This window comes from Trachurus trachurus (assembly GCF_905171665.1).
Source record: "Trachurus trachurus genome assembly, chromosome: 22".
In the NCBI taxonomy this organism is placed as follows: Eukaryota; Metazoa; Chordata; class Actinopteri; order Carangiformes; family Carangidae; genus Trachurus; species Trachurus trachurus.
In genome coordinates, this window is record NC_139907.1 from 3,049,198 (window position 1) to 3,193,376 (window position 144,179).

The 144,179-nt window shown below is 42.3% G+C and overlaps 1 protein-coding gene across 1 annotated transcript; it reads left to right on the forward strand.

Annotated features, from left to right (window-relative positions):
• The first annotated feature begins 45,021 nt into the window (after positions 1–45,021).
• On the forward strand, positions 45,022–110,539 carry LOC311006101 (protein jagged-2-like). The gene is made up of 26 exons (XM_083998773.1): positions 45,022–45,426; positions 46,411–46,758; positions 66,060–66,117; positions 74,040–74,303; positions 75,057–75,117; positions 81,697–81,827; positions 83,708–83,827; positions 83,958–84,071; positions 84,799–84,912; positions 87,903–88,019; positions 89,004–89,050; positions 89,754–89,927; positions 90,037–90,187; positions 90,788–90,952; positions 91,475–91,588; positions 92,669–92,782; positions 94,048–94,161; positions 94,345–94,461; positions 95,503–95,530; positions 98,008–98,093; positions 98,520–98,633; positions 99,343–99,458; positions 100,089–100,385; positions 102,791–102,922; positions 106,881–107,040; positions 108,174–110,539. The coding sequence occupies exons 1-26, from the start codon at positions 45,355–45,357 to the stop codon at positions 108,680–108,682; spliced, it is 3,837 nt and encodes a 1,278-aa protein (XP_083854899.1). The 5' UTR covers positions 45,022–45,354; the 3' UTR covers positions 108,683–110,539.
• Positions 110,540–144,179: the final 33,640 nt, after the last annotated feature.

Below are 144,179 nucleotides of genomic sequence, written 5' to 3' on the forward strand. Positions count from 1 at the left end.
GGAGGCCCACAAAAAGGAGAAAAGGTTGACTCACATTTATGAACAATGGAAGATCCAGGCACGTAAGGCTAGAAAACAGTTAAAGTTAAACATTCCTGAAAGTGACATTGCAACTCTTATAGACACACTAGAAGAAGGAAAAAACTGTGTTATAAACCTGTACATAGACATCAGAGCTCACCTCACTCCATCTAATGAGACAAGACGTCGTATTGATGCCTGTGAGGCAGTTACAAGGGACATTGTTAAAATTGCTCTTGAAAGGATATCAGGCATAGATGGAGAATTTGATAGTGAAGCTGTAAGGCAACGTCTTCATGAGCTTCTTAACAGAGACTATGCTCACTCCATCTACGGATCCACAGCTTCACCTCCAAGTCAACACTCAAGTAAAGGTTCAAGTCAACACTCTGTTATAGCAGCAAAAAGAGCAGACGCTGCAGCAGAATTAGCAGCAAAGGAAGCAGAGTATGAAGTGTTATTGAAGGAGGAGAAACAAAAAGAAAAGATTCAAGTCTTAGAGGAGAAACAAAAAGAAAAGATTCAACTCCTAGAGGGACAACAAAGGAAAGAACTTGAAGCTCAAAAACGTGAGTTGGAAAGATTAAAGGCAGAGAAGGACATTAAAGCTGCACGAGCTAGGTTCACAACTTATGATCAGGAAGTAATGCAGGAAGCAAGTGTTCATTCTGTAGATCAGATGAGAACGAGAGAACATCAGTTTGTGTGTCCTCCTTCAGCTCTCATCCAGCAGCCCACTGATATCACAGTGACAGCATCACCTGCAAGGACAGATGTAAGTTATCTGGCTCAGGCAGTCCAAGATAGCATAGCTCTGAACAGGCTCCCAATGCCAGAACCGTCTGTATTTACTGGTGACCCTATCCAGTTCATTGAGTGGAAGGCTTCCTTCACATCCCTCATAGACAAAAAGAACATTGCTTCAGCTGACAAATTACATTATTTGAAAAAATATGTAGGAGGTCCAGCTCGAAAGACACTTGATGGCATATTTTATAGAAATGATGATGAAGCCTACAAAGATGGATGGAACCGTCTCAACCACAGGTATGGTCAGCCGTTTGTTATACAAAAAGCATTCAGGGAAAAACTAACAAACTGGCCAAAGGTCCATCCAAGAGATGCTGAGGGACTTAGAGCATTCGCTGATTTCTTACACTCATGTCTGGAAGCCATGCCTTATGTCAAAGGTCTGGACATTTTGAACGATTGTGAAGAAAACCAGAAATTGGTCCAAAAGCTACCTGATTGGGCAGCATCACAGTGGAACCGCAAGGTCACTCAAGTCATGAGAGTTGACCAGGAGTTTCCCAGCTTCCAGGAGTTTGTCTTCTTCATTGTAACGGAGGCAGAAATTGCATGTAATCCTATTACTTCATTCCACGCTCTCCACTCATCAGAGGCTAACTCATCACGTCATCTGAAAGAAAAGAAATGTAAATCCAGTGTTTATCACACACAGACAGTTACAGAGAATGAAACACAAGGACAGTTAAGAACAGGTTTAAAGCCACCATGTGCGTTTTGTCAAGACAGTAAACATCAACTTCATCGCTGTCCTGAGTTTAAAGGGAAAGCTCTGGAGGAACGACGGAAATATGTGAAAGAAAGGAAGCTTTGCTATGGCTGCTTGAGGACGGGCCATAACGCCAAGGACTGCCGCAATAGACATTCATGCGACAAATGTAAAGCAAGACATCCTACGCTTCTCCATGATGACACCTACACCAAGGCCAAGCCCACGTCAGTCTCAAATCAAAGTAACACAGAGGAAACAGCAACCACATTGGCTCTCAGTGTGGCAACTAAGGAGCCATCTACCAACACTTCAATGATAGTGCCAGTGTGGGTTTCTTCTGTCAGCAATCCAGGTACGGAAAGACTTGTTTATGCGCTGCTTGATACCCAAAGCGATACAGTCTTCATTGACCAAGAAGTCAGCAATAGTTTACAGACTGAAACTCATCCTGTAAGACTGAAACTAACAACCATGACAGGAAAGGATGCATTAATGCATAGTCAAAGAGTGTCAGGTTTGAGAGTGAGAGGTTACTGCTCTGCTATCCACATTGATCTCCCCCCTGCTTACACCAAGGACTGTATACCAGTGAATCGAACACACATTCCTACCTGTGACACGGCACGGAACTGGAATCATCTCATCAAAATAGCAGATGAAATCCCACCACAGCTGGAATGTGAAGTCGGTCTGCTGATCGGCTACAATTGCTCAAGGGCACTGGCACCACGGCAGGTAATCCTTGGAGGAGATAGCGAACCATATGCAGTTCAGACGGATTTGGGGTGGAGTATCGTAGGCTGTTCACCTCACCACAACTCACCAAGCATCACCAACATGTGTCACAGAGTTTCAGTCAGAGAGCTTCCTCCAGTGACCCCAGCTGAGGCACTCAGGGTTCTCGAGTCTGACTTTAAAGATGCTAATAAGGACGGAAAGACTGTGTCTCAGGATGACATCCGCTTCCTGGATGTGTTAAAGGAAGGGATCAAGAGGAACATTCATGGACATTACGAGATGCCACTCCCCTTTTTTTTTTTTTTTTTTTTTTAAAGTATATTTTTTGGCTTTTTGCCTTTTTATTTGATAGTGATGACAGTAGAGATAGACAGGAAATGGGGAGGCAGAGAGAGGGGGAATGACACGCAGGAAAGGTCTGCCCGACGCGGGATTCGAGCCGGGGACGCCTGCGGCGAGGACTGTAGCCTCTACATGGGACGGCCGCTCTACCCACTGCGCCACGCACCGCCCCAGCCACTCCCCTTTAAAGAGAGACCCTATCTCCCTGACAACAAACAACTGGCGATGGTACGGCTCAGTCACCTTAAAAGAAAGCTGGCGAAGGATGACAAGTACAAAGAACATTATGTGAAGTTTATGAATGAAATCATTGAAAAGGGTGAGGCAGAGGAAGTTCAGGATCAAGGGAAGGAAGGAGAGAAGTGGTACATTCCTCACCACGGAGTGTATCACTCGAAAAAACCTGATAACCCCGCAGACATCGCATCTAGGGGATCAAGTGCAAGTGAGATTCTCACATCAAGCTGGTTCAAAGGACCTCAGTTTCTATGGGAGAAAGAGATACCTCTAGCTACAGATGTTAGCGCAGAAATACAGATTGGAGATCCTGAAGTCAAGAGGATTCAGACTCTAAACACACAGACACGGGAACAGCTGAGTCTCTCAGACCGCCTGTCAAAGTTTTCCTCGTGGTCAAAAGCAACTCAGGCTGTCGCTCGTCTCATTCGTCGTGTCAGACATGATAAGTCAACAGACCACAGCACCGTCCAAGAACGAGAAGACGCACGCTGCATCATCATAAGAGACTTACAGAGACACGCATATCCAGGAGAGTTAAAGTTGCTCAGTAAGGTAACTCAACTTCCCTCTCAGAGTAAACTGTTTCAGATGGATGCTTTTCTTGATCAGGATGGACTCCTCAAGGTGGGAGGAAGACTGAAAAATGCATCACTCCCTACCTCACTGAAGCATCCAGTGATCATACCAAAGAGTCATCCCATCACCAAGGCAATAATTGCTCACTGTCACGAGAAAGTCCAACATCAAGGAAAAGGCTTGACTATTAATGAGATCAGATCAAATGGATTCTGGATTCCAGGAATCAACAGAGCTGTGGCAACGCATCTGCATCAATGTGTTACATGTCGAAAACTCAGAAGATTCACAGAGGAGCAGCGAATGGCAGATTTGCCATCTGAGCGTGTGGATCCATCACCACCTTTCACCTATTGTGGAATGGACTGTTTCGGTCCGTTTTTCACCAAACAAGGACGCAAGGTACAAAAGAGATACGGACTGCTTTTCACCTGCCTTTGCTGTCGAGCTATCCACATTGAAATGTTAGACGACATGTCGACAGATGCCTTCATAAATGGACTTCGTTGTTTCATTGCAATAAGAGGAGCAGTACGTGACATAAAATGTGACCAAGGAACGAACTTCGTTGGAGCTAAAAATGAACTGAATGAAGCTCTCAAGCAATTGGATGCTGATCGTCTGACTACGTTTTTGGCTGAGAAACAGTGTGACTTCAGCATGAACGCTCCGCATGCAAGCCATGCTGGAGGCGTATGGGAGAGACATATCCGAACGGTGAGGAATGTTCTTCGTTTAACTCTTTCACCCTCATCAGGCAGGCTGGACGATGCCTCTCTACGGACATTCTTTTGTGGGGCAGCGGCTATTGTGAGCAGTCGTCCACTCACTGTTGACAACTTGAATGATCCGGATGGTCCAGAGCCGCTGACGCCCGGTCGCCTACTCACCATGGGACCCACTGCAGCCTTGCCACCTCCTGGCGGATTCATCAGAGAGGACGTGTATGCTCGTGGGAGGTGGCGCCGTGTTCAGTGCCTTGCGGAGCAGTTCTGGGGCCGGTGGAGAGGAGAGTATGTGTACAACATCGCCACCAGACAACGCTGGCATACTCCAAGGAGAAACCTCAAAGTCGGTGACATTGTGATGGAAAAGACAGAAGATCAACCTCGCAACGAGTGGAAATTGGCTAAAGTTGTAGAGACAGTGACTGATAAAGATGGACTAGTGAGGAGAGTGAAGATTCGTGTTGGAGACCAGAAGATGGGAAAGGAGGGACAGCGTTCTGGCAAGCCATCCATCGTTGAACGTCCAGTGCAGAAGCTGATCCTGCTCCTAGAGACTGTTTAATCACCCCCTTCACTCCACAACCTATCCTTTACAGTATGAAGAGTTTATGGACATTTTTGACTCAAGCACTAAAGGTTAAAGGTCACATGGTTTAGAAATCATTCATGCTTTACATCTAATAAGGGGATGAAAAACCAGTAATGATTTGGTGGGAGTGTAAATGACCTTTAATATGAGCATAGTATTTTTATAAATGTGTTTTTATGTTTATTCATTAACATTCTTAAAAGCCAGGCTTTTATTTTTTATATATTAAGCAGACGGATATTCAGTGCTTTTATTTTGAAAGCGTCTCGCTGAGACCTCGTACACATCCGGTGCTTCGGAGTTTACCGGCAGAAGGAAAAGTCTGTCTGCAAGGCTAAAAGAATGTCTTCAATGCTAAAAGCAAGCAAAGTGTGTCTAACCCACATGAAACGCCCTAGCACCTGGCTAATAAGGGGCACAAGGTTTGTTTTGTTACCATTTCATGCTATATTTATGTCCGGCTCGAGTTTGGTTGCCGTGGATATTTTCATGCATAAAACGTATTGTGGTTAGCGGTAGCTACTATTAGCATCGGCGAGCTGCCGTGTCGGTCTGTATTGAAGTGAGATGAAGCTATAAGCTAACTCGTAGGTTGTTTTAGTAATGCAACAGGATGTATTTTGTCTGTTTTATATAAGGTCTGCTAAGGTTAAAAACTGTTTATTGGGTTAAAAACGAACGGTTAAAAATGCTAATTTCATGTCAAATATTGTTTTATACTGCACTCTATGTGAGGTTGTCTTTCAGTTAAAATGTGAATTTTCCCTCATGACTGTAATATCAATTGTAGCAGTTAAAATATATATTTAAATTCATGGAGTAAAACCTGTGAGTCTACAATAAGTTTATTAGATAAAAAGAGAGTCAACTTACATGATTGTTTGTGATAAAGGCAGTTAAAGGTAATTTCAAGTAAGAGTAAAGGTAACTGTATTTTGTTTTCTTCTTTTCATAGCTCTTACGGTGTGTTTACATTGAATACGGTCCAAGGAATAAAACATTGTGAACCATCAGTTTGAGAGTTCGACCATCATTTAGCTGGGGATGCTACAGTAACCGATAACATTTTTAATAGTTTATATCCACACCTGAGGTTAAGAAAGACATGAATTTGACATTATACTGTAGCTCTGCCTCTGATTTAACACAATAATATAACCAACATCCCTGCTGTAATCACAACAACAGTTACGACTCTTCAAAAATCAACATTATTGTTTCAAAACGGACTGAAAATGAGCAAAATTAAGGCGATGTTGGCTCATTATTTTAATTGGGTCTAGTGATGTCATTATCGCACTCACCTGTGTATTTCAGTCGAAAATGATCAGCCAGTATCAGGCCGATAGTTAACGTGCATAATTTGAAAAGCTAATGGTTGGATAAAATATTCTATACACCTTGCATAACTTTATGTTTATATATCAGATGAGATAAATCATACAATTTAACAACAAAATAAAAGTCCAGCAAAAATAATGTCATGTTCAAAGGTCCTGAAAGGCAAGTACATTTTTTAAAGGATCATATGCAGCTGTTTTCACTCACTTTTAAAAAATGGGCTTTAAAAAAAAGGCAGGAATTTGATTACCTGGCCTTTCAAGATGTCCGTATTGAAGAGTTTTACGTAATTAAAAAATGAAATTCATGTGAATTCCATATCCAAAGTAGGTTGAGATGTTATCAGCTTCTTTATTGGGCCATAAAACCTACTATCAGGAAAAAATGTGGATAGAAGTCGGTTAGAAAATGCAGAAACAAAACAGTCTGGACACTAAATCTGAAGTCAGCTGCACCCTGGGTAATGTAGTTTTGGATCATTTGTTTTATTTCAGAAGTTTGTAATGAATTATAGTGAATGAATGTTATGAGGGGACACTTGGATGTATTACACATACTGTAAATCTAGAGGAACAGACTGTGCAGCCGTGACAACAGGACCTCACATACGGTCCAGAGACTGTGAGCAGGTCGTGGATCAGATCCCACACACACGGCGCTCTGCCTCCACAGCTGTGTGCAGCCGAGCAGCTGGATGCACACTGAGGCCACACAGTTGTAAGCAGCAGCAGCAGCAGCAGCAGCAGCAGCAGCAGCAGCAGCCAGTTAAGACTTCATATCAACCATATGGTGTTGCACTGGCAGCAATAACACAGCGTTTTACTCATCAACGGTCACAGTGAATGGCTATTCTGCCGCGGTCACGTGGCCCCTCCCTCTGTTGGCTTAAGCCTCTGGCCTGCCTCCTGTCCTGGGACCGGGGTAGAATTACAGGGCAGCTAAAGCCTCTGATGTATTATTCATCCACTCATGTCAGATATTACAGGGGAACAGGTTAATAATGTGGGGAGAGGGCAGGAATGCACTGCTGCACCCACCCAGCCACCCGATGCAGGTCAGGAAGTGTCCACCACCAACAAGCTGCTGGCAACCAAACAGACAAACAGGACGGCCAAGACGGGGACTGAAGGGCTCTGTCCCGTCACCACCGTGCATCTGTCAGGATGTCCAACACTGTCCTCTGTCTTCAGCAAACATCCCACCTGTCTCCCTGCGGCTGCTGCTCCTCAGGAGGCACTAGTTCAAGCTGATAAAACACCATCATCATCATCATCACCATCATCACAAACACAACACAAGTACAAGTAGACTTCCTCTGTGATAGAGGTCAACAGGTCAGATCTGCAGACTCATAACATTATATTAGCTTTTAACATTGTTCTACCACATGTTGTCATGTGTATCACTACTAGTACAGGTGTACAGTATCTCAATAAGTTATAATATAATGGAAAAGTCCATTTATGTCAGTGGTTCAATTCAAAAAGTGAAACTAATACATTACACAAAGAATGAAACATCCCATGTCTTAAATTATAGTGATTATTGCTCACATTTAAAGCATTAGTAAGTGATCTGGTGGTTTTGGCTAACTTCCTGTCAGCCGATGGAGTTATCAGTCCCCGCCCTCGTCCCTACGTCACCACATTCACGCGCATCCCTTGGCTGCACACACAGAGAGGACCGCCCCTTTATGCCGTTCTCTCTCCTCATTGGATAAAGGTTGTAGGATACAAGGAAAGTTTTCTCCTCGGCTCAGAGCAGAGCAGAGTGACTGACAGACCCGTGTTTCAGACCAAACACTCTATAGAAGTGATTGTTGTCGGAAGATACAACTATTTAAGACTTATATTAACACAAACATTCACCTTACTTCTGCTTTAATGAAGACCTAAAATTCAGTATTTCAAACATTGGAATTTTACAAAAGACCAATTCCAAAAAAGCATTTTTATTATGGAAATGTTGGCCTTCTGTCCATCTACTGTATATGCACTCAATATTGGATGGGGCTATTTGACTTGAACTACTGGAATGGAGATGCACCTGTAGATACACATCATTTATATATGGACAAAGTTCCAGTTCATTTTGACATACAGGATTTATTCTAGACATTGTAGAGCCTCGTTCTTTGCACCTGTACCTCTCTTTAATCTTTCACTTTTTGATAAACACCTGTTTGTCATAGTTGAACAGGCCAACCGGGAACATCTGGAGAAATCCTGGTGCATTAGTGAGCTGCTGGTAGTTAATGAACCCTAAGGCTCTGCACAATACAGAAAGTAATGGACCAAACATTGAGCGTTAACTGAGCCTTGTATTGGGCCTTCATGGACCTATAGGGGTTTCTCTGTTTGTTTCTTATAATGAAGTCACTTTTTTTTGCATTTTAATGTTTTTATTTTCTAGGAATTGGAGAGGGAGACAGGAAGTGGAATAATTGTGATTGATTGTGATTAAGAAATGTGTGTTTTATTAAGTTACCAAACACTAATTGACATAAAGGAAACGTGGAGCAGGATGGGAAATACTTTCTGACTCTCAGTTTTTGTATCAGGAGTTGCAGCTCATCAGACAGTTTTTCTACCTGTCTCTTCTCTATAATGACGTTGGACTTCCTATAGGCTGCAGTTGATATTAATATTTGAGCGGTATAATAAAAGATGACAGTTTCACTTTGGTTGCAGTTCGGTGCCGGGTCGTTCCCACAGAGACCTGAAATTAGCCGAGCGTCCGTTGATCCATTCCTGTGTACTACGGACAGACATGTGGAGGAGTAGAGAGGCAGGAAAGACCGTCCTGAACAGGGTGAAGAAGGAGAGAAAAAAGAAAAAAAAAAAAAAGTTAAAACCTGACCCTGTCCCTGCACACAAAGCCTAGGGGTATGTGAGGGGTATGGGAGCAATAATAGCCCTGCCTAAAAATAAAAGGGGCAAAATGACAGTGGAGGATACCGTTACAAAGAGCTCCAGTGGACAAATAGGAGGGCCAGCGCTTTGAAGAGTTTCTCACAAAAGACGGACCACACACTCCCCCCCTCCCTCCTCCTCCTCCTCCACCCTCCCCCTCCCACCACCTCCATCCCTCTCTCCCGCTCCGCCGCCCGCTCGCTCCGATCAGGTTCCCATTATCGGCCCGACCGCGCGGTGGAGAGGGCAGGAGGAGGTTTGAAATGCCTGTCAGAAGCCGCTCGTCTGTGTCCGGCCTCCACGGCTCATGTGAGACACGCACACACACTCACACACATGCACTTGCACACATGCACACACACACTTACACAGGTGGACAAACACGGACAAACAAACACATGCACGCAGGCCTAGTTACACTTTATAATGAGGATCGAGTGGAAATCCTCAAATTCTTGGAGGTTTTCCTCAGCAGTTAGTCAATCTATAACTTTTATAAACTGCCAGCAGCATGGCTCAGTTACTTCACCTCTTTGGTTCAGACTGAAACAAGAACTACAGAAAAAGTTATTTACTGTCTTGTTAGGAGAAAAAGAAGGAACAACGAAGCTAAGGTAAAGTAGGAGTCATCTTATTTTGAAATGTGCATGTTCACAACATCAGATTTTCACCAGTAACCAGGGAAAAAACAACATCTTTTCAAATCGTATAGAAGTAGAATTGTAAGTTCAGATGCATTAAAGGGATAGTTCAACATTTTGGCAAAGACAAGAGTTGTTTTAGAGGGAAATTCATGCAAAACCGCTGATGCACGTTGCCTTCAGGGACAGTTTTTCATCAAGCAATCTCTGTATTTCCCTCTAAAACAACTCTGTCTGGTAACGTTGTGTTATTATCTCATAGGGTGGTGAATGTGCAGGTCACAACTTGTCCACCAGAGCGTTGTGGAGTTGTTGGATTGTGTATTTGATGAGTTTATGATGAGGGAAACCAAGAAATCCCACGAGCCTCCGTAGCGTAGCTCTGAGCAGCTCACGGCTCTGCTCCGCCGTTCTAAAAACAGCTTGCACCGACAATTAAAGGTAACGAACCTACTGCTATGACTATAGGGATTATGGCAATGGGCCAATTTGCCAAAATGTTGAACTATCCCTTTAAGTTTAAGGTCTTTTTTTTTACTCATGTAATTCTGTGCCACCACACCCAAACCCTGCATTCCTCTCAGGATTCATCTAAATTCCTACAAAATGATCCACATTTCTTTCAACACTTTAACCTGTGATAGGTTCAGGGCTTCAGGCTTCATCAACGACTGATCAAATGGGATGTTTCATCCTGGACCAAAGCTCTTGCAGGTTACACGTCTGTCACCTCACTAAAAAAAACAAGCTTGTGGCCCATTAAGAAGTTCTGTCGAGCTTCATTAACTTCAAGTGACCCGAGTCGGAGAGCAGCTGCAGTAATTCTCACCGCCGGGCCTCCATAGTTGTTTTAGGAGCAGGGTGGGTTGGGAATTTACAGCGTTTTAAGGCGAGTTCAGTTGTCACATCCAGGAAGGTAAACGGACCGAGCCGAAACAGTACTTTCCTGCGATTGAACACTTCACTTCACTCATTGTATTGTCTAATGTGCTGAACCACACCCGAGTAATTCAAAAGGCTCAGAAACCTTTCATAATAAAAAGACAGAGTGACTGACAGGGTGGCTGACTAACTGCAGCGACGTGTGTGTGTGTGTGTGTGTGTGTGTGTGTGTGTGTGTGTGTGTGTGTGTGTGTGTGTGTGTGTGTGTGTGTGTGTGTGTGTGTGTGTGTGTGTGTGTCGGGGGCCCCGAGTGTTGGACCAGCTCCACATGTCCGGGCATGTCTCTCTGTCTCCGTGCGTCCCACAGTCGGCCTCTGTAATTAGGATCTGAGAGGGTTAACGTCGCTCCGACACTCCGACGTGAGGAGGATAAAGTTGCGTCCAGATGCTGATGGAGGCCAGGAGTTTTGCACGATAAGTGACGATGATGATGATACAAACAAACATCGTCATTGTCGTTGTTGCTGACATGCAGCCGGCTTCAGGTTTCATGTGTTTTTGCTCTGTTTTGGTTTACAAAGTGCAGATGTTCCTAATGATCCCTTTAAAGTGGCTGTTTACGGTCCGTCGGAGTGACCAAGTCCTGTTCAGGTTCCCGTGTCCGATCGCCATCCTTCCTTATGTGTTGCGTTCGAGGGCAGCAGCATCGACAGCCGTGTGAGGGTTTAAGCATCTTTAATGCTGGACTGACATGAACTCACAAGTCAGAAAATTGCAGTAACTTAATACGGGAGAAGGAATCCATCCTCAGAGGCAAAATGAATGATATTGACATTATTCTGGCAGATATTGAGAGATTAAATTTCGTTTTCCACTGAGAAAAGATGATAATTTCTAAGTTCGGGTCTTGTGCCAAACATGCATGTCCTGTCTGTCTGGAGAATATGATTCATTGGTTGTCGGCTCTGTATCATCATCACACCTGTGGTTTTATTTCTTCCTCCCTACCTGTTTTCACTTTTTCCACTGAGCTCATGTCTGACGAACATGATTCGATTAATGAATTTTGAGGGGTTTTTTTGTGATAACATTAGCTAAACATGCACAAAATCTTCAGTGGAACCATGTTGTTAAAAAACACTGTGATGTGATGATGTTTTAAAGGGATAGTTCAACATTTTGGCAAATTGGCCCATTGCCATAATCGCTATAGTCATAGCAGTAGGTTTGTTACCTTTATTTGTAAGGTAAATACAGAGTAAAGACAGAGTTGTTTTAGAGGTAAATACAGAGACTGCTTGCTGAAAAACTGTCCCAGAAGGCAACGCACATCAGCGGTTTTGCATGAATTTCCCTCTAAAACAACTCTGTCTGGTAATGTTCTGTTATTATCTCATAGCGTGGTGAATGTGCAGGTCACAACTTGTCCACCAGAGCATTTTGGAGTTGTTGGATTGTGTATTTGACGAGTTTGATGAGGGAAACCAAGAAATCCCATGAGCCTCCGTAGCGTACCGCTGAACAGCTCGCGGCTCTGCTCCGCCGTCCTAAAAACAGCTTGCACCGACAATTAAAGGCAATGAACCTACTGCTATGACTATAGGGATTACGACAATGGGCCAATTTGCCAACAATGTTGAACTATCCCTTTAAGATGATGAGACTGGTTCTCGTTTCCTGTTGTTTCCACTTGATTACGGTAAAGTCGAGGCTCCTGAGGGGAGTATCGGGCTCGTTAGCTGCTAAATGCTCCACTGTGTTCTCCAACAGCTGGCTGCTGGGGCTGAAACGGCACCGGGAGTGAACCAGAACAGTTTAAAAGCTGAGCTGAGACTCACTGTTTGGTTCTGTACGGACAAATACAACTTGTCATTTGATATATATACAGTATACGACGTATATCAAAACAGTATGGATATGAATACAATGCATCATGTTCTTGTTGTCTCCTGAAAGACAAGGGAGTATTGTCTCCAGGAATCCAACCAGATGATGATCTGCTCTTGAGCAAAACTGTAAATCCCCACCGGTGTCAGGATAATCCTCCCTCGTGGTTCTAATCTACAGAGATAACTGAGATGCTGAAACCTTCAAAGTTCAGTCACAGCTTTAAAAAATGACCTCTAAAATGAGGTGTGGTCACTGTCATGCATATTTGTTCACACGTTCATCTATTAGAAAGTGTGATGGCTCATTGTCTCCTCCCCCGACTCTCTTATCTCCCGTTCCTCCCCGCTCTAAGTCGTAATCCTCAGGTGAACCAGAATCTTTTCTTTGGAGTATAGCCGCTCCTGCACCACGCCCTCGCTGAGTCACCTCTTGTTCTTGTTCCCTCGACATCTCTGGAGGATTTATTTGGTGGTGGCCGGGTGACATCATGCAGGGTGTTGAACAGAGCAGAGCGGCTCCCCGGTCACGGCCTCGTGGCAGGTGCTTATCGGGACCCAGCAGCCGGACCGGACCGGACCGGACCACGCCTTGGCCTCGGAACCGCCTACGGTTGAAGATGGAGGGTGGTGTGGCCCCACTCCCATTTTCAACACGGCATTGTTGTTGTGGCTGGCAGCGCACTCCAACAGATTGAGATCTTGCAAGGGGGGAGGGGGGGAGAAAGTGTCATTTCCTTAAAGCCGAACCTTCAGAAACATTTCCAGCCCGGCCGGCCGTCACTCAGTGCAGCACAAAATGAACCTGCGAATTAACAATGCTGCTGCTCCCTCTTGAGATCTCGGCCAGCGATAAACACATACACACACCCATGAACACATGTTGTCACACCAGGCTTTTGGCCTTTTGACCCTCAGCTCCCACAAATCCTGACGGTTCAGCCTTTTGTTGTGTTGTGTTAGGTTTAAGAGAAAGAAAGAGTGCGAGCGTTAACGTCCAACATGTAGCTATAGATGTAAGTTCAGGATGCTGACGAACACTGGGTGAAAAAACACATGAAACAAAAGACAGTGACGAAACCTGTAATAAAACCAGGGGAGGGGAAATGATGGAGGAAAAGAAGCAGAAATTACAAACATGGCCGTTTATTCCTTCCCCAACTTCCTGTAATAGAAACATCACTTTTAAAGGGATAGTTCAACATTTTGGCAAATTGGCCCATTGCCATAATCCCTATAGTCATAGCAGTAGGTTCGTTACCTTTATTTGTCGGTGCAAGCTATTTTTAGAACGGCGGAGCAGAGCCGTGAGCTGCTCAGAGCTACGCTACGGAGGCTCATGGGATTTCTTGGTTTCCCTCATCAAACTCATCAAATACACAATCCAACAACTCCACAACGCTCTGGTGGACAAGTTGTGACCTGCACATTCACCACGCTATGAGATAATAACACAACGTTACCACACAGAGTTGTTTTAGAGGGAAATTCATGCAAAACCACTGATGTGTGTTGCCTTCAGGGACAGTTTTTCGGCAAGCAGTCTCTGTATTTACCTCGAAAACAACTCTGTCTGGTAACGTTGTGTTATTATCTCATAGCGTGGTGAATGTGCAGCTCACAACTTGTCCACCAGAGCGTTGTGGAGTTGTTGGATTGTGTATTTGACGAGTTTGATGAGGGAAACCAAGAAATCCCAGAGCCTCTGTAGCGTAGCTCTGAGCAGCTTGCGGCCCTGCTCCGCTGTTCTAAAAACAGCTTGCACCGACAATTAAAGGTAACGAACCTACTGCTATGACTATAGGGATTATAACAATGGGCCAATGTGACAAAATGTTGAACAATCCCTTTAAAAACCCTTAATTTTGCATCTAGATCCAGAAAAATCCATCAACAGTCTCAGGTCTCAGTTTAAGTCGACACAGCCCGTCGTCCATATCACAACCTTAATGGGGACTCTGGAGTCACAATAGGTTGGTATGGACCTTTCTGTTGGGGGGGTGGGGCAGGTGGGGTAGGTGGGGTTGGTGGGGTGGGGCAGGGGGGCATATTAACAGGCCTCTGTGGCTAATGGATGTAGTGGGGATCTAATTTAAAGGAGGGAGGGTATCAAATCCACGTGCACACAAAGACATTAAAGGAAGTCCTCGGGGGAGGAGGCAGCAGAGTTTTGATCCCCGTCGTCTCTCGTGGGAGAGACGGCGAGCCGGTCATTATGTCGGATAAAAACCGGGACACACACACACACACACACACACAAACACAAAAAGAAAAGGAAAAATACAGTATTCAGAGCCTCTGAGGTCTCCTCCTGTAATCTATCGAACGATGCTCAGTGTTTGGAGTCTAGATCGTCATCAAGTATCAGGTCTCAGACAGGAAGTGAAGTGTGTGTGTGTGTGTGTTGTTTTTGATGTGGGCTTGAGGGGATCATGGTCCTCAAAGAGACGAGAGCTTAAGAGAAGTCGGTAAAGAAAACAAAGGAGACACTTTGAGCCTGTTTTCAGAGCTCTTAGTTCACACTGTTGCAACACAAACAATCTGATCCTACAATCTGAACCAACTCAGTATAGAAGATTTACAGCTTGTTTGACACAATGGGTAGTTTACCAAGTGTGTTTTGACTTTTTATTGTCTTTCCCAGGATTTCTGGATGAAATTTGTCTCCCTCAAAGTGTGTAAATCCTTGTTTGTTCACACTGCCACTCCAAAATCAAATCCAGATTGTCTCTAGTTAGATTTTTATTTGAAAGTCTGAACAGCCAGAGACCACAAGAGATCCGTTTTATTTGGGTGGCGGAGTTTGGTTTCAAATGTGATCCTGATCGGATTTCTGTTTCAATGTGAACGGCTCCGTTTCTCAAATAGAAATCGTGTGTACTGTCTATTCTTATTCTTATTCCGGAAATATTGATCGCCACATTGCATTGTTCAACGTCCCTAAACCACGCGATCCCACCAGGCATCGGTATAGTCCACCTGCTGTTGCCCTGTTTGCTGGTAGCCTCCTTGCAGTTCGCAGACTATCTTCGCTGTAGCTTCAGATAACGTCCTGGGACAGAAACAAGCACATTTCACTGTTGTCTGTTTAGTTCAATGTGAGTAAGATACGTAGATCAGCTCTGGTCACTTGCAGTATGTAGTCATTGAGATCGAATTCGGATAAAGAATCGGATTTAGGCTGCAGATGTGAACGAATAAGGCCTAACCGTCTTTAACAACCAGAGCTGATTGCAATAAAATGAGTGTGTCCACCTCCTCAGTCGAGTGTATAGTCACAGCAGGTCAAGACAAGTTCAGACGAGACCTCTGGATATTGTTTCTGGTGAGACTTGACTTCCAAACTTTCCAAACTTTGAGCACCAAATCTGAAATTTGACCCGATGAATGCAACCAGACCTGTCCTGGTACTATAGAGGTACCTGCTGTGAAAGACAAGTCCTGTACCAAAAACAAACAAGAAAACACTTACCAGCAGCTCTATTTAACTCTAATATAATAATTGCCACTAACTGGCACTTGATAGTAATGAAGCTTTTAAAACAGGCTTCACCGAAATAGCCTGAGCACATTTGACTCAGTCCTCGGCCTTGGCAGGTCTGAGCGACGTTTTTATAGTTTTCCGTTCAGTAGAATTGGATTCAGCCACAATAAAAACATCATTTTGATCCGGTAAACCACTGCTGGCAATCATCAGAAATGAGCTGTGGTTAAAATATGTTGTGATTTGTGCGAATCGACCCCTTTAGTAATAGCATCAAATGACAGAGTTTAAGTGGCGTCGTAAACAGACTGTAAAAAGTGTGGGCTGTCATCCATCATCAGCTGCTGCTTGGCTTCATCACGAGTCCTTCTCACACCTGCACTGCAGCTAATTTGACAAGACTGTAAATCAGAGACAAGACAACCCACAGGCCTCCACATGCATTGTTTTTATTCCAGAGAAGCCCTTCGTCCCAGCGACAGTGAACACAACATCCGACGCATCGAACATCCAACTCAAAACCTGCAGTTAAGTGTCTTTGCTTTATTTAAAAGTTGCTTTGATTGACAGAATATGTATCTACATTGTTAGATGGAGCTGCATGTGAGCATAGAGATTAAACAGAAAGGCCCAGGGGAAGTAGAAAAGGTTATTTTCCATAAGTATTTCACCATTTATGGGATAACATGATTAAATTTGCCCTTTAAATACTTTATTCAAGTGGTTTCATTTGCTTTAGTCATGACTGACAGTCTGTGGCTTTCATTAACTTTTTTTTTTGCGTTTGTGTGGGTGTTTAAGGCTCTAAGCCCCTCTTCTTGTTACGAAATACCCTGTGGTTACCATAGTAGCAGTTAAAGGAATAGTTCACCAAAAAATGACATTAAGTCATTGTTGACTCACCCTCATGCTGATGAATACTCCGGAGTAGTTTTTTATTCCTCAAAGTGCATCTGGAGACCCGGGAGGCCGGTTCGTAGTCCAACAAAAACTTTATATGAGAGTCAATAGCGGCCGACACAAAAACGTCCATAAAACTACACAAAAATCATTTAATATTCCTCCACACTGCTCGTCCACTGCAATCCAAGTGTCCTGAAGGGAGATAGTCCAGAGTTTACTCGACACAACGTCATTGAGACAAGTCGGGTCACGTCCGCGTGCATCGCGTGAACACGAGAGCGCGCCTCAGGGAAATTCAATCCAGGACTGTTTAGGCTGTAAAAATGTCCTAAATGACGTTGTTTCCAGTAAACTCTGGACTATCTCCCTTCAGGACACTTGGATTGCAGCGGACGAGCAGTGTGGAGGAATATTTCAAGGTTTTTGTGTAGTTTTATGGACATTTTTGTGTCAGGCGCTATTGACTCTCATATAAAGTTTACGTTGGACTAGGAACCGGCCTCCCGGGTCTCCAGATGCACTTTGAGGAATAAAAAACTACTCCAGAGTAGGCTATTCATCAGCATGAGGGTGAGTTGAATGTTGAATTTCATTTTTTGGTGAACTATTCCTTTAAGGATTGGTTTGGTTTGGGAAATGATCATTGGTTGTTGTATTACAGAAACAAACAACATGGTTTTAACTTCATTGCTAACGGTCATGGGCGTATAAAAACAGCGTAAACAGTTGGTATTGATCCGTCCACCTCCTGTCATATCTTCTATGACCACTAGATGTCGCCTAGCAACAGAACCTGTAACTATGACCTTGTGTTTACCTACAGCACAAGGCGGTTTTCATTTATCTGCCCCCCTCCCTCCCTCTCCACCCACTCTTTCTCTTCAGGACTGGATGGATACTAACACATCTTGATGTTGCGTATCTGGAGCTGTCGACCGCCCGTATACCTGAGGCCTAGTGAGAGATAAACCCAAACTACTACTGTAGAGCCCTCATGTTGGGATGGGTGGGCTGGATTCCCAGTAGGAGGGGGAGTGGGAGGGGGTGGTAGGGTATTGTTTTGCTTTCAGTATTATTGTCATGTTTGTCTTTTTGCTTTCTATTTCATCTTTTCTTTCCTTTATTGGTGGTCATGTCATAGTGGGATCTGTGCGTGGTATTATTTTCCTGACTGGTTTTCCGATTTGATTACTTTGAAACTTTGATTACCCGTTTGTTCATCTGATCAGTGTGTTGCCATTGACGTTGTGCAGATCCATCCACAATAGCATGTGTGTTTTTGTTTAATTTGCCTCCCATTGGTTCACGTTATCATCTCCCACAATTAACTCATGTTCATGCACATCTGGTGCCAACGAACCTACAGTACTTAAATACAGTTATTCATTAAGTTTTCATATATAAAAAGCTGCATCCTGCACCTTGCAAATGTTTCCAGTATTCACTTTTCCCACCCATGATGGCAGCTGCTGTTCACTACATTTGTGCACATCTGGTGCAGGCGCAGCTGATATAGTTTTTAATATACAGTGTGTTATTAACCCCAAATGTGCCAAAGTACCTACTTAGATGGTTAAATAAAGTGATTTATTAAGTTTTCATATATAAAAAGCTGCATCCTGCACCTTGCAAACGTTTCCAATATTCACTTTTTCCACCAACATCTGGATATACTCTATGTATGATACTGTTACTGTACTGTATGATAATTTGCATAGTGTTTGCACTGTGTGTGGTATTTGTGTGGGAGTGTTTCTCAGCATGTGATTGCATGTATGTTGTGTGCATTGGTATTCAGCAGTGATTTGTGGTTCAGTCAGTGCATTTCTTCTGACTTTATGGTTTAATTGCTCCTCTGCCCTGCCCCTACTGCCCCTACTGCTGCTGCTGCTGCTGCCCCTACTGCTGCTGTTGACAGCGACGGGCCCGGCCCTTCCCTCGGCACGTCGCAGTAGGATATTTTCACAGGAGGTGGGCACCTGCCTCGGCTTCCTCGCTGATTGTTTCCAGGGCCGGGGGGCCTCTATAGTCCTGACATTTTTTGCACTGAGGTAACGTTTCCTTGCATTATGGTCGCAGAATAGCTCCCCTTGTCCCATTGTGCTGCACGTTAAAACTCCTTATGGATTCGTGAACAGTGATGGGGGGAAAGTGGAAGCAGGAGACCGGGATGGGGAGGAGGAGGAGGGGGGGGATTCCGGGGAATTCCAGCGGCATTCCTATCAGATTGCCTTCCCCACTCTTTTTCTTTTTCCTCCTTCAGGATAATCAGGGCAGCTTATACGGTGTCAAGGCCGTGTCAGAGCTCAGAGCCTCCGACAGGAATCTGAATATCATGCAGCATCTAATTGGGCGAGATGTTTGACCCGACAAAAAAAGAGATAAATGATCCTAGTTGAGTTGGTGGTTAGGGAACAGAAGTGGAAATATGTGCGTGGTAAGAGTGCAGCGCAGCTATTTGTTTTCCACTTTAAGTATTTTGAGCTGTGAGAGGAGCCGCCGCATTGAGTTTCAGAGTGATTAGTCCTCCAGCCTCTTCACTGGAGAAAGACGTTATCATCCAGAGAAGAAAAGAAAAATAAACACAATCACAGCTTGAAAAAGGCTCCTTATCTGTGTTGACAGTAAACACACAACAGAAGAGAAGAGAGAGAAGAGAGAGTGTGAGGTCCAGAAGACGATGTGTTTCACCTTGGTGACGCTTGGTTTGACTCCAAAGACCTTCGAAGCTTCGCCCGCCTTCATCCACCTACCTGTCGCTCGCTGCTCTGCTCTGTGATCGTTGAACCGTCCGATCCATCCATCCATCCATCCATCCATCCCCGGCAGCGCTGGACGAAGCCCTGGATGGAAACTCTTACTGAAGCACTGAGGCGTGTTCACAACCATTAACACCTGGTTCTGCAAGGAGGCACCTTTATCTGGCCAAAGGTATTCATGATGGAGAGTGACTGGTCTGGCTCTAAAGGTCACCAGAGGTCAGACACTGGAGTCTCTGCCTCCATATTAGACTTTATTAGGGTTGTTCCAGTAAGCAATACAACTCCCACCCGCTGCCTGATTGTTCCCACGTCCTTTATTTATAATAGGGAAAAGCTATATAAAGAAATAATGATTAAATAAAAAAGAAAAGAGGCAGGAAAAGTGTCTCGATGTTTTTTTTTTTTTTTTTAATAAGACAAGAGCCGGATCAGGTCCAAGTCCAGACAGAGGGGAGCGTCAAGTGTTTGGAGAAGTGGCCTCTGTTTGGAGCGACTCCAGAGCTTCAGGCCTTTTCAGTTTCCCTCCAACTCCTACGATGTTTATCACCGAGGTCTGACTCCATGTTTGCCGTGTCGTCAGCTTCAGTGTGAGTTTGCTATGTCTCAAACACACAAACTTTTCTAAAAACGTTCTCCTGCATCTGCATCGATAGGCAGGTAGGTGTTTGTGCAAACTGCATTGGTTTTGCGAGCACACGGGAACATTTTCCCACTGCTGCCTCCGTGGAGCCGCCGTTCTGTTGTCACGGAGCCGCAGCCGCGCTGGTCATTGTATTTGTGTCCTGTGTATCACTTCCTGTGTCAGATTGTGGATTGTTAGGGAAACAATGGTGGTGTTTCGCCTTGAAAGGACACCTCAATCATTTACCACCACTACGAGGCCCCTAAACGCAGACGGACCATACAGCGCTGCATGCAGCGGGCCGAGGGACAATACGCTACGAGGCCACGTCATGAATCATAATTTAGATATGAGCATGCTCTGATTTTTGGTACTCTTTCGTAACTTCTGAACACAATGAGGCGAAGTGCAGCTTGTACTTTTGCAGTGTTCACCAGGGGCAGGGGCGCCAAGTTTCCAGGCCCCGCCCCTTTTCTGTTGATTAATAACAAAACAGATTCTCACAGAGATAATGCAGCCAGCAATTTATTTATTCTCCCAGTGAAAGGAGGAGATTTCCATCTTCTCCCGGTGTTACAAAAGAGCCCGTCTGATTTCCTGTGAGTGTGTGTGTGTGAGTGTGTGTGTGTGTGTGTGTGTGGGGTATCACCTACTGTACTTCACCAGAAATATCTGCGTGAGGCAGCCAAAGCAAACATGCCCACCTCCACAAATATGCAGTCATGCACACACTTGTCGCTGCTGCTGCTGGTCGTGCTTGTGGTGATGGTGGTGAGAGTGAAGGAGCCTCTCCCGCATCCCGGCTCACACCCCCCACACCCCACCTCCCACTCCCCACCTCCCACTGAGGATGTTGTGCAAAGACAAAAAGAAAGAAAGGGAATCAAAGCAGAATTCAGACCAATGACTGTGCGTGTGTGTGTGTGTGTGTCAGAAACACTAACATGTTTGGACTGAGTGACATTCTTCAGGACAGGAAGCTTTTTTATGAAGCTTCGACATGTTGTTGCTTCTGCCGCAGCGACGACGACACAATGTGAAGTCACAGCTCAGTGTTTCTACTGTAACATCAGAGTTTAATTTAATTTATTTTTTGGTGGGGGTGGACCAAATGTTTTTATTTGAGCAAGAACACAAGTTTACAAGCAAAAACAATAGAGACAATACAAGAATTGACTCTAACTAAATAATAATCATAACCCTTCACCTACATAAGGTGCAAACAAAACAAAACCAAAAGGACAATGAGTATTAGGGCCAGCCCAAAAAAAAAAAAAAAAATCCGGCACAATAAAAAAAAAAAAAAAAAAGCCAGGCAAAGAAAAAAAAAGAACTTCGATATCCCACACAGCAGCACAAAAAAATTGAATTTACATTTACATTAAGAACATACACATTAAACACAGTAAATACAAGAAAAAACACAAAACTACAAACCTTCAATGACTAACAAGGTACAAGAAAGTGTAATATACAGTGATATTTTTTGCTAGGAAAGCTATTTATGTTAAATTCATATTTACAAAACAATACCACAAACATTCACAAGCGGAAAACTCCATGTGCCAGTTTGATATCTTTGTACAATGCAGGCTGAATAAGACGATACACATTACATAATAATATCACATGACCGAAATACTGCAATATTTTTTATTTCATTTCAGATTTCAATCAATATCAATCAGCCATGGATGGAAATAGGCTATATCTGAACCGATTCTAAAATGACCATAATTAGATTTAGGAGAGTGTATGTATCTCTGAGCCCCTCCTCCCCCTCGTCACCTGTGAGCTGCTGCTGCTGCTGCTGCTGTGTCTTTATCTGTGCATCACAATGTGTTGATTCACACTCACACTGCATGGCAGCCAGTGGATAACACAGAGAAAGTGGTGTTTTTCTTCTTCTGGGCCATCAGATGAGCCACACAATAGGCCACAAGCAGACGCCTCCGATACGACTGAGATGATCCTGTCTGTGATAGGTGTCGTCGTCCATGGGGAGACACAGGGAGAGAGAGAGTGGAAAAATATAAGATTTAATGGACTTGTGGAAGAATAGACGGAAGACAGAATTGAAATGCTTACATTTTTATTTTTTATTTATCACTGATATGTCATCTTTTAATCTGTCATTTCATTTTCCAAAAATGATTCCATCTCCTCCACCTGACTCCTCCATCTTATTAAGTCCTATTGACTTGATCTCCCAGAATCCAAAACTGCCTCAAACAAGTCATTTGAATGTGTTTTTGCAGGTATAAACTTCTCCTCAATCCTAATGCAATAACATTTATATGCACCTATAGGTGTTATAATCATGCACCTTTTAGCAGAACAAACTGCTTTTCCAAGTCTTGTGCCATTAGATATTTAAACTTAGACAGCAGCCATTTCAACCACCTTTCTGAATGAGTTAATTTTAGTTTTATTTTTTAATTTACGCTATCATGTTTTCTTGACGACTGCTCCCTTAAAGGGACAACGAGGAGTTTTGGAAAAGCGAAGTGTTTTCACACTACATTTATGAGCCTCCGCGCACCGTGAAATTCTTTGACCGGTGCAAGACAGACTCATGTTTTCATTCATCAAGAATTAAAGTCAGAGGTTCGAAGACGATCACATACCGTCGTAGTTCCGACCATAAACGGCGATTCAGTTATTCTCATGACTCGCCACGAAACCGAAAGTAAAGAAACGCTGGTCGGCTCGACCAGCATTTCCACCACCACTAATAATAACAAAATAACGATAACGAGACAAAACAATATATTTATTGAAAATGGGACCATTAACAAGTGGTAACGTAGATTCATCCACATTAACGTGAGACTTTTTTATAACCAAATAGAAACTCCTCGTTGTCCCTTTAAATTAACTACTTACTCATTTAACCATCTATTCATTTTTAGTATATTACAATCATGTATGCTGTGTCTGTTCTGGGGCTTGACTTTTTACTAATTAATGAATGTATTGAGCGAATGAATAATGCATGTAATAATGGTAGCTGCAAAACTGAGTTGCCCTCTCTGTATTCTATTCTATTCTATTCTATTCTGTTTTCTTCTCCTGGATCAAAGTTTCTAAGAACAAAGAAACTGTGATGTGGATGAAGAACTGTGAAGCATTTTAAACCTGACACCTCCAGACCTCGACCTGTGTGTTTACTGTTGTGTCTTGTCTGAGAGACACTCAACAGGTCACGAGGACCAGAGTCCTGACCTGTCCACCCCCCGGTTTGACCTTTTGACCCGTCACGACACCAATACCTGACTTGTAAAAGGCCCCAGAGGTGTGTGTGTGTGTGTGTGTGTGTCTTTGTGTGTCTGTCTGGTGTCTTCCCGTGCAGACTTGTCATTATGAAGCTGCAGGATCAGACAGTTGTTCACAACATAAACATTTGATCCAGGTTCGTATATGAGCTCTGTGATCTGACGCAGGTGAGCAGGATGCAGGATGCAGCCTCATCCATACCTTTCTTTAAAGGGATAGTTCACCCAAAATTGAAATTTCACTCATTATCTCCTCCCCCTCATGTGGACTAAGGGCTGGGAGAAGTTTCAGAGTCCTCCGTGGCTTCTCTGAGTTACAGGGGGTCTCGGCGTAGCAGTGCATGTCCATATGACGGTTGCAAATGGATACCAACTGTCTTCATAACAAAAAGACACACCAAAAAACATCCAAATACCTCCATGCTGCTCGTATGTAATGTCCCTCTTTGTATTGAAGCCCCGAAATGTGAAATTGTCCCGAAAAAAATTAAATAAGTCTATATTTCAAACTTGTTTGTAGCGGAAGCTTCTCGAAACTTCCAAAAATTATTCCATCTCCTCCACCTGACTCCTCCATCTTATTAAGTCCTATTGACTTGATCTCCTAGAATCCAAAACTGCCTCAAACAAGTTATTTGAATGTGTTTTTGAGATCTAAACATCTCCTAAATCCTAATGTGATAACATAACCTATAGGTGTTATAGGTGTTATAATGCACCTTTTAGCAGAACAAACTGCTTTTGCAAGTCTTGTGCCATTAGATTTTTGAACTTTTGAGATTTCTTTCTGAGATTTCTTTCTTTTGAGATTTCTTGAAGCTCCTCTTCCCAGTTCATCCAAATTTGACGAACCGGGAAGAGGAGCTTCGAGAAGCTTCCGCTACAAAACAAGCTTGAAATATATACTTATTTAATTTTTTTCGGGACAATTTTGCATTTCGGGGCTTCAATACAAGACGGACATTACATACAAGCAGCATGGAGGTATTTGGATGTTTTTTGGTGTGTCTTTTTGTTACGAAGACAGTTGGTATCCATTTGCAACCGTTATATGGACATGCACTGCTACGCCGAGACCCCCTGTAACTCAGAGAAGCCACGGAGGACTCTGAAACTTCTCCCAGCCCTTAGTCGACACGAGGGTGAGTAGATAATGAGTGAAATTTCAATTTTGGGTGAACTATCCCTTTAAAAAAAGAAAAGAAGAAAAAAAAAAGCCCTCCTTCCTTCTGACTTCACAGAACCCCCCCACCCACCCTGAGTCTGTGCAGGTATTAATTTGCAGTGATTACCTGGAGCTTCACAGGAGCTGCAGCAGTCTCAGACAGCGGCCTAATGACACTGTCTGTCTGTGTGAGTGTGTGAGTGTGTGAGGGTTAGGAGGGGTTGGGGGAGGGGGGGTGGGGGGGTTTTCCTACAGTTTTGTTCCTTCCTTTTATGGCTGAGGCCTCCCCACCCTGCGCAGCCTTAATGAGATGTTTACATGGAGCTGGGTGTGGGAACCGGGGCCCATATGCTGCCGTGTAAGATGACAGGGACCTGCTTTGTGTTTTTGGCCTTGTTAAGAGGTTTTTAGAGCTGAAATCAGAGCCTGGGGCGTCCGACACCGGCCTGCAGCAAAGAGACAGAGAGAGAGAGAGACACTGTGCAGCCGATCACAGAGTCAGAGTCAGAGTTTATTTGCCATTTGTGGAAGGAGACCGCTTTGGAAAAGGATTTGCAAGAGCTCAAGCAGGAACACTTAGGACAATAAGACAACAGATATAAATAGACAACATTGTTAAAGGGACAACGAGGAGTTTCTCCATCGGCAGAACGAAAAATTCTGCGACAATAAAAAAGTCTCACGTTAATGTGGATGAATCTACGTTACCACTTGTTAATGGGCCCATTTTCGATAAATATATCGTTCTGTCTCTATGGTTATTTTGTTATTATTAGTGGTGGTGGAAATGCTGGTTGAGCCGACCAGCATTTCTTTACTTTCGGTTTCGTGGCGAGTCATGAGAATAACGCCGCCGAATCTCCGTTTATGGTCGGAACTACGACGGTATGTGATCGTCTTCCAACCTCTGACTTTAATTCTTGATGAATGAAAACATGAGTCTGTCTTGCACCGGTCAAAGAATTTCACGGTGCGGAGGCTCATAAATGTAGTGAGAAAACACTTCGCTTTTCCAAAACTCCTCGTTGTCCCTTTAATAAAACAAATACAATAGATGGAATAAATAGAAACAGTAAGATAAAAAAAGGACAATTTGCCCCCTTGGATAGGCTGACAGTCACCGAGAAAAAGTACAGTACATGCATGCAAAAAAATGCATACTATGTAAAGTGCAAAGTTCGCACAGCACTAGGAAAAAAAACTGTTTGCATGTCTAGAGGAAGAACATTTTATTGCACGATAGCGTCTGTCTGCCCGACGGTAGAGGAACAAAAAGAGCAGTGGCAGGGCGACCAGTGGGCTCATTTATGATAGTCAATTAGTTTTTTGGACTGTTTTTTAAATCTGCAAAGTTGGAAAGTGATCCTGAGAGGACATGGATCCCTTTGCCTCAGAGTTGGATGCAACCGTTGCTTGTTTAGACATTTACAACCACAAATTAAACCTCATTAGAGACATTTAAAACCATGAGAATAAACATGTCAGAGAAAGAGTTTGTTTACGATGTCTTATCTCCCTCTAGGTCACAGTTGCAGATGTTCGTCGCGCTCTCCCTCCCTCCTCCTCCTCCTCCTCCTCCTCCTCCTCCTGCAGCTCTTCCTGGGGAATCCCATTCCCAGCATGTTTCCTGGCCAGATGGGATACGTAGCTGCTGCTGGGTGACGTCTCGTCTGATCGCTCTGGGAAGGAAGAGGTATTTACAGGTGTGCAGGAGGAAGGAAGAGATGTCTTTGAGTTGTCCTTCCTCCATTAGTCCCCAGCATCTCTGTTGAGACTAGGGATGTCATGATTATAGATTTTCTTTGTACGATTATTGTCAGAGAAATAATCCCGGTATTACGATTATCACGATTATTATGCATTAATTAATTTACATCATATGAATATGTAAAATATAATTACAATACTAATTATTTATACTAAATATTTTAAGTCTCTACTATTGATATATAACCATAAACCAATTATTAATCCTGCAGGGGAAGTGTTTTAAATATTCATAATAATAATATTCATTAATAATCATTAATTGTCATCTATACCAAATGTTTAAGTTTATCATTGTTTGTTTTTTAGCACAAATTACTCGCTAACATTTAAATTCCTACCAATCGTATGTTATGTTAGGTAAATGGACCAGTATTTCTTACATTTACCTTTACTTTGCCGCACATCAGCCTCTGTGTTTCCAACATAATCTTTTTTGGAAAGTAACGGTATTTGGAAATCTTTACGATTAATTAATTGTGGCGTTTAATACCGTGATTAATTGTGAAAACAAGTAATCGTGACATCCCTAGTTGAGACTGAGCTGGAGACAGGAGGACAGATGTAAAGGTGTCTGTCTGCGTCTTCCCGCCTGCTGCCGCTGATAGAGGCAGTAAAACCATCGTGGCTCCAGTGTTATCAGACACACACCTTTGGATTAGAGCGGCTGCACCTGCTGCTGCAGCTCACACACACACACACACACACACACACACACACACACACACACACACACACACACACACACACACACACACAGACACACACACACACACACACACACACACACACACACACACACACACACACACACACACACACACACACACACACACACACACACACACACACACACACACACTGACCTCAAACACCTGCCACCTGCCCTGCATGGGCGTCTGTGTGTGTGTGTGTGTGTGGGTGTGTATAAGTGGGAGCTGTGGTGTCAAATCTGTGTGTTTGCGTCTTCAGGTGAAGGTATGTCTGAGTGTGTGTGTGTGTGCGTGCATGTGCGTGTGTGCGTGCGATTACCTGAGAAGTCGACTCAAGGATAAATATTTGTGTTTTTCTGTCTGTGACTCTGTTCTCTGGAAAAACCACAGTGAAACGCCGACGGTGCTGCAGAGACGCCGGCTTCATTCACACAGACTTTTAGGCTCCGAGTCAAAACTCAAACCACATCAGTGATGAACCATCGCGATAATTCACCTTCAAACCTCTTCCTCTGCTTCTCACCATCCATTTAAACTAACACACTGCAAAAACTCAAAATCTTACCAAGAACATTTGTCTTATTTCTAGTCAAAACAAATCTCATTCTACTTAAAATAAGACTCATCACATTAAAAAAGTAGCTTGTTTTTAGACACTTTTTACTTCTTTCAAGCTAATTTTCACTTAAAATAATCTAATAGTGGAGCAAGTTTTTCTTCCTTATTACAAGCACAAAAAACTTTCAGCTTTCACTGAAAATTATCTAAAAACAAGTAAATTTTTAGGTGTTGAGTCTTATTTTAAGTGGAAAGAGATTAGTTTTGACTAGAAATGAGACTTTTTGACACGAAATAAGACAAATATTCTTGGAAAGATTTTGAGTTTTTGCAGTGTTCCAGCTTTGTGCAACTTTAGCTGCGTTAATGTTTGTGCTGTTCCACACACACACTTATCATAGTTATTCAAGTTATGCATAAAGTTTATCGTAATCATTCATTCATCTAGTCTTGATTGCTCTTTTTTTTCTTTATCCCACTATACTCCTCTGTATTTTACACTATTTTATTCTATTTTATTGTTATGATATTCGTATGTATCAGCTTTTTGAACCAATTGCCCATGTTGGGATGGTGGGAAGTTGTATTGATCGATTGCTTGATTTACAGGTCACATAGACAGACATTAAAAACACAAAATGAGTACACAGAACTCCTCCCATCCGTCCATCCATCCATCCATCCATCCATCCATCCATCCATCCATCCATCCATCCATGAACCTGTGGACTAACCCACGATACGTAGGAAAAGTGACAAATCGTCTCGTTCGCTGCGTCATCATGAGGAAAGTTTGCACAGATGTTGCAGCAGCTACGTTACGTACACCGAGGAAATATGTGTGGTGTCTGAAGGAGGGAGGGAAATTCAAAGCGGGGGAGATTAGTCAGAGTAAAAATGCCTGTTCCGACAGTTCAGTCGTCAGGTGGAGATAAGAGGCCGGAGCCCACTCTCCACCTCCACACATACCGATGGAGTACTGTATGTGTGGAGGTGGAGAGTGGTGGAGCAGACTGAGGAGGAACCAGCTTCCTCCACTTGATCCCAGGTCTTAGTGTGTAAGCAGCTCTGTCATGTCACCTCCAGGCCAAGACTACTGATCACACAGGAGCTGCTTGACTCGCTGTTTTACTACGAGACAAAGACCTGAGCTTGAAAAACAACTCGTATTCCTGAAAGTGCATGTTTTTATGAACATTTTAGATCTAACGTGACTGGAAATCAGTCAGCGAAACAAAATTTTGTTCTATGCACACTGTGTATTTGAATGGCAATAAAGTACCTATTCATTCATTCATTCATTCATTCATTCATTCATTCATTCATTCAAATCAAACAAAAAGAGAATTGATTAGCTAGATTATACTTTATTTATCCCCGAGGGGAAATGAGTTTGTGACAGCAGCCTTAAAAGAAGAAAACAGCAGGACGTTGAATACTAAATAAATATATACAAAGCTATGCAAGAAATTATACAAAGAATAAAAATACACAATTATAACTTAAACAACATTTCTGTCATATTAAAGTAGAGCTCTTTACTCCCAATTTCCACCAACTCCGCAGCAAGTCTGTTTTTGCCGGATCATGCAGTGGTCACGCATCGTCAATTTGTGTAGAACGCCCCACACAGGAAGTCACACGCACAGAGCATCTAGTAAATTTCAACTGATAAACGTAAATCGTAAATCATCACTTTGTCAATATCAGTTTCTTCCATTTAATTGGCACAAACAAGTCATCACTCAGTCAGAGACCTGAAGCTAAACGCCTCGTCATGGGTGAAGAAATGATAATCATGGAGGTGGAAAACCGCAATATTTTATGAAACAACACATTCGTGCTACAAGAACGCAAACAGAAAGTAAAAAAAAACCACAGAGTAACGTTGAACAGCAAATCAGCCTTAGAAAGGCTTAGTTTAATCTCACTTAAAGAAGAAGTAAGCGGAATGTTTATGTTAATATAAGTCTTAAATAGTTGTATCTTCCGACAGCAATCACTTCTATAGAGTGTTTGGTCTGAAACACGGGTCTGTCAGTCACTCTGCTCTGCTGTAAGCCGAGGAGAAAACTTTCCTTGTATCCTACAACCTTTATCCAATGAGGAGAGAGAATGGCATAAAGGGGCGGTCCTCTCTGTGTGTGCAGCCAAGGGATGCGCCTGAATGTGGTGACGTAGGGACGAGGGCGGGGACTGATAACTCCATCTGCTGACAGGAAGTTAGACAAAACCACCGGATCACTTATACTTCTGCTTTAAATGTATTTATATTTATATATATACATCTTTTTTGTTTTGTGCCAAGAGTCAGTGAAACAAAATTTCATTCTATGCACACTGTGTATTTGAATGACAATAAAGTACCTATTCATTCATTCATTCATTCATTCATTCATTCATTCATTCATTCATTCATTCATTCATTCCTTCATTCATTCATTCATTCATTCATTCATTCATTCATTCATTCATTTATTCATTCATTCATTCATTCATTCAAATCAGACAAAAAGAGAATTGATTATTAGATTAAATTAGATTATGCTTTATTTATCCCCGAGGGGAAATTAGTTTGTGACAGCAGCCTTAAAAGAAGAAAAAGCAGGACATTTAGTACTAAATAAATATATACAAAGCTATGCAAGAAGTTATACAAAGAATAAAAATGCACAATTCTAACTTAAACAACATTTCCGTCATATTAAAGTAGAGCTCTTTACTCCCAATTTCCACCAACTCCGACTCCACTCAGTTCAGCTATGCAGCAAGTCTGTTTCTGCCGGATCATGCAGTGGTCACGCATCGTCAAATAGTGTAGAACGCCCCACACAGGAAGTCTCACGCACAGAGCATCTAGTAAATTTCAACTGATGAACTTCCGATCGTCAATCGTCACTTTGTCAATATCAGTTTCTTCCATTTAATTGGAACAAACAAGTCATCACTCAGTCAGAGACCTGAAGCTAAACGCCAAGTCATGGTTGAAGAAATGATAATCATGGAGGTGGAAAACCGCAATATTTTACAATCTGCTGACAGGAAGTTAGCCAAAACCACCGGATCGCTTACTTCTGCTTTAATACACGGCTGTTACCACGACAGTTTGTAGTTCTCTCTTGATCTCAGGTCTCCAGCTGCTCTGGACTCCGGAGACGAACCGGAGACGTGACGGATCCAGTGGACGAAGGTTTGATACGTCAGACGGAGCTAAACCGTACCGGAGTTGGTGGAAATTGGGGGTTATTCTGCATCACCTGGTTACAGCTTCTTCTCCGTCTTTGACACCTCACTGAACTGAAGAATTAGGACGACTGTTAATTTTGCAAAGTCATGCAAAACCGCTGATGCACGTTGCCTTCAGGGACAGTTTTTCATCAAACAGTCTCTGCATTTCCCTCTAAAACAACTCTGTCTGGTAACGTTGTGTTATTATCTCATAGCGTGGTGAATGTGCAGGTCACAACTTGTCCACCAGAGCGTTGTGGAGTTGTTGGATTGTGTATTTGATCAGTTTGATGAGGGAAACCAAGAAATCCCATCAGCCTCCGTAGCGTAGCTCTGAGCAGCTTGCGGCTCTGCTCCGCCGTTCTAAAAATATCTTGCACCGACAATTAAAGGTAACAAACCTACTGCTATGACTATAGGGATTATGGCACTGTGCCAATTTGCCAAAATGTGGAACTATCCTTTTAACAATGAAACATTTGAAGGGTTTGAGCAGTGACTCTGAAACATTTGGTCCTACGAAAGTCTGAACCATGGTTTAGTTTTAGACTGAGACCACCACTATTGATCGGACCAGATTCCAGGTTTTTGGTCTGGACCATCACACCTGTAAATTTGTTTGGGATCAAACGGAAAAGTCCAAAAGGTAACGAACCTACTGCTATGACTATAGGTATTATGGCAATGGGCCAGTTTTGTGTTTTTTGTAGTGAACTTTCTTTGCACACTTGGTTAAACTCTGATCAACATCTGGGTGAACATCAGGATTCACCTCCACCATCCTGTAGCAGTATTTATGCCCCTCCCCTCCCTGATGTGCACATCCTGCCGAGTCGACTGCACCTTGACTAATTCCTCTGTAGGAACGACGGCTCTGGAATGTGCTCCGACCTCATAAATCCAGGGCGCTCCTTCTTCCTGATGGGTCCATCCTGATCACGGTACCCCCACCTCCTCCTCCTCCATGTGGGCAGAGAGCGAAGAGAGCAACCTGTAGGTGTGTGTGTGACTCCTCCGACAGGAAACGTCTTGTCTCGTTTCTCATGCGTTCCTGCGTTGAGCAAGTCTCAGACTCAGATTCCGACTGGTGCACGGTTTTCCCACGTGTTTGTTTTCCCCGGGAGCACTGACAACATTCACGACTACTGGAGCTTTGCATCCAGACGCTGATGCACATCTGTGCTGATAGCTGACCTCACACAACCTGGGTGAACACACACATACACACACACCTGTCTGCTCCTACATACGACCCAGCTGTTCACCCCGCCCTGCGATGAGCAACACCGGTGTGTCGCGGATCGCTTTGGGGGGAATCGAGCGTCAGTCAGACGTTCGCATGGCTGCTGGGAACCGGGAGCACGGATGAGTAACTCTCTCCACTCCTTAAATAAAAAAGGAGCATCATCGCCATTATCACCAACTTTTATTTATTTGCCCCTGAGCCAAGCGGCGAGTGTGTGAATGTGTTAAGCTGGGAAGGTTTCCCGGTTAACGGATCAGATCGGAGCCACGTGAGATGTGTCTGTTTGAAGCTCCAGCCAAAAATAGACAGAGAAGACCTTGTTGTTGTTGTTGTTGTTGTTGATGTCATCATCAGATCATAGCAACTGCATTACATAGACATGAACAAAGACATGCATCGTTTTAGAAGCTGCAGGTTGAGACCCGTCAGAAATACATCAGATAGCCTATTAAGGTGAGACACTACAGGTAAATAGGGTAAAACATTTAAAATAACAGATCTCACCATGAAACTTCCCAAGTTTATCACTCACATTAAGACAAATATTTTTTGTATTACAAGTTTTGTCAAATATTATGTTTAAATATGTAAATGAGGCAATATCTGATGAAATATGCGCTAATTTGCATACATTTCCAGAACCGAAATCTGAACAATGGATAAAGCTTCTTTCAAAATTCTTGTTTTATTTTGTTGACATGTTAGAGTCAGAAGTTTTTACAGAGGAGGATTTTGGATATCTCTTTTTATCACTCTGTAAATGAGAAAATACTGTCACCAGCCCTAAAAAAAAAATCAAATTTCGCCATGTTTTTAGGAATAAAATGTTGTATAAATCAGGCTTTGAATGATATATCAACAATCCCCTCTGTAAAAACCTTCAGAATATAGAAAGGGATCAAAGTGGAAGGTTTGGTGTCTGTAAGTGCTGCTGAAGCTCAGAGTCTGAGGAAAAACTCACTTTGAGAAAACGGCCTTTAAAAACTTAAAAGAATTGTAAAATTCCATAGATTGTTAATGTAAATCGTACTTTTACGATTGCTTGCGGATACAATGGAAGTGACCATTTTTGGAGCCTACATCATTGTTCAGGAGAGAGAGCTTTACAATGACACCTGACATGACATGGGTCAGTTTGTCACAGTAGCTGTTAACTTTTGATGAATTTAGGAGAACAAAAGAGACAAAATGAAGTAAAATAACCACCTTAATGTGGATTTTCTACCATTTCTTTTGACTTTCTTTTGATTAGTGTCTCGCCTCAATAATGAAGAGGGATCCCACACTCTGGTGACCTGCAGACGTCATCTCTGTCCACCTGTAAACACACAGCCTACAGTACACTACATACCATAGCAGGCACGTACACATGTGTGAGCCGGTGTAAACAGGAAGCAGTCGGGTTGCAGAATTGATCTGAACAACAGCTGCAACAAAAAAACAAAAGATCAGAAACAGTTGTAATTGGTTATCATGAAGGAGATCCAATCAGAGAGCGGCTGTGAACACGTATACGTCATCGTTTCGACTTGTTTACGGGGTCGGCAGCGTCTCCACGTCTCAGTTTTCATAGCAGAACATAATCGTAGCTGTGTGGACGGAGCATTAGCCTCCAGGAATTAACCACCACCGCCACCACCACCACCACCACCACCCATTGAGCTACTGTAAACAAGAGTGAATGCAAGTTGCCGGGTTATACGAGGATTGGAAATCCAAGACAATCGGCCATTCTGTTGAAATGAAATGATCCTCCATGTGCAGCGTATTGTAGTGGAGGGACCACACAAGACAAGCCACAACAGGACTGTCTAAAGTTTACTCTTTTGTCAGATAAGAGCTGCTCTCAGTTGTGTTTGCATTCTTCAGGACGCCACTTGTAAACGTTTCTATGGCAGCTCTCAGCCCTCAGCCCTCAGCCTCGGCCTGTTTGTCTGCTGCTGCTGCTGCTGCTGCTGCTGCTGCTGCTGCTTCTCACCCAGCAGCGTTTGTGTACAGAAGCTGAGGCTGAAGGTGAAAACTGCCGTGTCGGATGGGTTTGTTCATCCGTCAAAACTCAGCTGCATTTTGGTTTTCAGCTGGAGCCATGCAGGACAGACAGTCCTGAACCACAGGTAGAGAAGGACAGGAAGATAAAAGATGGGGAGCAAAGGACGGGTAGAGGAAGAGAAAGGCGGGTAGAGAAGGACAGGTGGAGAGAGACAGTTACAGAAGGACAGGTAGAGAAAAACAGATAGAGAGAAACAGGCAGAGAAGGACAGCAAAAGATGGGTAGAAAAGGACAGGAAGATAGAGATGGGTAGAGAAGGACAGGTAGAGAAAGACAGATACAGAAGGACAGATAGAGAAGAACAGGTAGAGAAGGACAGGTAGAGAAAGACAGATACAGAAGGACAGGTAGAGAAGGACAGATAGAGAGAAAAAGGTAGAGAAAGACAGATACAGATGGACAGATAGAGAAAGACAGATAGAGAAGGACAGATAGAGAAGAACAGGTAGAGAAAGACAGATACAGAAGGACAGATATAGAAAGACAGATATAGAAGGACAGATAGAGAAGAACAGGTAGAGAAAGACAGATAGAGAAAGACAGATAGAGAAGAACAGGTAGAGAAGGACAGGTAGAGAAAGACAGATAGAGAAAGACAGATACAGAAGGACAGATAGAGAAAGACAGATACAGAAGGACAGGTAGAGAAAGACAGATAGAGAAGAACAGGTAGAGAAGGACAGGTAGAGAAAGACAGATATAGAAAGACAGATACAGAAGGACAGGTAGAGAAAGACAGATAGAGAAGGACAGATACATAAAGACAGATACAGAAGGACAGATAGAGAAAGACAGATACAGAAGGACAGGTAGAGAAAGACAGATAGAGAAGAACAGGTAGAGAAGGACAGGTAGAGAAAGACAGATAGAGAAGAACAGGTAGAGAAAGACAGATAGAGAAGAACAGGTAGAGAAGGACAGGTAGAGAAAGACAGATAGAGAAGAACAGGTAGAGAAGGACAGGTAGAGAAAGACAGATAGAGAAAGACAGATACAGAAGGACAGATAGAGAAAGACAGATACAGAAGGACAGGTAGAGAAAGACATATAGAGAAGAACAGGTAGAGAAGGACAGGTAGAGAAAGACAGATAGAGAAAGACAGATACAGAAGGACAGGTAGAGAAGGACAGGTAGAGAAAGACAGATAGAGAAAGACAGATACAGAAGGACAGATAGAGAAAGACAGATACAGAAGGACAGGTAGAGAAAGACAGATAGAGAAGAACAGGTAGAGAAGGACAGGTAGAGAAAGACAGATAGAGAAAGACAGATACAGAAGGACAGGTAGAGAAAGACAGATAGAGAAGGACAGGTAGAGAAAGACAGATAGAGAAAGAGAGGTAGAGAAAGAGAGGTAGAGAAAGACAGACACAGAAGGACAGATGTGACAGAGGTCAGAGGAGTGAGGTTTCAGAAGCACAGATCTGAGCAACAGTAACAGAGTAATGAGTCGTGAGTCGTCATTTCAGAGTTTGCTCAGCTCTTGTGACCTCAGCAGAAAAACATGAGAAACATTGTGTCATTATTAATCACTCAACATCTATTTCACATGATCAGTCCACGTTTAAAATGTTTGTTTTTTTCTACGTTTTTTCCCACATTGAAAATAATCTTGATTTAGTACAGAACATGAACAAAAAATAATAATCCTCGTTTTAACAAGAAACTGAGCAAAACTGGCAGGTTTATTGAAAAATCAATAAACACAGTATATTCAGTGAGGAGTGTGGTATTCACACCATTAAACTTTTATGGTTTGGTTATTGTTGGGTCACAGAGTGCGATAGGTTCACGTCCTGACGGGGAAGTCCAACAGTTTCTTGGAAATTGTCAAATTGGCTGAAAGGTAAACACACTGTCCGTCAAACATAAAATGTGGTATTGGTCAAATGTTTTAAAAAGTAAACACGTTCATCTCAAGCTCCAGATCAAGTTTGACGTCTTTGTTTAAAAACGTTTAAAAATATCAAACCCACAGTTTTTAAGTGAACATTAAAGGGATAGTTCAACATTTTGGCAAATTGGCCCCTTGCCATAATCCCTATAGTCATAGCAGTAGGTTCGTTACCTTTAATTGTCGGTGCAAGGTGTTTTTAGAACGGCGGAGCAGAGCTGTGAGCTGCTCAGAGCTACGCTACGGAGGCTAATGGGATTTCTTGGTTTCCCTCATCAAATTCATCAAATACACAATCCAACAACTCCACAACGCTCTGGTGGACAAGTTGTGACCTGCACATTCACCACGCTATGAGATAATAACACAACGTTACCAGACAGAGTTGTTTTAGAGCGAAATTCATGCAAAACCGCTGATGCGCGTTGCCTTCAGGGACAGTTTTTCATCAAGCAGTCTCTGTATTTCCCTCTAAAACAACTCTGTCTGCTAACGTTGTGTTATTATCTCATAGCGTGGTGAATGTGCAGGTCACAACTTGTCCACGACAGCGTTTTGGAGTTGTTGGATTGTGTATTTGATGAGTTTGATGAGGGAAACCAAGAAATTCCATGAGCCTCTGTAGCGTAGCTCTGAGCAGCTCGCCACTCTGCGTAACAAACCTACTGCTATGACTATAGCGATTATGATGGCAATGGGCCAATTTGCCAAAATGTTGAACTATCCCTTTAACCTTAAGCCTTTTAAGGCATTGCAAGTTTATGTTTTAGAAACCATTAACGATAAAAATACATTTGCTGTTGATAATTAGTAATGTACTAATGTAACATTAAAAGCACATCGTTGCAGAGTGAAGTCATCAGATGTGCAACATGGCCGACGACTCCGCTGCAGGCAGCCACACGCTGGGCTGCAGAGCTGACTCAGCACTTTCGAGAGGATGAAGAGTAAAATATTTCACGTCCACTCACATCATAAAATACACAGTCATCATCATCATCATCATCATCATCGGAGGAGGAACAATTACTTTAATCACCAGGTGTGATTAATGTGCAGGAATTCAGTTATCATGAAGGGATCTGTGGAGAGACACACCTGAGCGTGTAGGAGAGGGTGACATATGGACATGAAGAGACAAGAAACTGTGCATGTTCATGTTTAATATAATTACAAATGATTTCACAAAAAAAAAAGAATTTAAATGGGAAAGAAGCTAGTGTGTTCAGCTATAGTGGCTGCAGTGTAACGTCCCATGATGCAGTGCAGCGTTATATCACATCAGATCAGTGTGTGTGTAGACTTGAGCCGGGCGCTTGTTTAGTCTTTGTTCCGCATTAGAGGCCCCAGCAATGTGAGATGGGACTTTATCTGTTGAATTGCTTAATCCTTCAAACATCCATCCCCCTGAATGGGAAAGCAGGTTTTCTTTTTTCTTTTCTCTTTTCTTTCTTTTTTTTTTAGTTGTACTCTTCCATTTCCAAACCAAGAGTCAACACGCACAGGTTTACACTTGGTGTGATAAGACGGTTGGTACTGAGACTCTGAAGGAGCTTCCACACTGACGTGGTTTGGTCCCGACTTTTGGGCTTTTCCATTTGATCCCAAACAAATTTTACAGGTGTGATGGTCCAGACCAAAAACCTGGAATCTGGTCCAACCAATAGTGGTGGTCTCAGTCTAAAAACTAAACCATGGTTCAGACTTCCGTAGCTTTAAAGGGATAGTTGAACGTTTTGGTAAATTGGCCCATTGCCTTAAAGGGACAACGAGGAGTTTTGGAAAAGCGAAGCGTTTTCACACTACATTTATTATGAGCCTCCGCGCGCACCGTAAAATTCTTTGACCGGCGCAAGACGGATTCATGTTTTCATTCATCAAGAATTAAAGTCAGAGGTTCAAAGACGATCACATACCGTCGTAGTTCCGACCATAAACGGAGATTCGGCGGCGTTATTCTCATGACTCGCCGGGCAGCGTCCGCGAAACCGAAAGTAAGGAAACGCTGGTCGGCTCGCCCAGCATTTCCACCACCACTAATAATAACAAAATAACGATAGAGACAAAAAGATATATTTATCGAAAATGGGCTCACTTCTGCTTTAAAGCAGAAGTGAGTGATCCGGTCGTTTTCGCTAATGCTGCGTTCCAGGCAGGCTTTTGAAATCGTAAATTACAGCTTCAAGTCACAACTTACGACTTTGTAGCGTTCCAGGCAACCCACTCGTGTTTCTCCGACCTGTTTTACCGGTGAAAGTCACTATAACGGCCACTCGTAACTTCCGACCGGTGAACTTGTACCAGATCGAACTGGTACCACTTCACGGTCGGAAAAATACGAGTTTCCTTGAACGCACCATAACAGTCCTCGTCGCTACGTCACCACATTCACGGCGTTCCTTGGCTGCACACACAGCCCTGCATGCCGTTCTCTCTCCTCATTGGATAAAAACTGTAGGATACGATAAATGTTTTCTCTTCGGCTCAGAGCAGAGCAGAGGGACTGAGAGACCCGTGTTTCAGTCCAAACACTCTATGTAAGTGATTGCTGTCGGAAGATATAACTATTTAAGACTTATATTAACACAAATATATCACTCACTTCTGCTTTAATGTGAGACTTTTTTATTGTCGCAGAATTTTTCGTTCTGCCGATGGAGAAACTCCTCATTGTCCCTTTAATCCCTATAGTCATAGCAGTAGGTTCGTTACCTTTATTTGTCAGTGCAAGCTATTTTTAGAACGGTGGAGCAGAGCCGTGAGCTGCTCAGAGCTACACTACGGAGGCTCATGGGATTTCTTGGTTTCCCTCATCATCAAACTCATCAAAGGAGTTTCATGCAAGTGTTGATTTAAGAAGTGACAGGTAACTTATTATCTAATCTAAACAGAGCGCACGAGCCAATCAAAACCTGCTGCGGCTCCTGTGCTATAGGCTACAGTCATTCTTAAAGTGTCTCCAACTCCAAGAACGAAGCAGGAAGATAAACATAAAGTTCTGCAAATGAAGTGAATAGCGTCGTTCTGTTGGTGAATTGCACAGCGACGCGCTCCCAGTGTAATTTACTGTTTACCTTTTGTTGTGCAAAGGCTTTTACATTGAAGAAGGTACAAGATGGGGGTGTAGCTGGAGGTTTAGATTGAGAGACTGCTGCTGCATGGAAAGGTATTTGCAGGTGAGTGACGATCATAACGGTTTATCCTGAGGGGAAACATAAATGTCTGAGATCAGTTTCATCCAATAGTTGAAAAAAAAAAACCCACAAACATGAATCTTAGAGTCAGTCAGAAATGAGAAGGATTCATCCTCAGGGGACTATGAATGTCTGCATCAAATATTTTTGTGCAACTGCCCACTATCAATCTTCTTGTCGAAGGAAGACGGGTTCCTCCATGTTCCTTCACAGCTTCCTCTGAGTGGAGAGTTGCCTTTAAAGGGATAGTTCACCCAAAATTCAAATTTCACTCATTATCTTCTCACCCTCATGTCGACTAAGAGCTGTGAGAATTTTCAGAGTCCTCTGTGCCTTCTCTGAGTTACGGGGGGGTCCGTGCAGCAGTATTTGTCCATATAATGGTTGTCAATGGATACCAACTTTCTTCTTCGTCCAAAAAGACACACCAAAAAACATCCAAATACCTCCATGCTGCTCATCTGTAATGTCCCTCTTGTATTGAAGCCCCGACATGAGAAATTGTTCCGCCGGTCGCGCGATTTGCACTGACACAGGAAGAGCAGTGAACCAAGACATTGGGAGCTTCTGCTACAAACAAGCTTAAAATATAGACTTATTTAATTTTTTTCGGAACAATTTCTCATGTTGGGGCTTCAATACAAGAGGGACATTACAGATGAGCAGTATGGAGGTATTTGGATGTTTTTTGGTGTGTCTTTTTGGACGAAGAAACTCAGAGAAGGAACGGAGGACCCTGAAAATTCTCACAGCTCTTAGTTTGACATGAGTGTGAGTAGATAATGAGAGAAATTTGAATTTTGGGTGAACTATCCCTTTAAAGAACCGTAAAACCTCCAAGAAAAAATGCCGTCGACGTGTTACTTCCAGCCTGCAGAGACGATGGATGTCCTGTTGCTTTCATACTTTGACACAGCAGCGTTTCATTTGTGTGATCGCTGTCTCAGATGCGGCGTCCAATCAGACAGCTGCTTGGCCTCGTGCACGTCGTCCCGCGGCCGCTCGGGCTCGTGCAGACACTGGATCAGTTCATCAGCTCTGCAGCGCAGCCTGATGGGGCCGCGGCTGCAGGACGGGGGCCGACAGGTGGCCTCTGACACCCGGCGGCAGATGTTTCCTCCCAGGGAAGCAGGTGCAGACACACACACACACACACACACACATTTTGTCATTTGCACATAGTTGTGTGCATATGACTCACTCACATGCCTCCACACAGACACAAACGTCTTGTGTTGGTCTCTTTACGACGGCTCTTATCTGCTGTGTGATAAGGAAGCATGTGAAACGCGGCTCAGAGATAAACCAGGGAAGTAATGAGGTTAATTAGCTGCAGGGAGGTTACGGGAGTTAACGGACACTTCACTGTGTAGCTGTTCGACCTGTGTGTGTTTGTTACTGTGTGATCTTGAGGTACTTTTCCTGTTATCTAATGGTCTTCTGTCTTTTTGGACTTTTTATGTTAATTTGTTGTATTGTTTTGGGGACTACGGATGTAATTTAGCACATGTGCTATTTACTGTGGGTACTCTAGCATTCACTGTCCATTAATATGCATTGTCCCAACCAAATAAATAAATAAAGTAAAGTAAATGATAATCTCCATTGTGTAATTCTATCCTATAAATCTGACACTAGTTGGACGTATTTACGGCACCAAGCAGCTGCAGCGACTTCTTCAAAACACAGGCCGACTGTGCCGTCTCACGTTTAATATCTAAGAGGAGATGAGCTCATAAAATCAGCGCAACACAATCACTCTTTCTTTCTTTTTCATTTGTTTGGTCGGCGTGTGCCAACTGACACATCTGTGCTGAGTGATCAGGCCGTGTCGGTGTTTGAAGACAAAGTTGCAGATGACAGAAAGTTGGCTCGTCCCCGCCGCGCTGAGCTGAGCTGCCGTCACTCTGTGTGGTGTTCCTCAAAAAACTCAGGTTCCCATGTTCCACAAGAGAGACGACGACGACGCACGTCAGGCGACAACGTAAGGGTTTGCAGGTCCTTTGACAGTTTGATACTTTAAATTCCAATAAATTCCACTGACATGACTTCAAACAGCCATCGTCCTCCTTGAAAGTCTAAGAGACCAAATGTTTCAGAGTCACTGCTCAAGCCTTTTAAATGTTTCATTGTTAAAAGGATAGTTCAACATTTTGGCAAATTGGCCCATTGCCATAATCCCTATAGTCATAGCAGTAGGTTCGTTACCTTTAATTGTCAGTGCAAGCTATTTTTAGAACGGCGGAGCAGAGCCGTGAGCTGCTCAGAGCTACGCTACGGAGGCTCATGGGATTTCTTGGTTTCAAACTCATCAAATACACAATCCAACAACTCCAAAACGCTCTGGTGGACAAGTTGTGACCTGCACATTACACGAGGGAAACCAAGAAATTCCATAAGCCTCGTAAGCTGGTTTGGTTTTTTTAAAACTTCCCTTTAATCCTTTTAAACTTTTTAGATTTTAGCATCGTAATTTATTTATTGTCTCTTTTTTATTTATTATGCATATTGTGGAGCGTCCACCCAACTCAAGCTTTTCACAATGTATGTACTTGTACATATGTGTGACAATAAACTTCTTGAATCTTAGCGTAGCTCTGAGCAGCTTGCGGCTCTGCTCCGCTGTTCTAAAAATAGCTTGCACCGACAATTAAAGGTAACGAACCTACTGCTATAAGACTACAGCGATTCTGGCAATGGGCCAATTTGCCAAAAATGTTGAACTATCCCTTTAAATTCCACTGACATCTCTTCAAACAGCCATCGTCCCCCTTAAAAGTCTTAAGAGACTAAATGTTTCAGAGTCACTGCTCAAGCCCTTTAAATGTTTCATTGTTAAAAGGATAGTTCAACATTTTGGCAAATTGGCCCGTTGCCATAATCCCTATAGTCATAGCAGGAGGTTCGTTACCTTTAATGTTTCATTGCTAAAGTTTTTATTAGACGGACTGCTCCTTTACCTTTAAGGCAAGCTGAAGCACAGTTTGGGCCCACACGTCGTTACATTTCACCACACATCATAACAATGACAACCTTCTCTTCTCTTTCTTTCTTCACGGCTGCTGAGGGGCTTTGGCCTCGTTACCTCGCCGATATTATACGAGCAATGATTCCTCAGGAAAAAATGACCGACTTGTTGTTTGGGATTGGGACACTGGAATGAAACTTTTAGGAGTGTATTACCACATTACCCCCAAAGTGTGTAAATCAAAGCAAGGCTCCAGGCCTCTGGGCACACACAACTGCCTTATTGTGCTGAGCAGTTTTTTGCACTCGATGTCCGACGCCGTTTCCAAATTCCTGTCAGTTGCAGAGAGAGAAGCTGCCATCGTCTGTCTGAGTTTCCCAACGTGTTTTCCAGCTGAAACCGGCGAAATAAAATAGATCAGGCCCCGTCGCTCTGAGTTGAATCTTTGAAGAAGACTCACGGAGAGCAGATGATTGGCTTGGTGTCGGCTTGTCTTCTAAACTCTGTACATCTCGTGCAGACCATAATAACTCTGACCTTTATCTTCTGATACCAACGGTTTGAAGCATCTCATCAGAGCGTCTTGCAGACTTTGATCCAAAGGAAGTGGGTTGTCGCCGGCGGCCGTTTACCTGAAGCTACAGGTACAGTACCTGCACAAATCCATCCTCCACCTCCACTGCTGGATTTGGTCTTTATTCTCTCCGTGATGTGTTCACTGACAGCTGTAGGAAGATGCCAACAGAACAGAAACCTTATTCAACCTGAGCCTTGATTTTAGGATGTTACCGTTGTTGCGTAACAATGTTGTAAAAGTGCGTTTCTTCAAGTCTCTTTCTTTTACTCGTTGGTTTAATAACTCAAGAATCTACTTTGAGTCATCAGACTTCATGTAGATCGTCCAAGTCCTTCCTCACCGTCTAACCCCTTGGTCGCATTGCACGCGGAAGTGCGCGCGCCTGCTCGGGCGCTTGGGTGGTCACACTGGGAGCTACTTCTCCTCCTCTCTCTGCGCCCGTCAGACATCGACTGCAGTCGCCCACACTCGTATTCACTCGGTTTTCCACACACACGTTATTTTAAACATGTATGTGTGTGTGTGTGTCTCATGTGTAGACGCAACTGACAAATATTTAGGCTATAAACGGACAAGCAACAACTTAATTAATTATCATTTTATTTATTTTATTTTGAAAATTGACCGGATTCTCTCGTCTTTTCTGTGCCCGACTTCCTGTCTGGTACGATCTGGTCTATCCAGCTTGACAGGCGGCGCTCTCGGCGCTTGTGGCTCGCGTGAAAAATAGAACTGAACCGATCTGAAGCGCTGCAGGCGCGCGCACTGCGTTCCAGAGCGCGAGATGTGCGACCAGGCAGACCGGTTAACATGTGCGTCGATCTGAAACTGCCTCCGCTCCAGGGCGCTGCGCTTCGGTTCCGCGTCCAGTGCGACCAGGCTGTTAGAGAACTGAATGTCTCAGCTTTTCTTACAAATCTATTTCTCTGTTGTCCATCTACTTGATGATCTACAGCTTCTTCAGTTGGTTAATGGTTTTGTAGGTCGTTGTGGAGATGATGAGGCCACATAAAAGTTTGCAGATTTACATGTAATCATCATCTGTTTGAGTAACTTGGGTCATTCGATAGGTTAGAGAGTAGATTTATCAAGATGTTAAAGTAGGAAGAGAAATGTTGCAGAATCAAAACAGATTACTCACAGAAAGTTAGGGATATTGGGCTTTGGGATGAAATTTCAGAATACACCTAAAATGCATTTTAATCTTTACTGGTGAACTTAATTTGACCTTCTCTGAGCTTTTGAATGCACATGTCCAACTGTTTCATGTTTCAGTCCTTATTACATAACATGCTGTTCTCTAACAAGGCGACGAACCGAACCACAAAAACATCACAACAAGTGTCTGATCCACTAAATGTTCTGGTTCAGTCACAGTTTGTATTGAAACAGTTTCCTTCTGATATCATGACACCAAGACCACACCTGGATAACGATTCATCAAGTCAGTCAGATGATGGGATGTTGTCAGAGGGAAGTGTCCGTTCCATACTTCTATTTAAATGCCCTTCTTTCATAATATAATATCACTTTAGCATCAACTTTTTATATTTTACATAAATTTCACCCCAAAGCCAAATATTCCTAACTGTTTGTGAGTAGTTTGTGTGTTGGAGCTCTGTGCTCATGTTCTCCTCTCTGTGCTGTCCCGGTCAGTAGAGGGCGCTGACAGCCATGTTTCCTCTGCCTGCAGCAGCTCACAGCTTCTCTACTCAACTCATGTAACTGTGTAACTCACCTCACTCTTACATGTTGTGACTTATTTATCCATCTGTGGCTCTGACTCGGACTTTACAACATCAGCTCTTAGTTTTGCCTTTTCATAAAAAGCTCTATATGAAACTTCTGACTAAAACATAAGCTATTCTGACTTTAATTCACGATGAAACTTTATTTAAAAGTGGATAAATGTGTGTTTTTCTATAAAATAAAATGCTACTTGATGGTTTTAGTGTAGTAAAAAAAAAAAGAAAGAAATACCAGTACAGTACAAGCTCCTCTGTTCCAGCAAACTTCCATAATAAATCCATCAGCCGGCCTCCTCCCGCCTCTCTCTCTGATTGGCTCTCTCCTGCGCAGCGTTCCGCCCAGCGCGCTCCTCTGATTGGTCCGCGCAGCTGTCGGTCCTCGCGGAGCGGCTCGGAGCAGCAGAGACGCGCCGCTGCTCTCCCTCTCTGCCGTTTAGTGCGTCGAGCGGCGGAGGGAAGTGGAGTGTGCGCGTCTTGTTGTGCGTCCGTGGACCAAACAGCAGCAGCAGCAGCAGCAGCAGCGGAGCGGTGCGCTTCTTTTTTTTCCTTTTTTTTTTCTTTACCCTCCTCCAGAGCTGCAGGCATCCCAGCGAGCAGCAGAACAGACAGAACAGACAGTCCGCCAGCCAGCCAGCCACGCCGTGCATGTCACCGCGGACCCCGGGAGGAGGAGGAGGATACTGTGTTTTCTCTTCTTCTTTTTCTTGTTCATCAGTGTTTTGAGGGACTGAGACAGACAGGTCGGGTCTTTTCCTCATGGTAACCACCACCGAGCGGCGGAGACATGTGGACTAATCTGGGGAAAGTGCAGCGCTTCTCACTAGTGTGTCTCCTCCTGACGCTGCTGCGGGCTGAGGTGAGAAGAACTTTATGTGGAGATGGGGATGTGATGTTTCTGATCCATAGACTGGGTCTTTTCTTTTCTTTTCTTTCTTTCTTTCTTTCTTTTTTTTCTTTTTTTGGAGCGGGTTGAATTCCAGCCTTAATTGAATCTCCTGCTTCGGTTCTTGAATCATGTGATCTCGGATTTACTGAATGTGCGCTTCCTCAGGGAGATTAAATAAATTTGTAGTTCACAGGCGAATCTAAATAGTACATCATGAGACGAAGGTACATGTTGAGATAAGACTTAAAAAAAAAAAAAAAGAAGCTTCTTTTATAGTGTAGAAGTTGAGTTGTTTCTTCACCACAGAGTGCCAGTGGTTCAGGGCGACAGACAGTCTGTGTGCGTCTTTTACGCAGCGTCTTTACAGTAAAGTGCTCGGGGTTTTGTTACATAAAATGAAATAAAAAGAGAAGTAGTAAAGGAGAAGTTGCACCTGTTTGGAAAACAGAAGCAAAAATGTTTAGCTAAGGGTGTTTTCAGAAAACTGAACTCACATTTAAGGTGGATTTGTCTTCTCTATAGTGCAGCCTCTCTGATATGCAGACGGAGCTGAATTGGAGCACTGGGTCGCTCCGAAGTTCAACTGTGCCAAAATGTGTAGTGTGTGTGTGCGTGCGTGCTTTGCGTGTGTGTGTGTGTGGCTGCACAGCGACTATAGACTCCGGTTCAGGGAGCTCCTCCACTCGCTCCATCATATTTTACAGTTCCCTCTCTGTGAAATATTCAGTCTGACCCTGCAGCTTCCTATAGGTTTAGGTTTATTTATTACGCACACATGTATTCGATGGTGCAAGGAGGGAACGAAGCCATAGAAAACACATTTCTATGGCTAACAAATAAACATAGAGGGGGGAAAAGGAGATAAAGTGCAGACATAATCAACGTTATAAGAGCAAAATGAGTGTCTCCAGCCTCTCACACTCCCTCCTCCTCCTCCTATCTCCCCCCACTCAGGTGTGTCAGTCCACGGGTTACTTCGAGCTGCAGCTGGTGTCTGTGGACAACCCCGCGGGGCAGCTGCTGAACGGAGACTGCTGCGACGCGGAGCGCAGCGCGGCGGAGGGCCACTGCGGCGCGGACGAGTGCGACACGTACTTCAGAGTGTGTTTAAAGGAATACCAAACGGAGGTGACGACCAGCGGACCGTGCAACTACGGCTCGGAAACTACTAAGGTTATCGGTGGGAATACTTTTCAGTTCAAGGGCGGCCAGCAGAAAACCACCGGACAGAACCAGAACCAGAACCGGAACCACCACCACGACGCAGGGAAGATCATCATCCCCTTCCAGTTCGCCTGGCCGGTAAGTGGAGCATTGTGTGTTTGCAGGGCCGGCCCTAGGATTTTGGTGGCCCCCTAAACCAGATTTTTGTTTGTGGCCCTGCACTCTAAGCGCAAACACCAAATCACTGGTTAAAACTGAATACAGACGTGTTTATTCCCTCTGAGGTTTGAGGCCATTTTCTCGACTTTTACATATTTTCTTACATTTATCTTTTAAGATACTTGCAGATGTAACAATCAGGGCTGTTGCTAGGAATTCTGGGGCCCCTGAAAGAATACTAAAGTGGGCCCCTGACTTTTCCACTTTTTTTCTTAGACTACATAGTATTATCATTTTTTATTTAGCCCACTTTGTTTTGATGCAAATGCAGCATTACTATGAGTATTAGTCAGGGTCTTATGCAGAATAATTCAGTCATATAGTACAAAGATTAGACTACTGGGGTTTTTTGTGGGCCCTACTGGGCGCTGGTTCCCTAGAATCATCATCACCTTTCTCCCCTATACAACGACCCTGGTAACAATACTCAAGTGTTTTATGTCTAAATATTAGAACCTCCGCTGTAAGCACACTGATGCCAATTTGTCCTAGAACACTGGATAAAGAAATAATTTAGTCCAAATTCTAGAAATGTGAGGTCTGCTTTTTGAAAAATGTCAAATCCCTTGTGAAAACACACCTTCAGTCATGAGAATGAACTGTTTTTGGTAATCTATAAGTGTAGAAAACAAGTCTAAAATGACATTTTGTAAGATTGTTTTTTGAGCACAAATGTTGTCATTCTGCCGTTCTATTTTCACCAAATGTCTCAAATGTGAGATAAAAGAAGCTGAATATTGACTTCACATTACATATAAAGCTCATAGCTGCACGTTCCAGACCTCAGGATGTTTAAATGAACCCCGGTACCTTTCTGATCATGTGGCCCCCCACCTAACGGCTGTGGCCCTAAACAACCACATAGAGGGTTTATGCCAGGGGCCGGCCCTGAGTGTGTGTCTGTGTCTGTGTGTGTGTGTTTGGGCTGTGAGAGAGTTCGTTCATCATCGGTTGTGTGTTTCACGTCACTTTCCTCCACATGAGGGAGTCTGGACGGTTTGCTGGTGAGTCACGCTGCTGCTGCTGCTGCTGCTGCTGCTGCTGCTGCTGCTGCTGCTGCTGCTGCTGCTGCTGCTGCTGTCCTCCCCTCAGCAGCGCGGCGCGTAATCTGGCACATTTGGCACATTTTTTTCTCTGCTGTTACTGCGTTGCATTCTGGGTTCTCTGCGTGCCGCTCATTCTTCCTCCCTCTCCTTTTTCTTCTGCGTCTCTCCATCATCATCATCATGCAACATCTTCTCTGCCCAACAAAGGCAAAGTGCAGTATCTGTAAAAAATGCCAAACTGAGAAAAACAGCTTTTTGTGTTTTTCATTGTCGGATTTAAGCCTCAAATTATGAATAAATACCAAGTCTATAATTGATTAGATAAAGGTGGAGTGAATTAAATGTACTTTGTAGTTTGGCTTTCTGACCAATTTTGACCGTTTTATGGCAGATACTGCACTTTTGCCTTGGTATTAGCTACAGATACGACACTTTGTCTTGGTTTTACTCCAGTGGAATCATAATGGAGTAAATTATAGAAGTAGGGAGTACAGTTACTGTTTGCAGATATGGCCCTTTGCCTTGGTTTCACAGTGCTTTTTTGGATGGACAGCAAAATAAAAAGCCCAATAACTCTGGAAATTTTTAGCAGAACCAATATCAAATTCTACCAGATTGAAGAGAATATGCCACACTTTTGATTGGTCAAAAAATGAAAAAATGCAGATACTGCACTTTGCCTTTGTAGGGCAGATGTCTGGAGCGAATATGGTGTTTTTTTCTGACCAGGCTAAAAGAGTTGTGAGTGTGCGCATGACGCACAGCAGCGGCGGCGCAGCAGTTGTGTCTGGGGTTTGATGAGTTACCAAACAAGCTGCTGTTTGTGTGGCTTCAGTTACAGGCAGTGGGAGAGAGGGAGGAGGAGGAGGAGGGGGGAGCGGTGCTAGTGTTTGAAGGGCTGGGAGTGGGGAGTGGGGGGGCAACTAAGGATTTCCATGCAAGTGTTGATTAAGAAGTGGCAGGTAACTTATTATCTAATCTAAACAGAGCGGCGAGAGCCAATCACAACCCGCTGCGGCTCCTTATTTGGAGAGGCAGCGTGGGAAACAGGAACAGAGCTGGCAATCAGAGCTTCACCAAACCTGCTGCTGCTGCTGCTGCTGCTTCACTGTTAGAGAGCAGCCGCACCGCAGGGGCCAACGTCACAGGTTTGATTCCCACATCAGCTGAGGGAGGAGAGGGAGGGAGGGAGAGAGGGAGCTGTCAGGACAAGACCGGAGCTCTCAGTCGCTCTGAGTCAAAGTGTGCACGGTGGTCACAACCACCACACTCCTGTCAGTCAAGAGAAAAGACATAATTGATCACTAATTGATCAATTATTTATGTATCAATGAGGATTTCTGGTTATTTTTAGTTGTAAAAGTCACGTTACCGCGACACAAGTGAGATTTTAACCCTTTTTATAGCTGGAAAAACAACTTGTTTTAAGAAGTTTCCTCCATTTAAGAGTTGTTTTGTGCAGCAATCAGAGATAATACGTCAGAAGTCCATTTTTATTGGTCGCAGGTTGAAATAACTTCAATACACCTGCATGTTCTTTTACTTCTCTTAAGGAATTTAAGACTTGTATGGCTCTGTAATGTAAAAAAAAATGACTTGGATTGAGATATATGAGGACAAAATACCCCAAAAAATGAAACTACAGACTGACACTGGACTCTGGGAATCCTCAACATTTAATTGATCAATATCTGTTTGAATACATCAGCAAAGAAGAGAATCAAACAAATCCCCCGGATTTCTGGTTATTTTTAGTTGTAAAAGCCACGTTACTGCGACACAAGTGAGATTTTAATCCTTTTTATAGATGGAAAAACAAGTTTCCTACATTTAAGAGTCATTTTGTGCAACAATCAGAGATAATACGTCCTCATTTTGAATAATAAGTCAATTTTTATTGGATGCAGGTTGAAATTACTTCAATACACCTGCATGTTCTTTTACTTCTAACTCTGTAATGTAAAATAAATGACTTGGAAACAAGACATTTTTGAGATATACGAGGACAAAATACCAAAAAACATGAAACTACAGACTGACACTGGACCCTGGGAATCCTCAACGTGTAATTGATCAATCAATATCTGCTTTAATACATCAGCAAATCAAACTAGAGCTGGAGTCAAACACTGAAGAAGCTGCAGTCTATTAATGATTAATCCTCACTCCAGCCGCTTTTACAGTGAAAGAACAGAAACACACCCGGCGTACGCGTGTGTATGTGTGTGTGTGTGTGTTTCTGTCCTGTGTGTATGTGTGTGTGTGTGTCCATGTCAGAACACACATTTCCTACATATCGGCTGCTTTGTGTGCGCGGCTGGCTACGTGACCTCTCCATTCATCACTCCCCATGGTCAGCTGTCAGCGGAGGGAAGATGGAAGTAGTAAGTTGGGGCCCTGCGGGCGGGTTGGGTTTCCACTAAGTTGTGTGTGTCTGTGTGTGTGTGTATGTGTGTGTGTGCGGTTGGATATCGATGTCACCAACTACTCAAACAAGTGAAGATCCCCCGGTCAATCTGGGCCGGGGGATGCCTTTACCTCGCCGCCTCTCAGGTTCACGCTCTGACTGTCCGCTATTGGGTCATTGTCTCACTCGGCGTGTGTGGGGTCAGTATTTTCCACTATCCACTCCACACTGGGAGGGGTGTGTGTGTGTGTGTGTGTGTGTGTGTGTCTGTGTCTGTGTGTGTGAGGGCCATAAATGAAGGAGGGTATCGGTGTCCAGCAGCTTCTTCTCCTCCCGACGCGGCTGTGAAGGTCGAGGCTTTTTAAAAATGTCACTGCACCTGATGTTTTTTAATCAGTTTGCTCAGTTGTTTAATGTCTGTGGAGTATTATTGATTGAATATCATTCATTTATTCCTTGAGCTCAAATCTTTAATTTTACAGCAATAAAGCTGAGGGGGGGAAAAAAAGCAGCAGATCCTTCACTAGTGTTTGATATTTTTTGCTCAAAGGGATAGTTCAACATTTTGACAAATTGGCCCATTGCCATAATCCCTATAGTCATAGCAGTAGGTTTGTTACCTTTAACTGTCAGTGCAAGCTATTTTTTAGAACGGCGGAGCAGAGCCGTGAGCTGCTCAGAGCTACGCTACGGAGGCTCATGGGATTTCTTGGTTTCACCAGGCAAACTGTCCCTGAAGGCAACGCACATCAGTGGTTTTGCATGAATTTCCCTCTAAAACAACTCTGTCTGGTAACGTTGTGTTATTATCTCATAGCGTGGTGAATGTGCAGGTCACAACTTGTCCACCAGAGCGTTGTGGAGTTGTTGGATTGTATATTTGATGAGGAAAACCAAGAAATCCCATGAGCCTCCGTAGCGTAGCTCTGAGCAGCTCGCGGCTCTGCTCCGCCGTTCTAAAAATAGCTTGCACCGACAATTAAAGGTGATAAAACTATAGGGATTATGGAAATGGGCCAATTTGCTAAAATGTTGAACTATCCCTTTAAACGATCAACTTTAATTCGTCAATACACTGAGTTAATCGATCATAATGCCGTTCAGCGCCCTCTAGCAGCAGCAGTGATAATGATGGGAGCACGGGAGGTAGTGTGATGAAGAGATAAAGGTGGAGGACTGTGTTTGGGTCATTTAATAGGACGTGGTTGTTTTTTGTTGTTTCTTGTTGGTGTTATTAAAGTTTGTCCTGATTGAACTCTGCGTCGGTGAATAAAGGAGCTTCTGTGTGATAAAAGGTTGTGAACACCTCGCGGCTAAATCTGCTGTTTTGTAACTTTTGGCTGAAAGAAACGAAACTGAGTCATCGGGTGAAAAACTTGTGAGAACGATGTCAAGTTTTTTTTTCTCCAAGTTTTGGGTTTCTGCTTTTTCTTTTTCTCCTTGTTGTTGTTATTCTTCTGGTTCTTTTTCTTCTTGTTCTTGTTCTTGTTCTTCTTTCTGTTTGAATGAAGTGATGGGGAAGAGTCCATAAGTTAGAGGAGTCATATATATATATATTATATCAAACAAAAATCGCCTTTTTTATCCCATTTTAGTTTTATTATCAGTTCATAAATCGTCATCAGAGACTCATTGCTTCAGTTTTTTGAGGTGTGAACTGACAGACATCTCACTGGCTTCATGAACTAGAAGCTCAGACCTCCTCTTCCTCCTCCTCCTCCTCCTCCTCCTGCTGTGTGCACGGTGGTCACAACCACCACACTCAGTCAGTCAAGAGAAAAGACATAATTGATCACTAATTGATCAAGTAGTTATGTATCAATGAGGATTTCTGGTTATTTTTAGTTGTAAAAGTCATGTTACCGCGACACGAGTGAGAGTTTAACCCTTTTTATAGATGGAAAAACAACTTGTTTTACGATGTTTCCTACATTTAAGAGTCATTTTGTGCAGCAATCAGAGATAATACGTCCTCATTTTGAATAATAAGTCCATTTTTATTGGAGATTTTTATTTTTATTTTATTGGAGATTTTTATCAGAGACTCATTGCTTCAGTTTTTTGAGATGTGAACTGACGGACATCTCTCTGGCTTCATGAACTAGAAGCTCAGACCTCCTCCTCCTCCTCCTCCTCCTCCTCCTCCTGCTGCTGCTGTAGTTAGCGTGGTGTCGTGCTAACGCGGCGGCGCCAACAGAGTGTGTTTTGTTGCGCGGCCGTGGCCCGGAGCCTCTGGTGCTGCTATAGTGGACTCCTTCAGTCCTTCAGTCCTTCAGTCGGCCTCAGTATCTGGGCCACTGGTCCTGACATGAATATAAAAAAAAGAAGGACATTGTTCTGGCCTCGTCTCTCTTCTCCGATCATTTCCCCTTCATGCCTCACCCCCCCTCCGGCTGTTTGGGTCTTCACTTCAGTCAGTGACATCTTTTTTCATGAAAGGGACCAAAGGGAGGAGGAGGAGGAGGAGGAGGAGGAGGATTGACCGATGGAGTGAGGGGATGGAGGGAGGGAGGACAGGACAGGAAAGAGGGAGGAACTCGGCTTCCTTGTGAGTTTTCTGTCACGAGGGAGGTGTATTTATAGGACTCAGACACTTAAGATGCCACTTTTTCTTTTTCTTTTTTCTTTTTTACACCAGTGACTGGAGCAAAAACAAGCATTTACTTCTTCTCTGTTGCCCCCCTCCTCTTCCTCCTCCTCCTCCTCACCCAAACCCTCTTCATCTCCCTCTTCTCTCCTTCTGGGGGTATTTTTAGAGCCGCTGTCCTCCCCTCACCCCTCTGTGAGTAAATCAAGGATCAAGGGTGCGTATACTCCTTCAGTTTCAGAGCTCTCGCCCCTCGTTCCTCCTCGGCCTGGCAGAGCGGAGAGAGGACAGAGGTGGAACAGCTGTTGTTTGGAGACCTCTTCCTCCTCCTCCTCCTCCTCCTCCTCCTCCTCCTCCTCCTCCTCCTCGCTCCTAGAATAAATGTTTTAGTCCAGCAGCATTAGGAGAGCAGGCTTTGATTACAGCAGCTCCAGTGTAAGATCACCCCGCTGCTGTCTGAGTATCAGTGTTGTGGTGCAGCAGTCGTCACTGCCGGCCCCGGCCCCGGCCACACTCATTTTGCCGAGTGCGTGTTTGGCGCGATCAGCCTGCTCTCTCCATCAGGAAGAGCTGCTCTCACTGTGGTTGGATGCTTTTATGGTTGATTAGTTTTGGCTAAAAGAGGAGGAGGAGGAGGAGGAGGAGGGTGTGATGCAGGTCAGAGGCTGAGTGGAGTGAGAGGAGTCATGTGGCCGACGCCTGCGACATGCAGAAAAAGACATATTTTATTGTTTCTAGTTTTTTATTCCACATGTGTGAAACAGTTGTGCAACAAAAAGCAAAAAAAAAGAAAAGATCTGCAGCGGCTCTCAGGCCTGCGATCGTCTTCTCTGTCCCTCTGTCCGTCCGTTTGTCCGTCCGTCCTGGACTGTCAGCGCCAGATGCTGCGGCTGCGACTCAAACAAAGGACATCCAGTTTAATAAAAGTCTCTAACGTGACGTCGTCCCGACAGCTGCTGCTGGTGAAGACAGGATCTCTGAGTCGGTGTCTCCTCAACCTGCAGACTCAGGACTTTAAACTTCATGTTTACGTCCTTTTACTTTCACATCTGTCGTTGTGAGTGATGATTGTGCAGGTTGGATCTGTTTCTACAGATGCTTAGAGGAAGATTTTCCACCTTAACTCAGCTCCATGTGTCTCCAGAGTCCTAGTTCTGGTTAAATCAGTGACTTGTAAGTAGTTCCAGGGAGAATGGAGCGTCTCATGGCTGAAAACCAACCTTGTAAGATCACCGCCACACAAATATTTGTTCTGAGACTGAAGAACATGACTTTTTTAGTCAATGTATATGTTCAAATTAGGGCCAATGGTGTGAATTTGTGGAAATATTGTTGAGAAATTTCTGGAAAAAATACTTTTTTAGAAAAAAGTGATGAAAATTTTCAACAACAAAAAAAAAGATTTTCAAAAATTCTAGAAAAAGGTGCTAAGAATACAAAAAAATCTCAAAAAAGAGGTAAAATGTCCAAAAAGTTTTTAATTTTTTTTAAAGAAAGTGGTAAAATTTCTCAAAAAAAAGTTTAAAGAAATTCTAGAAATAGTGGTTACATTTCTATTTAAAAAAAAGGAAAAAAAAACTTTGAGAACCACTGAAATCATTGACTTGTAACTAGTTCCAGGGAGAATGGAGGCTCTCTGTATTCCACCTAGTGTCTCTTGGCTGAAAACCAACCTTGTAAGATCAGAGCCTCCAACCCGGAATTGATTTCTCACCGGCTTCATTGTTGGAAACAGATGCACATGGAGGAGAGGACGGTTATAGAGACAGGGTTTGGAGAGTTCCCCTTTAAAGCTGAACATTCATCTACATCGCTATTGCGTCAATGGCAGGTTGAGTCGTGACTTTTTTCTTTATCCAGTTGATTGTGGAGAGAAAACAGATCAACTGTGACTCTGGTGTCACGATCACGCGACGACACGAGAGGCTCAAACCGTGTTGATCTGCAGTGGAAATGTCAAGCGTTGGTAATTAATTTTCATTGTTGCATAACTTTTGCATGCGATAGCAGGAAGTTGGAAAGTTTTCAGTTTTCCTCAACTTCCTGCTTGTTCCTTGAATGCATCTTTGATGACTTTTTTTTAGCATCAAACTGCAACAATCAGAGACACTTTGTCCTTTGGGAAAATAGTGACCACCACCCTCACCTCCTCCTCCTCCTCCTCTCCACGCTCCGACCGCCTGCAGGACGGCGCCGCAGCACAGCAGGCCTCTGTTACATGGTGTGTGTGTGTGTGTGTGTGTGTGTGTGTGTGTGTGTGTGGCGTCCAGCTGAACGCTCTGGGTCTACTCGTCTTTTCCCACGCTGCCTCTGTGGGCCGGCGTCAGCTGACCTGGTTCTGGTCGGAGGCGCGTTAATGCGTTGATAAGCTGCTGCGTCTGACTGGGTGATCGATTGTGGACGCTGACGTACAGTACTGCTGCTGCTGCTGGTTGTTGTTTTACTTGTGCAGAGTGTGTGTGTTTGTGGACGACAGACGGGACAGAAACCTCCAGAGAATAAACACAAGTCGATGCAAAGTCATGTTAAGCAAACACGTTGTCGTCATGTTGTGCTGCAGCGTTTCCTACGGTTACACAATCGGAAAAATGAATCGATAATGAAACTAATAGTCAGTTGCAGCCGTGTCATTATGATGCATCTATACCCAGTTAATGACAGGGACCAGGGACGGCTGCTGCTGCTGCTGCTGCTGCTGCTGCTGCTGCTGCTGATGATCTACGACCGGAACAAAAGACTCAGTGTGAAGTGCAGCAGCCACATATGTCTATTTACAGTATTAAACACAGTGTGTTTGTGTCTTCTAATGTGTGTGTGTGTGTGTGTGTGTGTGAGGCAGAGCTAATGAAATGCATGCATCCTGAGCGCGGAGGTGAGCACTGGTGATTAAAGGACAATTACGGGCAAATTTTAGGTCTAAAAGAAGGAATCTGAAGATTTTCAGTTTAATTGCTCCTTAGTTGTGTCTGTCCCCGTATCGCCACGGCAGCGATGAATGAGAGCGGATTGAAGTTCTGCTGCTGAGGCTGTTTCCATCCCTCAAAGCTGCATTTTTTTTTTCCACAGACAGCGTCAGATGGCTCCTCAGACATGCACCCAGAAGTTTATTTACTTCAAGCAAGTCAAGAGTTGATATTCCTGTGTTTATGACACAAACGGGAGCTTCCGGCTGCACCTGAACACACCGAGCGTCAACTTGGGTCTCGCGCTTTGAGACTTTGAATTAGATCTAGTTTTACAAACATGTCGGCTTTTTGAAGTAAATAAACTTCTGGGTGCATGTTTGAGTCGCCATCTGACGCTGTCTGTGGCTTTGAGGGATGGAAACAGCCTAAGCAGCAGAACTTCAATCCACTCCCATTCATCGTTGCGATGCGGGGACAGACACAACTACCGCAAAACAGGAGCAATTGAACTGAAAATCTTCAGATTCCTTCTTTTAGACCTGGAATTTGCCCGGAATTGTCCTTTAAAGCATGTTATTACACTCACTGAGCAGCTTAATCTCCCTCTTGACTTGCAGTAGTGGTTCTCTGGGCTAATGGAGATCAGCTGGACCTCACTGAGAGACAGAGAGGTGGAGGTTGGAGACGACCAAACCCTCCATTGTTCCTCTGTTTGTTTCTCTGTAATATCTCATCTCCGTCTTGTTTATCTTGTCTCTCTCCGCCCGTAGCTACATATTTGGTGCGTTAGAAATCTTTCTGCTGCTCCCGTTAGCTTGTTTTTGCTATAGCTTTGAGGCTGCGCTCACACCTACAGTTTGTTTGGTTTGGTCCCAGGCAGCAGAGAGGGGAAACATGCTTGTGTTGTATTTTTCTGTATTTGGCTCATTCGGGCTCCCGACCGGGAAGCTCGTCTTTCCCATGGTGCACGAAGGCCTCGGCCCCGTTTCCAGACTTCTTCTACTTCTTCTTGTTCTTCTTGTTCTTCTTCTTAATAACGTGACTGTCGTTCTTCCAGTGGACAAATAAACCGAATGCTGCAAACACTCTGGGCTTTAACACTCTCTCTCTGACTCATCATCTGGCTGCAGTGAAAGTATGTTGGAGAAGTCAAACAGGGCAAATCTGATGGAAAGTCTCCCAAACAAGTACAACTACCACACTCCTCCTCCTCCTCCTCCTCCTCCTCCTCCTCCTCCTCCTCCTCCTCCTCCTCCTCCTCCTCCTCCTCCTCCTCCTCCTCCTCCTCTCCGTGTCGTGCAGTCTGATGTAACCGTCCTCCTCTCCAGAGGGAATGGGTGAAGGTTCATCAGAGGTTTCTCAACACATCTGGCATCACGACGTTTCCCAACGTCCCACTTCATGTAGAAACTCCTCAAACACTCTCTCTCTCTCTCACACTGGATCGACAAACCTGTGTGAGATGACTCATTAGGACTTTTATCGTGGAGTTCAACACTGTACCCACGACGTTGTTCACTGCTGAGATTTGGCAAAAAAGCTGCAGCTTCAGACGCAGAGGAGAGCAGGAGATGAGCAGCAGGGTGGAGAAGAGAGAAAACTTTATTAGGAGGAGAAAGTGAAGGTGAAGAGATGAACACAGACCAACTGGGACCTGCAGACAGTTTGACTGTGCAACCACAAACTGTATGTGACGTGTTCAGCTCCTGTTCAACATCCATTTGAATTGTTTTTGCATCATAACCATGCTCATATACCTTATAATCAATAACCGTATCGATCATAACTGATAGAACTGATCACCTGTGGCTGCAAGATGTCGATAGAGAGGAAGTGACGAGATTCAGATTCAGATTCAGATTTAGATTCTTCAACTTGTCTCAACTCAAAGTCCACCTGTCGTTGTCTTGTTCTGGAGGTTTCAGCAGCGTCACGAAGTCTGAGTCAGCTGATCTGTTATCTGCTGAGTCGCCATGGGGACGCGTCGTCTGTTGTTCTCGGTTCATTTTGGTGAAATTGACATTCATTCATCATAACCTTTATTTAAACTCGGAGATATATTGAGGACAGGAGCAACCTCATTTACAATATACCCGAGATGAAACACAGAACATATAAAGACAGAAGACAAAACACTTGAGACATACATAAATATTCAGACATAACAAACATACATAAGCATAACTTGAATAGCCTACATAAGTGTAGTTAAAAGCAGGAGCAGTTAGAGGTAAAATATGATGTAATTATGGATTTAAATTGTCCTATTGATAAAAGTGAGGTAAGTTTCAGATGATTTTGCAGAGAGTTCCAGGTTGTAGGTGCAACAGTAAGAGAAACTGGTCTTTCCAAGTTGGGTGTTGACAGAGGGAACCTGCAGTGTGAGCCAGTCTTATGAGCGTGTGCGATAGAGACCTGCATTAAATCATTTCTGTTGATGAAAACCATTTGATTTGATGGGAAGCTGCTTCAGTCGGTGTTAAAGCTCAGCAGGAAACACACCTGACTTCCTGTTCATGATCCGAAACGAAGCACATGTATGAACTTTATGAACATGCAGAAGAAATCTACACGTATGAATCCAGTGTGTGTGACTGTGTGTGTGACTGTGTGTGTGTGTGTGTGTGTGTGTGTGTGTGTGTGTGTGTGTGTGTGTGTGTGTGTGTGTGTGTGTGTGTGTGTGTGTGTGTGTGTGTGTGTGTGTGTGTGTGTGTGCTGTGCTCAGGTGGGTCAGTTAAAGTCACTTTCCCAGCAGCTTTTAGCTCGTTGTCACTGCAGGAACAATGAGTCTGTGCTGCATGAATGAATGAATGAATTTTATGTCGTGCACCAATTAAGGCGCCCAGCCTATAAGGGCTTACAAGACACACATTTCATATTTAGACACCAAACAAAAATCATCGGAGCACAGACAAAACAAAACAAAAACAAAAACCACATGGAATTCACATAAATAATTCACTTTTTCTTTTTGACCAGGCACTTTTTATGAAAATAGCTCTAGTAAAGACTTCTTTTCTGAAGAACCATTCCAACTTTACCTCATCATCAACCCAAAACAACTCAGGTTTCACATTTTGCATTTTCTGAAACAAAAAAGCAGCTTTTGAGGCCTGATATGAGAGAGAAGGAATGGAGGGAGGGAAAGAGAGAAAGATGGCGGTAAAGTAGAGGAGGAGTGGATGGATTAGAGAGCGTTTACATCAGTGCTGCTCTTGTTGTGAGCTCACGGCTGCTTCAGGTGTCGACTCTTTGCTCTGAATCGGCGGCGTCTTCCAGCTGTTGTTGCACCTCTGTGATCCACCTGAGGAAGTTCCTCCACTCCTCCTCTTCTCCTTCTTCATCTTCTTCTTCTTCCTGCATCATCTGCTCGTCCTCTTCTGCAGCTTTCAGACGTGTTTTTACTAAATCTGTGAATCTGTCTTCAGGAGAATCTGTCTGTTGTTAAAAACCTGGTGGATTTCCCTCGGTGGACTTTTACGGTCATGGCTGCTCTGTCTCTCTGTCTCTCTCTTTGCTTCCACTTCTCTGTGTTTACAGCTTCGTTATCGAATCAGCTTCTCCTGCCAAACGCTGTGAGCTCTGCACATGCACAGAGAGGAGGAGGTTTCACTCCATCCATCTCTGCTGCAGCAGTAAATACAGCCACACTGGACTTTTTGTTTAAAGGGTGCAGAGATCGTGTGTTATAGTGCAGATTCCTCCTTTTACTACTTTATTATTCTTATCTTGTCCAAACTGTTTAATCTGAAGGTTTTCTGTTATGAACTCAGATGCTAGAATCAAATGCATGAGAGCACATGACCTGTTCTTCCTCCTCCTCCTCCTCCTCCTCTTCCTCCTCCTCCATGTCTGAGACTAAGATTACAACTGCTAGATGACGGCTGATAAGCGAGTGTGTGAGTGTAACGGTGGCAGCTGCAGCAGGTTGTAAAGATCTGAGCTGGATGTTGGACTCAGGTTTTATGAGCTGCTCACGTCTCTGAGACCAGAAACGAACGGAAGATTTCAGATTAAGGCAGACAACCGACGAAATAAATCCGTGTATCATTCGTTCTTTCAAAAATCCAAAAATTATGGTTATTTTTGTTATTTGTTCAACACAAAAAATGAATAAAAGCCTGTTTTTTTCATATTTCAGTTTTAGGCTCAGATCAAAAATACGAAATGGAAAAACAGGACTGAATTTGATTTTAATATGCAATTGGTTTGTTTACGTGGACCTGGAAGTTTGGTACCGAGCATTCGCAAAGATACTTTAGCGTGCTAGCCGCCACGATTGAGGAAAACATAAACTGTACCTGGAAAATCCTGCTGATCCTTTATATCTTATATATAATATGAAAATCCAGGTATTTTTTCTTTTTTTGTGTTAAAATAATCAGTCACTTCTTCATTTTTGACAATAGAAAGAACAACATCTATTGCACGTCTGTCCGTCCTGGGTCAGTGATCCCTCCTCTGTTGCTCACCCTGAGGTTTCTCAGATTTGTCCCTGTTAAAAGGGTTTTCCATGGAGTTTTTCCTCAGTGGATGTGAGGGTCTAAGGGCAGAGGATGTTGCTACGAAGCCATGTGAAGCCCTTTGAGACAAACTGGCTATACAAATAAAATTGCCTTGCCTTGCCTTACACGGATAAAAAAAACATGTGAATAAAAGTTAAATCTGTGTGTGAGGGTCAACTGTTGGATTTAAGGTGGTATTTTTTCCTTCTTTTTTTTGTTGAAAGAACCGTGCATGCTGCTGCTGCTGCTGACTTTCCATAAAGGACTAATTCACAGAATTCCTCCCGCTCGCCGCCGTAACCCGGAGCGACAGAAATAGATTTCCACACACCACGCGTTTGGTGTGGGAAAAGTGAATTGGGTCATTTCACCACCGTCGTCGTCGTTGTGCAGCAGCAGCAGCAGCAGCAGCAGCAGCAGCAGCAGCAGCAGCAGCAGCAGCTCGGTATAAAAAAGAAGCTGATTAGATTAGCTTTGATTAGATCTGCTGTCTGAACGAGGCCTCCTTAGAGAGAGGAGGAGGAGGAGGAGGAGGAGGTGGTAGTGAGGGTTGGGGGGTTGGGGGGGGGCTTGTTCTGTTAATAACGTGCTAAATTAACCATCCCAGCTCGTCTCTGCCGGGAGCGACATGTTTTATTCATGTCAATAGCCGGTGAACAGGTGTGACGTGACAGGTGTTGCTGCTGCTTTTCCCTCCTCATCACAACTCCACCAAACTTGTTAATTGGGTCTCAGGCTTTTTCTTTTCTTCTCTTTTCTTTTCTTTTTTAAATCATTAACTATTCCCTGCTGCTGCTGCTGGTTTTCAATTAAAGGACCATTCCGCCCTAAGAGTCACAAGTTATTTTTTTTATATTTTCTATATTTATTGTGGTGTTTTTTGTTTCTGCTGCTGTTGGTGGTCAGTTCTGTTGGTTTCTAGCTAAATAAGCCCTAAATAAATATAGCAGACACTGACTTCACTGATCAATGACTATTAGAACAAAAAAAAACAGGGAGTTAATGATTGTCAGAGAGTCTGATGATGGATTAATCATTAAAGTCACGTGGAAAACAACATCCCAGCATTTTCTGGTTTCAACGTGAAGAAGGCACGTTAACTTTATCAAGGTATTAAACAGTAATTATAATGATAATGATAATAACCTTTAGTTCTATAGCACCAAGTTACAAAGTGATGTACAGACCCTCAAAACGAATACAGACCCATCCAATGGAAATATAAAGTTAAACCCTGTGGCCCATGGGATTCAAAATTGAAAAGAAAAATTACAATATAAAAAGAAAAACAAAGATGAACATGAAAGTGATGTTTAGTTTCAGCTGTTGCAGATTAAAGCAGCAAAATATGATATAATAAAGCAACAGAAAGTTTGATATCAGATGGATTTTTGTTGGAGCTTGTGAAGATCGAACCTGTTTAAGTGATTTAACAGCGTCTCTGCACAATAATGTCACATTTTTATCTTTTCCAAACAGATTTCAGCTTATGCAATTTGGATTTTGTGATTGCAAACTGTGATTTTGATCATATTTTGACCTGTTACTCCAGATTATTACTGTGAAATTATTGGTAAACAGTGTGTGGTTTTGTGTTTCTATCGTTTTCTTCTTCTTAAATTAACTTTAGCTTATGTTTATTGTCATTGCATAAGTGTAATAGATTTCATTTGGCAGCAGCAAAACAATTAAAAGAAAGTTAAAAACATAAAGTGCACCAAGGAGTCAATAATGAACTACATAATATAATATACAGTCAAAGCAAAACCAACTGCAGCAACTCTCTCTCTCAGATATTTCTCTGTCAGTCTGTTATATTTAATTTACAGTCGTAGCACTTTGTAATAGACGTGCAGCAGTTGTACTTTAGGGGACGTTTGATTCGTTCACCTCTGTGTCCAGAGCTTCGTCTCCACACGAAGCTCAGAGGAGAAACGTTGTAGTAACAGCAGAGTAAATGTGATTAGCATGTACAGTGTATTCCCAGCAGCAGTGTGTGTGTGTGTGTGTGTGTGTGTGTGTGTGTGTGTGTGTGTGTGTGTGTGTGTGTGTGTGTGTGTGTCGCTGGCGGCTGCAGCAGTAATTTATTCATTGAACAGGTGAAGGCGGCGGCGAGGAGGAGGAGGAGGAGGAGGAGGAGGAGGAGTGGGTCGCTCCGCTCTCTCCTCCTAATGAAAACTCAAATCCCTCTGACTCCTGTAAATTGGTTCGGAGGTGTCAAGTGTCTCCCAACACGTCCACACACACACACACACACACACACACGGACACACACACACACACACACAGTCACAGAGTCGACTCATAAGGTTGTCTCTCTCTCTCTCTCTCTGGTTACCAGTGGCAGTGACATTTAGAATTGATTACAAAAGGAGAAGATTGATTATGATGAAGTCCACTCAGCTCATAAAGCACTGTTCATGTGTGTGTGTGTGTGTGTGTGTGTGTGTGTGTGTGTGTGTGGATGAGTCCAGTTTGAAATCCTCCTACCACGTTCCGACCCCCTCGTGACCTCACCACCACCTTCTGTCTTAGTATTTTGGTGATGTAACCGCTCCTCGACTCTGATTGGCTCTCGCTCTCGTGATGTCGTAACTTGTCCTCGCACTCTCGCTGGGAGTGGATGGTTAAAAAAAACTGGGATTGTGAAAATGCTTAAGTGTCTTTTTGGATCGATCGACACCCTCGGGCTGTACACACACACACACACACACACACACACACACACACCGTGAAATTCACACACGTAATAACATCACAGTGCATGATGAGACTCATTTCAAAATAAAAGCACGCCAAGCTAGATAGATAGATAGATAGATAGATAGATAGATAGATAGATAGATAGATAGATAGATAGATAGATAGTGTATTTTGTAGTTTGAGCTGCATGTTTTGGCATTTCTCAGATAAAATTTTTACTCTTGTTTTAGGAAAAAATAAAATGATTCCAGAAAGAAAAGAAGGATAGAAAGAACGAAAGAATCAATGAAAGAAAGTCAGAAAGAAAGGATGAATCAAAGAAAGAAAGAAGGAAAGAAAGACAGACAGAAAGAAAGAATCTATGAAAGAAAGAAAGACAGACAGAAAGAATCAATGAAGGAAAGAAAGACTGAAAGAAAGAAAGAAAGAAAGAAAGAAAGAAAGAAAGAAAGAAAGAAAGAATGAAAGAAAGGATGAATCAAAGAAAGAAAGACAGAAAGAATCAATGAAAGAAAGAAAGAAAGAAGGAAAGAAAGTAAGAATCAATGAAAGACAGAAAGAATCAATAAATGAAAGAAAGACAGAAAGAATGAAAGAAAGGATGAATCAAAGAAAGAAAGACAGAAAGAATCAATGAAAGAAAGAAAGAAGGAAAGAAAGTAAGAATCAATGAAAGACAGAAAGAATCAATAAATGAAAGACAGAAAGAATCAATAAATGAAAGACAGAAAGAAAGAAAGAAAGGATGAATGAAAGAAAAAAAGACAAAGAATCAATGAAAGAAAGAAAGAAAGAAAGAAAGAAAGAAAGAAAGAAAGAAAGAAAGAAAGAAAGAAAGAAAAGTAAAAGAAGGAAAGAAAGAAACCAACGGCGCTGGTTCAGTTTCTATGAGTTCATCGTCTCTTAGTTACTTGAAGTCGTTGCAGCTCCAGACCTGCTGCTTCTTCTTCTTGGTCTCTGACTTTTTCCTGGAGGTTTTGACTTTTCCACCCTGTGACCCCCCCCCTCTCCTCCTCCTCTGCCCCCCCCCCCCCCCCCCCCCCCACCTCATCCCCCTCTCCTCCTCCTCTTCCCTCAGGACCATAACATCAGCTCTAAAACACTTTAGCTCTGCACCTTTTTCTGTTTCATGTCTGTGTCCTCTCTCTCTCTCTCTCTCTAATCTCTCCCACCACCACCATGTAACCTCCCCTGTAATCTTCCCTCCTCACCCCCCCCCCCTCACCCCCCTCCCTGAGTCAGACTCGGGTCATGGGAACTCACAGCTGCTCGTCCGGCCCCATGCCGTTGACAGACAGCGAGCTGCGTCGTTGGTTTGTTTGCTGATGCCCCGTGAAAAAAGAGAAAAAAGAAAAAACAGCTCTGCACCTGAAACAATCCTCCAGTCTGAGTTGTTGTTTGTTACCGTGGCGATGGACTGGACTGGACGAGCCGGGGTAGAAGTAGGCCATAGTGTGCCGGCGTGCTGCGCTGCTTTTTTTTTTTCATGCACGATGTCGTGAGAAGTCGTGATGATGCATCTTCTCACTTTGACCGACGTCGATCTCATGTTCTTCATTTTCTCAGCCTCCATCGAAATAACCAGAATATAAGAGTTTGTAGAGGTGGAGTAAAGTTGTTGTGGAGCTCTGTCTCTCTCTCTCTCTTTGGTTTATGGGATGTAATTCAATAAGTTCCAGATAATTCAAATACTAAAGTATCTGCTTGTGTTAAACCATCTGAACAACTTGGTGTCACCATGACAACAGTGGGAGGAGACTTCAGCAGGTTCTGTGCTGTGTTCTTCTGTTCAATACAAACTTTGTTCACATGTTTAGATTTGACATCAAATCATCTTTTTTCTTTTTATCAGAGGAGGAATAATGTAAATATCAAGACACATGGTTATTATGAGGACTGAGACTGAAGACAGTGATGGTCTTGGAAATGGTCTCACATTGGTTTGGTCTTGGTCTTGGTTACAACACTACTTAAAGGACAATTGCAGGCAAATTCAACTCAGGGCTGCATGTATGTTCCTAACATTTTAGGTCTAAAAGAAGGAATCTGAAGATTTTCAGTTTAATTTCTCCTGTTTTGCGGTAGTTGTGTCTGTCCCCGCATCGCCACGGCAGCGATGAATGGGAGCGGATTGAAGTTCCAGTGCTGCTTAGGCTGTTTACATCCCTCAAGCTCCTCAAACATGAACCGAGAAGTTTATTTACTTCAAGCAAGTCAAGAGTTGATATTCCTGTGTTTATGACACAAACGGGAGCTTCACAAATCTTCAAATTCCTTCTTTTAGACCTAAAATGTTATAGGAAAATACAGCCCAGAGTTGAATTTGCCCAGAATTGTCCTTTAAAGGTTCATTTTACAGTGCAAACACCACTTGACTTTAAAATCCCTGTGGACGTTACAGGAGAGATTTGATTAGAAATCAATCAATACTGTACGTAACCTGGCCGTGTGTGTGTGTTGAAATGTGAAGTGTGTGTGTGTGTGTTGAAATGTGAAGTGTGTGTGTGTGTGTGTGTGTGTGTGTGTGTGTGTGTGTGTGTGTGTGTGTGTGTGTGTGTGTGTGTGTGTGTGTGTGTGTGTGTGTGTGTGTGTGTGTGTAGGTGGTTTCCAGGTGAATGTTTTGTTGAGCAGCTGCACTTGTTAACTGGCCTCAGGTGGAGGGAGGCTAATGAGTGACAGCAGTGTGGGAACACGACTCGTTTTCCCACCGTTGTTCACCTCTTATGCCAAATATGTGTGTGTGTGTGTGTGTGTGTGTGTGTGTGTGTGTGTGTGTGTGTGTGTGTGTATTTGTGTTTCTTAGTGTGTGTGTGTGTGTGTGTGTGTTCAAAGTACCTGGCTGTGTGTCTGTTTATGAGTGACGGCAGCTCGGCTCCGTATCTGAGTTTCTGTGTAAACTCCACATCATGTGCACGACTGCGTCTTAAAGAAGTGGGCATATCTGAGTTTCAGTAGTGTGTGTGTGTGTGTGTGTGTATAGGTGTGTGTGTGTGTGTGTGTGGTGTTTCTGTATTGCTATGCTCTGTGATAACCTCTGCTCTCTCTCTCTCTCTCTCTCCTTCCCAGCGCTCGTTCACGGTGATAGTGGAGGCGTGGGACAGGGACAACGGCACACACAGCAACGGTAAGACACAAAGTTACACAAACCTCCTTCTTCTTATTCTTCTTGCCCCCCAGGTCACACACTGTTGCCCCCCCCCTCCCCCTGAACCCCCCTCCTCCCTCCTCCTTCATGTGTCTTGGTCCCACACTTTAAAGGCTTCACAGTTCTCAGGAGTCCACTTCAAGTTGTTTCTGGTTGTTTGCACTGCAAAAACTCAAAATCTTACCAGGAATATTTGTCTTATTTCTACTCAAAATGTCATTTCTAGTCAAAACTAATCTCATTATATGTAAAATCACATAAAAAGCAGCTTGTTTTTAGACACTTTTTACTTCTTTCAAGCATATTTTCACTTGGAACATTGAAAAATCTGACAGTGGAGCAAGTTTTTCTTCCTTCCTTATTACAAGCACAAAAAACTTGCTTTCACTGGCAGATTTTTCTACTTATTTCAAGTGAAAATTTGTTTGAAACAAATGAAAATTATCAGAAAACAAGTTCATTTTTAGGTGATGAGTCTTATTTTAAGTGGAAAGAGATTAGTTTTGACTAGAAATGAGACATTTTGACAAGAAATAAGACAAATATTCTTGGAAAGATTTTGAGTTTTTGCAGTGTGTTAAGTTGTTTGGTTTGGTCATGTGGTCTGAAGCTCGTCTAGACTCTGAAGACGCTGATGGATCAGACCATGGTGGTGTTAAAGGAGCAGAGCCCCCCCAACTCCCCCCCTAACTTAAACTTTTAAGGGCACAAGCAGAACATTTAGGGACGCAACATACTGTAAATCAGATTCAGATTCATAATCTAGTGTCTCCAAGGGGAAATTAACTTCCACAGTTTGTTACAGACATGCACCAACACACGTACACCACCAAAAATGAACATATACAAATGAAAAAAACACAATCAGACAACGTACAGAATAGGTATGATGTTGTTTATTCATCGTTTCCCTGCAAAACCTGTCACATTTGATACAGACGGTGCATAAAAACAATGAAAACAGGCTCCAATGAGGTAGTAACAACACTTAACTCCACTTTTGAAATAAAAAATAAACATTTTCTTCACATCTAAACACAGACTCAAGCTCAAAGTGCATAAAAATACAAAATAACGCCCCAGTGCAGCGTTATCAATATCAATATCAATAACGGCAGAGGGGACAAAGCTTTTGCACAAGCAGGTTGTTCTGCAGGACAGATGAGGGTGAAGTGTGGTGGCCGTGGGCTTTGAGCTGTGTTAATGAGGGCGAGTTGGAAGGCTAATTATGTTTGAACATGTGTGAGTGACACTAAGAAGTTTATGTTTGTTATTAAAGGGGCAGCATGCAAAGCAAATATTCACATTTTCTTTTCTCACACATATTTGCCCGTCAGCTATTAACGACAGATTCCAGATTCTTTGAGTCGTCCCTTCGACGTTTCACCAGCGTTAAAAAGAAAAACCCTGCAGACTGACTCGGTTGCACAAGTAGATGAAAAATGTACTTGCTGCACAAATTTTAGGGTCCAAACGCCTCCATCCAGGGCCAGACTGGAGCCCTGATGCCATTCACAAAACAGAAGCATTGTTAATCTCACACTTTGAGTTTGGATTCGTTGATATGAACCAACTCTGCAGAACTGTTAATGAGAGAGACAGAGACAGAAAGAACGAAGGAAGGTGCTGTGAAAGTCTGATGAGCTGTTCTCAGATCAGTGAACTGATGCACGTCCAACAATGTGTCCAAGAGATGCCAGTGGGGTTCGGTTGTAACCTGTCTTCAGCACGCAACCGTTTCTCTGGTAAAACGCGGTGTCGTTGGCTTTGTTCTGACTGCAGTAGTAGCAGCAGCAGCAGCAGCAGCAGGGATGACTGATTGATCGCTGATTCAATCGATGTGATAAGAGACTTTTTGGTTGATTCAGGACGTTTCGGCGCCAGCTCCTATAACACTTCCTGTTGTTTGACTGTTGGTTCAGGGTCAACGAAGCTCCAGTTGATCTTAGATTGTTTTTTTTTAATTTAATCAAATTCTGACATGTGGTTCAGTCTGGTGCCTTTAAAGGAATAGTTCAACAATAAATGAAATTCATCAGTCATTAGTGACTCCCCCTCATGCTGATGAATACTCCGGAGTAGTTTTTTATTCCTCAAAGTGCATCTGGAGACCCGGGAGGCCGGTTCCTAGTCCAACGAAAAACTTCCATAAAACTACACAAAAACCATTTAATATTCCTCCACACTGCTCGTCCACTGCAATCCAAGTGTCCTGAAGGGAGATAGTCCAGAGTTTACTGGAAACTACGTCATTTAGGACATTTTTACAGCCTAGACAGTCCTGGATTGAATTTGCCTGAGGCGCGTGCACGTCAGAGCGCAATCCAGGTCTGTTTAGGCTGTAAAAATGTCCTAAATTAGGTCGTTTCCAGTAAACTCTTCAGGACACTTGGATTGCAGTGGACGAGCAGTGTGGAGGAATATTAAATGTTTTTTGTGTAGTTTTATGGACGTTTTTGTGTCGGACCCTATTGACTCTCATATAAAGTTTTGGTTGGACTACGTTGAACCGGCCTCCCGGGTCTCCAGATGCACTTTGAGGAATAAAAAACTACTACTATTCCTTTAAGGCTTCCACACATCCAGGTCTTCAGAGCTTCAACTAAAAGTTTACCTCCAAGTTTGATCCTTGTTTCCTGCTCAGATCGACTGGAACTCATCGCTCCATCATTTGTTGCATCCTAGATTTTTTATTTTTTTGCTCCGTCACCATCGTCTTCTCGGCCTCTTCAGGGTCGCCCGTCTGTTTCCACTCCTCTATATAAAGCCTATGAGTGCATTGCCTCGTTAAGCCATTAATTGCAGGCCACGGCACTCCTCTCTCTTTCTCTCCTAATTAGCATCGCGGCCTGGCAGCTGTCTGGCCACCACACACCACTTCATTATCCTGAACGCTGTGACAGGCCGCTGCCGCCACCGTGCCGCGGTCGGACGCTCTAAGTCTTTGCTTGTTTGACCACCTGTAGATCTGGCAGCGCAGTGTCGGTTTGAAGGTTTTATTAATCCTCCAGGGTTGGTGGGTGGGAGGAGGGAGGTGAGGAGGGGGCTCGTCGTGTCCCGTCTTGCAGACTTGGACCTGGAGTAACTTCTGGTTGCGTGATCACGGGGGTTTTGATCCATGAATCTGTCAGTGAGTCTGTCAGCGGCCCAGTGAAACCCAAGCTGCTCCGCTCACTGTAAGTCAGACTGGACACGCTAAAAATATCAAACCCTGTGTGAGTCTGTGTGTGTGAGGAGGAGGAGGAGGAGGAGGAAGAGGAGGACGGAGTGATTCAGGTGCTGCTGCTGCTGCTGCTGTTGTTGTTTAGCTTAGCGACGAGCGACTGACGGCCGGAGAGTTGGGATTTCTCATCTCGAGCGACGGAGCGACGGGCGATTAAACTCTCAATCGCTGGTTTGCATTGATTTAACATGTAAACTCGTCGCTATAGCGAGAAAAACAAAAGGTCCGGTGTGAACGCAGCTTTACACATCTGCAAAAACATCTGCATCATGAACACACAGCTACCGTCACCGGATTGTTTCCTCCGTCAATCACTCATCAATCCATCAACTCTGTGACAGGCAATTAATCATTCCTTCGGGATGAATAAAGATCTATCTATCTATCTATCTATCTATCTATCTATCTATCTATCTATCTATCTATCTATCTATCTATCTATCTATCTATCCTGCTGCAACATACAACTATTGATTGATTGATTATCAACTGATCTGCTGGTGATATTGACATATAGATGATCAAACACTAGATTTCTTCATTTTTTTTCAAAATAACTTGTATAACTTGATTTTTATTCAACTGTCAGTCAAAGTTGAACTTTTTACACCTTTTAAAATGAAGCAACTGATCACCTGGAGAATAAATCAAGAGTTGTAACAAACACATCCAAGTATATTACAGTGTTATTATTTGTTTAAACCTCTTGAGGGAATGTTTTTATGTTTTGACATTTAATCCAGTTGAACTTCTTGTTGAGACTTGAAGACACATCAGAGACACGGTGTTTAACTTCTGCCTCTCTGAGAGAACAGACCATCATTTCCTCAGAGTGTAACATCTAGAGAGTTCCCCTGTCCTGCATTATGGGATGTTTCCTGTACTGTACGTTCAGCCGCAGCCTGGTGTGAACAGGTCTGAGGAAAGAGACACACAGACACACACACCTGTTGAAACACAAAACACAAGTGTGAGAAGAACAGAGCGAAGACAAACTCTGGACCAATGAAAACGCAGCGTTTTAGAAACACTTTACTACGGTCGACTGTTGTTGTGTGTGTGTGTGTGTGTGTGTGTGTGTGTGTGTGTGTGTGTGTGTGTGTGTGTGTGTGTGTGTGTGTGTGTGTGTGTGTGTGTGTGTGTGTGTGTTTCCTCTGAACCACAGTTCTACAGTAAAACTATTAAAGCACATCAGTCAGCCAGACTGTTCCTTCAAACACAAACACTCCAGTTTCTCTTGGCTCAGGTCCACACACACACACACACACACACACACACACACACACACACACACACACACACACGGTCCTGCTGCAACAAATACGGATCAGTCCGCCTCTGGAAATAGTTCCCAACAAGTACAAGTGCACAGTTTCCTCCTGTTTGAGTGATGCTGTTCATGTGTTTGGTCTGTGTGACCTTCAGTTTTGATGCAACATCTGGAAGAAAACAGAAAAGAAACATCATGACAACCAGTTTATCACTGAGGCTGAGCAGCTGTTCAATGGTTTTAATGCTTTATTCTGCACAAGAAGAATAAAAGAAGGTATGCACAAATCACAAACATAGATAACATACAGTGCAGGAAGAGGCAGAAAGCTCAGAGAGCTTACTGTAGGCACATTTTTGAATATATCATACGTAAATTAAAAGCAATTGAAAGAAATGCACAAATGACAAAGAAAATAATAGAAAAAGAAAGCATTTCCTGCAGAAAATGCGTGTGAATGCTGAAAGCAGCTGAACGCTAATGCTGAAGCACTGCTGAATGAGCTGAAGAAATTGTTGAATCAATGCTGAAAAAGGCTAATGCTAAAGCTGAAACATATAACTTGTAGTATGAGATGAATGCCTTTTAAAGGTAAAAAAAAGCAGTAGAAATGTTAAAGGGAGAAGAAAACATTGAAATTCTGCATGTTTAAGTGTAAAGGTTGAATAGTTGAAATCTGCAGCTATTAACCTGACAGGAAGGAAAACTGATGAGCAAAAATGGGGAAATGTGTTTTATATTCCTGTAAACACTCCAGCTCCAGATCCTCATTAGTCCTAATGAATCAATAAAATAAACCAGCAGCTGATGGCATGGCGACTCTGTCAGTGTGTGTGTGTGTGTGTGTTTGGTGTGTGTCACTTGTTGCTGTGGAGGATTTTCTGAACTGAAACCTGCAGAGTTTATATTTTATTCGTGCATCCAGGTTTCTCTGCAGTAGTTGTTCACACGTTTAGGTAGAAGATGAAGGAGAGACTCCAGTTCAAAGATCAAAGATCAGCGGCGTTACAAGTGACAAGCTGTAAAGAGGTCAGAGGTCAAAGTGCTGCAGCCTCCTCCTCCTCCTCCTCCTCCTCTCTGTGTTTGTCTCTCTGGAGCTCGGCCCGTCGTCGTGCAGCTTCTCCACTCGATCAGCTGCTGCGATCCGAAGGCCCCGGTTGTTTATATAAGCCGCTTTTTATTCGTCCCGCTCCCTCCTGCTCTCCCTAGTAACAACGGCCTCTCTTAGCGCGTCTCCTCCGCTGCTGCAGAGAGCTCATGATTGGTCTATATTTTTATATCTAATTGCTGGAGATGAACAGCAGAGAGAGAGAGAGAGAGAGAGAGAGAGAGTGTTTCAGGTGGTGGGTGTGGGACTGAAATCTGTGGCAGTGTGTTAACTCGCACTGAGACTCAGAAAACCAGGACAAGCAGGAAAATGGATCCTTCGTCTTCATCTTCTGCTGCTTTTTTCACAGCGTCAAACTTCAGCACTTATGACAAAGCTTTAAGGACTTTGTGTTTTCAAATTTCACCAGCACCAAATCTGATATTCATGAGCAATAAACTGTAATTCAATACACTTAAAACTGGGCCTATTTGACACAGACTCATCTAAAAAGTGCATAAAAACAATGAACAAGGCTTCAGTTGGATAGAAACTAAGGTAGTAACAACACTTAACTCCACTTTTGAAATATATAATAAACATTTTGTTCACATCTAAACCCAGACTCAACCTCAAAGTGCATAAAAATACAAAATAAGGTAACACTTTATAATAAGTAAACACTATTAAGCATTAGTTAAGCATTAATAAATACTGAATTCTTCATTTATAACGCATGAATACTCATTAGCATGTAGTTTAGTGCTGATCAATGACGAGTAAAACATTTTAACTGTGTTTATAAACTGCATACTAATGAGTATTCATGTTATAAATGATGAATTCTGTATTTAATGCTTAATAGTGCGTATAAAGTGTTACCCAAAATAATGCCCCAGTGTTATCGATAACTTTCTACCCTTATGAATTATAATACATATTTTCCCCAGCTAGTATGGACCGTATGCACTATTTGAATAATAGAAACCTTTTGTATCTGAGTGAGGATGAGTTTGTCCTTGCAGCTCGGTCTCGTCCGGGTCGTCCATGCAGCAGCAAGGCATGCTGGGTCACGCTGCTTTCTATTCCTTGAGAACAAGCTAAAGGGTCTTTCCTATGTCGCCCTTCCTCGTCTGTTCCCGTCTCTTATTATTTCCGGCCTGGCTCCGATGGAGTCGGGGCTGGATATCCTGAGAGAGGAGGGGGAGATGGTGGTGTTGGGGGGGGGGGGGGGCAGAAAAGCATTTCACCGAGCAGGAAAACTGAAAAAGCATTTAGGTTATCAAGCCCTCGCAGACCTCGCTCCTACACCCCTCCCTTCATTTTCCTATTCTTTCCTGCTCTTTCCTCCACTTCTTTTTTTTTTTCTTCTTTTCTTTTCTTCTTCACACACACACACACACACCTTCCCTCTGATCTCCGCCAGCACCAGCCGTTCTTCGAAGCCTCCTGGACACCGGGTTGTTGGGTCAAATCCCGGCTCCTTGGAATGTCATTGAGAATTTCTGTTGTTTTCACTTTGTTCCTGTCGAACTCGCCCAAACACTCACAGATTCTCCTTCTGTGCCACTGGAACAGTCACTTTAAAGGGATAGTTCAACATTTTGGCAAATTGGCCCATTGCCATAATAATCCCTATAGTCATAGCAGTAGGTTCGTTACCTTTAATTGTCAGTGCAAGCTATTTTTAGAACGGCAGAGCAGAGCCGTGAGCTGCTCAGCGCTACGCTACGGAGGCTCATGGGATTTCTTGGTTTCCCTCATCAAACTCATCAAATACACAATCCAACAACTCCACAACGCTCTGGTGGACAAGTTGTGACCTGCACATTCACCACGCTATGAGATAATAACACAACGTTACCACACAGAGTTGTTTTAGAGGGAAATTCATGCAAAACCACTGATGCACGTTGCCTTCAGGGACAGTTTTTCATCAACAGTCTCTGCATTTCCCTCTAAAACAACTCTGTGTGGTAAAGTTGTGTTATTATCTCATAGCGTGGTGAATGTGCAGCTCACAACTTGTCCACCAGAGCGTTGTGGAGTTGTTGGATTGTGTATTTGATGAGTTTGATGAGGGAAACCAAGAAATCCCATAATGACCCTCTGTAGCGTAGCTCTGAGCAGCTCACGGCTCTGCTCTAAAAATAGCTTGCACCGACAATTAAAGGTAATAAACCTACTGCTAAGACTATAGGGATTATGGCAATGGGCCAATTTGCCAAAATGTTGAACTATCCCTTCACTTTAACACTAGCAATGTGCATTCACACGATAAACAACACTAACACGTTGTTGTCGTTTATCTTTCTATCCAGATGACGAGCTGCTGATCGAGCGCAGCATCCACAAAGGGATGCTCAGCCCCGGGGAGGACAAGGAGACGGTGGAGCCCAAGGTTTCCAGTAGCAGCAGCACCAAGCTGGTCTACACCATCCGCGTGCGCTGCGACGAAAACTACTACGGCAGCAAGTGCAACAAAGTGTGTCGGCCGCGCGACGACTACTTCGGCCACTACGTGTGCGACCAGCAGGGAAACAGAGGCTGCATGGAGGGCTGGGCCGGGCCCGACTGCAAAACAGGTGAGGGAGGACGCACAAGCAGATTAACTACACTTTTTATTTTCATTTCTTATCCATTTTGCTCCATGATGTTTATTGTAGTCTTCTATTTATCCTTTAATAGGTCAATCTGTGGTTAAGTTCCTTATAGCTCTATTTAATCATGTGCTTAGTCATATTTTGTGACTCATCTGAACATTTTTATAGAAGAAGCTTCGGAAAAACTGAAGATTTATTCGAAAAGGGGAGAAAAATGCACATAAACTACAGCGGATTTTATCATTTAACTTATCACGTCTCATGTAAATCCTGTTTTAAGAGTCAAAAAAGAGAAAAAAGAAAAGAAAAACTCAACCACGCTGATTGAGATTCCTGTGATCTCATGGACACTTTTTTTCTTCTTATCAACCTTTTTCCGGAAAATAAAAAAAGTGGGAAGTTCATTGAAGTTCATGTCAAAGTGTCAATTAGGAAGAATTCAAGGAATGTGTGGAGACAGTGTGTTCGCTGCTGGAGAGGAGACACCTCCAGCTCGCTGACAGCAAACAAGGAAACATGGGAAATGGACTTTTAATGATGGAACACAGACCATAATAATGAGAATAAGAATAATAATGATCCAGTAGCAGCTTTTTTTTTCTTTTTTTCTTTGAAGTTATTTTTTATTTTTTTTATTTTTCTTTGATTCTATTTCTGACTGAAGTCATAAAATTAAAAACCTGTCCTCTTCTTTCTGTCTCCTCTCCTCTTCTCTTCTCTTTTTTTTCCCATCAGCCATCTGCAAACAGGGGTGCAGCGTCCTGCACGGGACCTGCAGCGTGCCGGGGGAGTGCAAGTGAGTGTTTACTTTTGTTTTGTGTTATTGTGTTTCTTCATCTTCACTGGACTGTGTCGGTCTGATGTGAGACATTCGATCCTGTTTGGATGGAAAAGTTAACGAGGAGAACAGAACAGAACAGAACGGCAGCGGTGACACAACACAGTGACCAAGTGGAGGTGGAGAGGAGGAGGGGGGGTTGTTGATAACATACCAAGCAGCCACTCTACCTCCCCCATCATAGTTCTGTGAAGTGCTACAACCCCCCTCACCACCTCCTCCACCTCCACCTCCATCCCTCAGCTCATTGTTCTACTTCCTGTCCTGAAGTCGGCCCGCACAGAGAGAGAGAGAGAGAGGCTGTTTGCTGTTTCCTCCCTCAACCTCAACCACCAGCAAAGAGGCACTGCAAAAAAATCTAATATCTTACCAAGAATATTTGTCTTATTTCTAGTCAAAATGTAATTTCTAGTCAAAACAAATCTCATTCTACTTAAAATAAGTCTCATCACATTAAAAAGTAGCTTGTTTTTAGACACTTTCTACTTATTTCAAGCCTATTTTTATTTGGAATAAGTAGAATAATTTGATAGTGGAGCAAGTTTTTCTTCCTTATTACAAACACAAAAACAATTTGCTTTCACTGGCAGATTTTACTACTTATTGCAAGTGAAAATTAGTTTGAAACAAGTGGAAATTATCTCAAAACAAGTTAATTTTTAGGTAATGAGTCTTATTTTAAGTGGAAAGAGATTAGTTTTGACTAGAAATGAGACATTTTGACAAGAAATAAGACAAATACCCCCCCAGACACACACACTCACACACACCACCTCCCTCTAATGTCTGCAGCCCACATCACCACCTCTTCCTATCCTGGGTCTTGTTATGGCTGCCACTCCACTGTTGGGGAAGTGTGTTACCCCCCCCCCCCTCAACCCTGGAGGTGTGGGTGTGTGTGTTGGGTGTGTGTGTGTTTAAAATAGAGTCAAGTTTGACTTCATTAAGCCGTATCAGTTTAAAGAAAAAATGTAAAAAGAAAAGAATTAATTCTGACATTTTGGTTTTGGAAACGGCCGGAGGATAGGGAAGAGAGAGAGAGAGAAACACCCAGGAATGTGTCTCGACATGTGATGTTGAGCTTCTGTGCAATCAGGAACACACACACACACACACACACACACACACACACACACACACACACACACACACACAGAGGAAGATTGATGGAGATGTGTATTGTCAGAATAACGTCTTTAATGTGGTTGATTTGCAGCAAATTAATCAAAAAACCAAAATTATTCATAAAAATCGAATTAACATCATGAGTTTAAATGACGATCGGTTTGATTCAATAAAGTTTTAAAGCTTCAATTAATTAAAAACAAGAGGGTGAATCACTCGATTGAGTGAAGAAGTCACCTTCGGTTAATTTATTATTATAGAACGAATCACCTTCTTGTTTACAACAACTTCCGGGAAGAAAACCAGCACGTAATTTGAATGAGAACATAGTAACAAACGAGTTTAGCTATCATGTTTTTCAGGCACTGTCACCGTTTAGACAAATCTGAAATGACTAAAGAAACATTCATATTTCTGTGTGTGTGTTTTGTGTTGCTATGTGTTGTATTTATTCAGTTTGGGGGAATCAGTGGCTGCAGCTGACAGGGACAGCTAACGGCGGTAGCAACGCTAACGGCAGCAGCTAAGCTAATGGCGGTAGCTAAGCTAACAGCAGGACACGCCATGAAACTACTCCAGTTAGCTCACTCATGTTGTAACTCAGATATCCACTGGAAAAAAATATTTTTTCATGGACCGTTTATTAAGCCACTGAGTTATTAAAGTTAAACAGGTAGCTAACGGTTAGCCCTGCCAATTTACGCTAACCATGATGACTAATTACAAAAACGTGCACACATAAATAGTAATGTTTGTCCACTCCTTGGTTTTATAGACTTTACAAACACCAGATTAGTCTAAACGGCGATATAGTGAGATGAAAAATGAGATTTATGTAGGCTAGCGAAACTGTCGTCTGTCACTATTTTTCTCATGCTGGTTTCTACCCGGAAGTAAACAACAAGGCGACTCATTCTATAGGATTAAATAAAAAAGAAACTGGGCTCACTTGTGTGTATTGTGAGTGTGTGTGTGATGTTTATCAGCTGCAATGTGAGGTTTAAAAGGAGAAAAAGAATGACAACAAACCTACAGAGGAAATACAGAGAAGCAGGGAGTGAAGGGTTAAAGAGACAGAAAGAGAGAGAGAAAAGAGAAAAGAGGAGAAAAAAAGCAGGAAAGCGTCTGAGCCTGGCAGAGCGAAACTAAAAATGTGTGTTTGGTATCTTGTTTCTTTACACACAAGCGCATTCACAACCTACGCTCCCTCATGTGACACTACTAAACATGTAGCTATGGCAACAGCGGGCTAAGTCTGTCTGTCCTGTCCGCTGGATTTGGGCGCGAGGCGGCTCGCCTGTAAATAATTCAGCGGTACCACACACACACACACACGTACACACACACCCCTCCTCTACCTCTGCCCCTGTCCGCCACCGTCCCGTCTTCTTTCTGGGGTGTGGTTTGGCCGTGGCGGCGGTGGCCAGAGGGGGTTGTGGGTAAGGCGGGATATTTTCAGCTCCGGCCCCCGCTGCCCCCCCCCCCCCCCCCCCCCTCCATTGATGGAACAGGCACACTGCAAAACATCAAATATCTTACCAAGAATAGGCCTATTTGTCTTATTTTTAGTCAAAATGTCATTTCTAGTCAAAACTAATCTCATTCTACTTAAAATAAGACTCATCACATTAAAAAGCAGCTTGTTTTTAGACACTTTTTACTTCTTTCAAGCATATTTTCACTTAGAATAATCTGATAGTGGAGCAAGTTTTTCTTCCTTATTACAAGCACAATAAACTTGCTTTCACTGGCAGATTTTTCTACTTATTTGAAGTGAAAATGTGTTTGAAACAAGTGAAAATGATCTAAAAACAAGTTAATTTATAGGCGATGAGTCTTATTTTAAGTGGTAAGAGATTAGTTTTGACTAGAAATGAGACATTTTGACAAGAAATAAGACAAATATTCTTGGAAAGAGTTTGAGTTTTTGCAGTGCAGGCAGGCGGACAGGCAGGCAGGCGACGGGGCTTGTGGGTAATGCCACCCTTGGCCTGTGGCTGCCCCCACAAACCATTTCCCCCGCTCTCCCACACTGCAGCCAGACAGACTGTCCACACCGCCGCCGCCGCTGCTGCACGGCTGACAGTACGCAGGGCACGGCCGCCGACCGCAGCGCCGGACAACACCACATAGGCTACTGTAGTAAACAATACACAGCACTGTCTCACTCTCACACACACACACACACACACACACACACACACACACACACACACACACACACACACACACACACACACACACACACACACTGAGGCAGATCAGATTAAAGCTGCTGCAGTGGTGCATTTAAAGACGCTAGTAAAGACTGATGAGCGGTTTATTATGTGAAACTCTGGACAGCCGCCGCCTTGTGATTGGTCGATATAATAGGTGTTTTTAAAAGCTGAACTCTCTCCTCTGTGTCTCTAACCCTCCTCTCCTCCATGTGCGTTTGTTTCCAACAATGAAGCCGGTGAGAAATCAATCCCTGGAGCGGTGGATAACGTTATTTATCATCTACCATGTAGATGACGGCTAATGGGTCGGTCATGAAGTTGTCGTTGTCGAAGTTCTGTCTGTCTCGTCCAAACAGTTTTTTTGGAAAGAGACGAGAACTTTTAATGCGCTATAAATAACTTTCTGTTCATTTCTGCAAGTGTGATATTTTCTTTTTAATTGGGAGAAACATTTTAAAGTCTGAAAATTGGATCATTTCTGTTGCTGTTGTGTGCTGCTGCAGCTTCTTTCCTTTCTCTCTTTTACATCGAGTTTTAACTAAGGACACATGTTTAAGATGCATGAGGAGTAAATGCCAACAACTTTATTGATCCTCTGATTTCACATAGCCTATAGCATCTCCACTAAGGTAAAAAAACAAAAAAACAATTTGGTGTTACAGAAGCTATGTTTTGTAATGCTAACTATCAATACAGTTTACAACAGTTTCCTCCCACTTCACCACTGAAGTGTTTGGTCGGCGGCATCCATTTTGAAGTGTTTGTGAGCAGGAGCTGGGAGGAGGAGGAGAAGAGGGGGAGGTAGGAGGAGGAGAGGAGGAGGAGAGGGGGGTCGGGGGTGGGGGTATTGCTCCCTAAAATAGCCCCCCGTCGGAGAAATGACAGGACAGGTGGGGCAAGGTTACCGCTGGCCTTGGAATAACAGAGTGCTGCCATAAACCAACAGATTAGCTAACCCCTCCACTCCACTGCCCCCCACCCACACACACACACACACACACACACACACACACACACACACACACACACACACACACACACACACACACACACACACACACACACCCTCTGAGACGTCTAACCCTCCTCGTTCCTCAAACCCGCCGCTCATTCCAAGTTTGACCTCGACCGAGCTCACGACACAGGAAGACAGGCGGCACGAGACGCCGACGCCGCGGGAAAAATACGACTGCAACGAAAACACAAAACAAAACAAAGAGAGACGAGTTCTGTCTGAGAGTTTATTATGATTATTAGATTTTCAGTCTTTGAGTTTGGAAATATATATAAAATAAAGTACTATCTATCTATCTATCTATCTATCTATCTATCTATCTATCTATCTATCTATATATCTATCTATCTATCTATCTATCTATCTATCTATCTATCTATCTATCTATCTATCTATCTATCTATCTATCTATCTATCTAGTATCTATCTATATATCTATCTAGTATCTATCTATCTATCTATCTATCTATCTATCTATCTATCTATCTATCTATCTATCTATCTATCTATCTATCTATCTATCTATCTAGTATCTATCTATCTATCTATCTATCTATCTATCTATCTATCTATCTATCTATCTATCTACAGTATCTATCTATCTATCTATCTATCTATCTATCTATCTATCTATCTATCTATCTATCTATCTATCTATCTATCTATCTATCTAGTATCTATCTATATATATATCTATCTATCTATCTATCTATCTATCTATCTATCTATCTATCTATCTATCTATCTATCTATCTATCTATCTAGTATCTATCTATATATCTATCTAGTATCTATCTATCTATCTATCTATCTATCTATCTATCTATCTATCTATCTATCTATCTATCTATCTATCTATCTATCTATCTATCTATCTATCTATCTAGTATCTATCTAGTATCTATCTATCTATCTATCTACAGTATCTATCTATCTATCTATCTATCTATCTATCTATCTATCTATCTATCTATCTATCTATCTATCTATCTATCTCTATCCATCCATCCATCCATCCATCCATCTATCTATCTATCTATCTATCTATCTATTTATCTATCTATCTATCTATCTATCTATCTATCTATCTATCTATCTATCTATCTATCTATCTATCTATCTATCTAATGAATGAAACCAATGGAGACATTATGTAATCACTAATGAGATATAGATCGTATAAAATATTCAACATCGATGAGGAGATTGCAGGTTTCAGTTGTCTTTGAATGTGAACGTGCTGTAAACAACATGAAATGACAGGACACACATACACATCATTTTGCTGCAGCCATCGTGTCGACTTTGTGTTTTTATAAATTATTCGTTGTGTGAACATTCCTCATGTCTCCTGCCGACGTTTACCTGGCGCTCTGCCCGACGCCGAGACTTCCTCATACATGTCCTCGAACCGCTGTGAAAATCTGAAATGACTCATTTTGTTTATCTGTAACTATCATCAACTCTTCCTCCTCCTCCTCCCCCTCCTCCTCCTCCTCCTCCTCCAGGCTGCAGCTGAGAAGAAGAACACAGCAAAAACTCAAAATTTGTCTTATTTCTTGTCAAAATGTTTAATTTCTAGTCAAAACTAATTTCTTTCCACTTAAAATAAGACTCATCACCTAAAAATTAACTTGTTTTTAGATCATTTTCACTCGTTTTCACTTGAAATAAGTAGAAAAATTTGCCAGTGAAAGCAAGTTTTTTGTGCTTGTAATAAGAAAGAAAAACTTGCTCCACTATCAGATTTTTCTACTTATTTCAAGTAAAAATATGCTTGAAATAAGTAAAAAGTGTCTAAAAACAAGCTACTTTTTATGTATAACTATGTTATGTTGTTACTTATTTTAGGTATAATGAGATTTGTTTTGACTAGAAATAAGACAAATATTCTTGGTAAGATTTTGAGTTTTTGCAGTGAAGGACTTTGCTCGTGAAATAAGAGGAATTTATTTGCACCCGCTGACCTCTGCTGCCTCGGCTCGGCTCTGTGATGATGTGATTATCACCGGTCACACCAAGTACATGAAGTGTAAAAATCAATCTCTGCATCAGATCAGATCAGGGAAGGAACAAAGGAAGGAAACAGGAAGGAAGGAGGAGAGAGAAGGAGGAGAAAAAGCAGCAAGGAAGTGAATAAATAGAACCAGAGTTAACTCGATGTCTCTCCCCCCTCAGGTGTCACTACGGCTGGCAGGGCCCGTTCTGTGACGAGTGTCTGCCGTACCCCGGCTGTGTCCACGGCACCTGTAACGAGCCCTGGCAGTGCACCTGCGAGAAGAACTGGGGAGGGCTGCTCTGTGACAAAGGTCAGGACACACACACACACACACACCACACCTGTCCTCCGTGGCCTCCTGTATCCCAAGATCCTTTGCGTGCCGCTGGTTTTTATTAGCCACCTAGCATGCTAGCTCTCTGAGGCCTGGACCCAGGTGAGGGAGCTTCACCTAAAACCATCTTTTCTCCATAAACACGTCTCTAGACACGTTTCTAGAAAGCGTCCACAGTGATCCACTGAAAACGACTCTGCAGTACGTCCACCTGTTTTAAAAAAAAATACAGTCTTCATCCCCCAGAAACACTGTTTCTGTCTGGATGAAAAGCAGAAACGATTAAAAAAGTTATGCAGATTCAGTGAAACATGTGGACGTGTAAAGATAAAGCCGCCGCTTTCAAATGTTTGACGTTAGGACTAGGGATGTCAGGATTATAGATTTTCTTGGTATGATTATTGTCAGAGATAAGAAATAATCACGGTTTCACGATTATGTGTAAAACCAAATATAGTCAAATATAGTCAAAATATAATTACATTACTAATCTCTTAATATAGGACCAGTTATTAAGTGTTTGAAATATTCAAGTCATTAATTGTCATCTATACCAAATGTTTAATCATTGTTTTAAATTACAAATGATGCACTATCATTTAAATTCCTACCAATTCAGCGTTACGTTAGACAAATGGACCAGTATCGGTGCATCTTCCTTTACTTTGGCGCCACATCTGCCGATATTGTTCCGATATAATCTTTTTGGGGAAAGTGGCGGTGTTTAGGAATCTTTACGATCAATTAATCCCTAGTTAGGACACAATCAGGAAATGCTCCGATGAAGCCGTTGCCTGTTGTCCACGTACTGTTTAAACAGTGTTTAGTGTTTACAGGAAACATCTCCTCATGATCTCCTGAGACAGACACGTCCCAGTGATCCGTGTTTTATTTTTGTCCTCTTCATACTGGAGTCTTTTCTAAAGAGCTCAGTGTTCAGTTAAATGTCACACAGGTAACAGTCGACAGGTTTGACGTCAGAGGACAGACTCGGCTTCACTGTGACCGATTCCACCACACAGACCCGGCTCAGTCTGAAATTGAATTTTCCTGCTGGACGGAGATGAATTAAAAACCAGAGAACCAGAGCGCATTCATTCAAATAAAACACCAGCTACTGTGAAATATTTGTGATTCCTGAAACCTGGAAAACCCCGGCCACGCTCCGTAACAGCCTCATAAATCACATGAGGACACAGTGTGACTGACCACTTTTAGTTTTATTTAGACTTTTTTTTTTTCTTTTTCAGTTTGGTTTTATCATGTTAGTTCAACAAGTGCGTGAGCAGTTTTAGTTTAGCTTATATTTGAAGTTATTCACAGATTTTAGCCTATAGTCTTTATTTAGTTTTTCAGGTATTAGGAGATTAGGAAAACTCTTGATTTGATTTGAAGAAGCTGAAAAGGATAAAAGAAAAATAAGGTTTACCAAATCCTTTCATTTTATTCTTTAACCATCACCTGGAGCTAAATCAAAGTTAAACTTCATTTCATTTCATTTCGATTTATTCCATTCATGGTTTACATTCTTCACATGATTGCACATATTTACATGACGCACACATAGTCACCATAAATGAAAGACTTATAGTACCGGCCCCTTTCTATAGTTATAATAGCATTGGCTTAGTATCAACACCAATGTTTTACACTCTTTCTATATACAGTAAACTTCAAATTTGAGGGAGAGAAAATGAAATGACAACACAAATGAAGCTGACGTTTATCTGCAATTTATTAAGATTTTTGGCAGGTTTGAGTTGTTCATTGTAGTTTTTTCGGTTTTTTTTATTTCAATAAGGAGCTTTTCTCAAAAAAAAGTTTTTGTATGTGTGTGTGTGTGTGTGTGTGTGCAGATCTGAACTACTGTGGGACCAACCGTCCCTGTAAGAACGGAGGGACGTGCATGAACACAGAGCCAGACGAGTACAACTGCGCCTGTCCCGACGGCTACTCTGGCAAGAACTGTGAGATCGGTGAGTCTGGGAACGAGCGAGAGGCCGAAACCGAAACTGAACCTGAAACCGAACTCCAGAACCTTGAGAAAAAGATTTTTTCTTTTTTTCTGATTTGTGTTTTTTTGTGTGTTTTTCTTCCCCTCTGCAGCCGAACACGCCTGCGTGTCCAACCCCTGCGCCAACGGGGGGACGTGTCACGAAGTCCCGTCGGGCTTCGAGTGCCACTGTCCCGCCGGCTGGTCCGGGCCGACCTGCGCTAAAGGTGAGGAAGAGGAGGGAGGAGGTCAAAGGTCAAAGGTCGCCTCGGGTTTACTTTAGTTTAGTTATTTATTTCTTATGTATTTAAAAAAAGAAAAGAAGAGAAAAACTGTTTAACCCTCCTGTCGTCCTTCTGGGTGAAATTGACCCAATCTGTTCCCTTCTTCCATCCTTCCTTCCTCCTTTGATCCAATTGACCTGATCTGTTCCCTCCCTCCTTCTAGCTTTCCTTCCTTTTTCCCTTCCTTCTTTCATCCCTTCTTCCATCCTTCCCTTTTCCCCTTTCTTCTTTCATCCCTTCTTCCATCCTTCCTTCTTTCCTTCCTTTCTCCCTTCCTTCTTTCCACAATCCTTTTCCTCTTCCTTCCTTCCTTCCTTCCTTTCGTCCTTACTTCTTCCTTCCTCCTTTGATCCAATTGACCTGATCTGTTTCCTCCCTCCATCTTTCTTTCCTTCCTATTTCCCTTCCTTCTTTCGTCCCTTCTTTCCCTTCTTCCTTTCCTCTCCTTCCTTCCTTGAACAAATCTGTTCCCTCCCTCTATCCTTCTTTCCTTCCATTTTCCCTCCTTCTTTCCCTTCGTCCTTACTTCTTTCTTCCTTTTTGACCCAATCTGTTCCCTCTCTCCTTTTATCTTTCCTTCCTTCTTTCCTCCCATCTTTCGTCTATCTTTCCATCTATCGTTTGCAAGAAATCCTTTTATAAGTTGTGCGTGTGTTTTTTTGTCCCTCAGACACGGATGAGTGTGCGTCCAGCCCGTGCGCTCAGGGCGGCACCTGCGTCGACATGGAGAACGGCTTCAAGTGTCTCTGTCCTCCACAGTGGACGGGGAAGACGTGTCAGATCGGTACGTCTCTCCGCTCGCATCCATCAATTAAATATTATAATAAGGAAAACACAGATTTTAGAGTGCACTGCAAAAACTCAAAATCCTACCACGAATATTTGACTTATTTCTAGTCAAAACAAATCAAATTCTACTTAGAATAAGACTCATCACATTTTAAAAAGTAGCTTGTTTTTAGACACTTTTTACTTCTTTCAAGCAGATTTTCACTTGAAATAAGTAGAAAAATCTGAAACTTGCTTTCACTGGCAGATTTTTCTACATATTTCAATTGAAAATTAGTTTGAAACAAGTGAAATTATCTAAAAACAAGTTAATTTTTATGTGATGAGTCTTATTTTAAGTGGAAAGAGATTAGTTTTGACTAGAAATGAGACATTTTGACAAGAAATAAGACAAATATTCTTGGAAAGATGTTGAGTTTTTGCGGTGTGATGGGCATTGAACTGTTGCATGCTGGGTGATTTTGCGGTGCAGACGCCGGTGTGTGTGCGTGTTAATGTGTGTGTGTGTGTGCGCGCATGCCCAACAGAGATACTCGCTGGGTCTCATCTGCAACTGGAGCCAGGTGACTTGAGTAAAGCTAAAAATAACCTCCCGCCTGGCAACTGCCAGCCTGGGGACCAAATTTACTCGGCTGGGGGGTTATCTTTGGCTCCAGACTGGGCGTGACAGGGGGTGGGAGGGGGTGTGGGTGTGTGTGTGTGTGTGTGTGTGGGGGGGGGGGGGGGTATGTACACTACGGTGAGGCGGCACCTCAGCAGAGCCGAGCCCTCAGCCTCTCTGACTCGAGCCAGGAAACACTTTATAACCTGTAAACATGTGTGAGGAGACGAAATGCGGCGGCTTGTGTTACGGTTTCTGTTATTCTCAGATCGACCCCCCCCGCCCCCCACTCCCACTCACCTCACACATACATACAGAGTGCACTGCAAAAAATCAAATATCTTACCAAGAATATTTGTCTTATTTCTAGTCAAAATGTCATTTCTAGTCAAAACAAATCTCATTATACTTAAAATAAGACTCATCACATTAAAAGCAGCTTGTTTTTAGACACTTTTTCCACCTTTCAAGCATATTTTCAATTGAAATAAGTAGAAAAATCTGATAGTGGAGCAAGTTTTTCTTCCTTCCTTATTACAAGCACAAAAAACTTGCTTTCACTGGCAGATTTTTCTACTTATTTCAAGTGAAAATGTGTTTGAAACCGGTGAAAATGATCTAAAAAGTAAATTTTTAGGTGATGAGTCTTATTTTGATTAGTTTTGACTAGAAATTAGACATTTTGACAAGAAATAAGACAAATGTTCTTGGAAAGATGTTGAGTTTTTGCAGTGTGGGGTACCTGGAGCGACATGCGGAGGAGGAGGTGGTGGCAGCAGTGTGGGTGTGGGTGTGGGGGGGCTGGGTGGGTTTTTTGGAAAAGGCTCGGGGGGTGTTTAATTTCAGCAGCCAACAGGTGCCGCTCACCTCCTGGGAGTCGTATTAATGCACTGTGTCGGTTTCTAGTGAGCGAGGCGAGGCGGGCGCGGCGCGGCGAGCGCTGCCTCTGAAACTGACCACTTGGAATGCCCCAGGTCGGCCTTCAGGGAATGCAATAGAGAGACATTAACCCTGAGGGAGGGGGGAGGTGGGGGAGGAGGACAGGGTGGGGGCCGATGGAAAGCTGTGGCAGAAAGGAAACCTTCTTCTCCTGCACCCTGTAAATGTTCTGGCGATTTTTATTTATATGTTCCAGTCGTCCAGTCGAGACGGGAGCAGGGAGCAGGGCTGCAGCGCACAAAGGGTTAAATATGCAAATTAGTCAATAAAATAGATGAAAAAATAAACAATAAAATACTGCTGAAGATTATTTAACTCAATGATGAAGAAGAAGAGTGGAGGAAAGTGTAGTAAATGAAAACCAAATTCAAATCAAACTTTATTTATAAGGAAAAGGGAAACTCAGTCAACACAATCACAAAGTGCAGGGACAGAAATAGATGAGGAAGTGCAATAATAGAGCATCATACAAACAAGGAAGTGACATCATCACCAGCGCTGATCTCATGGTTGCAAAGCAAAGAGTTGAGTTCTTCTTCTTCTTCTGCAGCAGCCGTTGTTGTTAAAGGGATAGTTCAACATTTTTAGCAAATTGGCCCATTGCCATAATCCCTATAGTCATAGCAGTAGGTTCGTTACCTTTAATTGTTGGTGCAAGCTATTTTTAGAATGGCGGAGCAGAGCCGTGAGCTGCTCAGAGCTACGCTACGGAGGCTCATTATGGGATTTCTTTGGTTTCCCTCATCAAACTCATCAAATACACAATCCAACAACTCCACAACGCTCTGGTGGACAAGTTGTGACCTGCACATTCACCACGCTATGAGATAATAACACAACGTTACCACACAGAGTTGTTTTAGAGGGAAATTCATGCAAAACCGCTGATGCACGTTGCCTTCAGGGACAGTTTTTCATCAAGCCGTCACTGTATTTCCCTCTAAAAATCTGTCTGGTAACGTTGTGTTATTATCTCATAGCGTGGTGAATGTGCAGGTCACAACTTGTCCACCAGAGCGTTGTGGAGTTGTTGGATTGTGTATTTGATGAGTTTGATGAGGGAAACCAAGAAATCCCATGAGCCTCCGTAGCGTAGCTCTGAGCAGCTCACGGCTCTGCTCCGCCGTTCTAAAAAATAGCTTGCACCTGCTAAAACTATAGGGATTATGGCAATGGGCCAATTTGCCAAAATGTTGAACTACTGTATTCCTTTAAAGTCGTTTCAGTAAAGCGGTGGATGAAGCTGCTTCACGACGCATTCACTGTCCGTCCGAGTTTCAACACTCGGGGAGTCGTAGAATAATAATCTGATGGTTTTGATGTTGGAGGTTGAAGCTGCGCTTGGTGACGGGTTCCTGAGCAGCTTCTCAGCTTCTCACTCACTCTCTCTCTCTCTCTATGTCTCTCTCTTTGTCTCTCTCTCTCTCTCGTCCATGTTTTCACAGACGTGTTTGAGTGTGCGGGGATCAGGCCTTGCCACAATGCTTACTCTTGCAAAAACTTGATTGGTGGATATCACTGTGCCTGCTTTCCTGGATGGGTGGGAAAGAACTGTGACATCAGTCAGTATCAGTCCGACACTTCGTTTCGTTCTTTAGTCTCCGCCCCTTTTTCTTTTTCTTTTTTTCCCACCTGTAGCTTCGTCAGTAACGTCCGCTAAAGTCCTGTCTCCTCCACCTGCCGTCCGTCCGTCCAGCTAGTCGGACACTTCATCCTGTCCCACCAGCATCTGCTAGCTCAGCTCTTCTCTGTAAAGCTCCAACGTCCTCGTGGTGTTTTCTGTCCGAATTCAGATCTGAATCTTTAACAAGAGAAGATGTGGTAACACTTTACTTGAATAGGTGTTCATAAGATTGACATAAAACTGTCGTAACCATGACATAACAGCTGTCATAAACATCAATGAATACTTATGACAGCTGTTGTTAAGTGTCATTCGGTAAGTTATGTCACTTTTGATGCAAAGTTGACATTGTTTGAGATGTCCTTGTTATGAGAACTTGACATAATTTTTAAAGTTTGGCAATCAGGTCTGCTATGACAGTTTAAATTGTCTTTATATCAAGTTGTCAGAACAAAAACATCTCAAACAATGTCAACTTTGCATCAAAAGTGACATAACTTACTGAATGACACTTAACGACAGCTGTCATCAGTATTCATTGATGTTTATGACAGTGTTATGTCAATCTTATGAATACCTATTCAAGTAAAGTGTTACCGAAGATGTTTCTCAAAAAAACCCACGACAACAGTTTTAGCTTAACAGAATAAAGTGGAAAACACACGATGCTGGTGGAGCTTCAGATCTCCATCCTCCTCCTCCTCCTCCTCCTCTTCTCTCCTCCTGGTTTAACTCTTCTAAAACCTTCACCTTCAAAACCTTCACGCTGGTTCCTCTGCACGTTCTTCTCAGCGTTTCCTCCTCCGTGCAGCATGTTGGTTGTTCTGCCTCTTCTCTGCAGTAGCTGCATGTTTTCAGCACCAATGTGTCGATCCGAGGGGGGGAAAAAAAGTCTTAACAGATCTTTAAATGTCTTTTCCAGATGTGAACAGCTGCCATGGACAGTGTCAGAACGGAGGCACCTGCAAGGTGAGAAGCTGCAGATGATCTTAAACACACAGAGCTCTTTGTTAAATCATTTAAAAAAAAACTTAACATGACTCAGCGATGAGGTCATGGAGCAGGATTTACTGCTGCTGATCAAAGAGCCTGTCAGGACAGAAAAGAAGAAGCTGCAGGCTGTTTCCAAACAAGTTACCACCCAGTGTAATGGATTTAAGCAATATATCACGACAGGCCGTGGTATTTGATCATTACACCACGGCTAACAGGCGTTCTTCGGTCCGACGCGAATAATGAGGTATATTGAGCATATACCACGGACTGGAGAGATATATTGCTTTTATAAAACGGTTACCAATAATGGCAATATGAAAGAGGAATACACAATCAATTTCATGTAGTGTTTATATAACCAGAAATACTTTATCCAATAAAATTAGGGGGTTAAACTGATAAGAAAGGCAGATAAGATATTTTATTTTTGACCAAATGTTCTTCATATTCAAGGATTTCATTTTTCTTTGCCGGTAGGGCTGAGAAATAGGTATTAATTTTTGATATAATGGTCTTAAAATGACTTGAATTTAACTTGAAGAAACCTGTAGGAACCCTGTGAGTGTTTGAGTGTTTGTTGGACATTTCCTCTGTAACAAGTGAGAACGCTTTGTCAGCTCAGTTCAGCTCATGTTGACTCGTTGATGACTGTGTGTGTGTGTGTGTGTGGTGGCAGGAGGCGTCCAGAGGTTACCAGTGTGTGTGCCAGCCGGGCTTCGTGGGCCGTCACTGTGAGATCCAGAGGAACCGCTGCTCCAGCGGCCCGTGTAGGAACGGAGGCCGCTGCCACGCGCTGCTGGACGGCTTCATGTGTGAGTGTCCCCAGGGCTTCGCCGGGACGACCTGCGAGGTGAGGACACATCCAGATGTTCATGCACTGTAAAAAAAGAAAAAAAAGAAGAGTGACACTTATATTTCAGCTCATGTTTTCAACCCGTGTGTGTGTTTGACCTTTGAAGGTGCAGAACGACCCGTGCAGCCCGAACCCGTGTCACAACAAGGCCCAGTGCCACAGCCTGAAGGGAGACTTCTACTGCAGCTGCCCCGACGACTACGAGGGCAAAACCTGCTCCGAGCTCAAAGACCACTGCAAAACCAACCAGTGTCAAGGTAAACGCAGCACCTGAACGCACCACCACATCAGTTTTTAAAGGGTTTTTTACAATCTGGACCTTATTTCTAGCATAAAATACGAATACGATCCAGCTAGTTGCGCTTAAAATGGACCTGAATGCCGAAGTGGAATCATTATTATCAGAATGAGCCGGGCAGCGCTCAGAGATGACATCATCCAGGTCAGAGGTCAGTAGGTCAACCTACAGACCCCGGATGTTGATAACAGCTAACCCCGGACTCAGAGGGGAATAGCACTAGCCTATCAGAACTAAATATTGGTGAATGAACTAGTTTCGCAGCAGATAATGTGTTATTTAGAGGCTGCATTGCGCTGCCCTGTAGACTCACATTATACGTACTCTCGGCTGCAGCTCATTTCATCTGAACGACTTGTAATGACACCAAAGTTATCTGGGTGAGGAAATGTTCGTATTTTATGCTAGAAATAAGGTCGAGATTGTAAAAAAAACTGCAATTACCCTTTAACCTCAGTCACTCTCACACAAGTTCATGCCTCACACACACATACTGTAAACTTCCTACCCTCCGCCCGCCCTTTGCTCATCATCGTCTCTTTTCTCTTTTCGCCTCAAGTGATTGACAGCTGCACCGTCGCCGTGGCAACCAACGACACCCAAAAGCGGGTGTGGCACATCTCGTCCAATGTGTGCGGGCCACACGGCCGCTGCATCAGCCTGCCCGCCGGGAACTTCAGCTGCTCCTGTGAGCCGGGATTCACTGGCACCTACTGCCACGAGAGTGAGTCATGATTAGCCCCGACACACACACACACAACACACACACCCACACACACACACACACACTCAGACTATATTTATCATCAGTTACCATCACTGGGAACCACATGATTCTTACCGTAATTCACACTCCTGTTTCACTAATCATCACTGTCTTAGATTAGTTTAGAGCAGACGGGAAAAAAAACAAATCGCACACACACGCACTCACTCACAGAAGAAGGAAACTCGGAGCAGGAAACAGAGATGATTGTGTCTGCTCACATCCCATTACTGTGCAGTTTCTGTTTTTTGAGTGAGTTTTTGTTCTTTAAACTCAAACAAACAAGCCCCTTTTCCCTCCGACTCTCAACATCGTATGTAAACACGAAGAAAAAAAGCAGAAAAAGACGAGAAGATTTGATTTTTGGGGGGATTTTTATGCTTTTGGAAAAATTGAGCATCTCAAACCCAAAGAAAATCATCCATGACTCAGCATCTATTATTTATAAATAAATATCTCTCCCTGGCTTCGTCCTTTCAGACATTAACGACTGTGCGTCATCGCCCTGTAAGAACGGAGGCACTTGCATCGATGGCATCAACTCGTTCCAGTGCTTCTGTCCAGACGGATGGGAGGGCAGCCTGTGTGACGCTGGTGAGTGTGTTTAAAGCAGCAGCAGCAGCAGCAGCAGCAGCAGCAGCAGCAGCAGCAGCAGCAGCAGGTACACCACAGACCTCATGAGTCACATGTCCTGAGAGAGGATCAGCAGTCTGGGAATCCAGAGCCAGACAAAACAATGGAGGGTTTGTTTAGAGAGAGGAGCGGCTCAGTCAGCGCATATGCAGACGATGCTGTGGTTTATATTACACATGACCTTTTTATGTCAAATAAAACAAGCCATTCAAGTTTAATCTGAGTATTTGAGTTAAGGAAAATTATTTTTTGCATCTTTTAACACATTTTTATGTATTCAAATTTTTATTAAATATATGTTTTAAAGGGACAATGAGGAGTTTCTATTTGGTTATAAAAAAGTCTCATATTAATGTGGATGAATCTACGTTACCACTTGTTAATGGGCCCATTTTCGATAAATATATCGTTTTGTCTCTATCGTTATCTTGTTATTATTAGTGGTGGTGGAAATGCTGGTCGAGCCGACCAGCGTTTCTTTACTTTCGGTTTTGTGGCGAGTCATGAGAATAACGCCGCCGAATCGCCGTTTATGGTCGGGACTACGACGGTATGTGATCGTCTTCCAACCTCTGACTTTAATTCTTGATGAATGAAAACACGAGTCTGTCTTGCGCCGGTCAAAGAATTAAGAATAAATGTAGCGTGAAAATGCTTCGATTTTCCAAAACTCCTCGTTGTCCCTTTAATACACATTTTAGAAAACAGAATTACCTTCGGAGGGTAAAAACCATACATGGTAACTTCACTGACTTTGATTTAGACTGGGAAAAATATGACAAAAATAAAAAAGGAAAAAAAAAACCCTAAAAGAAAGAATTAACAACAATAATAAACTATTTTGAGACCAAATTACTTACACTATTCAATAAAAATCAGATTTACACAACCCTTGAATCATTACTGCAGCTTCAACATGAACCTGACTCTTACTCTCCTGCCTCCTGCACATCGTCCATGTGATAACAGAACCGATATAGAATCAATAAACCTTTATTGACCTGTTAACTGTTTTGCTGACTGACTTCTTGGTTGTTCCAGATGTGAACGAGTGCAGCAGGAACCCCTGTCAGAACGGAGGCCGCTGCGTCGACCTGCTCAACGACTTCTACTGCAACTGTGTGGACAACTGGAAGGGAAAGACCTGCCACTCACGTACGTCCACATGGATAGATAGATATTAATTTAATCAACTTCAATTATATGAAGAAACAAGAGGGGATAGTGATTTGAGCACGTATTCACATGTGTATGTTAAAGGGATAGTTCAACATTTTGGCAAATTGGCCCATTGCCATAATCCCTATAGTCATAGCAGTAGGTTCGTTACCTTTAATTGTCGGTGCAAGCTGTTTTTAGAACGGAGGAGCAGAGCCGCGAGCTGCTCAGGGCTATGCTATGGAGGCTCATGGAATTTCTTGGTTTTCCTCATCAAACTCATCAAATACACAACCCAACAACTCCAAAAGGCTGTCGTGGACAAGTTGTGAGCTGCACAATCACCACGCTATGAGATAATAATGGAACGTTACGAGACTGAGCTGTTTTAGAGGTAAATTCATGCAAAACCGCTGATGCGCGTTGCGTTCAGGGACAGTTTTTCAGCAAGCAGACTCTGTATTTACCCTGTATTTACCTCGAAAACGGCTCCGTTTCGTAACGTTCCATTATTATCTCATAGCGTGGTGATTGTGCAGCTCACAACTTGTCCACGTCCACGACAGCCTTTTGGAGTTGTTGGGTTGTGTATTTGATGAGTTTGATGAGAAAAACCAAGAAATTCCCTTAGCCTCCATAGCATAGCCCTGAGAAAGCCCTGACAAATAAAGGTAACGAACCTACTGCTATGACTATAGGGATTATGGCAATGGCCCAATTTGCCAAAATGTTGAACTATCCCTTTAAATGTCTGAATCTGCACTTCTGAGAATCAACGCTTGACCTTTCCTCTTGCGTGCATTTATGACGTATATGTAATTATATACATTACAATTATTATAATGTGAATCAGAATCATGTAGCATCAGGCTTGAAGGCATCAAAAGAGAAAAGTCATTCATTATACAAAAAGGTTAATTATAAAAAAAGCTGGAAAAGCTTCAGCAATGACAAAGCAAAGACCATGACGCTGTGATGATAAGTGGCATCTTCTCCCGTCTCCTCCCTCCCTCCCTCTGGTCCAACATGTCAGGTCTTATAGTTTTTTTTTACCTCAGAACTCTTAACTTTCTATCTGAGGTATGATGCCTTCACTGGCGGCTGTGCAGGCTTGTTCTCACCTCTCACGGCGTCTCTGAACTTTGATTTGTAGCCGAACTAATCGCTACTTAACACTGGCACCGAGTCAAGCATTTGAAATCTTCTCCTTCTCTTTTTTCTCTTTTCTTTTCTTTACTTTATCCCATGATGCCTCGGTGCAGGTGAGAGCCAGTGCGACTCCAGTACCTGCAGTAACGGCGGGACGTGTTACGACCACGGAGACTCCTTCCTGTGCAGCTGCCCCTCGGGCTGGGGTGGCAGCACCTGCAACACAGGTCAGCAAGCAGCTTCTGCTCTGCAATTACACAGTTATGAGCGCGGCGGTAATGACAGCGCGATGGCGTGATGTGATATTATCCTGTCAGACAACGAGACGACGAACGCATCTCTGCTCATCGGAAGAATATTTTCATAAAAACTGATTTTTTTTTTAATGTTTTTTTTTTTTCCTTTCGTAGCCAAGAACAGCACATGTGACTCGGGTCCGTGTGAGAACGGCGGGACGTGCGTCGGCGGTGGCGACAGGTTCACCTGCATCTGCAAGGACGGCTGGGAAGGAGCCACCTGCGCTCAGAGTACGTTACCGTGTTCACACAGGTTCATATGAAAGGATGAACACTTTAACACTTTATCTATTAAATTAATTAAATCTTCCTGCCTGGAAACTGATAAAAACCGTAAATTCAATGTGACATAAACGCACCATCACATAGATAACAGTTACATAATAAACTCATAAAGGTAAATGCAAAACTGAATCATACATTTATACAACTAAAATGTGCTCAGTTAATAATAATGATAATAATAAAAACTGAACATACGACAACATACAGCTGACATACCCATGATGCTTTGCAGCCTGAGAACTGACTTCTATAGATACATAGATCGATCCTAATTGTTATTCACACCATGAAACATGAGGAACAAGATGCAGCACTCAGGTCTCAGTACTATTGTAACAATACACTGCAAAAACTCAAAATATTTCCAAGAATATTTGTTTTATTTCTTGTCAAAATGTCTCATTTCTAGTCAAACTCAACTCAAATCTCTTTCCACTTAAAATAAGACTCATCACCTAAAGATGAACTTGTTTTTACACAGTTTTCACTTGTTTCAAACTAATTTTCACTTGAAATAAGTAGAAAAATCTGCCAGTGAAAGGAAGTTTTTTGTGCTTGTAATTAGAAAGAAAAACTTGCTCCACTGTCAGATTTTTCTACTTATTTAAAGTGGAAAATTTGCTTGAAAAATGAAAATAGTGTCTAAAAACAAGCTACAGTACTTTTTAAATGTGATGATACTTATTTTAAGTATATTTAGATTTGTTGAATTTGTTAGAATGTAGAAATGACATTTTGACTAGAAATAAGACAAATATTCTTGGTAAGATTTTGAATTTTTGCAGTGTAAATAATAATTAACATACTAAAATACTTTAGATTAAATAAAATAAAGATCTATTTTTTACAAAAAAAACAGCAAATATTTGCTGGTGGATCAGAAGGAATCATTCTGTATTTTCTGTAATAATGAAGTTGCAGTTTCTTTGTTTTGGAAAAATCTCTGAAACTGAAACTGATCGACCTCCTCCCTTTTTGTTTCTTCAGATGTTGACGACTGTAACCCTCATCCATGGTAAGGCTCTTAACTTTATACCTTCAGTTCAAAACCGCTTCGTTTCTTGTTCCCTCCAGTTTTTCCTTTACGTGTTGATGAAGGTTCAAACAGCCGAGTTTCACCCGATGACACTTCATCAATTGATCGATTGTTGTTGGGGTTTTTTATCTGATCCTGGGAGCTGATTTCACTCGGTGGTCTGGACTCGAGCCCTGAATCCAACATCCCAGCTGTGTGTTTTTTCTTTTTTCTTTTTTTTTTTTTTAGTTTTTTTTTTATCTCTGTCGGGAGCGATGGCTTTGATCTTCGGCCTCACTCTCATTAATTTAAAAAACGTCAGCTGTGAAATTTGCATCTAAACCTGAGTCACTCTGGACTCGGTCCAACCGGAGCTGAGCTGTTTCGACCTGAGAATCCTCAGGTTTCCCACAGACTCTCTCACACACACACACTTCCCACGCTGCACCGTGGATCAGGAGTGTGTGGGAACATATATGGATATGCGTATGTGTGTGTCAGTGTGTGTGAGAATTCACTCTTTTATTCTCATAAACTTCTGTTGGTCGAACAAAATTAGTTTAAGGTGAGACACTACAGGCAAAAACAACATGCACTGATCAATTTTGAGATTTTTTCTTCCTTAACATGTATTCTCTCAGAAAAGTCAAAAGAAATGGTAGAAAATCCACATTAAGGTTTTTATTTTACTTCATTTTGTCTCTTTTTTCTCTAAATTCACCAAAAGTTAGTCTGACCCATGTGATCTCAGGTATCATTGTAAAGCTCCCTCTCTCCTGAACAATGATGTAGGCTCCAAAAATGGTAATCTCCTCCATATCCGCAACCAATCGGAAAAGTACGATTTACATTAACAATCTATGGAATTTTACAGTGCAAGTCTTTAAAGGCCGTTTTCTCAAAATGAGTTTTTCAGACTCAGACTCTGAAATCTCCACTTCAGCAGCACTTACAGACACCAAACCTTCCAGTTTGATCCCTTTCTATATTCTGAAGGTTTTTCCAGAGGGAATTGTAGATATATCATTCATAGCCTGATTTATACAACGTTTTATTCCTAAAAACATGGAGAAATTTGATTTTTTTAGGGCTGGTGACAGTATTTTCTCATTTACAGAGTGATAAAAAGAGATATCCAAAATCCTCCTCTGTAAAAACTTCTGACTCTAATATGTCAACAACATAAAACAAGAATTTTGAAAGCAGCTTTATCCATCTTTCAGATTTCGGTTCTGGAAATATATGCAAATTAGCGCATATTTCATCAGATATTGCCTCATTTACACATTTAAACATAAAAATTGACAAAACTTGTAATACAAAAAATATTTGTCTTAATGTGAGTGATAAACATGGGAAGTTTCATGGTGATATCTGTTAGTTTTAATTTGTACCCTATTCACCTGTAGTGTCTGCCCTTAAAGACTCTTAAAAAACACTGGACAAAAGCCCCCCCACCCCTCCCCTCCACTCCCCTCCCCTTCTTCCTCCCCCCTCCTCACCCTCCTCTACAATGACTGACAGGTGGATTAGTGAAGGAGGGAGGGGAGGGGGAGAGTGTGAAGAGTGGAGGTGTTGGTGTAGTGGTGGTGGTGGGGGGGGGTGTGGGGGCTCAGTATGTGGTCAGCAGGGATTTACATATGAAGTCTGGACATTGATCAGGGATCAGCTCCAGTCTGCTGAACCTCGATGGCTCTAACACTTACCCATAATGCCTTGCAGACACAGCTGGAGCGGCTGCAGCCGTAGTTTGGAGTTAGAAATAAAAACCTCTGCTCATATATTAGTCTCCAGTTTCCTTCCTCATATTGTTCCTCGGAAGTTTCTTCTGATGAGTCACCTTCCCTTTAAATTTTTTTTTTTTTTTTTTTTTTTTTTTTACATTTTTTAAAATATATTTAGTTTCAGTTGTAATAAAGTATAATATTTACACAGAAACAGGAAGTTCTGTCGGTGAATTTGTGACATTGAAACTTCCCCTTTGAGTTCAAATAACAGACTCTTTCTAAAGAAATTATCACAAAGATGACGATGACAGTCTGCTGCAGATACTCAAGATGTGGTTTAAGTGTCTTATATTCATATATATCACTTATATATGAGGAAAAACAAACAGAAAGCAACTAAAACACAATAATAGACAATTCATATACAGCAAAATGTTTCATAACTTAGTTTTAAGCTCAGTGAAGACAGAGAAGAACAGTGAAAGACCTTTTGTCCATTAGCAATATCATCATTATCATTTTATTTAAGTGTCCATCATCAGTTCTATTCATGCATCTATTTCTAAGTAAATCTCTTTCAACCTGCACGATGTGAAGTTTTCAAATCTGCATCAACAATAGACGTCAAGTCATGTGGAGGAATTTCACATATACTATGTCTCTTTGCACTGAAAGAAACTGAGAAAGGGATTTTTATTTCTATCTCTTTCTTGACTCTTTTTGTTTTTCTCTTTTTCTCCTCCTCTGCAGTTACAACGGAGGGATCTGCGTCGACGGCGTGAACTGGTTTCGCTGCGAATGCGCCCCGGGATTCGCCGGACCGGACTGTCGCATCAGTGAGTCCCTGGGAACCGGAGGAGAGGGGGAGGAGGAGGAGGAGAGGGGGAGGAGGAGGAGGCGTGTGGGGGGGTCAAAGGTCAAAGGCCGCGGACCCGGGGGAGTATGAGCCGATTGTTTCAGGGCGACAGATTAGGAAGACGGTCTTAACCTCTGAGGCTGTGGAGCCGTCAGACGGGTCAGTGCGCTCTCCCGCGGCATTCTGGGAGAAATCTCCTGAGAAAAAAGTCCCGAGCGTCGTCGTCCAGTTGAAGAGAGACTCAAACCAAACGGGGCGAACGCCTTTTGTGCACGTAGAGAGAAGGAGATAGATATTTAAATCAAACACTCAGAGCTCAGAGAGAGATCCTGATCCTTTCAAAATAAAATCCCAGTTGCCGACTCTTGTCTTACTTTTTGTCCTGTGGTTGTGTTTTGTCTCTCAGACATCGACGAGTGTCAGTCGTCTCCGTGCGCCGAGGGTTCCACCTGCATGGACGAGATCAACGGCTACCGCTGCGTCTGCCCGCCGGGACACGCCGGAGCTCGCTGCCAGGAGTGTGAGTGTTGTTTTTTATTCACGCACAGATAGAAATATAATATACAAAATATATCAAATAAATGGAGTGGAATTATTTTAAAATCTTGTGAAATAGGAATTTGTGAATTAAATAAAATGTTTTATTGTATTTTGTATGATGTATGACTTAGGCTTTTCTTTCCATTGACCGTATAGGATAGGATACACCTTTATCTAATGTATTGCACCTGACCTGGGGCCTCATTTATCATTGTGGATACATCTTTTTTTACACCCTTTTTTCCCCCGTTTTGTGCGTACACACTTTTCTCCGCCAAATTTGGGATCTATCAAGCCAAAACCTGGCGGGAAAAAGTGCATACTGTACATTTACACCCACTCTGACCATGGCGTACCGGGATTTACACCCTTTTTGATAAATGAGGCCCCTGGTCTTTTTAGATGTTGAAAGTGTGTTTCTGTATTGTCTATATGTTGTCTATTGTCTATTTGTGTGTCATTTCATCTATCACCCTTGTATAGTAGTTTGTGCTCTGTGTTTTCTGTGCATTTTGTATATGTTATAGTATGTTGTTGGGACTGCAGATGGAAATTAGCAGCGAGCTAAATCTGGTGCAACCATCTCTTCATTTTCTGCAAATGTCATTGCACACCGTCCCTTAATAAATGAAATAAACTAAACTAAAATGGATCTGCAGCTTCACATCCGTCTCCTCTTCTCTCCTCAGTCATCGGGCTCGGGAAGCCGTGTCGTCATGCCGACCTGCAGTTTCCTCATGGCAGCCGTTGGGAGGAGGAGTGTAACAGCTGCCAGTGTGTGAACGGACATGTGCACTGCTCCAAGGTGACGCTTCGTTCTAACCTAGAAACATCTTTTTTTTCTCTTTTTTTTCACCTTTATTTAATCTCGAGAATCATTATGATTATCGAGCCCTCATTTTCAATCAGTCAGATACAGTATTTATATAAAGTTAAAGAAGAAATCTTACCAAGTGTATTTGTCTTATTTCTAGTCAAAATGTCATTTCTAGTCAAAACAAATCTCATTATACTCAAAATAAGACTTGTCACATTAAAAATGAACTTGTTTTTAGACACTTTTTACTTCTTTCAAGCAGATTTTTCACTTAAAATAAGTAGAAAAATCTGATAGTGGAGCAAGTTTTTCTTCTTTATTACAACCACAAAAAACTTTCTTTCACTGGCAGATTTTTCTACTTATTTCATGTGAAAATTTGTTTGAAACAAGTAAAAATGATCCAAAAACAAGTACATTTTTAGGTGATGAGTCTTATTTTATGTGGAAAGAGATTAGTTTTGACTAGAAATTAGACATTTTGACAAGAAATAAGACTAATATTCTAACTCAAGATTTTGAGTTTTTGCAGTGCAGTGCAGTTGATCTAAAAACATAAAAACATGAAGCAGTAAATCCTAAACCCTCTCCTTCCTCCTCTTCTTCTTCCTCCTGCAGGTGAGGTGCGGTCGGCGGCCATGTCTCCTCCAGAAGGCTCTTCCTCCTCCTCCTCCTCTTCCTCCTCTCCTTCCTGCCCCCGCGGACCCCGCTGCTCCGTCCTCCTGCCCCGGCGGTCACGAGTGCGTGGAGCATCAGTTCCTCACCTGCTTCTCGCCACCGTGCCACCGGTGGGGCGTGTGCTCGACGCCGGACCCGCCCACTCCGCTGCACACGCAGTGCGAGCCCAACAGCGGTTACCTAGACAACAGCTGCGCCCGCATCACGCTCATCTTCAAAAAGGACAAAGTGCCGCAGGTGAGGGGACGGTTTTTATTTCACGTTTCTGACATTTTATCCACCACTTTATTTTCCCATGATCCATTGCGTCACACCACAACGGAAGTCGGTTTTAGTAGCATTCTAGCGAGCGGCTAACTGGTAGCGTTAGCGGCTAACTGGTAGCGTTAGCGGCTAACTGGTAGCGCTAGCCACCGGTGTAGGTAGCCTACCAAATGTGGGTGCTCCGGGCTGCCAAAAACGTTTTGACTAAATCTGATGTTTGTTAAGTCTATAAAACGAATTATTGAACAAACATTACTATTTCTGTGTGCAAGTTTTTGTAATTAGTCATGGTTGTCGTAGTTGTTAGCTTTGCTGCCGCTGACAGCTAACAGCAGCAGCAAACTAACATCACGTCAGCTGTCAAAACCCTCCCGTTGTCGGACACGACATGAAACTACTCCAGTTAGCTCAGTCATGTTGTAACTCAGATATCCGCTGGAAAAAATATGTTTTCATGGACCGTTTATTGAGTCACTTAAAGTTAAACAGGTAGCTAACCGTTAGCCCTGCCAATTTACGCTAACCATGACTAATTACAAAAACGTGCACACAGAAATATGTTTGTCCATTCATTGGTTTTATAGACTTTACAAAGCTCAGTCATGTTGTAACTAGGATATCCGCTGGAAAAAATATTTTTTTCATGGGCCGTTCATTGAGTTATTGTTTATTGACACTGCTAACGGCTAACAGCTAACGGTTAGCCCAGCTAATCTAAAATGTTTGGTCAACAATTCGTTTTATAGACTTCATAAACATCAGAGAAGTCGCATCGGTGATATAGTGACGTGAAAATGTTACATAAAGCTAAAAACTCGTCCGTATTGTAAAATTACATGATGATTATAAATAAAGTCATCACGGCCAATGTCTATCAACCAGTCTATGCTATCAACAATACAGTAACGGTGGAATGGAGTGACATCCAGCGTCATTCTCCGGAAAGTGGTGGATACAACACAAAAAAAAAAAATAATGATATTGGGAGAAATGAATGAGTGAGAACAGGATCAATGTGTTTGACAGTTTTTTAATTTAACTTCTCCTCCAGCAATAAAAAGAAAAAAAAAGAAAAAGGAGAAAGGAGAAAGGAAATTTAAAAGAGGGGAAAAAAGTCTGAAATGGCAGCAGCTATAAAAACTGATGGGTGGCACAGTTGATGCTGCGTTCAACACATCAACTCCTGTGGTTTCAGCCGTCAATATCAAAGGAGGACTTTTAATTTGAAGGGTGTAGCGCTGTCGTAAATTAAAGCGACAGACGTTTTTTTTCTCCGACAGCGAGTTTATGTATATGTGTGTGTGTGTGTTTAAGTCTCAGTGGGAGAAAAAGTTTTAAAAAATCAACCCAGAGAGGAAAAAAAAACTCTTTTTTTTTCTTTTTCTTCCAGTCGTTGAGTTATTTTTCATCCCTGTTGACGCGTCGTGTCATAACAAAACATTTGAAATCATTTTATTCCCACCCTGTGTTGTTAACGTTTGATAATTGTTGAAATTATCGAATGTTAACAATCCGGCGTGGGAGGAAAATGATCTCAGATGTCCTGCACCACACACACACATACACACAAACAGACACACACACACACACACACACACACACACACACACACACACACACACACACACACACACACACACACACACACACACACACACACACACACACACACACACACACACAGCAGTCGGTTTTATTCTATGATATATCGCCTTGTTGCCCAACTTCTTCTCCTTCATAAAAACAGTGACATTAGGAAGATTTGAGTTTATTCTTCTCTCCCATGAATCATAGAGGAAAGAAAACAAGTGAATAAATTTGTGTCTTTAAAAAAAATAAAACTCCTGGTAAGTTTTTATACAGAAGTATAAAAAAAAAAGGTGGTTACACTTTATAATAAGTTCACACTATTAAGCATTAGTTAAGCATTAATAAGTAATGAATTCTTCATTTATAACACATGAATACTCATTAGTATGTAGTTTATAAACACACACAATGTTTTACTCATCATTGATAAGCACTAACTGTATTTATAAACTACATACGTACATATTGATGTGTTATAAATGAAGAATTCAGTATTTATTAATGCTTAATAACAAAAAGTCGTATTTTGATGGTTTTACTTTAACTTTAGAGTTGATATGTTGCTGTTATTTACAGTTTTATGGCGTCACAGATTAAGTTTAATTCATTCTGATTGGCTGACAAGGAAAAATTACTGTAGGAAGTGATTATACTAATGTGTTGTGTTGTGTCTTTGTGTGTGTGTGTGTGTGTGTGTGTGTGTGTGTGTGTGTGTGTGTGTGTGTGTGTGTGTGTGTGTGTGTGTGTGTGTGTGTGTGTGTGTGTGTGTGTGTGTGTGTGTGTCTCAGGGCACCACTGTGGAGAACATCTGCTCGGAGCTCAGGTACCTCCCCGTGACTCAGACGCTGGCCGACGAGCGAGCGCTGCTCATCCTCTGCGACCTGTCCTACTCCAACAGTGACGCCGTGGAGGTTGCCATGGTGATTACGACACATAAACATGACCACACACTTGCACACACCTGTCCACACCTGCCCCACACCCCCCTACTCCCTTTGATACACATTACAGGATGGTTGGTCATTCATACCGTTTAAAGTCCCCCTAAAGAGGCATTTTAAAATTTTGTAAAAATGCTCTGCTATGACTTTTTCTTTGATTAAAATTACTTTCCCACAAAAAAGTTGTTTAAAAAAGCTCCCAAATAGGCTAAAAACAGGTCTACTATGTCTCCCTCATTGAAAAATCCAGATTATATGAATATTCATGAGTATGCAAATGCATCATGACTCGTGTCTTTCGTGACGCATGAAAACTGACTCCAATTTGAAAAATTTAATCCAGTTTTTTCAGACTCTGGTTTTGAAACTGCATTTTCAAGTCTAAAATGCTCAGTTATGGCGCCGTGGATTAGCAATTTTGCTCCTGAAATGCCTTGTAGCAGAGCCCACACACTAAATTGACATTTTAATCATTTCAAAAAGGGCATTTTTGGTTTAGTGGGTCTTTAACTTCTCTCAACGGGACATATTTTATTTTATTTTGACGGTCTCGTTCTCCTTCCTGTCAGCGAGGATAAGACGGTTCAATCGCTGGCCAATCAGAGAGGCCGTAACACACACGATCTAAACCACTTTATTAGGAGATAAAGATGAGATGTAGGTGAACTGACAGCGAATGCATCACAGCAACAGGAGCTGCTCCCTCTCTCCCTCCTTTCTCTTTCTCTCTCTTTCCTTCTTCCACTTTATTAAGTCGCACTTAATTCATCACTGCAAATCGTTTCCAGAGGATCCAGTAAAACCTGAACCTCCTTCTTCGTCTTCTTTTTCTTTTTCTATTCTCTGTTTCCTCTCTCGCTGCTTTGATAGAGAAACAAGAAAAAAATAATAAAAAAGGGAAAGAAGAACGAGGAGGGAGAGGCGTTTGAAGCTTCAACATCTGGATGAGATTTAGCTTTTCTCAGGGAGCACCTTGCTGATCTCTGTCTCCTCTTCTTGTTTCTCTTTCTCCTCCTTTACTTCTCTCCTCCTCCACTTTCTTCTCCTTCGCCCTTTTCTTTTCTTTGTTGCCGTCTCTCTTCCTCTTTTTTTTTGCTCTCTTTTCTCTCTCCTCCCTCTCTCTCTTCTCTCTTCTCTCTCTCGCTCCCGGCCACCCAGACTCGGGGGAAATCAGTCACTTTGGGGCTTTAAGCTCTTAATGGAGAGGATTAGCTCTTGTTCCTCTGATGTTTGCAGCCTTGTTTTGAGCAGCAGATACAGGAAGAGGAGTGGAGCAGGCCGACGTCCACCCAAACCCCACAACAAGGCTCCGAAAGGAAACCTCACTCCCACTCGCTGTCGACTCGTGTTGCACACAAATGTCAGCGTTGGTTTCAGAGAGAGAGTGGGTGAAAAACCTCCATCGTGCGAGCTGAGAGCTGAGAGCTGAGCGCAATCGGCCCTCGAGTCGCCTCCATTGACTCTGGGTGTGGTGGAGGTGGAGGGGCGCTCAGCCGATGCTGAGACGAGTTTGTTGGAGGAAAAATGAAGAAATTGTTTAAAACCAGGAGAGAGGAGAGAGCGTTTTCCCAAAATAACTTAAAAAAATCAATATTGAATATTCAAAACCTTCAATATCTCATTTCTACGGTGGCCCTGAGGGCTCAACTCACTGCAGCTTCAGAAAAGACACAAACGTGCTAGCCTCGCGTCACCGGGCTCTTCAGAGAGGTGAAGAGAAATCACCAAATTCACCAAAGTAAAAGTGTTCACCAACATATACAAAACTTATAAAATAGACATTAACTTGTAATACAATAGAAGTAAAATGTTAACTTAATGGCTCGGGGACTTTCTTGTAAATTATATTCCTTAAATTAAAGAGTTTCACCGCATTTTATTGGCTTGGTGCTTTTATTTTGACGGAAAGGCCTGTCTCTCTCGCCCTGGATCCAGTTGCTTACCAAAACAGCGAGTCAACGGCCCCAGACTACAAACGTGCTAAAGCTCCCACTACAACAGGAAGTGTTTCCGGGGACACAAAAAAGCGACTCATCTGACGCTGCTGCTGCCCAATGACACGGTGTCGCCACACGGCCGCCATCTTGGCTCAGACAACCAGAACTTGCTCAGTTTTTGACCCATTTTCAAACAGTTTGGTTTGTTACGAACATCAGAAGTTTATGATACTGCACACTTAAAATCACCAGTTTTTATTCATTTACTTTTATATGAAAGTAACATTATAGTAGCATTATGCAAATAATTAAAGTAATAGCTATATAGCCTACGGACAAAATTGCATAGAGTTTTGAATAGTTTTTTTTAGTGCAGATGACTGGATCACCCATCTACTGCAGCCAGAGTCAGAGCAAGTTGCCCGACCCAATATGGCCGCCTGTGAGTTAGCTACGTCGGCTCGTAGTCCAATCCACCCCCTTGTTTGATCACATGGACTGTTAGCTTAGCATTAGCCTTTAGCCTGGTCCCTCACTTTATTCCGTCCTCCAGAAACACTTCTGTTGTGTTGGGAGTTTTTTTTTTTGTCAAACTAATGAAGTTGGTTTCTGGATTTGATTTGAGCCTTCAGGGCCACTGTAGATTCCTAAAGTCCTTCACATTCTTACACCAGTACAGTATCTGTGCTCTTTCAGTGCTTAGTGAACAAAATAAGTTTGAGTTAATGTTGATTTAACACAAACAGCTGCAAAGATTTTAAAGTTTTATGCAAAACAAAATAAAAACGCATGATTCAAATCCGTCAAAAATGAATCAGATGCATCAACAAACAACAAATAGTGACTTTTAAAACACGATAATTAGTTATTAAGATGATGATGGTGATGAGGTTGAAGAATGTAGCCGAGCATCTGTTGCTGGTGGTGTGATGTGAGCTGTCAATCATCCTGGGGGGCGGGTTTAGAGGAGTGTGTGTGTGTGTGTGTGAATGAGCACAGCTGGACTCTGCTCTATTGTTTGTCCTAATTGAACCGAACAGCAGCTAACACACACACACACACACACACACACACTCACACACACAGCTAATCCCCCTCCTCACCCCCTCCCCTCCTCGCTCTCCCCCTCAGCACCTTATGAGGTAATTAACTCCACCCTCTATGGTCTCAGCAGGGGGGAGGGGGGGGCAGCCTGCCAGATGTTAGGAGGAGAATCTCTTTTATTCTGACAGATGAATGTGTGTTTTGTTGCGTAGCCTCCAGCGACTCTCAGATCGTTTGTTGAGTTGTCAGACTCTTCAGCGTCTGAGCCTCCACTGTGGATCTTTGTTTAAAGAGCACAAAGAGAAAGAGTTCAGGCCTCCAAATCAACTTTCAGTCTGTTTTTTGAAAAGTCCCTTAAAAAAAAAAAAGAAAGAAAGAAAAACAGCTGATGCAGGTGAAGTCAGAGGTCGCCTGAGAAACAAACCTCATTACACATCGTTTCCTTTTGGTTTTATTCATCTTCTCATCAGAGCTCATGAACAATTTTACTTTTTTTAATCACCATGATGTTAAATCTTAGTTCTCCAGTTTGTTTCCTTTCATGCAACAGCTTTAAGTTTCTACCTCAGTTGAGGGGAAATTAAACCTTAGAATAAAGTGAAGTGTTAAAGTGAAGTTTTACACTTTAACACTTTACTTTATTCTAAGGTTAGAATAAAGTAAAGTGAATGCTAATTGAGATTGAGATTAAGGTGTTTAATGAAAATAGCTTCTTGTGTCTTGAACGCAACACCAAGAAGCGTGAATACATGTTCCTTCTCTCATTAACACAACATGACACATGACATGACGAAAACATGACAGTAGTGAGACGTTCACTGTCTCCTGTAACTTCGAGCTCCAACCACCAATGTAAATAAAACAAACGGTTCATTTTCAAATGTTCAAATGTGAAATTCAGTGTGAAGCCAAACCACTCACTTCCTGTTTCCCTTTCTCTCTCTCTGTCTCTTCAGTCCTTTGAGCAGGACGGGCGATCGAAGGACAGCGACCGCGGACAGATCCAGAAAGCGGCCAGCGCCATCATCAGCGCTCTGTCCAAACGCCACAACAGCACCGTCATGCTCGCCGTGGTGGAGGTCAAAGTGGAGACGCTGGTCAAATCTGCTCCTGCAGGTGAGTTAGACTGAGCCTCGCTGGGTTTTTATCAAAGATGGTTTAGAAAAACCAAGACGCTCCACTACGAGTCAGTTTCCTGTCTCAGTGTCCCGTGGGTTTCTCCGTGACTCCGCCCCTTTTAGGAGACCAGCAGCCCATGACTCCGCCCCTTTTAGGGGACAAGCAGCAGCAGCAGATCTTGAGTCTATTGAGCTCAGATTATGGTCGATTCTTTGGCTTTATAGTCACTGAAGGAGATATAAATTATAATATTACTAATTTTTCACAAGACGCATCTCTTCTGAACATTTTGACACAAAATTGTCAAATTTTAGGCAAATCAGGAGAAAATGAACTTTGTTTCAGACCTGTCTCTGTCTCAACAACACACTGTCGCCAGGTCTGGCACAGATCTCTTAGGCAACGTCAAACAAACATTCGCCAACGGCCACGTTAATTATTTTAATCATTTTCATCATGCTAAATATGACTGTTAGCTGTGTAAATATTTAATGTTAGCTCACTTTCCTCTACCTACAACTTTTATAAATCCACACACACGTTCACCACGCCCACTTTAGGAGACAGGAAGTGTAGCTAGCTGGGATATCTCGATAGTTATAGAGTATCTTTGATTATATTGAGTGTAAATGGAGGATTATTATTAGTAGTAATTTATTCAATCTTTTACATACACACATACCCTAACCCTAACCTTCCATAATACCATCATTAGTTCAACTAGTTCATAAATAGATCGAAAAGGTGCAGGCTGAAGCTATCCTGCTTAAAAATGCCTACCCTTCATTATTTCAGTAAAACCATTAGAGCTCTTCATGGTTTCAGAGTCATAGAAAGAAACAGGTATCCAATAATTAACAAATGAAGTAAAATAAATGAATAATTAAACAGTATTACAGTTGCAATCAATCCTGTTTATAGCTATCTATTATACTATGTTTTAATCTATTTTTAAATTGTGTTATGTTTTTGCTTTGTTTGAGATCCTCTGTCAAGCTATTCCACAGTTTTACTCCTGCCACAGAGATGCACATGGTTTTTAATGCAGTATTTACTCTTGGTTGTTAAGTTTCCCCCTTAGCTCATTGACGTTTAACTTCTGACTCTGACCCCCCCCCCCCCCCATTCAGGCTACTTGGTCCCGGTCCTGTGCGTGGTCTTCAGCGTCCTGTGGATCTTCTGCATCGTCGTGTGCGTGTGGTGGACGCGCAAGAGGAAGAAAGAGCGCGAGAGAGCGGCTCGGTCCGAGGACAGGACGGTCAACAACAAGCTGGAGCCGCTGCGCAGCAACGCGCTGAAGGACAACCGGGACAAAGACATTCAGTACGAATGCAAGAAACTGATGGGCCCCTCGGACCTGCGGAGCTGCGACGGGGCCGAGGGCGACGAGGACGTGGAGCAGGAGGGGGGGGAGCAGGAGGAGGACGAGGAGAGGGACAAGTGTCCGCCTCAGAAGTGCTCCCTACCGGGGGCGCAGGACAGGGGGATGATGGGAAAGGGAGGAGCGGTCGTCATCTGCACGACGCGCAGCGGCCCGGTGAAGGCCCCGCACCGGACGGCGTACAGCCCCAAGGACAACCGGTGTAAAAACCTGAACGCCGCCAAGCTCAGCGAGGACATGAAAGACCATTACGTGTGAACGCAAAGAGAGAGAGAGAAAGAGAGAAAAAACTGCAACGTCTTCAACGTCACTGACTCTTCAACTCTTAAAAAAAAAGAAAAAGAAAAAAAAAAAAGCACCAAAAGTGAAGATTACAGATGCTTTAATATTTTTTTTTTGTTTGTTACACTTTATTTAACTTGGAGGCAAAAAAAACACAGAAAACAACCAAAAGAGAGAGAGAGAATAAAAAAAAAGATGGAGGATAAACATCAGTCGGATCGTAACACTGTTTGGAATCAAGAAGAGTTTTGTCTTTTCACTTCCTGTCGATGAACTCTCGTTGTTCTGCTTCACGGGGACGGACAGATGGACAGATGGACGGATGGACGGACGCTTCTTCCTGTCGTCTCTGCTGTCGGCTGCGTCGGCTTCCTGTCTGCCTTAGCCCACAGCCGCGGGCCTTTTCTACTTTTTAGTCTTTTTTTAAATACAGAAAAAAAAAACATTATCAAAAAAAAAAAAAAAGTTTTCTATTGGTTTCAGTTGTTTGGAAGCTCAGAGTCGACTGTTTGACCCCACGGCATGATGACAAGTTGTTGTTTACATTCATAAAAACAAAAAAAAACATCTTTTCCATTCTGTGCTGAGGCTTAAAGGCTTATTTGACGCCCTTTCAAAAATAATTGTCACAACTTCCTGTGAGTCCACATGATGGTTTTTCAGTATTTGGTAGAAAAGTGCCTTCAGCCCCTGATCGCTCTCCTCCTCCTCCTCCTCTTTATGAGACTTTATGCAGATTTTAAATCCATATAAAGGGAAAGATGTCCTGGTAACAACTCTTCACACCACAATAAAAGTTATTTTCTTTGTGATGTACATATGTAAATATGAACAAATGGCTGTGTATATTTGAGTTTAGTAACTTAAGTGACGCTTTGTATCATAGTTATTCTAAATAAGATTGTTTTGTGGTTGTTTTTTCTTTTCTTTTTTTTTAATGATGTCATTCCGTTTATTAGTGTCTGTCGACACTTTGACAGGTTTTATACAGATTTTTTTCGGACTGTGTCCAGAGTCTCGCTGAGTCGTGAGCGTCGGTTTAAAGACAAAGAAAACGGATCGTGCTCATTTTGTCTTGATGTGTCGTGGTTGTTTGTTTGTTGCAGCTGTTGAGACGTCTGAATAGGAACCTCCTCTATAAAACACTCAAACCCCAAACTACAGCCACATGCACGTCCACGTCTAATAATGGTCAAAACCATTTCATTTTTTCTTTAATTTTCATGTTAAATCTTGAGTTGACTATCCCAGAACTGGGTTAGAAATCCACTGTGGATCTTCTCCTGGTCTGTGTTTCATGTTGCATCCTGCACAGACCTGATGTGTCAGTAGATGTGAAGAAGAGGAACATCCTTGCAGCATCATTGGTCGTCATCGACCTCCTGCTGGGATGTTCCTGCTTTACTTTCTGTTGCAACACATTTGTACACATCGAGACGTTGAATCTAGCCTCTGACTGAAAATTCATGCCTCTGGTTCCAGGTCCAGATTCTATTTTCATTTCTCCTTTTAATTTAATTTAATTTAATTCAGTTTATTTGATAGGGACAATGCAGGTTAACATAGTGACACTTCCACAAGTCAATGTGACTGATGTTCTGCATACAGAGAGTATAGCTAATGCTTAATAATAACTTGAGCTCCCTGATTCACTCCTGTTACTTTCTACAGAGTCACACATTGATGCTTCTTTTTTCACCGTCAACATTTTTACATTCCCTCCGGCTGATTCAGTGGCACATAGTGATAAATTATTCATGGAATATTAAGGAGGAAACTGGAATCCTGTACAGACTGTTCTGTTTTTTATTTTTTTTTATTTTACTTACTTACTTTAAAGGGACAACGAGGAGTTTTGGAAAAGCGAAGTGTTTTCACACTACATTTATGAGCCTCTGCGCACCGTGAAATTCTTTGACCGGCGCAAGACAGACTCATGTTTTCATTCATCAAGAATTAAAGTCAGAGGTTCGAAGACGATCACATACCGTCGTAGTCCCGACCATAAACGGTGATTCGGCGGCGTTATTCTCATGACTCGCCACGAAACCGAAAGTACAGAAACGCTGGTCGGCTCGCCCAGCATTTCCACCACCACTAATAATAACAAAATAACGATAAGAGACAAAACGATATATTTATCGAAAATGGGCCCATTAACAAGTGGTAACGTAGATTCATCCACATTAACGTGAGACTTTTTTATTACCAAATAGAAACTCCACGTTGTCCCTTTAAATAAATAAGAAATATGGCTACATTTTACAATTCTCACTTCCCATCTCTGTGAAAGTTCAGGTTAGTTCAGAATCCAAGCAGCAACAGAGGGAGATGAGCAGCAGCAGCAGCTCCTGATCCAGCACTGATGTATCTGACTGATGTTTCCAGAACACACTGACGGGTCACAGGGTCCAAATTAAACAGGTTCAAGTCCCAGCTGCCGGTGTCTCCTCCACCTGTGGACGCTGCACAGAGCAGCAGGAGGTAGAAACCACCACCAGTCCACCGCCTGCTGAAGTGCCCTTTAGCAAAGACACAGAGTCCCCGTCATAGACTAAGGGTTGTGTGGTGTGAATGGGAAACTCTGTGTAGTGAATGAGTTTGTCTCCTGTTTTTTTTTTTTGTTCGTTTTTGTCGTTGTTTTCAGCCTGTTTTGGCCCCGCCCCTCCTCGTGTATCTATCCTGGTCTAATGAAGGGAACAAGTTGTTTTTGTCGTTGATGTTGCTGACTGTCGTGGTTGTTGTCCAGTGTTTGTAAAGAGTCTGTTTCTGCACTAAGAACACACAGGAAGAGAGAAACGTTGAGCATTACCTCCACAGCCGTAGTGAGAAAAAAAGAAAAAGAAAAAAGAATAAATACAAAGTCAAATATTGTCACTCTCTGTGGATGAACTTTATGTTTTCAATATTTTATGTTTTTTTTTTTGTTAATGATGCTGATGCAAATCATGAAAAAAAATCCAAAATTCATTATTCTGTCAGTAAATTTTACATTGTGTTAGTCCCAGAGACGGGGCTGAATGTGCAGAACATTGTAATTATTTTGTACAAAATTTGGTAAAAGTCTTGGTTTGTTAGTGGAATTTTTTGTTTGTTCTTAGAACAATCCTATTATTTATTAAAGTATTTTATACCAAATTTCTGCTGCTTTTGTCTCTTTTTGTCTTTTTTATCTTCAGATGTTGAGAAACTTTATTATCACACACCATCACAACTCCTCTCTTAGTTACTGTACTGTTGCTACGCTGCACCCTTCAAACATTCTAGAACTCCACTCACTTTCCAGTTCCGGAACCTTCACCTCTTCATTCTAGAACTTTACTCTCCTCACGTTCTAGAACAGGGATGTCAAACTCAGTTTAGTTCAGGGGCCCACAAATAGCACAATTTAATCTCAAGTGGGCCGCACCAGTAAAATAATAGCATAATAACCTTTAAATATATTTTAAAAAATTGAAAATGTCCTCTGTTTTAGTACATTAATAAGATGTTTACAGTTACTGAACTATCGTTTTACAAAACATATTATGAACCACCTGAAATTTCTTGATAAAAATATGTGCAATTTCAAATTTTCACACTTGACAAATTCATCCTGAGGGCCAGATTGGCCCCTCTGCAGGGCTGGTTCTGGTCCATGGGCCGCATGTTTGATACCCCTGTTCTAGAACGTCACTTCAAACCCCTCTTTGTTCCAGGCTTTGTCAGTTTCTCACTGATAATATGTCGACAAGTGAACGGGAGTTGTAGTGTTTTTAGTGTATTTGCTGTGCTTTAAATAGCTAATGGAGTAATATAGGCTTCTGTCACTTTAAAACCAGCGCGATGGCGAATATCGCGAGAACACTAGACGTGATACACCCGCGAATTGTAGTGCCGTGAAGCTAGCATAGCTACTGCTAAAGGTGTGTGACTTTCACCTGTCTGTGTGTGTCCAACACAGAGAGAAGAGTTACAGTATCTCTGTTAGCTCAGCTACACTCTCATCTTATGACTTTGCTGCTGTGTGACGACTGACGGCCGGGGATTTAGCTGTTTTGTCGAGTGTGTGCTTGCTGTCTCCACCGCTTTTTTGGCAAATCTGGTACCAGGTAATTGTTTATTTTACTGAACTGTGGTTTTGTGCTGAGGTGAGTGAGTTTCATAATTTCATGTTAAAAATGTATAAAAAAGTTCATTTTAGATCATTTGCAAGAACATCTTTTGCTAATGAATTTATATGTTCCAGCTATTTCATGATATTTACTGGAAGATGGTTGTATTGTAATGTGGCTGTGTGAGTGTGTTTACCTTTGTTTATACTCCTTTCACATAGAAAAACATTGATGTTTACAAAAGTAACTCAGCTGAGAAGGAAAACAACAGTTTCTCTTCCCATTTATTTTATTAAACCGTGATTAATACGACCTTCAAAATCATAAAATTAACGCTCTGTTCATCCGAGCACAGTCGGGGAATAAAGCAACCCACTAAAACATACTAAGTACATCTACATTTGGATATAAACCATCAATTGTATAAGCTGCATGTGCATCTGAAATTTCTGGACTTAGTCTTTAGCGTCATCTCCAATCGTATGGAACTTCAGTCAGTCTGAAAGTAGCCAATCAGCTGCCTCCGTGCCTCCCGCCTCGCTGCGCGCCAAACCAATGGAGTGAGTCGTTCGCGTGCCTCCATCTGCCGCGTTAATGACAATGTGGGAAATGATTAACACGAGGCGGACCGCTCCGCATGAAGGCCTCCAGCAGCTGAGCTGGAGCTCCATCATGCTCGCCGGGACAGTGTGTGTGTGTGTGTGTGTGTGTGTGTGTGTGTGTGTGTGTGTGTGTGTGTGTGTGTGTGTGTGTGTGTGTGTGTGCTTCATTAACCCCACAGTTGTTTTGGGAAGAATGGGAAACGTGTCTGGAATCCTGGATGGCGTGGCGCCCGGGTCACATGCGTGTGCAGGGTACGTTGTTGACCTACTTGGAAAAGAAGTAGAATGAAGGTGAAGGGGAGATGTTGTTGTCATGGAGGAAGAGGAGGACAGGATGAAGGTGGCGGTGGTGGCGTCAGGATGGTCACATGGTCCGAGAAGCTGCAGCAGTGGCTGATGGTCCAGAGCTGCAGATCGCTGGAGTCGTTGTTGGTCTTTAAAGGTATAATACGTAGGAATTCTCCCCATCTAGCGGTGCGGTTGCATATCTGAACGTATTCTTGATGTTGCATTCACATGAAATTGGGCAGACGTCAGACAGACAACATACGCTGCATGTAACAGGATAAACAAGTGTCTATGTAAAACAATACAGGCGTGACAATATGTTGTCATGGTGATGTGGTATTGTTTTACCGTCTTTCTCTGGTGGAGTAAAATGACATCCGGTTGGTTTGCCGAGTCGACGGCCGTCTGCCTGACTGCACCTGAATGCAACACCAGTGCCTCCGTCCTTCCTCACACTACACAGTGGTGACAGTTTTAACAGGCCGAGCCCACAGCTCCGCTCAGTTTCCGTGGTTACCTACGGTCACGTTGCCACTGAACGTAAAAAAAAATGGCGATGCAACATGGCCGCCTCGGTTCGGTGCGTCGCCCACTTATGTATTTGTAACGACTTGTAACAACTCATTCTAAGGTAGAAAGCTTTCATTTGTATGCAGCTGTGATTCACCTTCAGTGAAATACGGATTTATGAAAGACATATTAGATTTTTGCTAATAAAAAGCCAAATAAGTTACACACTGGGACTTTAACAGAAACACATGAAGGTTTCATGTCTGTGGGTCAGTGAGACAAACGTCCTCTTCAGTGTCTCGTCTCCTGGACGTTTGACCTCTTCATCCTCAGTCCAGCGGTGACTCATACCGTCAGGTCACGCTCCGTTTGACGCTCGTCCTCTCGGATCGTTTCAACGACGCAAACGCAAACTTGTCTCCATGGAGATGATCCAGACGCTTCGGTTGATGTTTAACTCGGTGTCACATCTTCTGCCTCCAGACACAGGAACTCACTGTGGTGATTAATCTGCTGAGAAGATGGATTGGTCGGCTGCTGTAGCTACGGTAACCGGCTGCTTCACAAACCTGATCTTCAGTCCAACGTCCTGGTTCCTGCACCAGAACCCGTTGAATTTATCGTCCCAGTTCAGTTAATCGATACAGACTCAGAAATGATCTCCACTTGTTGGAAGTTTCCAGTTTTATCTCACAGCTGAAGAAGATGAACTCATGTGGCGTTTTTTATTCAACCGACAAATGTGTGAAGATCAGTTCATTGATTCATGACCACAACAACAGCAAAGCTTCACATAATGAATAAATAAATGATAACATTAGTCAAAGGTAGGTTCAAATGAATCATTAATGATCAGATAATGAAAATATTTAGGCTATTGTTAGGATCCGTGGGGCGTTCAGGGACCATCAGGTTCCCTCTAATGGAACATTTGGTCTAAATTGAAGCTTTTAGGTCGCGCCTCATGATTAGTCCACGTTCTGACCTGGTCCACTGAAGATCTTCGTGCCAACAACAGAACAGATCAGATCAGAACAACCTGGCTCAGTAAAGCTGTTGTCACCTGAGCTCAGGAGGATTCATGCAGGTTTGAACAGTTTCCACCTTTCGACTCTAGTGATAAAACCTGGATCACAGTTTTCTCCGACCTGCTGCTCCAGCACCGCTCGGCTTTTAAAGGTGTACAGAAAAGAAAAATGTGAAAAATTTGATTCCACTCTGGGTCATAAAATCAGTGTAATAACTCATCTATCAGACGATGTAGCCCAAACTTTGTGCAAAAATCTATTTTTGAGTAATTCCTGGATGAAAGTGGGGTCGTTTTTTTCGCATTTGATAATGCAGTCGCACGAATTATGCGTCACGCTGCTCACAATTCATCAGCCACTGATATTGGATCCGTCATCCGTCAATCAAACGTTTGAGACACACACACACACACATGGAGCTCTGGCTCACCCCAAACATTGAATATCCCGCCCGCTCGATAACGACCAATCAAATTTGTTTCCTTACTCGGGTAAACTCGTGTGGCAACTGGTGGAAACTCGTAGAAGGAGGCGCAACAAACACTGAACACCTTTAAACACAACGACCCAGATACAATGAAGCTTCTCCCCCAGTCGCCTTCTGCTACTCACACACACACTTTCCAGCCTCACACACCTGTTTTTTCAGCACGTCAGTGGCGGCATGTTTCACTCTCACACACTCAGCAGTGATGATGATGATTAAACGCTGCCACCACCAATCACCATCACTGCTGCTCTTGAGTAACAGGATCCAGATCACGTCATAAAACCACCTATCATCATCATAAACGGTCATAAACACACAAGCTGCAGTTACAGGAGGATGGTTTCCTGCAGCTACAACCACTGCACTCCTCCTCCTCCTCCTGTCACCTGAGCTCCTTCTGCTCCTAGTTTAGTTTCAACTCCTCCTTGTTTATCCTTCCTTTGCTTTAGCTGTTATGAATAAATTCAACTCAACTCAAAATGTATTTATATAGTACATTTAAAAACAACCTAAGTTGCCCAAAGTGCTGCACAACATACACAGAGTCAAGTACTAACTATATAGATAAAAACAGCATAAATCATCAACATAGAGTGACAATAAGATAGGGCAATAAGGAACAATTACTAAGATAAGGGAAAACCAATAAAAGCTAAAGATGAAAATAACAGGTCAGGTTGAGTTGAATAAATAAAACTTTTTACTATTTAAATTCTGCTCATTTCTGCAGCTAAACCTGTAAGAGCTGCGTCTGTTCAGTTGTGAGCGTGGTTTAAAGGGATAGTTCAACATTTTAGCAAATTGGCCCATTGCTATAATCCCTATAGTCATAGCAGTTTGTTCATTACCTTAAAATTGTCGGTGAAAGCTATTTCTAGAACGGCGGAGCAGAGCCGTGAGCTGCTCAGAGCTACGCTACGGAGGCTCATGGGATTTCTTGGTTTCTCTCAACTCATCAAATACACAATCCAACAACTTCACAACGCTCTGGTGGACAAGTTGTGACCTGCACATTCACCACGCTATGAGATAATAACACAACGTTACCACACAGAGTTGTTTTAGAGGGAAATACAGAGACTGTTGATGAAAAACTGTCCCTGAAGGCAACGCGCATCAGCGGTTTTGCATGAATTTCCCTCTAAAACAACTCTGTGTGGTAACGTTGTGTTATTATCTCATAGCGTGGTGAATGTGCAGCTCACAACTTGTCCACCAGAGCGTTGTGGAGTTGTTGGATTGTGTATTTGATGAGTTTGATGAGGGAAACCAAGAAATCCCATAATGAGCCTCCGTAGTGTAGCTCTGAGCAGCTCACGGCTCTGCTCCGCCGTTATAAAAATAGCTTGAACCAACAATTAAAGGTAACGAACCTACTGCTATGACTATAGGGATTATGGCAATGGGCCAATTTGCCAAAATGTTGAACTATCCCTATAAAGTTGGAGGACGGTTTCTGATCTTCTGCTCCAGTCTTGCAGAAGGAGGCTCGGGGGGTTTGGACGTTGGTGCGTTAGCAGGAGGTGAGGAGGGGAAAGCACGCAGCCGGAGAGGAGAGGAGAGGAGAGGAGAGGAGAGGAGAGGAGAGGAGAGGAGAGGAGAGGAGAGGAGAGGAGAGGAGAGGAGAGGAGGGAGGCAGGAATGCTCGGTGGAGCTCCTGAGGACAGTCAGTCAGCGGGAGAGCGACCACGCCTCGGCCTCTCTGCTGGCGGCGGGCCCCTCCGACTCCGCCCGGGGTTAGGGCCGAGTCCACATGTTCAAACGGAGATGAAAGGGACCCGGTAGGAAGGTCTGCCTGTGCCAACACCAACCGCCTGCCAAGTCAGCCCTGCTTAGCCCTGCTCTCCCAGATGTTCCCCCCCCACCCCGACCGGCACACTGAATATTCTGCTCTCGGCCTCCTCATCTCATCTCATCTCCCCCCCGGGGACGAGGAGGGAGCCTCCGCTTGACCCCTTCACTTCAAAGTGTGGAGGAGGACTCTAAACAATGAGCACTTCCAGAGAGAAGGAGGGAAAGTTTTCTATGTGTGTGTGTGTGTGTGTGTGTGTGTGTGTGTGTGTGTGTGTGTGTGTGTGTGTGTGTGTGTGTGTGTGTGTGTGTGTGTGTGCAGAGAGGGAGTCATTGGTTTAGCAGGGCAAGCAGTGGGATGGGCCCTTCATCAGAATAGCTGACATTAATGCTCATGTCCTGTGGGTATGGATTCACAGAGAAGAATAGACAGACACATACTTTAAGGCCACGCCCGCCTCCACTTGCCAATAATTACATCCATACCGTACTGTACCGTACTGTACTGTACTGTACTGTACTGTACTGTACTGTACTGCAGTGGTTCTCAGACTTCTTTACATCAAGGACCCCTACATTGACACAGATTAGACCACGGACCCCCAATTGGACAAAATTTTGACGCAAAAATACCAGAAATATTTGTTCTGAGACTGAAGAACATTACTTTTTCAGTCAATGTATACGTTCAAATTATAGGGCCAATGGCGTGAATTTGTTGATTGTAGAGACATTTGTGGAAAAAGTGGTACAATTTCTCCAAAAACTTTTAAACATTTCTAGAAAAAAGTGGTAAAAAAAAAAAATAATAAATAAAAGATCTAGAAAATAGTGGTAAGATTTCTAAAGAAACATAAAATAAAGTAAAAAAATTTCTAGAAAAAAGTGGTAACATTTCTCAAAAAAGGTTTTAAAAAGTTCTATAAAAAGTGGTAAAATTTCAAGAAAAAAAAGGTTAAAAATTGGTAAAATTTCAAGAAACAGTTGGGGACCTCACTTTGAGAACCACTACTGTACTGTACTCTGTGTGTGTGTGTGTGTGTGTGTGTGTAAGCAGAGGAGGGGAGTTCGAGTCCCTGTGTCCGCCGCCGCCACATCTGCTTCACAGTACGACAGAGCTCTAACAGGTTTTCAGATCTTGAAATGTTGCAGAGCTGCTATAAAAACACACTGGGAGCTCGGTGGAGTGTGAAGGTCTCAGTCCGGAGACGAGCTGGAGGATCCACTCTCCTTCCTCTTCTCCTCCTGTCTTCAAATAGATGACCAGAGCTCAGAGAGTTTCATTCACACTGAGGCAGAAGGAGAGAGGAAGTCATTCATCACTCAGCTGATTCAGCTTCAGCATCACTTCAACTTTCAAATAGTCGAGTTAGTTTTTATCCATCCGAGTGACAGTCAGTGACAGTTTGTGTTCGCTCCGATTTTAAAACATTCTTTGATGCCTTAACTTTCAATCGGCACCGATTCTTTTACAACTCACCTGTTGCTGTGCCGAGTGGTCTGGAAACCTCTGGACACAGATGTTCTGACCTGCTGAGTCCCCAGCTCAACTTCTGGACACTTTTGACTCTTTGCTGCTCGTCATTCCCCGTCTCTCTCTGTCTCTCTCCCACTTCCTGTCACGGCGCACCATCATATCAAATTATAAAATCATGAAATAAGGTACACACAAAAGTAACCTTCTTCTGTATTCACAGTAATAAATACACCTGACTGTGTCATAGAAAATGCAGCAAAACCATAATTTAATGAAATAAAATCAGAGTTTTATCAGAACAAAATAATAATAATAATAATGGATTACATTTAATGTATTTAAAGTATCAAAACTAACGAAAAGAAAAATGATACATACATTTAGAATATACAGCTGATGCATGGATGGATGGAGGTTGATGTGCAAAGTGTCTTTAACGACAGTTTGTTACCAGATTATAATTTGTACATAAATCTAAAGTATCAAGTAACTGCAGCTGCAAAATACAGTGACAATAAGTTAGAATTTTGCAACTTTTACAGCTTCCTGTTCAGGCTTTAGTCCTTAAACGTTGTTGTAAACACTACAGTTGAATCTCCATGACAACTGAGCAAATCCCATCCACTTCATGCAAACTGTTAAATAAACCCTGAGTTGCTAAACTCTTTAGTTTCATCTGTAGTGATGCACAGTGCTGTATCACAATCTATAAAAAGCAGCATTAAATGGAAAATGAAGTACAATAAAGTCAGTCATTTAGTTAATTTACAGCATAATCACAAGTGTTTCAGTCCTCTACTGTTGGTGTCGATAAAGTTTTCAGCAGGAAACATTTTGAAACAAGGAGGATTAACCAGAATAAACTTCCTCTACGTTAAGAAAACTGTGAAACACTCGACTCAAAACATTCAGTCTAAATTGGACAGCTGAGACAAACTTTCAGTGTGTGTGTTCAGGATACACACACACACACACACACACCGTTTTCACCGCGGCTTTAGAAATGTGCAGAGTTTGATGCGACACGCCTGGATCACACATACGCACAACCACCCAAGGCAACACATTTCCCAGACAAGCCTCAACTCAGAGAGGAACGCAACGCAACTCCCAATATCATCCAGCTATTCATCACCACAAATGAACTGGATCTGTTTCATGTTGGAGATTCACCTAACACACACACACACACACACACACACACACACACACACACACACACACACACACACACACACACACATAGGAAGGGCAAAGTGGAGCTTATTGTGTTACAGTAAAACACATTATCCTGATGCTTACACAGCGTGTGCGTGCCACATACAGTTAATTTGTCAGATGACGTGGGTCACTAAGTTTTACAGTGCAACATAAAAAAACAGCCTGAGGGTGAAAGTAAAAGTTCAGCTGTGGTTGAAAATCCATATAAAAAAAACACACACACAGTGAAGTTTCTGCACAGACGCCCATAAAGAAAACTTTAAATACTTTAAACACACTTTAAATAAATAAATACTGTAATTTAGAATAAAAGTATTTGAGACTGTACAATTTCAATTCTACAGTAACTACTGCCATCATCTAGAACAATTTAAAACAACTTACAGTGAAATGCAATAAAGGAATAAAATGTTTCTGCACCTACAATTTCTCAACATTTATGTGTGTTTGTCACTATATTAAAAAATATAAAGGCAGGTACAGTCGTTAAAATACACACAGTTTATATAAGATCTCCAAATACAGACGTTATTTTATATGATAAACTATCAGAATATTCTTGATTATCTATAAATTAAATAATAAAATAATAATTTTCTATGTATTTACAGTATCATCGTTCCTACATACATAAAGATATAATTTTATGTGTACTGTATACAACTATATACATTCAATTTAATTACAGAAAATGATGCATAAACTGTAAATACTTCTAATTCTAACATCCAAAATGTGTATTATGTTAGTATGCACAGGATATTATGATATACAAATATAGAAATGTTGAAGAACACATGTTATTTATGTGGCTGTTTTGAAGTAAATACCACTTTTTACATAAATACTGCATAAAAATATGCAAATTAAGTACATTTAAAGTACTTATACAACTACAATTACATATATGTACATTAATTCAATGTGTCTTTAATGTAAATAAAAGAATATATATGTAATGAATAGAATATCAGTGTGTATATTGCATTTGGTACATTAGACTGTTTATAGTTCAACACTGCAGCATGAAAAACAGACTCTTCTCTTTCAGTCCATGCAACTCACACACACACACACACACACACACACACACAGACATGATACGGGGCGAGCCGGACCTTACGTCATGGCATTTGCACGCCGTGAGCTGCATGGAGCCCCGGGGGCGTCGGGGGTTGAGACAGCGCGATGGACGGACGACTGTGTCATCAGTCGGCCGGAGGTGCAACAATAACGGCCTTAATGCGCCATTAAGTCGGCAATCAGCTCTCATTACGGGTGAGCACGTCAACCGTGAGCGGCGCGGCGCGGCTGCCTTTCACTAAACTCAACTCAACCCTGCATCCAAATCTGCCCCCGAACCCCCACCACCACATATACCCCCCTACCCCCCCACCACCACCACCCTGAACTCAGTGTCTGTGGCTCCACAGGTTCCTGCTGCTTCAGTCTTGCTGTCATCATTACATTACACTGCATTTTTTACAACATGAGTCAGCGATTTGTGTCGGTGCCTTCTTCAAGTTCTCCTTCTGGCTGCAGGGCCCGTCATTCAACTCCATGAACTGTCTGATTTACGCACCCCGAGGCCGCACAAGCTCAGCCAGCGCCGTCCCACAATCCTTCCTGCAGCAGCATCGCTTATATGGGACGTACAGTAGAGGTGATCGTAAATGTGACAAAGCCAAACCGACCTCTCTGACCTTTTCATGTGACCTCGCTCCCCTCAGCAAGTAATGATACCAGTGTTAGATGATTGACAGAGACTAAATACAGGTGGATCATTGTGGCTCTAATCCATAAAAGCTTTAATAACAAGACTCTGACAGTGTTCAGGGATGTGATGAAACTCATCTGAGTTCTTTGGTTCAGTTAGTTGAGGTGAGAACAATGACCTCTGACCTTTGACCTTTGAGACCAAAAGACTTTGACACTGTAAACATGTATATTTCAGCTGTAAAGGTAAAGGACATTTTAACATGGGAGCCTATGGAGACTGACTCACTGTTGGAGACCGACTCTTGATAGAAAGAAACTCTTGGTATCTTGATAACAGCAACAACGTTAGCCTGAAACTCATCAGCAAAATGAATGTAGCCTATAGCAGTGGTCCTGAAAGTGGGATCCAGGGACCCCCAGGGGTCCTTGAAAGGGCTCAAGGGGGGCCTCAACTTTTTCTTTAAATTTTACCACTTTTTTTTCTAGAATTTTGGAACTTTTTTCTTTTTTTATGAGAAATATTTACCACTTTTTATTATTGTTATAATTTTTTTTAAGAAATGTTACCACTTTTTCTAGATTTTTTTAAAAAAGTGTTTTTGAGAAATGTTACCAGTTTCCCCTTGAATTTTTCTTTTTGAATTTGAGAAATTTTAACCACTTTTTTATAATTTCTACCACTTTTTTCTAGAAATGTTAAACGTTTTTGGAGAAATTGTACCACTTTTTTCCAGAAATGTATCTACAATATATCCAAAAATTCCCGCCAATGGCCCTAATTTGAACGTACATTGACAAAAAGTTAACATTCTTCAGTCTCAGAACAAATATTTGTGTATTTCTGGTGTTTGCTTCAAAATTTTGTCCAATGGGGATCCGTAGTCTAATTTGTGTCAATTTAGGGGTTCTTGATGTAAAAAAAAAAGTCTGAGAACCACTGGAATATGACCGATGACTAAAGAACAATCATCAACAACATATGGCAACATTTAAGTGTTATTCCTCCAACCAAGCTTTTAACTGTTGACCGACATTTAATAAAAGGCCAAAATCATGATTTAACATCAGTGCTCTGCTCTCTGACCTGCTGGTGACATGTGTTGACGAGTGTTTTTTGCTTCAGGGAATGAAATGGTCTTTAATTCATCTCATCTGCTTCCATTTGTAATCTTCTGACATTCGTCACATTCAAAATTCTTAGAAGTGAAACTTCACACTTTTAGAGTCTGTTGCTGTTTTTTTCCTCTTCAGACACGTCTCACACGTTCTCTCTCCTCTCTGCTGCTTTCATCAGACTCCAAACTGACAGATATGGTTTGTACCAGCCAATAAAACTCCTCCTCTCCCCCCCCCACCCTCTCTTGAAGGAAAGCTTTGTTGTTTCATGTTGTATTTCTGTGCCCTCACCTCCCTGGGCACATTTCACTCGTATCACTTCATGCTAGCTTGTCTGTCAAGGTTGCACCACAGGCGCTAGCTGCTGCTGCTGCTGCTGCCGCTGCTGCTGCTGCCGCTGCTGCTGCTGGAGTTCCACGGTACGATATGTACTTTGTAGTCTGATGGAATGATAAAACCAACCAAGCCCAGAAGACCGGGGCTTATCATTAGCAGCCTCCTCTGCTACCCTCAGGATTTTGGAGGAGCTGAATATGCATTATAAATCAGACGTGTTGGGATCTGCCTGCATGAGTCGGCACACAGAAACGAAACAGACTTTTACAGGAGAGAAATATTCAGCTTGTACCTGCTGCTGCTGCTGCTGCTGTCTGACGGCAGCTCTGATTATGTCTTCTGGCGAGTTGCTGCTTGAGTCGAAGGAATAAAAGTGAAACGTCTTCGGGTCGAGGAGGTTTTCAGGACCCTTTGGGCAGATGGAGCCCTGAAATGTGCTAAATTTAGCAGATTTATTATGACTGTCAATCCAAAAGTGAAGGAGGCTTTTCGGTAACACTTGACTTGACTTGACGCCTATCTCTTTAACACATTATAACCATACTTATAATGTTTCAAAGGAGGTTAAATCGAAAGCAACTGGACTTAGTTATTTGTCTAGGAAGACGAAATACTATGACCTGGGCAAATGAGAATATGCACCGGCCCATACTTATAATGAGTTATAATGCAGTTATAGCACTGTATAACTATAATTATAAACACTCATAAATTATCATAATGCTTTATAACAATAAGCATAACACATTATAAAGCATTTTATCATGACTTATAAGGTCAGGTATTATACAGTAGGTTATTATTGTTAGTAACTCGCTGACAATGACCACATCGATAATGCATTATTAATATAGTTATAATGTGTTATAATTGGCTTATAAATGTGTATAACTATCATTATAAATGCTCATTAATTATCATAAGGCTTTATAACAATAAGCATAAGACATCATAGAGCATTTTATAATGGATTGTAAGGTCTTAGTATTATAATAGAGTTATAATGCTCTATAATGTGTTATGCTCATTGTTATAAAGTCTTATGTGATTTATGAGTGTTTATAATGATAGTTATACACGTTTATAAGCCAATTATAACACATTATAACTATATTTATAATGCATTATAAATGTGGGCATTGTCAGCCAGTTACTAACAATTATAACGTATATGATAAAATGCTTTATAGTGTGTTATGAGTATTGTTATAAAACATTATGATCATTTATGAGTGTTTATAACTATAGTTATACAGTGTTGTAACTGCATTATAACTCATTATAAGTATGGTTATAATGTGTTATAGAGATAGGCGTCAAGTAAAGTGTTACTGGATTTTCAAGTTGTGCAATATGAGATCACAGATACAGATCGAGATGCTGCACCATCATCATCATCATCATCATCATCATCATCATCCAGCAGCAACACACAGAGTTACACAACCGACACCGGCACATGTTTGTCTCTGAGCCTCGGCCAGAGCCAGAGATCCATATTCATGCATGATGTGACTTCTCTACACACATACAACACATACACAAACACTCAGCGTTATGATAAACATGAGGCCTTTGATGATTAACATGTGGGTCTGAATCCCTCTGGTGTCCATGTGTGACACGCCACAAACACACACGGTAAAAACTGTGCTAAACAAAAGTAAATTCAGTTCAGCGTGGCGGGGCGGGACGACGAAATGCACAGAAAAAAATTAAAAACCAATTAATTTAAAGTGACATTTCCAGCATATATAACCCAGTTGTGTGTCTGTTGTCCCCTGAGGGCCACCGTACTGACCCGGAGGAGCCCTGGGATCAAAGCATTTTCACTCAGAGCGAGAGGAAGCGTGGTGTAAATCTGTTTGTCAGCGCCGTATTAATAATAGCGGCTCGAGCTAAATGATTAGTTTAATTACTTCCTGTGGTCCGGTTTCAGCTGCTCCGCATCACACGGGTCAGAACTCCGAACGTCTGTGCTGCAGATTTCATTTCATTTCCCCATCGTAGTGAAGGTCACAGAACATGCTGCTTTGGTCCTGGATGAAAATATTTACATGTCCCACTTACCTGCAATCGTAAATATTAGAATATATGTTCCGTATGCGTGCGTGGCAAACACACTTTCAAGATGGATCAGTACAGAAGCCCTGAGCCAACATAGAAACATGCAAACATTTTATTTCCTCTGTTTTGCAGAGGTGAAAACAACATCACACAGCAGGAAAATATTGATCAGTGCATCATGTATCTCTTCAATCCTACGTTACTGTAGCTAACCTGAGTATTTCCATTTTATGCAACTTTATATTTGGAGTAGTCCACTTTATTGCAGTAGCAGAAGAAAAAGAAGAAGCGTAAAAATCATTGATAGGTAATGAGAGGCTGGTTTTTATCCACTCAGCTCATCCTCATCCACAAATTACAACAAAAAACACATGAAGGATTTTCAAATTAATTGAATTTGATTAAAATAAAACAGACAAATTGCATAAAAGCACAGACGGTACAGTGCATCTTAGCTTTCTGAATGATGTGCCACATGGATCCTGCAGCTCTTTAACTTTAAAGACAAACCGCGGCCCCGAAAAGCTGGAAATAACGTGTTTTAAATAATTGTTTGTGGCAGGTGAAGACGGAGCATGAAGCCTGTTCGCAGCAGATCTGTTCTCCAGATTCACTGGGCGAACTCCACCGAGCCTCCTCCACTCCAACCCGCTCTGGTCCGGTCCAAACCTCCACCTCTGGACTTTCGCTGCTGCAGCTTTCCATTTCAAAGGGAAATGCATCAGATTTCAGCAGCAGGAGGACGTTAGAGATGCAAACTCCTCTGCTCCATGGTGATGTTTGGAAAATCTGAAGCGTGTTACCTCAAAATGTTTCTTAATGTACTTTTACTTTCCTCATTTGTTTGGTTCCCAATGGGTTTCACTGTCTAATATATTTTATAAATGTTTCATCTGTCACAGTTTTACTCAGATGCTCTTATCTGTTCTTTTACTTTAAAGGGATAGTTCAACATTTTGGCAAATTGGCCCATTGCCATAATCCCTATAGTCATAGCAGTAGGTTCGTTACCTTTAATTGTCGGTGCAAGCTGTTTTTAGAACGGCGGAGCAGAGCCGTGAGCTGCTCAGAGCTACGCTACAGAGGCTAATGGGATTTCTTGGTTTCCCGAATCAAACTCATCAAATACACAATCCAACAACTCCACAACGCTCTGGTGGACAAGTTGTGACCTGCACATTCACCACGCTATGAGATAATAACACAACGTTACGACACAGAGTTGTTTTAGAGGGAAATTCAGAGACTGCTTGATGAAAAACTGTTCCTGACAGCGCCCAACAGCAGTTCTGCATGAATTTCCTTCTTTCCACAATCCTTTTCCCCTCCCTTCCTTCCCTTCATCCTTACTTCTTCCTTCCTTTTTGACCCAATTGGCCCAATCTGTTCCCTCCCTCCTTCTATCTTTCCTTCCTTTCCCCCCTCCTTCTTTCCTCCCATCTTTCCCTTTGTCCTTCCTTCCTTCCTTCCTTCCTTCCTTCCTTCCTTCCTTCCTTCCTTCCTTCCTTCCTTCCTTCCTTCCTTCCTTCCTTCCTTCCTTCTTTCCCTCCTTCTTTGACCCAGAAGGACAACAGGAGGGTTAATCAGGCCTGTTCCTCAGGTTGCAGCAGCGTCCGGTCTGAGCTGTGTGAGGTCGACTTGTTCGTGGTTTTATCTGTGTCACTGAGCCGACGTCGTCTATCTGGAGATCTGACCCCGAGACTCTGGGGTGAAGTGGCCCATTAACCTCTGAGGGCCTCTTCACAGGAGCCACTTAGCAAGAGCTGCTGCCGTCTCGGCTCTGAGGAGCAGCGACCCTCCTCTGTTCAAGAGAAGTCACCCATCCCACCCTCCTTCCATCCATCCATCCATCCGTCCGTCTGTCCAGCAGATCAGAGGACAGAGAGCCTGTGTGGAGGTGTTCACTTCAAAGGCTTCTTCTAAGCTGAGACGTCAGCAGAAAAAGAGTCCTAGTCCTCCACTACCTCCCCAGAATCAGAATCCACAGAGGTCTTTGGTTTCACTCGCCGGCCGGGTGGAAAAACACAGGTCAGTGCTTGTTGTCGGACATCAAAGCCGAGGCCCGGAGAGATTTATGTGCCGGTCGTGTTCCCCTGTCGAGCTTTTACACTCAGTTCTCTCTCTCTCTCTCTCTCTCTCTACTTTGACAGCTGCTGCGGTCGGAGTTACAGCTCATACAATCGTTTGGCAAAAAACCTGCTGAGGAGGAGGATGGCGTGTTCAAAAGACAACAAACAGTCCCAAAACCTCCACCTGCGCCGTAACCACGTCAACCACGTTGGTACAGTATGAAAGAGCCGGTGAGTTAACGGTTACACAACAACAACTACAACTACAACGACAATGACGACACCTCGGCCCTGACGCAGCTTCATACCAAAGATCAGCGTGGTAGAAGAAGTGAAGAAGTGATGAGCTCACACTCATACCTGAGTGTCTGTGAATCATCAAGTACGATTCAGACCAGGTTTCATCACAGGTAATGAATCGTAAGAACAGATTCACTGCAGCGTCTCAAAGAGCTCCACGTCGTCGACGGTAACCAGCCGTGTGAGGAGCCGTCGTCACTCACAGACGATTATTCTTCTATAATAACTTTATTTATACAGTAAAGCACCTTTGAATTTACAAAGTGCTTGACAGAAACAGGAACATACAGTAGGAACCACAGATTGTCAAACAAACTGAGACCAGGAGCCAAAATAAAAATGTAAGATGCAGTTAATTAGATAGAAATAAATAAAAGAGAACGTGAGTGAAGGCATTAAAGGGATAGTTCAACATTCTTCTTTCCATAATCCTTTTTCCCTTCAATCCCTTTTCCCTTACTTCCTTCCCTTCGTCCTTACTTCTTCTACTTTTGATCCAATTGACCCTCCATCTTTCTTTTCTCCCTTCTTTCCACAGTCCTTTTTCACTTCCTTCCTTCCTTCCTTCCTTCCTTCCTTCCTTCCTTCCTTCCTTCCTTCCTTCCCTTTTGACCCAATCTGTTCCCTCCCTCCACCCCTTTATCTTTCCTTCCTTCTTTCCTCCCATCTTTCCCTTTGTCCTTCCTTCCTCCGCTTTCTCCTTCCCTCCCTCCTTCCTTCTTTCCCTTTGTCCTTCCTTCCTGCCTTCCTTCCTTCCTTGACTCAGGTGGACAACAGGATGGTTAACGCCCAGGATGAGTCATCAAATGTCTGAAATTGTTTTAAAATACTCTGATAAAAACTTTCAGACATGAATCTGGCAAATATCAACCGATACATGAACAATTAGCGTCTCTAAAGTCTAAATATCCCGGTTCTTCATGAAACTTCCTACTGGATCAAACCTCTGGATGCAGAACCATACAACTCCAGAGGTTTTTTAATGTATTGTATTATTATTTTATTCTACTGGACCACATGGAGCCTGAGGACTTTTTCAGACGGGGTCAAAGGTCAAGTGTCTGTGCCTTCAGTTCTGGCAGAAGATGAAAGAGCGAATTCGCTCGTTCACTGTCTGGCAACATCTACGTCAGCAGCTCCCTGCAAAAGAATAAAAGTGAATCTGACACTTTAAAATAATCTAAACAAGTTGCTCTCTGCAGCTGGAACAGTGCATTATGGGAAACATCTCAACACATGAGGAAAACATATTCCCACTACAGAGTTTGTCCGAAAGCTGCGAAGAAGAAGCATCAGGAGGAAACGGAAGAGTTCAGCAGAATTTGAATATTTGCATCTATATTTAGATTTATAAACCTAATCATGAAAGGGTTAAACTAAAGCTTTAACTTTGATTCATGTTAAAATATTGTTATAAAGTCGTCTCTTTTTACTTATTTAAAGAGAACTTATACATATTTTCTCCATTCGCTGCCTGTCGTTCTGTTTTATTCCAGTTATTGTAGCTGCGCTCAGTGAAAAAAGTGAAGTCGTTCTTTGTGCTGAGTCGTGTCTGTATGTGTGTGTTTACATGTGTTTCAACATGGATCGCTGCTTCTCCTGCTCCTAAATTGCTCCGCTGCATCTTCTAACTGCAAAGGAATTTTAATGCCCCCCCTTCTACATGGATCCATGTGACATAAATCATCAAAACTCGCTGCCTTGACATGGAAACATGTGGAAGTCTGTGTGTTACAGGGGATGGCTTTAAAAAAAAAGAGAAAGAAAAGAAAAGAAAAGAAGGCAGAGAAGTGTATTTAAATCGGAGCATATTTCTGTACTTCCTCTCGGCCCCCTCCAACCCTGCAGCCATCCTACACCTCAGCCTGGCCAGTGCAGGCAGGTCGGTGCGTTGGCACCAGCTTCAAAGACTCAACTCTGCTTTTATGCAAAGTCTGACAGACAGACAGACAGAGAGAGAGAGAGAGGCCCAGATGCTGCTAGTGGAGGTCCAGCAGCAGAGCAAACAACTCCTGCTTCAACGCACCACGACCGCCGTGTAGAGCTCGCCACTCCAGAGGGAGGCGAACGAAAATTTGGCCCCAAAAATGTTGAACATTTTTTCACGTTTTCTCACATTTTTTCGATTCTGAAGCCAAAACCTGTCGAGTTTCACATCGAGTCAAATTTTACCAGGTTGAAAAAATGAAAAATGAAAAATGAACTTTCCGCAGCCAAGAAAACGCTCAGACAGTCGATCAAACCGTGGTGTTAAATTGCAGGTAACTATGGCAACAATGCTGACAACCAACTCAATGGAGGGTGTAACCTCATCGTGGTCATGCAGAAGTGAAAGTGAATCAGTTATAATACAGATTTTTAAAGCAGATTGAGACATCACAGATTAATGTCTACTGTGTTGTAGTATATGTGACAGCTGATGTGTTCACTGCCATGTTGGAAAACTGTTATAAAACAATCAATAAATCACATTTCGATCCTTTGCTGAAATGTATAAACCTGCTCAAACTCACTATTGTCGTTTCCATGATACAGTCGGTACGTTTACATGTTGGACAGTGTCTTATGGGCTCTATACGCTGCGATTTTAGCAGTCGTATAAGACTATTGCATGACACACTATGCAACCATCTTTGGTACGACGTCAATCTTGATGTGTCCAGATTGTACGATGATCGTTCTACTGAATCGCAGGCCGCAGACGTCCATCAGCTGATTAGTAGATATCGGTCGTAGCAGTTTTCTGACACCGTCAGAATTTAATCGCAGGTTGTCTTTCGTTGCATGATGCTGAAAACGGCCGTCCTAGAACCTGTCTCACAGTGTGACGTAAGACGGCCAAAGACCAAAGATTTTGCTACGATGGTTGTCTTTCGTTGTCCAAAATCGCACAGTGTGTATCGGGCATTAGATTTATTGATTGAAGTCTGACTCTACGACAGGTGGTTCTGAACATTTTAGCTTGTTGGTATCAGACCTCTTTAAGGTCGACGTCACTGTGACCGAACAGTCCACAAACTTCATAGCTACCTGCGGCTAACTGTTAGCATGTGGAGCGGTGGATGACGTCTGCAGCGAAGAGATGCAGCTTCTTCCTCTGTTACGCAATCTGTTCAACCAAATCAAAATGTCTTTGACAAATTCAAATTAGCACAATTTCAGTCAAAGTAATAAACTCACTGAGTGATGTTGAGGATACCCGTATAATAGTCCAGTCATTTTATGAAAAAAGGTTGAACAAATTGCAACAGAAGCAAACTCAACTGATTTTGTATCCTCAATATGTCCTGAATGAGGGAAAAAAAGCCCCGAAGAATCCCATTAGGAGAAAGTTTCGAAAAAGACCCAAATATATCCCATTCATACGCCTATTAATTATTTTTCTCACGTGAATAGGGTAAAATTTTTAACCTTTAAATATCTCCATGAAAATTACTGAGTTGATTACTTACATTAAGACAAACAAAAAATGTATTACAAGTTTTTTGAAATTATTTGTTAACATGAACAAATTTGCATAAATCTGCATAAATTCCACCGTTTTGACGGCACATGTATGAAGTTGCTGTGGTGGTACCGGCATGAAAATTGGTATGAGTTGACTCCAGAGGTCAACCGACATGAAATCACTTTAAATTTCAAGATGACTGCAATTTTTCAAGACCCCTTTTTTGGCCTAAAATTACTGGACTATAAGGCCACGTTATCTTTGACCTTAGTGCTGCCTCGTCCGTTGAAACGATTGAACCAGGCTCAACTTTTGCTGGAATACATCCAAACGCTTGAACTCGAATACGTGCAACCGCGAATTCCTGGTCGATCACTCTGTAACATGAATGTTTACCTCATGATTGTTGGTTGGGGCAGAGGATAAAACGCTGACTCTCCAGAGCTCTTGTTGAATCCCCTCTTCATGCTGTTGGAAACCACTGCAGCATCTGAAGTCTTCATGCTCAGCACCGATCTGTTACACAAACTGTCTTCTCTCATTTTATTTCATCATCTCAACGACACTTGGAAACAACACGCCCTACACCAACGCGGCGATGAGCGGGTATTTGTGGTCTGGATACGCTCTAATGAATGAATTTTCTGTTTACATCCTCAGACCTTCAAGATATTCAGGCCTGAGAATATTCCCCCCCTTGCATAAAATTCACTTTAATCTGCTTCAAATGCAGCGTCTTGTTTACAACTGAAAGTAATGAGGTGACACATGAAACTTGCCACACTGACTTTTCTCTTTAACTATAAACAGTGTCACCAAAAACCATGCAGTTTGGATTTCCCGGCCGGTGTAAACAGCTGCCTACACTTGTTGGTCGTCAGGATCGTCGTAGTTGATCCTCCGACCGATCGGCGACCGAGAAAACCTGCCGAGCACCATCTGATCCGAGCGCATTGTTCGGCCTCGGCTCACATTTCTACTCCGTCACCTTCCAGATACAACACACACACACTCGCACAGACACACACACACACCTGCTTCTGATTCACACACACATGCTGCTGTATCAGCGATGATCACTGACAGGTCGGTTTGCTCATCCTCACGGGGGAAGGCTGGATCCACTCAGGAGAGGAAAAATGAAGGCTTTTATTTCAAAGCCCGATCTGTTTTCAGGAATTCATCAGTCACTGTACTTCAAAGATGCAGATGACTGGACGCTGCAGAAAAGTATGTGGTTGGCAAAACGGGAAATCCTTCTTGAGTTTAATGTTTGAAAACCGATGTGATTCTCATGTCGGTGGCTCAGGAGGTCGTTGCTCCAGAAACCGTCTGTTTGTGCTTCTCTTTAAACACGAAACTCTGCAGCTGAGAGTTGGACGCTGATTGTCACCAGTCGCTCACACAAACACCACCAGGGCCTGGCAATGGGTTTTTATTAATCCCACCTGAAATGTATAAGAGAAAAAAAGCACTGGACTGGTGTTTGTCCAAAAAAGCCATTCTAGTCAATAAATCTAAAAGAAAATCACATTTCACTCTCTCAATACTGTATGATTACAACACAACACTCAGCAGTCGGTTGTTGCTCAACTCTCTCCTCAGTCTTATGCAGAAATTATTTTAGTCTACGACAAATATCTACCTTCATGGAAACCAAGAATCCTTCTTGCAAAATTTAATAAAACTAATGGTAACACTTTACAATAAGGGTCCCTTAATTAACGTTAGTTAGTACATTATTAAGCATTAATATATAAACTAATGTGTTAATTAATGCTGAGTAAAGCATACATAATGATAACTAATTTCAATATTCAACTTTTAATTTGACTTTGAGTAGTAAACATTAATTAACTGCTTACTAATAGGCTACATTAATTAATGTGTTTCCTAATCCTAAGTAATACATAATAATGATTGTTAATATATCTGCAAACAGTTAATTAATGCTTAATAATGTACTAACTAACGTTAATTAAGGGACCCTTATTGTAAAGTGTTACCAAACTAATTACTTCCAATTTTTTGAGGCTTAAAGTTCTGTATAATTGCATGCAAGTCTTTGCTGCACACAGGCTCCTCCTCTTTGCCCATTTTTGGACCAACTGAGAGTTAGGGGGTGGAGTCGGACAAGATGCCAAGATGGCGACGGTGCAGCAGCTTACTCTGAGCTATTTTATTGATCTTTATTTACAGTCAAAATCCAAACAATGTGATAGAACAGACATTTTCAGATTTAAATTAACTTTGTTATGTGTTTATTGTGCAGCTTCATCATCAATCTATAGCAGAACGCAGTATTTTTTGACACAAGTCACTCAAAGAGACTGTAACGGTGCATTTATTGGGGACTATTGTCAGCGGCGGATTAATCCACATTTGTTGCCCTAGTGAGCGTTAGAGGCAGAGAAACATCACTGACCTTCTTTATTAAGCTTTTAGATGATTAACGGAGCTCAAAACAACAAGAGCAATCGATGTAGACCAGATAGGTAATATCTATAATTGATTGAGTTTTTTAATTGGCTTTATTGATGATGAATAATGAAAATGTAGAAAATAACCATCATAAATAACATGGATAAACTGATATCATGGTTTTGTTCTTGAAAACATTATTTAGATCAAACAATCAAAATAAAATAAGAGCCTCTAATTGTCTTGACTTTGTATTTCTTCATGAATTCAGATGTTAACGAGGACTCAGTAGTAGGAACAGACTTGTGAGGCGGTCGATGACACACAGACCTGGACTCGTATTCTTTTATTGTTCCATGTGTGAACGCCGTCAGACAGGAAATAGCTCCCAGGTCCATGTGGTGCGGAGTGAAAACATTACAAGCCGTGATGGCTGCATACCGAGCGCCGTAACAGCCGGAGGTCGAGCGTCGGCATCGAGTGTCATCATCTGTCTTTTTCCTTTTCTTTTCTTTTTTTTTTTACCTCAGTTAATGTGTTAACCTTTGACCTCTGAGCTCCCAGAGACTTTAACAGCAGTGAGCCGCGACAGCTGATTCAGCAGATTTAGAGAGCTGGAGTAGAGTCGGTGTCACATTATTATTAATAAATCAAAGGTTTTTAACTGAAAAAGCAGAATTCAGATGTGATTTTACAGCTCTGTGATCAGTTTGGTGATGTATTGTATTAGCTGACAAGAAATGTTTTGAAGAATAATATTTAAAGTAGCGTAAAATTGGGCGAGTGTCTGTGTGGATTCACTCTGGCTTCCTCCTCCTCCTCCTCCTCTTGGACGGTGTCGTGTTAGCGTTAACGTGGCTAATGTTAGCACATCTGTCCTGCTGTTTTCACTGCAGCATCTCCAGTCCAGCTGTGAAATGAGTCCCAGACCCGAACCACCGGTTGGTTCCTGTCTGATTTAATGAATGAGATACAACAGATTCATTAATACATTTATTCTAAACCTATAGCTGCTGTGTTGCTTCATATTCTCCAGGCAGATACAGGAGTTGTTTCAGTTTATTCATGTAAACCTGTATGAAAGTTAACAAGCATATTTCCCTGAATGTTTTATTTTTATTTTTATTTGGAGAGGACAGTGCACATTAATTAACATTTCTGTAAAAGTGCCAGTGTTAGCCAGAGCAGTCCTCTGGCAAGATGTTAAAAAGCCATTAAAATATACTGTACAACAGGAAAACAACGATCATAATACATGAAAACAGGGACACAGGAGACATAAAAATTAGCACAATAAAAGAACATATTCAAACAGAAACCAGCAGACAATGACATTAAAATGAGAGACAATTAATATGATACTACTAAAAACAAAAACAACAAGTAGACAGTAATACCAAACAAAAAAAACAAAACAGGATGTACAGTGCAATTAAATAAAATTGGGCGAGATGAACTGTCAGGGATGGATAGATAAGATGAAGGTGCAGCAATGTAAAGACCAGAGCAGGGTTTCTTGATGGAGTTGTGCTAAGATACAGTAGATTGAGAAACACAACAAAACCAAACAACGAAACCAAAGACAATACAGTGTAATAAAGTGAAACAAATCCTTTAATAGGTTACAGAACTCAAACCCATAAAAGATTAACTGATACAGAAACAGCAGGATGAATGAAACGGAGAGAAAAATGTTAGTGAGCTTTTAATTTGGTTTTTTATTTGAACTTTTTTTTGACCATTTGTGTTTGAGAATTTCAAAAATGCAAAACCAAGAGCTCAGCACTGACATGGATCACAAAGAAGAGACAGTAAGTGTGTGTTGAAGACATACCATGCCTGATTATTCATGCCGTTAAGACACTGGTTGGACTCGAGGTCTGCAGCAGCTGTTCTTTTTGTCTCTGCATGTGTGTGTGTGGGTGTGTGTGAGAGAGAGAGAGTGTGTGTGTCAGAACATAGTAATCATAACAGTTTGACTGTCTGATGTTGGAGGATTTACCTATAGTGAACGTCTGGTCTGACTTGACTCACACACACTGACGAGACTCGACTTATCTGAGTGACACACACACGCGTAAATGTTTCCTGTGGTGTAACACACACACACACACACTGAGCTGAGGAGTAAAATTCACTTTCATCAGAAGCAACGCGAAGCTCACAGTCACTTTTCTATAACTTTCCTGTCTGTGTCGTCCAAATGGTGAATTCAAGGACAGTGGCGTGCACAGACTTTTTAAAGGGCAGGGGCGAAAAGGAAAAAAAAGGGCACATATAGCGTGTCCTCGCCACTGAAGAGGGCACTTTAGCACGCATTTTGGCTCCTAGAGGGCACTTTAGCACACGTTTTGGCTTCTAGAGGGCACTTTAGCACACGTTTTGGCTCCAAGAGGGCACTTTAGCACACATTTTGGCTGCCGAGGGCACTTTAGCACACATTTTGGCTCCCTAGAGGGCACTTTAGCATGCATTTTGGCTCCCAAGAGGGCACTTTAGCATGCATTTTGGCTCCTAGAGGGCACTTTAGCACACATTTTGGCTCCCTAGAGGGCACTTTAGCATGCATTTTGGCTCCCAAGAGGGCACTTTAGCACACATTTTGGCTCCCTAGAGGACACTTTAGCACACGTTTTGGCTGCCGAGGCCACTTTAGCACGCATTTTGGCTCCCAAGAGGACACTTTAGCACACGTTTTGGCTCCCAAGAGGGCACTTTAGCACGCGTTTTGGCTCCAAGGGGGCACCTTAGCACACGTTTTTCAACAATTGGGCCACCCCCCTTGTGCACGCCACTGTTCAAGGACAAACAAATGGTCGGAATTTACAATTCAAAAACTCAAAATCAAACCCAGAAGACAAAGAAATAAACACAAAAAAAACACAACACATATTGTTTCAATGCTGCAGTCTAAAAACTAAACATTTTTTGTTGTGATATTTGTACTAAAAACTGCAAAACCTCTAATCCCAGCTCACATCTCACCTCCCAGAGAGCAGATTAGTCGGTTCTGTTCGGACCTGAAACCTGGAAACACGACAGAATCCAGTTCTGCTGACTCTTAAAAAAAAAAAAGTGTTTGTTGCCTTTACAGAGTTTTAACTGAGGCGGTGAGTTCATGAATCAGCTCCTCTCACACCTACACTCAGTGGCAGTCAGTGTCACTGCTGTTAGAATAAGACCTGGTGTGGTTTGTGGGTAAATACATGAACAATATTACAACACGAAAATAAAATATTACATCAGGGTTTAATGATCACGTACAGAACAGAAAAACAAGATTTAAAGCCCGTTTGTCTGTCACAGCGTCTTTGTCATATTTAACCACAAAGACTGAAATTATAAAAATCTGTTCATGGTGTCAGTAAATACAAATTATAGTGGTTACATAAAACAAGAATAATGAGATTTAAAGCCCCAGCAATGACGTCTTTTATTGGTTATTCTTATTAGATATTTGTTTTATTATTACTTTTTAGAGATGCTTTATCAGTTTCACAAGTGTAGGTATAAATGGCACTTTAAAGCAACACCATGTAGTTCAAGTTGTAGTTCAACTTTAAAATAATGTTTCTAAACTCATTGAAGTGATAGAAAAATGGTTAAGAGGGTTAATTTAGGACTGGGCTTCTCTGGGAAAGACACAGGTAGCAGACAGTTGCTCTTCTCAACCAGAGTACCAGTACCACTAATCCTACATAGTGTTGCTTTAAAGTAGTCACAAAATGATTAAATAAGATTCATATGTACATATAAATAGTATAAACATTTTAAATATTTTATTGTGAAATACTGGGAGAATATAAAGAACAAGTTTGTGTGCAATAACAAAACATTTGAAGCCACTTGTCTTTTTCCATAACCTGTCTGTCATGGTGTATTTTTCATATTCACCACAGGGGGCAGCACAGTCAGAAATTTGGAAAAAATTATATTTATTGTTTTGTTTTCATCAATTTATTGAGATCTACATCTTATATGTCATATATCATTTTATTTCATACATTTTCCTTGCTTTTCTTTAGGGATGCACGATAGTTATCGGTCCGATAATTATCGGCCCGATATCAGGAAATTATGACATAATTTCGATAAATCCGATATCATAACTTATCGGCCCGATAAGATTTATTATATATTTTTTGTCAGCACTGCGGTATGGGTAATTTTTTTTTTTTACCAAGCGCTCTCGCTCAGAGCGCTCTGCTCTATTCCTACAGGAGACCTGCGGCCTGCAGTGAATGCTGCGTTCAGGTGGCCTCCCTATAATCGGAAAAACAACTTTCTGACTGAAATCAGAATAGTCCCTCATTTCAGAAAACAACTCCTCAACTCGGTCATAATTTTGGTAGTTGCCGACTTGACTTGACGTATCCCAATTACCCTTATTACACATAAACCATAGAAATATGAACATAAAAAGGTCTGAAGAACGGCTCGCAAAACGGGAACAGGGAACTTCCGTCAACACCTGAACGCAGCACAATGTGCGTACTGGGTTTGTAAACACAACATGACGGCGCTAATGTGGGACGGTAATAAAGAAGACAGGTCGCTGGATATCTGTAATAAATGTTCCAAGGAAGCTCCACGAGGAGGGAAAATAGCGCGAGCAAACCTGGTCAGTCACCTGAAACATGACGTCGCTCCGACGGAGTTTTCAAAGCTACGAGGACGCTGCTAACGACGCTAGCAACATAAAGCTAACTGTAAGAAGCCACCGAGACACAAACACACAGACACTCTCTCCCTCTCTCTCCCCCTCAACCACACACACGCACACACACACACACACAAACGGCCCCACCCCCCCTCACACAGACACTCTGTCTGTCTGTCTGTCTCTCTCTCTCTCTCTCCCCCTCTCTGAAAAGTTATTCATTTGTATGGAACCAGCCAGGCTTTTTATCTTGTGGGATGCACTTTTCCCACTTTGTATTTATTTTAAATGAGTAAAATAAATAAATAAAATAATGCAAAGTATTTGCATCAGTTCTAGAGTCTTTTATTTTTATATCAATAAGTAATGCAGCTTATTTAAATAGATGTTCATTTGAGATATCAAATAGTTTTGTCTGATATCTTTTAGCAGAATGTTTGAAAGGCTTGTTAATAGAATATCTTAATTTAAAGAGTCAAAACTGTTTTTGGTTTGTTTATAGTATTGATGTCATGATATATGTTAGGTCCTCACTAGTCTTTTTTTTTTATCTCCAAGTATGTTATCGGTTATCGGTTATCGGTATCGGCCTTCGGAAGCAGAAAGTTATCGGTTATCGGTATCGGTTTCAAAAAAATGTTATCGTGCATCCCTACTTTTCTTTTCTTTTTTATACGATTCATTGATGAAGTTGCATCTTGAAGAAGTCACAAAATGAAGACAATGGGATTTAAAATACATATATACACAGTATATTTAATCATTTTGATTTTTTATTGTGAAACATTGGATGAATGTAAAGAACAATTAAGTTCATGTGAGATTAGAACAATATAAAGCCAGTAAGTGTCATTTTCTACAAGCTGTTTCATGGTGTGTTTTCCACAGTCACCACAGGGGGCGGCACTGTCAGAAATTTTGTAGTCCATTAAAAAATAAAATGCAAAAATTCATTGGTTTTATGAGCTCTAAATCTAAACCAGGTTGTCTATTTTAATTTTTTTTTTTTGCATTTTCTTATAACAATATTTAACAGTTTTAATATTTTCATATCCATACATACCAATCAATTACATGAAACCGTGTGAAATAAGTCGGATCATCGCTCTGACTGGTGACTCATCGACATGTGTAGCAGCTCATGATGAAGCGATGTCAGTACATTCGTGTTATTAAAGTCTCATTTATCACAGGAAACATGTTTTCTTTGTATCTAATCCTGTCGCTGCTCTGACAAGTCTTTTTAATTCACAAATCGAAATAATCGCTGAGATCTGCATCGCGACGCCTCAAACATCACGGACACAACGAGTGCAGTGCAGTGATGGGAATCAGCTTTACTTCAGTATCAGCAGTGATCTGACGTTGGCTTCTGGGGAATCTGGTGAAGCCGTGACGAAGTTCACCAAAACCCAAAATCCAGAACTCACCTTTCTTTCTTTCTTTCTTTTCTGTCTTTCTTGTTGTGGAGACAAACCATCCTTTCATCTTTTAATCTTTAGACAAGAGAACATAGAGCTCGATGACTTCAACATGGCTTCTCACATCTACCAATTATTCTTTCTTCACAAATGGCCTCAGACCGGAACATCAACAGCTCGGCTACGCGGAGATGATCCAGAGCGTGGGAGAAAGGTTTTTTTTTATGTTTTATCTTTCTGGGATTCTGGGTTCTTGATCTAATGATCATCCCTTCACAGCCTGGTGGAGTGCCAACACAAACCAAACCAAACCACTGATCCTGGTGAAACACATCCTGGTGCAACAGAAATGTTCACGGCCTTTACGTAGAGTAGTCCTCCACGCCGCAAAGTAGATCCTTGTTGTAACTCTTTTATATAGTCGGTAGCGATAGGTCTGAAGAAAACTGCACAGTCGACCACCTTTTGCTTGAAATTATGTTTACATACTTAGCAACAGCAAGTCCTTTTGAAAGAAGCATAAACCCGGATTAGCGTCTGTGCACTGCAAAAACTCAAAATCTTACCAAGAATATTTGGCCTATTTCTTGGCATAATGTCATTTCCAGTCAAAACAAATCTCATTATACCTAAAATAAGACTCCTCACATTAAAAAGTAGCTTGTTTTTAACTCATTGAGTGCCATTGACGTCTATGGACGTCAATCAAAATCCAACGCTTGAGTGCCATTGACGTCCATAGACGTCAAATGCACTTTTCTGCGGCTGGTAAATGGGGACGCTCTCGCGCACACTCTGAGTAATTTTGGGGCTTCTGGGATGTGTAGAACGAATGAGACTGTAGACCAGAGCAAGAAGTGAAGAAGAAGGAGAAGACGAGCGCGATCGGTACGGAGATAACAAAGTCGGAAAAAGTTTCTATTTCTAGAGAAAACGACGGGCAGAGCCTGGAACAAGTGTAACGTGGAGCTGGAGGAAGCTTAGCCACGGTGCTATTAGCATAGCTCCAGCATGAAGTGATCAGAGGAGGCAGGAAAGGTAAACTCATCTAGATGATCAGCACCAAAATGCCGAAGCGAAAGCGGAGGCGGATCGCGGAGTCAGTGACCGACGTGACGACGAACCGAGAGATCAGCGCGGTGAGTCGCTGCCGCGGCCGCGTCCAGCACAGAGGCTGAAGACGCCACGACGTCTCCCTCCAGAGACGATGCAGCAGGAGGAGAAGTAGGAGAGGGGAGGGGAGGGGGAGGAGAGGGAGGGGAGGGGGGCGTAGGAGAGGCTGAGGGGGCAGCAACCGCTCGTACTTGTTGTATTTTAGTTGTTGTTGTTTTTTTTTGTTTTGTTTTGTTTTGTTTTTTTTTGGGGGGGGGGGGGGGGGTCAATGAAAAAACATGTGAAATGAAATTTTCAGACGTCTTACATGTTTTTGAAGCCAAAATTAAAACGGATAAATCACTATTTTTCTTGAGAGACTCTCTTTCACAAAAATGCATTTTTCTCAGCTTTCTAGAAAAAAAGTGGTCTTTTTGGTGCAACCAGGCTCTATTCAACTTAAGATATATCAAGAATGGAACAAGGTACAAACAAATGGTTTTTCCCTAGTTAAATAGAGAGTCTCCTCTTTCCTTTGAGCTGTTTGGTGTTTTCAGAGTCATAGTACAAAATATTCTCTGGGTCTTGACATATTACTCAAAATGCCCCAGAACGCTGGCACATGGCACTGACCATTTTATAAAAGGTCTGGCACTCAATGAGTTAAGACACGTTTCACTTATTTCAAGCATATTTTCACTTGAAATAAGTAGAAAAATCTGACAGTGGAGCAAGTTTTTCTTTCTTATTACAAGCACAAAAAACTTGCTTTCACTGGCAGATTTTTCTACTTATTTCAAGTGAAAATTAGTTTGAAACAAGTGAAAATGATCTAAAAACAAGTTAATTTTTAGGTGATGAGTCTTATTTTAAGTGGAAAGAGATTAGTTCTGACTAGAAATGAAACATTGACAAGAAATAAGACAAATATTCTTGGAAAGATTTTGAGTTTTTGCAGTGTGCTAACATAATGTGGCAAGGTTAATTACTGTAATGTTGTGAAATATACAGTAGCTAGTGAGAGTATTTGCAAAAATCTGCTCACAGCAACTAAATCTCCATGAAACATTTTTATAGTTCTGTTGAGGACTGTGGTCGTGGTTTAAAAAAGTAAACGGTGGCTTGAATTTTATTAACCTGGAACAAAAAAACATAAGTCGGCCCAGAATCGTAACCAAAGTCCCCGAGCTGCCAAACCCCAACCAACAAATCATTTCATCCATCTGGCACCACTCTGGCATCCACCCTCCTCCTCCTCCCAACCTCCGTCCAGAGCGGGAATGTACTGTAGCACCACCTACAAAAAAATGTTGCATGTGAACATAATCCCGGCAGCAATTATTCTCCCCACCAAAACATAATTATTTGTATCTGGAGAAATGCGTCATGAGCCGTAGGGAACGTGCCGCTCCGCAAAACCAAGTCGAACTTGGGTGCGTTATGTAAACTTATCAAATCAGACTCCAACTTATAGAAAAAAGAACATAAACGTACATATTAACAGCTCTATATGTGGGTAAGTGGTTAAATACACTGCAAAAACTCAACATCTTTCCAAGAATATTTGTCTTATTTCTTGTCAAAATGTCTTATTTCTAGTCAAAATCCATCCCTTTCCACTTAAAATAAGACTCATCACCTAAAATTTACTTGTTTTTAGATAATTTTCACTTGTAATAAGTAGAAAAATCTGCCAATGCTTGTAATATGGAAGAAAAACTTGCTCCACTATCAGATTTCTCTACTTATTTCAATTGAAAATATGCTTGAAAGAATGGAAAAAGTGTCTAAAAACAAACTACTTTTTAATGTGATGAGTCTTATTTTATGTATAATGAGATTTGTTTTGACTAGAAATGACATTTTGACTAGAAATAAGACAAATATTCTTGGTAAGATATTTGAGTTTTTACAGTGTAATTGCATGTATAGGGTGCAACTCTTTCTGTACAACTCCAGGTAAAGTACAGGAAACAAACAGTTGTCAGTGGCCACATGGAGTCTGGAAAACTACCAGTCACATTTTCTCTCTCTGCGTTCATGCACCTGAATGTCAACAACCGGACCACGTGTGGGAGATGCAGCACATTTTATTACAGACTCTATACAGAGTGTGCATTAATCTGCAAAGATGGATTCCAGTGCCGACATGACTAATAAAAAAAAAAAACTTCTCCTTTCCTCTCAGGTCGCTGATCCTCGATGAAAGAAGAGGACGACTCAGTGTGACAGAGACTTATGAGTGATTAATTCTCTGAGGTGTGCTTGCTTTGTTCCTCAGTTGAACATTACTGTCAGTGAGCTAAAGCCTCTTCCCTGCCTAAACACGCCGCCCTCGCTGTGCCTACCTGTGCTTGTCTGGGCAAACAGCGCAGCATTCAGACTGCGAGTGTTTCAGTGATGGGTGAAATAATTTGGCAGAGAATAAACATCTCTTACACATAGCCGCGGGGGCCCATGCACTGTGTGAGTGACTCAACAAGAGAAACCTGCATGAGTGGGCGCTTTGGCTCTTTTTTTTTTTTTTTTTTTCCTCCCTGTCTTTAATGGAAATGAGAGGCTACTGGCGGCACGCCCCTATTCTGAAGGTTTCTCTGGTGACTTCCTGTAAAGATCCTGCAAGAATAGAAACGCCGCAGAGGAGAAGAAAAGAAGAATGCTTTAAATGCTTTGACCTTTCGTTCGCCTTGACACAAGTTTTAGCAGCATAAAAGACATTCGAGGTCACTTAATCCCGCAATTCACTCTCAAGATGTTATCTTTGTGGGTGATGAGAGGCGTCAAAAGGATTTTTAATGTGCGCAGCATTTGACGGATGTTAGAGTGAGACCAGTGGCATTTTCCCTCTTTTTAAAGATGTTGTCACGTGTGTAAAGTCACCAGATACAAAGACGATGATACAAACTGATAAAGGATCTTCAGAGGGCGCTGAGGGTTACCAGGTCATGTTCAGATCTGCACAAAGAAGTGGATGATATCCCAGGGATCCGCCTTCTTTTGGTCGTGGATGTAGATTTCTATTAACAGTGCAATAAAAATAAATAAATAAAAGATCACCGAGCAGAACCGTACGAGAACAAAAACAGACTGCAAAAACTCAAAATCTTTCCAAGAATATTTGTCGTATTTCTTGTCAAAATGTCTAATTTCTAGTCAAAACAATCCCTTTCCATTTAAAATAAGACTCATCACCTAAAAATTAACTTGTTTTTAGATCATTTTCACTTGTTTCAAACACATTTTCACTTGAAATAAGTAGAAAAATCTGCCAGTGAAAGCAAGTTTTTTGTCCTTGCAATAAGGAAGAAAAACTTCAGATTAGT

What these genes read in the sequence shown, in the direction of transcription:
- LOC311006101 (XM_083998773.1), top strand. Translation starts at nt 45,355, where the DNA reads ATGTGGACTAATCTGGGGAAAGTGCAGCGCTTCTCACTAGTGTGTCTC. An exon ending in GGGAAAGAACTGTGACATCA is followed by an intron (nt 88,020 to 89,003) that starts GTCAGTATCAGT and finishes TGTCTTTTCCAG; the next exon opens with ATGTGAACAGCTGCCATGGA. An exon ending in AAAAGGACAAAGTGCCGCAG is followed by an intron (nt 100,386 to 102,790) that starts GTGAGGGGACGG and finishes TGTGTGTCTCAG; the next exon opens with GGCACCACTGTGGAGAACAT.